The following is a 144179-nucleotide window of genomic DNA, read 5'->3' on the forward strand; positions in this document are numbered from 1 at the left end:
AACTTCATTATTATCATATTGTTATAGTGATCTGTGATCAGTGATCTTTGATGTTACTATTTAAACTGTTTTAGAGCACAATGAACCACACCCCTGTAAGAGAGCAAACATAATTGAAAAATGTTGAGTGTGTTCCACCTGTTCCACTGAGCAGCTATTCCTGTCTCTCCCTCTTCAGGCCTCGCTGCTCCCCAAGACACAACTATAGTGAAATAAGGCCAATTAATAACCCTACCTTGACCTCTAAGTGTTCAAGTGAAAGGAAGAGTTGCACGTCTCTCACTTTAAATCAAAAGCTAGACATGATTAAACGTAACAGGGAAGGCATGTCAAAAGCCAAGAGAGGTTGAAAGCTAGGCCTTTCTCGCCAGTTAGCCAAGCTGTGAGCACAGAGAAGTTCTTGAAGGAAATGAAAAGTGCTACTCCGGTGAACACATGAGTGGTAAGAAAGCAAAACAGTCTTATTGCTCTTGTGGGGGAAGTTTAAGTGGTCTGGGTAGAAGATCAAACCAGCCAAACATTTCCTTAAGCCAAAGCCCAATCCACAGCAAGGCCTTTACTCTCTTCAATTCTATGAAGGCTAAGAGAGGTGCTGCTGCTGCTGTGCTAAGTTGCTTCAGTCGTGTCCAACTCTGTGCAACCCCATAGAAGGCAGCCCACAAGGCTCCCCCGTCCCTGGGATTCTCCAGGCAAGAACACTGGAGTGGCTTGCCATTTCCTTCTCCAATGCATGAAAGTGAAAAGTGAAAGTGAAGTCGCTCAGTCGTGTCTGACTCTTCGCGATCCCATGGACTGCAGCCTACCAGGCTCCTCCATCCATGGGATCTTCCAGGCAAGAGTACTGGAGTGGGGTGTCATTGCCTTCTCCGAAGAGAGGAGAGGAAGCTACGAAAAAAAATTTGAAGCCAGCAGAGGTTGGCTCATGAGGCTTGAGGAAAGAAGTCATCTCTATAACATAAAGGTGAAAGATGAAGCAGCAAGTGCTGAGGTAGGAGCTGGGCAGAAGATCTAGCTCAGATACTTAATGAAGGTGGCTACACTGAACAACAGGTGTTTAATGTCGGCTAAACAGTATTTTGGAAGATGCTAGGACTTTCCTAGTAGAGAGTAGTCAATGCCTGGCTTCAAAGCATCAAAAGGGCAAGCTAACTCTTACTAGGGCCTAATGCAGCTGGTGACTCAGAATGAGACTCATGTTTTCATGCCTGCTAATGCAACATCCACTCTGCAGCCCAGGGATCAAAGAGTAATTTCAGCTTTCAAGGCTTAATACTTAAGAAATCCATTTTGTAAGGCGATAGCTGCCATTGAGAGTGATTCATCTGATGGATCTGGGCAAATAAATTGAAAATTTTCTGGAAAGAATTCAACATTCTAAGAACATTCATGATAAATGGGGAAGGGTCAAAATATCAACATTAAAAGAAATTCAAAAGAAGTTTATCCCAACTCACGGGTGACTTTGAAGGTTCAAGACTTCAGTGGAGAAAGTAACTGCAGATGTGGTGGAAACAGCAAGAGAATTAGAATTAGAAGTGGAGCCTGAATTGCTGCAATCCCAGGATTTAACTTTCACGGGTGAGAAAGTGCCTCTCAGAGATGAGCAAACAAAGTGGTTTCTTGAGACGACGCGACAAAGATTGTTGATGTGACGACAAAGGATTTAGAATATTACATAAACTTGGTTGATAAAGTAGTGACAGGGTTTAAGAGAATTGACTCCAATTTTGAAAGAAGTCCTCCAGTGGGTAAAGTGCTGTTAAACAGTATCCCGTGTTATCAAGAAATCACTTGTGAAAGGAAGAGTCAATTGATGTGGCAAACTCCACTGTTATCTTGTTAAGAAATTGCCACAGCCACCGCAACCTTCAGCCAACCACCACCCTGCTCAGTCTGCCGCCTTCAGCACTGAGGCAAGAAGGCTCAGAGGGTGGTGAGCATTTTTTCAGTAATAAAGTTATTTTTAAATTAAGGTATGCACATGGTTCTTTTAAGACATAAAGCTATTGCACATTTAATAAACTACAATATAGTGTAAACAGAACCTTCTACATGCACTGGGAAAACAAAAAGTTCAAGTGACTCATTTTACTGCAACATTTGCTTTATTTGGGGGTTTGATACCAAGCTTGCAATGTTGCTGAGGCATACTGCATAGCCATACAATGAAGTATGATTCCGCTTCCTCTCCAGAGAAAACGCAGCACCGATACATGCTGCAATGTGGACGAGCCTTGCGAGCATGCTAAAGAGAAAGAAGCTGGACTTCCCCGAGGGCGCAATGGATAAGAATCTGCCTGCCCATGCAGGGGACCCGGGTTCAATCGCTCGTCCAGGAAGATCTCATACACCGTGAGGAGCGACGAAGACCGGGCGCCACAAATGCTGAGCCCACACTCTCGAGCCCTCGAGCCACAGCTACTGAGCCTCTGTGCTACAGCTACTGAAGCCCACGTGCTGTTAGCCTGTGCCTGTGGTCTGCAGGAGAAGCCCCAACACCGCAACAAAGAGTAGGCCCCACTTGCCACAGCTAGAGAAAAGCCTGATTTAAAAAAAAGCAATGAAGACCCAGCACAGCCAAAAAAAAAAAAAAAAAGAAAGCCAGGCACAAAAAGACCACATATTGTAGACTCTATTTATATGAAATGCTCAGAATAGGCAAACCCTATTATCATTTTTGCAACTTTAAAGGTTTCAAATTATTTCGAAATAAAAAGTTAAAAAAAAAATAAAATCAGGGTTCTTGATGAGATCACCAAGAGACAGCAGAGATAGAAAGGATGAGGAAACTCAGGACAGAACCTTGGGGTGTGCTAACACTTTTAAAAGGGTGAACACAGGTTGAACAGCAAGAGACTAAGAAAGCAGTCAGCCAGATAGGAAAATCAGTTATTTGCACCACCTGCCAAGACAATAGGGGTGAGCGACGCATTCCTGGCCCCAATACCCCAGACAACTTAATCAAGACATTTGTCAGATACATGTAGCAAAAAAATCTGGCTGCCACCCAGGCCTCAGCAGCTCACCCAGATGCAAGGGCTCAGCCCTGCTCAAGTGCGGGGGGTGGGGCAGAGGCTTCCCCCAGGTGCTGTCTGCTGTGGGGACAAAGATCTATTTTCCGGGGGAAGGAAGAAGGTGAAATACCACCAGGGACGGAGCTCAGTGAATGTACACAATGACCCTAATCTTCATTTTAGAGAGACAGGAGAGAGAAGCAGAAAAGTCAAGGGATTTACACGCAGAATGAGGCAGAGCTGGCATTCCAACTCTTAGCTCTTCAGTCCATGCTTTTCTATTCCTCTGCCAGCAGCCTAGTGAACTGTCAGTAGCACTAAGAGATTAGTCTCCAGGGCTGCTAGTCAAGTGTATCCACAAGGGCTGCTGTGACTGAGTAAAGCGGTTTCTCAAGAAAAGGTTGAATAAATCAAGAAAATTAAATTAGACACAAGCAGATTGGCATGTATCCCCCTGGGTACTTTAAGGCTAGGCAGGAGCAGTGGTAAAGAATCTGCCTTCCGATACAGGAGGCACAAGAAACGTGGGTTCCATTCCTAGGTTGGGAAGAGCCCCTGGCATAGGAAATGGCAACCCACTCCAGTATTCTAGACTGGGAAATCCCATGGACAGAGAGCCTGGCAGGCTATGGTCCATGGGGTTGCAAAGAGTCAGACACGACTTTGCGACTATAAACACCACCACCACCAGGAAATGAAGACATACACAGTCCCTGATGCTCTTCTAGACGGTATACAGAACAAGTTGGGATAAAAGACACTGGAATTACAGAAATCCCAGAGGCAGACTGGAGAAGCAGAGATAAAAACATTTCATGACAAAACTGTTTTCCCTTCAATTAAAGCCCCTGTTCCAAGGTACTTTTCTGTTAATAAATAAAAAGCAAAACAGTAATTGTTTTCAACATTAACAGTTTTAGAACAATTAAACAAAAACCATAAAGACTGCTTTTAGAAGAGTAGTTACATCCTTACCTTCCCTCAATTATCTACACCTGAAATAAACCTAACCGCCAAGCCTGCACTCCTCTAAATAGACATCATCAATTACCTGGTGACAGCCACCAGAAGGGAAGGCAAAATGCCTCCGAGGAACTGAAAAGCGTCCAGAAAATTTGCTTTGCCAACTTTAACCCTTCTTGGTGATAGAAATGTCAAACTCTTTATTGTTTTTTTTTTTGCTTTCTCTATCTCTTTTTTTTTGTTGTTGGCCTGTCTTTTTAAACTGAACATACATATTTGCTAAACATATAAAGTCAGGGCAAGTGTTAAGGCGGGTTCCTCCAGTGGAAGGAGGGCTGAACTGGGAAGTCAGGACATCTGGGTTCCAGCCCTGCCCAGGCTTACACTAACAGTGTGGCTTTGCGCTTAGTTTATGTAATCCTAGCATAGAGTTGGACAGATGATCTTTGTGCTCTACTTAAGCTCTGAAATTCTGACTTCACAATCTAAAGAAGTAAGAGGCATTATGACACGGTCATGCATAGAAGGGATAGTCGCAGATAACTAGAGGTCAAGCTAAACATTCTTGTGGAACTCTTTCCCCTTTTACATAGGTCATAAGGTAACTGGACAAAGGGAAAGCACACACTGATAAAGTACCAAGAGAACAGCTCCAGGTGTACTCAGAGGAGGTGGACCCTCCCCTTACGAGCAGAATGCTGCCCTCGGAGGCTGGTGCCAGCTCATCCAGGGCACCAGGTCCTAATGACCAGTATCTTCAGTAAGAAGGGAGCCAATCAAACACTTAAAACATGACAGAAGTCATTTTAAGTTCTTCCTAGTACTGCACCTTTCTGAATTCCAAAACAATCAGATAATTTTTTTTAACCTGCTGTGTGTTTACTACTAGTATCTCCATCAATTACACCAAGGAGTTGGTCAAATCTGGCCCACGGCATGTTTTTCTACAGCCTGTGAGCTAAGAACATTTTCTACATTTTTAAGTGGTTACAATAATCAAACTAAGAATACTTTCTGACAAATGAAAATTATGAAAAATTCAAATTTCAGGGCCTATAAATAAAGTTTTATTGGAACACAGTCATGCTTGTTTACACAATTTTCTACGGGTGCTTTTTTGCTATGACATAGTTGAGCAGCCGCAAAAGTCTCAAATATTTATTCTCTGACCTTTTAAAGTTTGTGACCCCTAAGTTACACCACATCCTATATACCAATATCATTCGGATAATAAACACTTCCAAGGGTCATTTGATTATAAAAGACCTATATGTGAAGAATGAGTAGGAAATAATGAATGAAGAAAAGTGTTTTCATGGAACTTGGACTTTTCAACATATGAAGATAATACTAGCAGTGCCTCCTTGTATTCGTGTACCCAAGAGGCAGCTTTCAATCTCTCAGTTTCACTATCTCACTTTCTCAAGCCCTCTATGCTAAAGGAGAAGAGAAAATCTACAGAGCAAACACTATCACTGGAAAATACAGCCGGGAACCAGAATGGCACCATGAACTTAGGAAATGTTTCCAATTGAATCAAAATCTCACTTTCCAATAAGGTGTCCCTACCTTCTGAAACAAAAATAACCAGAACAAAGGGTGTGGCGAGTGTGAGCATGCCACGGGAGGCAAGTGAACACAGTTTTTGAGTGTGGGGTGCACTAGAGAGATCTGAAACACATTAGCTGTGATACTCACAGATCAGAGACTTCCACAGAGCTGACAGCCAAACAGGTTAACAGACATTCACTCTCACTGACGGAGCCTTTTGATAAATAGGGTCTAAAAAACAAGAATTACTTGCAAGATTAGAGGTTTTAACAAATGGGTTATTGGGACTGTGAAACTGGGGATCGAGGTTTTTGGTTCAGACTACCAGCATGGTGCATTCTCATATTATTAATAGAAACATTAAATAAATTTAGAGTCTTGCCATAGGGTGTTTCTTAAAAAGCATGTAGTCCAGAGTCAGCTTCCTAAGAACACATGGACTCAAAAATGTGAGGATGATGCCAAATAGATAAATGTGCTAATGAAAATCAGGTCACGTACCCATTTTTAAGATGTGTGCATATATTTTCAAGACACTTTTCACAGGAAGCTCAGTTTGGTGACCTGGATAGGTGGGATGGGGTAGGGATGGGAGGGAGGTCCAAGAGGGAGGGGGGATATATGTATAGACATAGCTGATTCACTCCATTTTACAGCAGAAACAAAGACAAACTGTAAAGCAATTATACTCCAATAAAACAAAATAAGAGCTTCCCAAGTAGCACTAGTGGTAAAGAGCCCACCCATCTGCCAATGCAGGAGACGAAAGAGACACGGGTTTGATCCTTGGGTCGGGAAGATACCCTGGAGAAGGGCATGGCAACCCACTCTAGGGTTCTTGCCTAGAGAACCCCATGGACAGAAGAGCCTGGTGAGCTACAGTCCACGGGGTCGCAGAGTCGAACATGACAGAAGTGACTTAGCATGCAGGCATGCAAAAGAAAAGAAAAGAAAGACACTTTTACATGGACATTTACTAGTACAGTTCAGACAGAAGAGGCATCAAAGCTAACACCAGTTGCATTCTGAGGGTCTGTTTAGGAAAGGTTTCCACGCTGTATCGTTTCAGCACTTACCTCTGTTTCCCCTCTGCTAGTCACTATCCAGTTGCCTCCTCTGCTCATTCAGGACCGGCTCAGCAGGACGCCTCCTCTGTGTTGCCTTCCCCTACAGGTGATGGGCTGATCTGCACAGATGCCTACAGCATTCCTATCTCTTCTTTCACAGACCACTTCAGAAATGGTGACATGCTCCCCAAACTCCAGACGTCAGGGCCCACTCCCACCAGCACTGGGAGCTCCAGCAGTGTGGGACATGGCCCATTGTTTTGGTCAAATGTGAAAGAGAAGGATCAGATGGATGGCAAGAAGCAACAGCATGGGATGTGCTCATTAAGGCTAAGTGACTACATCACGACAAGGGACTACAAACCTACAAAGTGACGCTCTTTCACAGGACCGCCTCAAAAATTCATTAAAACGCTGTAGCAAACAGTTTCAGTACTGTTCTTTTAAAAGAGAATGCCATTGGCACAAAGTGGAAGGTTTCCTTTCAACCCTCAAATTCCTATAGCGATCATCTGAGTATACTGTAAAAGCCAGAAGAAGCCTTTTGCTGTATTCATTCACACATTTTCCTACATTAACTAGTCCCTAACATGGATATGAAAGAAGGAAAAAGACCTGCATGAGCTTGGAAGTTAAAGAGGTGAAGGCAGTGTTTCCTCTGCAAACCCATTCCCGCCTGGACTGAGAGGAGAGGGAGGCTGCTGTCAAGAGCAGGGAAAGAAACAGGGCAGCTGCCAGTCTGCCTTCTTGACAATCAGACACTTCAAACGAAAAGATTGAGAGAGAAAAATCGCAACATGTAAACACAATGCTTTTCACCTTTTTGGCAAACTACCTTCTCTCCTCTGTTTCTCACAAACACAACAATCTATAAAGCGTATTCACGTAAAATAACATTTTAGTTGGAACAAGGAAGAACTTGGGAGGAAAGAATTAACTGAACTGGAAGCTGTATAACTGAAATTTATTTGGTAAATGAGGAATTCCCAGGAAATAATGAAAATGAGGTGTCACCAGACTTTTCTTCGCTCAATTCTCCTTTTCCTCAGATTCAGAATGAAAATGTGAGGGAGGGAGATGGGGAAGTGTGCAGATGAGCATGGCACACAGTATTTTACAAGCTCATAGCTAGTAAATTATATTGTTACTAGCTGCTCAAGGAATGTGATCTTCGGAGAAAACACTCCTCAGAATGGCAAAGGGGGAAAAAAATCCATGTTAAAGGAGAAAATAAACATGTAAATCATAGTAGTAAAACTATATCAGTTACGTATGTGTAGGGAAAAACAACTGCCCTTTCCTAATAGATTTCCCCACAACTTTAAAATAGATTTCCTCCTAATAAGTCTTCTTTCCTAATAAGTATTATCTTTCTGTATAAAAAATAATTTGTAAGATAAGAGACAGAAACCAGAGGAATTTCATTTCATCTGTACAGAAATAATCACTACCCCCCCACCCCTGTTTTGGCCACACTGTGTAGCTTGCGGGATCTTATTTCCCTGACCAGGAATTGAACCCCGGGCCACAGCAATGAAAGGGCTGAGTCTGAACCACTGGACCACCGGGGAAATTCCCAGAAATACTTACTTTCATGAGACAAAAAACTCAAGAGCACAGTACACAGCAGTTATTTATTTAAATACTTGAAAAGGTCAATGATGGAAAAAATAGGTTTATCATGAGAGTTTATATTCATCAGATTTATTTTACCATTTAAAAAAGTGCTGCTTCTAGGTTATCCTAGCCAGATATAGAACAATTCATGACACATGCAGCTACGGTAATATACTATAATAGACACAGCCATTATAGAACAATTTACACTTTGGGAGGAAATTCAGTAGTAGTAATGGTGACCGTTTATTTAAACTAAAAACATTGATAATATACAAATCTGTTTTCTCTTTTGATTGAAAGGGCTATAAAATTCAACGTACTGACAAAGGAAGCAACATAATCACACGAGTGACACCTCGGCTAAGTGCCTTTAGCTTCCTCCTTCCTTAGAGGAGAGCCTCACGTTCAACCACACAATTTTTAGACTGCACGATGACTTCAAGGCTGGCCTACCATAAAGGACGGGACCGAAAGAAATTCATGTTTTTTAAAAACAGAGAGAAAACGGCAAATTGTGCCTTGTGTACTCAAAGTACCCAAAGATCATTCTGAGTAAATGTGAAATAAATAAGTGATCGATGAGTAAAATACAATCTCAGAGCTGACTTAAATCCAGGAGAGTGAGCCAGCTGAGCACTAACAATACCATGTCGTAACGTCCAGAAACATCGTTTCTGGAACTCAGTCTGGGAGACCGTATCTTGCCTGAATATGTACATTATTTACAAAATATTCCCTTTTGGCCTCTGAAAGTTAGCCGTTTTAGTTTGGCTGTTAAGTGGTTTCTTTCATATGCTAGCCAATACTGCAGTTATAACTAATCATTAAAATACTCTTATGCATGAATTACAAATATTAATAAAGTAACTCTGCAATGTATAAATATCTCAATATTTCTAGCGGAATTTAAAGCATTCAGAATGTACATAAAAGTATTTGTTTTTGGTAGGGCCAGTATTCTTTTTTTTTTTTAATCATCGCTGTTTCAGTAATGCTTTGTACATGGCAAAGCCCAAAACTGCAAAAACAGTAGCACCAAAACTTGCTCGAAGCCAAAACGTGGAGCTCTTGAGGTCAGCTTGTGTCACGTGCCTGTAGTCAAAAAATATAATTAATGTTTAAAACATGATTAGTATGAAAAAAACAGTTATGTGGACAGTCTATTTTTAGGGAAGTATTAGCACACTTGTCAGACTAATTGCATACAGTAATGGTCACCAAAAGCATTTGTCAATAAGGCCGTATGTACACTGCTTAGAATGTCACTGGCTTAAGACATACTGTAGACATCTGGGAGTAAACAACATCTAAAATGTTAAAATTTCCTTCACAAGAGAAATGGAGAACTTGGGCAAATCAACCTGCCACTGTTTAATACCAGCATGGTCCTCCAAAATGAGAGGTTAAGGCTGAAACCACACAATTTTGAGAGTCAATTTCATGGAATCGCCTGTCCCCAGGAACCAAAAGCTATCTTGTAAGCAGTTAAGTGACAAGTGACAATACTTTTCTAACAGCAACGCTTAAAATCAACTTTAGAAACACTGAGTCCCATAAAAATTTACCAAAAAAAAAAAAAAATCCCAAAAAGGAAGGGGGAAGATTTACCAGTTTGCATTAATTTGGTTACTGCTGATTAAAGAAAGAAGAAGAAACAAACAAACCAAACTCTGGTATTAGTCAGACAGGCAGTGACAATGGTACCAACCAAAGGACATGATGTAACATGATGGACTGAAAGGTAAATGACACAAAGGAAGCCATATTATGCATGACAAGAACAAGGACAGCCTGTACCACAAACTGAGTTTGTGAGCATGCTCAGTTAATAACACTGCTAAGCACCCTCAAGGGTCTCAAGTATGACAGCTTACCATAGAGAAGATTAAGCTTCAAAGAAAAAGTTGGAACATTTTATTCAAGTGTCACTGAAGGTTTAGTTAAGTGAACATAATTGAGGTGATATAGAAAACTTACAGGATTAAGAGTTTAGAGAAACTGCCTAGGTTATTTTACAACTGAAGTAATAAACAGATTTGAAGCAAGAGTCAGACATCATTAAAAGGCCAAGACACTGACACAAGCGAAAGAGTTAAGAGCCAAGAATACAAAAACTGTACAAAACTACTTTGCCTCAGTAACAGTCAAAAGTGAACAATCAGATTAGTTATCACACAATGCAATCTGTACGTCCCTAAGAAGCAAGGCTGTCGTACAAGCAGAGTGCTCCATGCCTTACCACCACAGAGAAACAACACACAGCACTCCAACTCCTTATCCTTCCCCAGTTCCTATTTAAAAAAAGTCACTCCTTACATAGTCATCATTTTACAAAGCAAAGTGATAACACAGATTCATGCTACCTTGCAAGTTAGTTCTTCCAACAGGCAATAGTTCATTAAAAAGAAAAAAAAAGAGTTAGGGAAGAAAATACTTAGGTTTTTTAGTTTTTTTTTTCCAGTTTTTCCAATAGGAAAAACTTCAACATAGCCAACCCCACTGGTTGTGGGAAATGTTACCTGGCTTCAAGAAAAAGTGGACCGTGAGATGACTCCATGAAGATGGAATCTTCTACAGAGCTGACGGCGTGCACCTGGTGAGTAATACTGCCTTCGTCGTCTGCTAACAGCATGGCACCCCACTCAGCTACCCGGGCTCTTAACCTTTTATACACATGCATACAGTTTGCAGTTCACAGCACAGCTCACAAAAGAAGGGGACTGAAAGTAATATCTCTTGATTAAACATCCCACACACAAACTGAGTTGCCATCCTATTATATGATGCATCTCATGATTTCTATATTTAAAATGAATGTATCTGCTAGAATATTGCCAAACTTTGGAAAAAAAAAAATCTATCTATATATACTCTTTGAAAACACTCACATACCATGCAGGGAAACCTAAGGCTGTTGTATACCTTCTCTATGTATCCCCCAGAGGCTGGTTCTTGGTATATCTGAAAGACTAAGAGAAGCCCTGGGAACTAATACTACAAACAATACTTGACAATGACTTCGGTGACTAGAAGTACTTACTCAAAATGAGGCTAACAACTATTAGTCATGAAGTTGAGAGATACTTCTAATTTCTGATTACTAAAAACTACAAACATATATCTATAAAAAAAAAAAAAACAAGAGAGTAAAACATCCCAAGCGCTGGCTGCCACGGTCCTATGACGAGTGTTTCCGAGTCTACAACTCCGAGTCAGCAGAGACGTAGAGGACGGAAAGTGAGAACACGGACTCAAAGCGCGCCAGAGTTCTGCTTCCGCTTTGGTCTCTCTCTGATTTTCATGCGTCTTCACGAACAGAAAATATTTTTACACTTTTTTTTTTTTTTACACTTAATTATAAAGTAAGTGTAAACGGGGTTAGGATGTTAGCTATAGTGACATTAAAATCAGCGAAAATAATTTCTTATAAATATTCTTCAAGTATGGAATCTGTTAACACAGCTTAGCTCTCCTTGCTGTTGCTGTAGTTGTGTGGCCTTTTTTTCCTACACTGCATGGCATGTGGGGTCTTAGTTCCCCAACCAGGGATCGAACCCGCAACCCCTGCAGTGGAAGCAAGGGAGCCTTAACCACTGAACCAGCCACGGGGGAAGCCTCTCCTTTTGTTGTATTCTGAGAAGTAGTACCATTCATGAAATAATATATTTTGCCTGACTTTATTGCTTAGCTTTCTTTTGCATTTCCAGATAGTAATTATTACTTCTCCCTAAGCTATAGTATAGTCTTCAATAGGCAAAACAGTGCTTCATATTTATAGATGACAAACAACATAGATACATGTTCAATATACAGCTAGTTTAAATCTCAAGGGAACCATTAACTTATAAAGTACATTTCAATGACTCCACTGATGTTACAGCAGTTGTTTAAGATACTTTTAGACATGGAAAACTACTTTTTAGACAGAAAGCTACTTACGAGAATTATTTTATGCTTTTACCATATGCATTTAAAAGCTACATTAACCAGGCTCTATTTATAAGGAAAACACATTTATAATGGATGGCACATTTGCACTGCCTGCCTAACAACACCTGAACAGACAAGAGTGTGATCTTAATTGTACCCCATAAATGTGAAGAACTGAGCCATGCTTGTCATTTCAGGTCTCAAGCAGAAGCAGAGCAACAGTTTCAAAAAGCTGCTTCCTAATTCATGTCTAAACTCAAGCAAAAAGCAATTCTTCCACAATTCTTTCCAAATGACTCATATAAAATATCTTAGAATAAATTATAACGTCTTACTGTATTTTTTTCTTGAGTTTTTTTGGCTATTAAAAAAGTAATATGAGCACATTATATGAGAAAATGAAAGCAGGAAGGAAAAAGTCACTTAGAGTCCCCTAAGGCAAATAATTAAAAGTTGTGGTATTCTCTTTTAGGCTTTTTTCAAATGTGTTTCTCACATAGCTGCAAACACAATGCATATAATTTATATATTTTATATCCTTTAAACATATTACATAAAGCCTTTTCCATGAATATAGAAACATCCTTTTAAATGGCTGCATTGTATTTTTATTGGTGGCTATTTCCATTTACAGATACCTGTAACTAAAGTGATAAACACTATTTCACATAACATTTTCCACTACATTTAAAACAGTTTCTTTAACATACCTTCCCAAAATGAAAATTACAGGGTCAAAAATATGTGTGTGTGTGTGTGTGTGTGTGTGTGTGTGTGTGTAAAAAGGTTCTTTTTTTTCCCCAATCTATTGATATACCAGAATCACACATTTCCCTATTTTATGTGGAATAAAATAATTTAGGTTCAGCAGTATCTCTTTTTACAACATAAGAAATAATGACTAAATGGTAAAATATAACCTTAATTAATCATATAAAGCTTGCTAGAGCTTTTGAGTTCTTAAGCAGAGAATCCCTGTGTTCTGAATGCTGGCTTTCTGGCTTAAAAGTGCTCTGGGCCCATACGTCAATCAGACAACAAGCGCTCTTTGATCCAAGTGTGGGAGCAAACCAACAAGTTTGGACCTAGACATTATTAAGGCTGCTACTTAATAAGGCAGAAAGAAGGAAATGTTTCCAAAATTCAGGCAATAAAGAGGTATTTTAAAAACTGTGTGAAGGTCACAGAAGGTGCGTAACGATGGACCAAAATTCCTATGCACCTTTACACAGAATGCCTTAAAAAAGGCATACAACATGCTCCAATTAACTCTGCAATTTACAGCAAATATAACAACATGAACTAAAATCTTTATGGGGTTCAGTGTATTTAACCAATAATAAAGGGAATGTTATCAATTGCAATGTTCAGAATCACAGAATAATCAAATCCTTTATAAAGGGCTCAACGGAACTAAACCTATTCCAGCTATTCCCAAGTAGGTATTTTTAATTTTGTTCTCTATAATGTGTTACAAGACTTTACATATGAGGTATAAAAACTATACAGGCATACCTCAGAGGTATTATGAGTTCAGTTCCAGAACACTGTAATAAAGTGAATATTGCAATACAGTGAGTCAGATGAACTGTTTGGATTCCCAGTGCATAGAAAAATTATGTCTATGCTACACTGTGGTCTATTAAGTGTGCAATAGCATTATTAAAAAAAAAAAACCATACACATACTTAATTTAAAAATACTATAAATATCGCTAAAAAAATGCTAAGGATCACCTGAAAATGCAGTTACCACAAACCTTCAATTTGTAAAAACCACAGTATCTTCGAAGCACAATAAAGCAAAGCACAATAAAATAAGGTATGCCTGTACTGCAGAGACCTAAATGTCTGCAAAAATTAGAATTTGAGGCAGGAGGAGAATTCAGAAAGTCCAGCTATCAACTAATCTAGCCTTAGACTGCAGGCTATTATGCAGTGGAAAGAAAAGCTCAATAGTACATACTCAAAAGCAGTGAAGTTAAGAGACTGTGGAAGAGTAGCTTCCACCCAGTCACTTTTATCAGTCCTCCCATACAACTTCTCAGAAATAAATTTGAATTTCATATTTTTTATTCTTCTATCTCACCACTTCACCCTTCCCAAACAAGGTGTGCAAAGGCACTAAAAATGAATAGTCTCTTAGTTTTATAATTCTTTTCATACATATATCTCAGGTATGCATTTTTAAGTTAATACTATGAAACAGTCTATGCAACTGTAATGCATGTAAACCTAAAGTTAACTAGGGTTTACAGATATCATACATAGCTTTTTCCTATTTGTAATTACATATCCCAAATTGAAAATTATACTGAGGTCATCGAAACTATAGTTAAATCTTTTGTTTTTAAACTTGAAAAAAAAAATGTCTCTGGATCTCCCTACTTTTATGTTTCTTCCTGGTGAAGTAGTTTTTTATATTTATCTCTAATAATAATGCCATTACTGTTAATTATAGTTTTAATAATGACAATTTTCCTAATTGAACAATTCATACCTAGTAGGTATGAAATATTTTAATATTTCTCAAAATAGGTTAAGAAATCAAAATATAGTGTTCAAGGAAGATGAACTGCAACACAAATCGTAAGAAAGCTGTTAACTGAGCATGCCTAAACAGTAACAAACTTAGGAAAGGGACACAGGTGTGCAACGTCAAATGCTTCACCAAGCATTAGAGGAATAAAAATTCACAGATGACTATAAATACATGGGAAATAAATAACGTTTATATGTTAACTACTGATAAAGGTTGGAATAAGCAAACTCCATTCTGTCGTGTCCTTTAAAATACTAATCAAATGGCAAAAAATTTTTAAATTATATGCAGCAGCAGCTTACTTGGCAAGAATCTATAACACAACTCTGGTGCAATTTTAAATGCATGATCATGTATATGCATTCAAATTCAAAGAAAAGCCTTGTAAGGACCTTTCATATAAACATAAAAGTCTCATATGAAATTAAAACACAGGATGCACTTCCTTAAAATGCAGTATTTTACTGCAACATGGTATCTTACAGACTCTTATATTCCCAATGGAATCTCTGTAACATTAAGACTTCTAGGAAACCATCCTCTTTATAAGGCAATCCTGTGAAAGGCAGCTCATTTTGGTGTGACAACTGTAAAACATCTCTCTTCAAAAATAGAGTTCCTATATTAAGTAACATGACTTTAAGAGATGTGAAGGCACTTAGGTGATTAGTAAAGTAATAAGGGCAAATGAAGTAAGTCATTAATGAATGGATTAAAATAAATGTCTCATGTATCCAAATTTTAAAAATACATTAAAAAGCAGAGTAAAAAAATACATGGGTATGACCGTCCATCATATTCAGTGTGGAGCTACACACTTTGTTGCTGAAGTAAAATACTATTACCAAACTTAGGAAGTAATAGGAACAAACAATCTGTACAAAGAAATAAGAGAACCAAAATATGTATCAAAGAAAACTACACCAAAATGATAAACTGTAAAATAAACAATATGATTAAACTACAGGTTAGGAAAAATGGGAGGACTAGACACTGAAACGCAGCTGGGAAAAGGATCAAGAGGAGTTAAAAAAATGACTAGGTGGCACAGACAGACAAATCAAAGTGAACATCTAAAGGAAGGGGCAATTAAAGTGCTGGCTAGGGTACACTGCACACTAGAGTACACTGCACACTAGAACACACTGGTGCACTACAGTACCCTGGTACACTAGAGTTCAATGCACACTAGAGTACCCTGGTACACTAGAGTACCCTGCACACTAGAGTACCCTGGTACACTAGAGTAGTGCACTAGAGTACACTGGTGCACTAGAGTACCCTGGTACACTAGAGTACACTGCACACTAGAGTACCCTGGTGCACTACAGTACCCTGGTGCACTACAGTACCCTGGTACACTAGAGTACACTGCACACTAGAGTACACTGCACACTAGAGTACACTGCACACTAGAGTACCCTGGTGCACTAGAGTACCCTGGTACACTAGAGTAGTGCACTAGAATACACTGGTGCACTAGAGTACTCTGCACACTAGAGTACCCTGGTACACTAGAGTACCCTGGTGCACTACAGTACCCTGGTACACTAAAGTACACTGCACACTAGAGTACCCTGGTACACTAGAGTACACTGGTGCACTAGAGTACACTGTACACTAGAACACACTGGTGCACTACAGTACCCTGGTACATTAGAGTTCACTGCACACTAGAGTACACTGGTGCACTAGAGTACCCTGCACACTAGAGTACCCTGGTGCACTAGAGTACCCTGCACACTAGAGTACCCTGGTGCACTGGAGTAGTGCACTACAGTACCCTGGTACACTAGAGTTCACTGCACACTAGAGTACACTGGTGCACTAGAGTACCCTGGTACACTAGAGTAGTACACTAGAATACACTGGTGCACTAGAGTACACTGCACACTAGAGTATACTGCACACTAGAGTACACTGCACACTAGAGTACCCTGGTGCACTACAGTACCCTGGTGCACTAGAGTACACTGCACACTGGAGTAGAGCAACATCCTCATGCAAAGCAAAAGTGTGCTGAAATTAGAACAATAAATGCTTAATAGACTAAAACCCTGGGGAGTTCAAACCAATAAACCAGTCCACTCCTACATAGTTCATTTTAACACCTTTAGATTTAAGAGGTATTTATAACTAAAATATAATCACAAGGTATTTTTCTCCAATGACGTGATTTGCACGGTTTGAAATGAAAGCATTGCTAAAGAATGCAATCATCTGGCCACATACGAATCACCCTCCAAACGTATTTAAATTCAAATAATTCCAGCTATTCATAAATTGTTCTCAAGAAAAACATAAACCTATCCACATCTAAAGGCTGAGACCATAATTACCCAAGAACAAAGTCACACGTCAGGTATGTAGTTAAACCAATATTCATTCAATTAGGGTTGAAAGAAAAAAAATTAGTATTACTACTTTCTACTTGAAATATATCATGATAGTCAATTAGCTAAAAACAAAAACAAAAACAGACAATTTTTTCTGGTCAAAGACAGGGGAAACATGGACAATTTCAGAAATGTTGGAACTGTTGAAACTGCCTAAGCGTAAATTAATTAATTTGACACAGATCTTCTCAGATCAGGTTTAATATTAGCATAAGGCACTAAGGTCACTGAAAATATAATCAAAGTTTAAAAAATTTTAACATAATATTTAGAAACGTATTTAAATACATGCCTAGATCTTCACATTTGTATGATATTTTGCCCCAGATCACAGCAGGATCCTATCTAATGCAGGTACTTAAGTACTTAAATGAATAAATCAAAGCAGTGGGAGAATGACATAAGGGGAGAATATGGGCCCAAACATGTATTATCTGGAAGTAATTTCTATTTTGGTGACCAACATTTTTATTAGCACATTAAAACAATGTACTAACTTGAGAACAGCATGCATATACCAATATTTGTATATTAATTTCTTTGCAGACATTTAACAAAATTTTTGCCTTAAAGGAAAAATTTTTTAATGTTTATTTACACATCTAAATCAAATGCTAGGCACAAAAGATTTCTAAATCCAAAGACCTGAGACTTATTGAGTAAGAAATCCTCCCTATTGAATGAAGAGTAAAAAATTCTTATATGACTTTTACTCAATTACTAAATCTCTTTTTCCATTTATGTAATATTAAGATATACCTGGCTCAGCAAACCAATGGTGAAAAAAGTGGTTCCATAGAAAGCGGTTCCATTCTCACTCTACCAATGAGATTACTTTTTCAAGTTTTTAAAGAGAAAGGAGTAAAACTGTATGTGGGGTGTTTGTAAAAGGCATTTTCATTCCTTGCTGCTGCTAAGTCTGCTAAGTCACTTCAGTCATGTCCGACTCTGTGCGACCCCACAGACGGAAGCCTACTAGGCTCCCCCGTCCCTGGGATTCTCCAGGCAAGAACACTGGAGTGGGTTGCCATTTCCTTCTCCAATGCATGAAAGTGAAAAGTGAAAGGGAAGTCGCTCAGTCGTGTCCGACCTCAGCAACCCCATGGACTGCAGCCTTCCAGGCTCCTCCGTCCATGGGATTTTCCAGGCAAGAGTACTGGAGTGGGGTGCCATTGCCTTCTCCGTTTCATTCCTTAGGTGTACTTATTTATTTATTTATTTTTGGCCTGCATTTTCACAACTCTAGGCTATGTCTTAAGACTGAAGTTACAAACTGGTGGCCTGCAAACATGTCTTCTTTGTTCTGATTAATACTTTAAATTTTTAAAATTTCATTGCTTTCATTTAAACAGCAGGAATTCTCATATAAAAATCCCGACATCTGATGTCAGAGAATCAGAAGTCCTGGCAACATCACACTTGGACAACGACCGATAGCTGGAGCTGAGACACGGCTGCCTCTTTCAGACAGGACCTGTCATTGTCCCCACCTCTCTTACTTCTCCTTGGCCACCTTCTTTCATTAACATTATCCATCCAGGCCCTGTAGGCATTTCCATTTTTGGCTTCCACCCTCGCCTACCTCATCTAACAATCCTTTTGTGAATTCGAAGAAACTTCAATATGAAACTCATAAATTTCCACTGGACTTCTAGAAAATAAATTAGTGAAATACCTACTAGGGAAGAGGCAGGAGTTCTTTGAAAAGTGCAGGGGTTCCCCTCCTCATCTTTTTCAATCTTTCCCTTCTTGATTACCAGATGTAAGTCATGTATGCTGACATTACCATTAAATTATTTCTAGTTTATAAGTAGGCATGACAAAATGTACTGATTCTTCTTCAAGGATCACTATACAGAGCAACTTATGATGAGCAATCTCATCCAATAATGCACACCCAACCTCTTTCACTGGGAAGCTGACTAAACCAACCTAAAACTAAAACTGTCACTGAAGATGCAGACAACAAATCAATCTGCAATTATGTACAATCGAGAGCTTCTAGAAGGAAACAGATGGTTTATGATCAGCAATTATTAGGAGCCAGGGTAAGTTCATCAAGAATAAGACACCAAATAGATGTCACTTTCTATTTCGATAAAATTAACACATTGGTAGATCTGAGGAATGTGGTAGAAATTGTAATGATTTCAAAAGAGCTCTCCATGAAATTTCCTGTAAGATAACAAGGTAAAACATGGGCTGGATAATAAGATATTTTTAATTGGCAGAATAATCTTTCCCCCAAAATTCTGAATCTGTGTCACTGGGAAAAGAGTTCTCTAGTAGAGCACTAAAGGGTTTGCTGGCTTGATCAACTTCACTCTCTAGTCGCTGGGTATTCAACATTACTTTTTATCACTAACTTGAAAGATAAAAAACATAGCTACCAAATTTGCAAATAACACAATGCTGAGAAAGATATATAATGGGACAAATGACAGAAACAATGTCTGAAATGACTGAGCTAGAACAAATGGACTGAAAAGAATATGACATTTAATAGAGAGATATATGTATCTGCAGTTAGATTCAGAGGGCCAACTAAAAATGTCAAAGACACAATTAGGGAGGAGGGGACACTGCTTTCATAGCACTTCACAGGAAAAACAATCTGATTTCAGTTAACCCCAAGATTAATACACATCCACAGTGGGCTGGGGCTTCTACACAGTGAGTTCATGCAGTAGACAGGTGCTGTCCTAACTGTGGAACATGACTGCCCACCGTTATGGAAAGTCAGATTATACTTGAAGCACCATTCTCCATTCTCAGGGGCGCTTGTTAAGAGGTACTCTGAACACCTAAGGGGCTTTCAGATGAGGGAAACGAGAAATGATGAGGTCACTAAACCGACTAAGTTAAGAAACAGCTGAAAGAAATGGGGATGTTCTACCTGGAGAAGAGAAAATTAGGGGAGACATGATGGCCGTCTTCAAATGTCTGAAGGATTGCTATGTTGAAGAGGGAGTAGAATAGTCGTATGTTGTTCTAAAGGGCAGAACTAAAACTAAAGGAGAGAAAGTTAAAGGGCAATCATTTTAGTCAAAAAAAAAAAAGCAAAAACAAAAACCTTCTCCAATGAGGAAAGCCATCAGCAGATAAACAATACTCTCTCAAGAAGGCTCTCAGGAAGTCAGTCTAACGGGAGGTTAGGCCAGATGAATCCTAGAATCTCTTCCAGCTCTACCATTTTTGACTCCACAGCTCCTGAATGTTGTTTAGTTTAAACTAGCCTTGCATTTTCTCAGATAGCCATCATGAGAGAATCTGTGTTACTTTTTACAAGGTGCCATTCAAAAGACAAGAGGCAGAATTTCACCACCAAATGAGAGTGGTGATCCCTTCAAAGCAACCACCTGAGACAGCTGCATTCTTATTCCAGAGCTGACAGTTCTCAAAAACATCACCAAAACTCTTGTAGGATGCCTGCAGAGTCCATTTCTGATTCATATACAATACAGCCTCACTGTTTAGTAGCCATGTCTACACTGCTGGTGAACACAAACCAGCCTACTCATTTGGTACAGTTCTGGCCCGCAGTGGGAGTCCAACAGTAACCCAAATAAGATTCATTTCTAACCAAAATCTACTTAGCTTGATCATCTGTCTTAATTAAGCCCTGCTCCCAATGACATCAGGATGATTTCAAAAACCTAATTCATCCATGGACACATAAAAATTTGACATTAGATACAAATTACTATTACATTAATTAGGCTCTTAAATGCTCACAAAATGTAAAATCAATTTGAACAAAGGCAGCATGACCGGAATAAGAACATAACTTCCAAGTTTATTGCTTTGAGGGACTGTATACAACCTATTTTTTTGTTGTTGTTGCTCTTTTTTAAAAGTGTATTATGTTCTAAGCAAACTTCATGTGTTGGGTTCCGTTATAAAGACCTCAAAAACTAGTACTATAGATCTTTTTCCTTTTCCATATTCCTTTGAATCCTTAAAGTTGGCTATTGTCTTCTTTTCAAATAAATATCCAAGGTACTTAAAAAGTTAAAAAAAAAAACAATAAATAATTTAAACAACAGAAAAGTTTTTCAAACCCAAGACACTGTTCACATTAGTATGGTTTTATAAGTCGCACTGTTTGAATGCAAGCTGAATACATTATAACATTTGGGATCAATGTCTCTTTTCCTCACTAAAGTCCTAATCTATTTCTGCAACTCTCAGCCGTAAGATTTTCAATCTCCCTACACATTTTTATCCTCTAATTTAAAAAATACTTTAACCTTCTGAATTAAAAAGGCAAAAATCTTACTTCAGAGTCCCCTAAATGTATCTATTAATTTTTAAACATTGAGGATGATTCCAGAACTAAACATTATCACCACGGTGAGAATTTTAGTGGAAGTTAGTTGGGCATCAGTTGGCTTGTTGTCTTGGTAGTGAGTATCTATGTAATAAATAGCCATCCACTTTTCTCCTTTTGTATTTTAACAGAATGCCTGGTACCCAGTAAATAAAGTTAAGAACCTGTTAAGAACTGCAGTGAAGATTTTGTTCTTTACAGATTGCAGCAAGTCTGAGTTGAGGAAGCTCTGACAGATGCAAAAGGTGCACCTGTTGCAGGTGCACATACAGCGTAACCGGGCATGGCTGCGAAAACACACAGAAGGACAGGAGTTGAGTTCTTACTTACAAATATGGCACAAGTCAGAGAGTGCCAACTTAAAAAAAAAAAGACTTAGGCATAAGCAACACTAAGGAAAAGGACAGTGCGGGGCATGCTAAAGTTGTGCAGAATTCCACGTTTACAAAAAAATATAATCAACAGCAATAGCTCCCTCCTCCCTCCCTATAGAAAATCTGAGGAAAATCAGCTAATACGTTTGCTTCTTTTTTGGAGGGGGGATAGAATTATTAGTACAAGGGTTTTAGTGGAATAAATATGCACAGCAATAGATGGCACCCTCATCTAAATCAATAAAAGAAAAACTGAGTAAGCCATAGCATCCACTGAAAGGTCAGAGTTGGCTAGCATTGAAACCACCACCCCCTCCTCCCCCCTCAGATTACACATGCCTGAAAACCAGGAAGGAGAATAGTGACAAGTACACGAAAGAGTCAAAAGACGAGTGTGTATATTCAACCTGAGGAGATATGAGCATCGTCTTTAATCCATCAAGCACCGTGGCTCCCCGAGGAAATCAAAGTGCTTCATATATTTCTACTTGAACCCAAAATATGGGGTTAATTTTCATCTGCTACCAGCAGCTAAGTATCTGCTAACATAGCAGCTAAGTATGATAACATGAAACTGTGGGTAAGGGTGTAAAAATCAACAATGGATCCAATTGACCTTAGATACAAAATTTAGGGAGGCTTTCTGACTCCTTTCTGGTTGAGTGAGTTGTACTAGTTGGTACAGGCACGTGGAGCCATTTCACCTCCACTTTAAAGACCAAAGTAGGGGGTCTCCAATGACTGCTCAGTGGTCAGAGCCGCTCAGACAGACAAGGCCATCACACCACCCCTCAAGAGGCACTGGCGCAGAACCCACTCAGAAGAGCGCCACTTGATGAATCGATTATATCCTTTCCTGTAACACCTGAACATTTTTCAGAGGCTTCTCTAAAGGAGAAGTCCTTCTCAAAGCACTGGCCCAAACTGACTTGGCTTAGCTTGTGAAATCTGATGAGACCACAGCACACAGTGGCATGATTGTGGAGATTAGCAGCATCCCAATAATGCCTAATTCTCAACATGAAGAAAAACAAGAATTAATTTTTCAAAAGGCTCTTATAGGCTAGAGATACTCCATTTTAAAATTTGACTTGTGATGATGAACATAGCACTGGTACTAAGTCACTGCCAGCTGTCATACTGGAATCCATCTGTTATTTTATAATTGAATCTGACTCTTCAACATACACAGGCTCCGCCCACCAAAAAGGAGGGATGCAAAGTATGCTTAGCAACAGGGAGATGCTTCATGAGAAGTAGTTTCTGATTAACCATATAAACAAGTGTCCATGTATGTACATTTATCATATACACACGTGCACACACACACACACACACACTCACAAATATTGCAGTAAAATTTTAAAAACACAGTTGCAATTATTTACAAGATTAAGATAGTGCATTTACATAGTGAAAAAAAAAAAGACACCATAGTATACAGTTAGGCAGTAAGACTGACCAAGCAGTGCGTTTCTGGATAATTACTAATTACGGTGAAAGAGATCTGGTCATCTAGAAGAAAATGTCAACAAAATCCCACAGAAGCCATAAGGAAAAAGTAACTTACAAAGGAAGCCATAAAGAAAAAGTAACTTACAAAGCAGTTTTTAGAAAGACCCAGATTTTTCTCAAATTCTCTATTCTATCAGTGCTGCCCATGTCTCGGTAGAGTCTGTCTTTGTAATGATCCTCTCTGTAGATAACATACACGAGAGTTTTAAAGCAAAGGTAAACAGAAATAAGGTTTTGCTTATCTAATAGTAATAGGAATGACTTCTCTTCCAATACAAATAGAACTTCAAGGGTTTGCAGCATTTTTTTTAAGTATTAGTTAATGGAATAGCAATAAAGTTAACTCTGCTTTGAAAAATCTGTACAGATTAACATGCTTTTTGAAAAACCTCAGCTTCTAGCAATTTTTGAGTATAACTCTATTATACTGTAGTTTTCATAAGAAAAAAATAACTTGGAGAATAACATAATAATAAATGAAATAAACTATGAAGTTCTGAGAAACGCACTGCCTGAAAAACTACCTTGTCACAGAACAGAATTTATACGAACACAGTACTTGAGGAGAATGCCATTAAGAGCCATGCAATTTTAAGGCAGTTAGTAAACTACAAAGATGACCACAGTCATGTGCTTGTGCATATGCATGTATAAATATATAATAAATGTACATAAAACTTGTGGCTCATAACACTCAATGTAAAACATTTTTATAGAGGGAATTCCAATTACAACTGCTTTTAACAGCACTAACAAAAGATGTTATATCCTGAATTCAAACATACCCGTAATTTAAACAGAGATTCATAAACAATTTTAGAATCCTTCACATACTCGAAGTCAATTGATCAGCAGAAAAAAACATAAAAATGAAATTTTTGTTCATATGAAAATGCTTTATTAGCATGATGTCAATCCCACTTTATGGCAGTAAGACTAATTTTTTAAATGCGAAGTGAGGGGCTGAGTTTTACTGTACTATCTTATTAAGATAGTTACAGCCTACTCAAAAATATTCAAATATTGTCAGATTATGTATACTTTATATAATTATATTCATACAATTCTATTCTGGTATTCAAACTAAACTTGCATTTACTCAAACTTGTCCCTTCTCATTACAAAGTCTCTGTTGCTGAACAACTTCTCTGACAGAGAGTCCACCCTCACGGCTAACAATGACATGCAGTGCTACCACGAACCATGCAACATGAAAATGACGGCCGAGCAAGTACTTACGGGTACATGGCCATCGTTGTCAATTTAACAAAGATATCTTTGCTGGGTGCATCAGCAGTATTGCAAGTGAAGGCTTGTGGCGGAGGCATTTTGTGTTTCCTGCAGAAATCAGTAGGTGAAATACTATACTCTTGTTTAACTTCATGCAGGTCTGACTTTGCAGCTACGATTAAGCAAGGTATTCTGCTGTCCATAAAGTGTTGCTATAGAATAAAAAGTGAAATCAAAATCTGATGACAAGCTCAAAAATTACTAAATTTCATTCAACGGGCACTGAAATTTTTCTCTAGATAGGCAATCATCAACAGTTTCAGGGAGAAAGTAAATGAAGAGGCAAGGACTGGCAGATGTCTAGGTCACTGACGTAATAAGACCAGGGCCACTTTTCTAATGCAGATAATGATACAAACCTATAACAATTCTTCAAATTCACTGTAATTTAAAAAAAAATTTTTTTAAAGATCTAACACTTTGAAATAGAAAGAAATCCACCTAATTTCTTCTATCCTAAAACACACTATTTTCATTTTTTTATATTACCTCTAGTCCTTAGGGCTTCCCTGGTAGCCCAGGACAGTAAAGAATCTGCCTGCAATGCAGGAAACCTGGGTTCGATTCTTAGACTGGGAAGATTCCCTGGAGAAGGGCATGGCTACCCACTCCAGTATTCTTGCCTGGAGAATTCCATGGATAAAGGAGCCTGGCGGGCTACACTTTCTAGTCCTTAAGCACATGCATACACACACACACACACACACACACACACACACACACACACACAGATATTTACCTAGTGGCAGTCTTGCTGGATATTACTATTGAAAATACTGTATTCAATGCAGGAAACCTGGGTTCGATTCTTAGACTGGGAAGATTCCCTGGAGAAGGGCATGGCTACCCACTCCAGTATTCTTGCCTGGAGAATTCCATGGATAAAGGAGCCTGGCGGGCTACACTTTCTAGTCCTTAAGCACATGCATACACACACACACACACACACACACACACACACACACAGATATTTACCTAGTGGCAGTCTTGCTGGATATTACTATTGAAAATACTGTATTTTCCATGTTTTCAGAATTCAAAACCATTATTTTTAATGACTATATAAATTTCACAGGATTATTTTATCTCAATTTGGTAAACTACCTTCCTACTGTTAGATATGTGGATTATTTCCAGGTTTTTGCTATTAAAAACAATCCTAGAGGAAATTCCTTTGTACATTTAGTTTTTTTACTCTTATTGAATCTTGTTGACAATCTCAAAGTAACTTACAACTTTTGAAGCCTCATGTTTATCTCCTTGCTCCATTAATCTTCTTGGTATAATTGGCAATATGTAAACCATGTGCATTTCTAAGAACTTTCACTAATGCAGAGGTTCTTAACCAGGGACGCACATCAGAATCACTCGTGGAAAAAAGTATTTTTAAAAATACAGATGTCTGGGACTGTACCACCTCAGAATGAAACCAGAACCTTTAGGGATAGGATGTATCTATCTTTAAAAAGCTCCACAGATAATTTTCTTGCATTTCCTTGGTTAGAAAGCACATTACAATTCCATTAAACTCCTTACAAAGTTAAACTCAGTTATAGGCCAAAATTGAAACAAACCTTAAAAATCCTGGCACAGTATTCAAAGGATTTAGGGTTACTGACATCATATACCAGGCACACAACATCACAAAGGATCTCAGCCTCAGTCAAAAATTCCGATTCTGAGATATCATGCAACTTGGAAAAAGAAAAAGACAGTGAGAAACATAAGTATCATAACACTGATGCAAAATTAAAGTCACGAAGTTTTATTACTTGCTTAATTTGACTTAATTTAAAAATACTAGTTAAGCATAATTTTCCAGACTCATTAGAAGTAAGACACAGAGATAAACAAGTAGCTTTCTGATTTTTGTAGATGAAAAATGGTGATTAAGGTCCTATAGAAACTAACATTTACTGAGTGACTAAAGTGTGCTGGGCAGGCCCTTTACATGCATTCTCTACCTAGTAAAGATAACAAACAGGTTACAGAGATTAGGTCAACTGCCAAAGATAACTCAAACCAAAATATGAATTCAGATGATTCCCAATGGGAAGCCCAGGTGGCGCAGTGGTAAATAATCAGCCTGCTAAGCAGGAGACCTGGGTTCACCTGGGGTCGGGAAGATGCCCTGGAGAAGGAAACGATAACCCACACCAGTATTCTTGCCTGGAAATTCCATGGACAGAGAAGCCTGATGGGCTATAGTCCATGGGGTGGCAGAGTTGGACATGACTGGGCACATACACACGACTCCCAGGTGGTTTTTCTTTCTGCCACACCACTCTTCTCCCCACCAATCAAAAACACAAAGCAAAGGATGGTACACTAAGGTTATCACTGACCACAGATAAACTACCACACACCTGCACTAAAGCCTTCAAACTAATTTCTAGTCAATAGGAAAGGACGTAATTTTTTAAAATATAAATGAAAGAAAGACCAAGTGGACTGAATTTTTTTTTTTTACTTTTTTATGGTGGTATTACATACAATTAACTGCACAAATAGATAAATTTTTACCTGTATCTACAACCATGTAATCACCACACAGATTTAAGAGAACTAAAATTAAATCTAATGACTAAGTCAGGTAGAAAAATAAAGTCACACAAAAGCCATTAAATTAAATCCAATTATGTTCTCAAAGAGTCATTTTAAAAATGTACCCAATAATTAATAATCTTTATATGCCAGAAAATTTCTTACCAACAAGTATTTCTCTTGTCCATAGACATAAACAGTGTTAATTGCATAGTACGATTTATGATCATCACGAATTTTCTTCTGCCTCTGAAAACAACCAAAAATCTCAGTATTAACAGTAAGAAATCACAGTAACTAGTTTTCATCAGCACATGTACTTTGTGTATATGTGTGGGTGTGTTACCAAAAAAAGGACATTCTTCCCTATGCTATATATTATTTATCAGTACAAAGAGCATATTGATTTTGTTTCTTAGTTCTTAGGCTCTAAAATAAGAGATGCATTTGTTCTTCAGAAAGGGAAAGCAGTAGCTGAAAAGGAAGTAAACTGTATTCACTGAGCCACCTGCTGGCAGTTCTCATTACACTATGATTTGGCCTGCTATTTCACCTGAAAATATGTCAACCTCTTTACTCAAGGCAGTAGTCACAATCAGCTATCAGCAATGTAGAGTGCTACATTTACTTCATGCCAAGCCCTGTGTCTGATACTTTCATATGTGTATTTATTTAATCTCCATCCAAACGTTAAAAAAAGACACCATCAAATGATGGCTAATACCAATGAAGCAAAGATAAAGCTAGTTCAAAGAGATTACTGTTGTATTTTAGTTGTACTTTACTATTTTACCTATATATCATCTAAAAAGGTTAACGGTTATGAAAAAATTATGTAAACACATGACTATAAGAATCTACTGAGTAAAGTTCTAACTTTCTGAGCTCTCACCATTAAGTTTCTTCCAAGAAGAGCCTGAAGAACTCCACTTTTCCCACAGTTTTTCATCCCAATTACATTACATCGGAATACGTTTCTTTGAGTTTGTTTTTTCTGAAGGTCTATCTTTTTATCTCTTGTTACTAAAAAGGAAAATAAAAAGCTAATTATGTACCACGTACACTCACTGAGCCTTTACTTCACCTTCTGCAAAATATGATACTGCTATTTATTATTTTTATGAAGCATTTGATCAATAAACAAACTGTATGATAGCCAACCTGTATGAAAAATGATACAGAAGATAATACAGAAGGGCCACTCTAGTGAAAAAGGTGCATTTCTGAAAGTCAGTTGTAAATTTCTAGCAATCACATATTTATTTTATCATAAAATAAGTAGTACCTTTACATAAGAAAACAATATTCCCAAAAGGAACGAAAATTACAATGAAGGTAGCACACACTACATCCCATCTTTTTTTCTATCACTGTCGTAACAAATGATAAACTGAAAGATGCCACCTCAAAACATTAGTCTCTTGGGTCTGTAAAGAGAAAGGTGATAGGCACTCTAGATTTCCAAGGTAAATCTGTAAAAGAGGCAATGCTGAAAACAATCCTGTATCAGCAGAGCAACGGGCATCTTTCTTGAGGGAAAGAGACCTCCTTAAGCTGCACCCAAAGATTTGATTACAAGAAAGCTCACCAGAGACACTATTTATAGTAACAAAAAACTGAAAATGATAAAAAACACAAAATTATGGAATAGTTCAGTAAGTTATAGACTACCCATACGATGATACATTATATAATATTAAAGATATATAAAATACACTTATCGATAATAGAAATATGTCCACAATATTTTGTTGAGTGAAAGAACCTCATGCTGGCTAATTCCTTATTCTTTGGTGCTGAAGTAAATACTGTCTAATTGGTTAAGTATTTTTTAAAGGGTACTTGCTCTGTCAATTTCTCACAGGTTGTCTTCTTATAACAAGGCTTCCTATAAGATACGTGCCTATTTTTTCCCACCAATTAGGATATAAAAACTTCTTGAAATGATCAGTTCCCTAGTTTATTATTTCATATTACATCTATATATATTTTTTAAGTGTAGCACATTATTTGGCAAGAATGCCTGTTTAACATTACAAGATCTGTAAAAAATTTATTAATGTGGTAAAAGGTTATAAAACTGAGATGTACAATCAGTTCAATATGAGGATCATGTGTTAATACCCATTGTTTTTATTATTTAAAGAAAATTAAAACACAAGATGGACTATAAATACTTTTAATGTCTATAGCCTTCCCTAATTTTCATCCATGAAGTTACCCTCAGGGGTAGACTAGAAGTAAAACCTTTACTCTTTCTTTCTTGATAAATAAGAAATCAAGCACTTCAGTTCCAAAGAGATTATCAAATTGTGGGCAAACAAGAGTATAAACAGGAAGACTAATGAAGATGCATTTATTTTCACTCTTTTTACATATGAAACTCAAAACTTGAAAAAAATATCTAACTAAAGAGTATTTACTCACTTACCTGTGATGGCTGAAGCCTGAGATTCTTGTTCAGTCAATATTGAATAGCCTAGATAACCCAAATACTCCAGGCACCGCTGTACATCTAAATAGGTTGTGAGCCTAGGAAAAAGTTGAAAACGCGAGAAGTTTCTAAAAGAATATCTATTTTAAAAAATCACAACGGCTCAAATAGCTTTAACACCAGACCCAGATGATTTTTGTCAGACTGCTTTAATTTCCCACATGCCCAACCATGGCTCTTCCTTCCTACAGTGACATCCTTAGGGCAGAGAAGAAAGGGGACCACCACGTAAGGGGTGGAGGAGGCTCCTGTGCCTACTCCATCAGCCTGGAAAGAGCAAAGCCACACAGATGAGCAGTGAGCACCAAGAGCACCCAGTGCTCTAGGTAAGATCTACAGCACAGATATTTTATGTTATCTGCTTCCCGAGTTACACAATGTACTGCAAGTACTGGCTAGTTAAGGATTTAATTCTGAAAGGGCTTGCAAAAGGTGCAAAACTGAAAGGTTGAAAGGCACTTGAAATTAGTTGGCCTGTCTTAGGAGATGAAAAAGAACAGAGCCTGGTGTTGAGAAAGTTATTCTCACCAAGGTTAAAGTATTAAATCATTATGCACAAGCAGAGGATTTTCCTATCGCCCTAGACAATAGGTCAACTTTGCTGTATCTAGACTGTAGACACCCTCACTAAGCCCAAGAGTGCATCCAAAGCAAACAACAATCCCTCAAAGTGTCTTCCACGTCAAGTAAAATATGCTCTCCCCACATTCCAAAAAATATGGGTTTCCCAGGTGGTGCTAATGGTTAAGAACCATCTGCCAATGCAGGAGATATAAGAGACGCGGGTTTGATCCAAGTCAGGAAGATTCCCTACAGAAAGGCATGGCAACCCACTCCAGTATTCTTGCCTGGAGAATCCCATGAACAGAGGAGCCTGGCAGGCTACAGCCCATAGGGTCACAAGGAGTTGGACATGGCTAAAGTGACTTACATATTCCAAAAATAAAATAATTGTGTAATAACAGTGATGATTCCTATTCCCTTAATCAAAAAAGTTTTAAAACACAACACTGCAAATCAACTATACTCCAATAAAATTGTTTTGAAAGTATTAATGTTTAGTTCCATTTTGATATTAATGTTTCCCTGTACATAATCCAAAAGCAAGCACATCCCTTCCTGATAAATTTATAAACATTTATAGTTCATCTTAGAGATAGCAGTGGCAGTATATTAATAAATTCTGCTCACAGGCAGCTAAGATGGAAGCATTTCATAACATCTGACAAATTCACAAAATAACGCATGTAATGTACCACAATTTCAAAGCAGCTGTAACTCTAAAGGAAAGAAGTGAGCTCTATACTCACGTCCACTGGGAAAGGAATCCCTGGTAGGTTATCCAGCCTTTTTCATTTGTACAAACTGTGTTATTCACATCTGGCCCCCAAGGTATGTAAGGGAAAACTTTAAACAAATCCTTAAGCTCATCAGGTGACAGAGCACAGTCTCTATCCTGAAGATACACAAGGAAGTATACATAATGTTTAGATATCTAAGAGGATAATTCCCAAACACGAGAGCCTCCTAATCTTGTAAAGCTATGTTTCCAAAAACTAACCCATGAAAATAAATTTTACATTTTATCAAGAAAACTCCTTGCATGTATGTACGGAAACCTATGCAAGAATCTATCAGAAACTAGACTTTTTCATCTTGAGAAAATAATAAAGTAAATAAGAAAAAGCATTTTTACTAGTTTTAAGAGCTTTTGAATAATTTTTGGCTATGAGACATGAGCGGGGCTAGTGGTAAAGAATACGTCTGCCAATGCAGGAGGCATAAGAGACATGAGTTTGATCCCTGGGTCAGGAAAGTTCCCTGGAGAAGGAAATGACAACCCATTCCAGTATTCTTGCCTAGAGAACCACCTGGATAGAGAAGCCTAGTGGGCTAGAGTCCACAGGGTCGCAAAAAGCCACACATGACTGAAGCGACTTAGCACACATGATATGAGCACCCAATAGCTCAGGGAACAGAGCTACATTACTCACAGAAAAACATTTTATCATACATCACAGAGAGCTGCAGCTGAAAGCTTACCAAATCATGCTTATCAAAAGTACTTTGGAGAAACAAATATGCATGATGATTTAATTCAGTGGTGCAATCAGGAGGTATTTTTAGCCTGTTGATGAAACAAAAAAGTAAATCATTAATCAAATATTAAACTTTAATTTGAGAAATGAATATGAAATGGCAACAAGTTCTTTTTGTGAGATGAAAGCACTTATAGAATAGGTTTGCTGCAGCCATTTAGACTTTCCCAGGGGAAGTCACTGCACTGCTATGGTCATCCTCAGAAGAGCCGTAATAGTGCTCCTTCCAAGGTGACATATACATTTTCTTAACTGTCTGAAGGGCAGGTTGTATTAAAAAATGTACAGAAAATACTGATTAAACTCTAATCAGTTTCTAGCAGTTTCTCCTACACACCAACTGTAAGTCAAAATTATGAGCTTTATACAGTATCAACATTGTAATGAGTTGAAAATGATGCAAAGAGATGTTATTTCTCCCTGATTTGATTTCTGACCCACCCTAAATTTGAATCAATAAACATTTATCAAATGCACTGAGATACTGGGGACATGAAAACACGACCGGCTTTCTGCCTCTAAGGAACCACATTCAAGCTTGAGGCGGACCACAAGCAGATCATCTCACCATCTCAACGGAAAGAGGCAACCACTGCGTGGGCGAACTACCGATGCCAGGGGAGCTCCTGAGAAAGCAGACTCCTTGGTCTGGGGATGGGAAGGTGTCAGCACTGCTGAGAGACACTGTACTTGAACTGAGACTTGAAGGATAACAGACACGAGTGGGGTGGAGGGAGAAGGAGGAAGAGTAGAAATACCATGGGCAGAAGCCCAGGGTGGGAAATACTATCTGACCTGTGGACTACAAGTAGTTTAGTATTTACTTCTAGAGTGAAGGCAGAGAGTGAGTCAGAGCAGAACAGATCAGGAATGACTTTCTATGCCTGGTTAGGAAGCTTGGGCTTTTACCCTGTCTTGAAGGCAAAGTGACATGGCAAAATCTGCGTTATGCATCTATCAGTATTAATTCTTGCCACAACGTGAAGGACGGGAGTAGAGAGTTTAATAAGGAGACTCAAGACGTGGCTCTAAAGGGGCTATTTTACAAGAAATTAAAGGTAGAGTGCACAAAGAAATTAAAAGAGATTTTAGCGTAAGTCACAAAGCCATAAAAGATGGAGTTTCCTTACTGTCATACTTTACAAAGCAATAAACAACTTCTTACGTTCTGTAAAATTTACCTACCCACATAAATGGCAAGGAAAAGAAAGCTTGATAAAAAGGTCTTGGGACAAATGCATTCATTCCATACGTATTTATTGAAAAATCTGGGAAATTACTTGTCAAGTTTGAATAACTTTGACAAGGGAAGTTTCAACTTAGAACTGATTAATGGACCAGGAATCCAACCACAAAGTATTCTGCTTCCTCGGTGACGGGGAAGGAAAAAATGACAGCTTTTCTGAACCCTTACGTGGAGAGCTAGCAGTACCATGCTAAAATTTAAAAAAAGGAGAACATGAAGATAATGTGCTATTGAAAGAATGAAGAAAAAAGGCAAAAGGATCAAAGGCCTGATCCTGGGAAGTCACCTCCCTGAGAAGCCTCCTTCCCTTGGGTACAGGAGAGGCATCCTACAGTAAGGCAGTCTCCTATTTCAGGATGATGCTGGGTTCATTGCTAAACAAACAGAACTTAAACACATTACTATTTAAAGGAAACTAACCACAGAGAGACTGGTTGCTTAGGAAAAGTACTTTATCCTAAACTGAGAACAGGCTATAAAACTCAGGGAGGACAAAGAAAAACGCTAACCAATATATTTTTGACTCCTTTGATTCCAAAAACAAGTTCATCTAGCTTCTCTTATCTCCTTCCTCAATAAAACGAATTTTAAAATATAACTGTATTCTCCATAAGAAGAAGAGCAAGAGGCTGAGCCATGCTATAAATCAGTGGCTCTTAAGTGGGGATCATCTCACTCCCACGGGCACATTTCTGGCTGTCACGACTAGGGGAAGAGGTGTTGTTGGCATCTAAGGATGTGCTAATAAACATCCTGTAAAGCATAGAACAGGCTCTACAATAATGAACTATCTGGTCCAAAATGTCAGCAGTGCCGAGGCTGAGAAACTCTGCTATAAACGGCTCTATAAATCTAAATTATTCCCAACTAGCTCAAAGCCTACTACCTACATGCTAAATAAAACTTTAAAATACTGGCAAGTGAAATCAATTAGAAGCCAAAGGTACATACAAGGGGAATAAATATTCGGGTGTCAAATCCAGATCGTCATCATAACCAAATCGTCGAAGCACAGTCCAAGTAGTTTCATGTCTCCCTCTCTGAATAAAAAGTGTATGTAAAAAAAGAAAACCTGAAATAAAATAAATTAGTAAATATAGCTGATGTGCAAATGGGTACAGGGTCACATGGGAGACAAGCATGTAACACACAATGGCAAGAGCTAGACTCACGACCACATGTGTACTAGCTGTTCATACTGCAGGTCAGACCAAGACCAAGTTCACGAGCGTCTCAAAGAGCTGATTTCAGAATCATTCCACATATACACCCAGATCAACAAAAGGTGGAACTGGATGAAAGGGCCAAAAACACATCCCAAGGTGTATACTGACATCCACAGAGTTATATGATAAAAACAAATAAAATCATTTTTGACATCTGTGTGCTTATTTCTATAACGAGAAAGTTGGTTTCTGATTTCACTGTGGCTCTATAACATATTTTACTTGGTACTTGGAACATTCGGTACTTGGTAAATTTGATTGGGAGATAAAATGTCTTCCTTAAAAATAATTTCTATTTAGAGGATGCTTATGAGTAATAAGAATTTTAAGATAAATTTGTTTCAGAATTCTTTTATCTTCAAAGGGAACTCTGCACTCTTGAAATCCAATAAATTTCCCTACCTCTAATTTATACTGACAGCAGAGGTAATTATCCCCACCGATGGCCTGCCTCTTCCAACTCTGAAACATCCAGGTTAGATTTTGTTACACTAGTAAACACAGACGCTTCCCTAAACATCTAGATAGCACTATAGACAGTTTCCTGCTGCCAAATTTTTTAAAAGTTTGAAAGGGGGGGGAAAAAAGCACCTTTCACCCACCTTTCAGTGTCAATCCACTGTCAGCCACACCATCACTTATATGTTTTCTGACCACATTTTTGACATCTTCCAGAGCTTGAGGGGCTAAGGGAGTGTTGAAACAAATTCTCTGGCAAAAGACATAAAGTTAAAAACAAATCAGCATTAAAGTCACAAATAATACAAATATTAGTCCACAGAGCAACATTAAATCAAAAAGTTGCAACCAAAGGAAACAAATTCTGAATTAGGACAGCCTCTACTTTGTATTAAGAAAAGCATGTCAGACCAAGAAGGGCAAGTTTTTCCTACCTTCCCCATCTGGTTCCCAAAACACAGAGCTCTTTGTGTAACTATGTTATACAACACCGAGAAGAAAAAATAATTCAGAATTCAGACTTCAAGTCATTCTTAATACACCCATTGTACACTGTGAAATGACACTCTCTCAGAGTCCCCTTAACTCCTAAGCAAAAGAGATTTTAGCCCATAGGTAAAGATCAAATAGCCTGATATAAAGAGAGATTTTACATGAAAGAGTATGCATGTTTATCAAAATACCATTCGTCATGCCAATAAATTTTTTATAGCTTCTCTCAGCAAAAAAAAAAAATCAAGATATACAAATATCTAAAATAAAAGAAAGCTACCTGAAAGAAGTTGAGTTCAGCATCATTGAGGGTACCATCATTATCTTGATCGGATATTTTGAATATACGAGTAAGGGCTTTTATACAGGCTGGTTTCATCTATAAATCATTGAGGAAAAATAAATTGTTTTAATGAAAATAGTTGGGATTTTAAAATATGGTTTTCATAAATATATTGAGAATTCTGAATGTTTTCACTTTCAAATACATAACATCAAATATAAACAACATGAAAAATTAACTAAAGCAAAGCCACTTTTATCCTCAAGCCACTTTAAGTAAATGAGACAATATTTACTTGGACCAATATCTGGAATAGTTAAACTCTCCCTTCATGACCACATACCTCTGAAGATGAGCAAAAGAGAAATCCATTTTTAGAAAAAGTCATTCTTCTAGTCATTTAGAAGAGACGCCCTCTCTCATTCCATGAGCTGACTTATAAAACTATAGCAAAGGCTCTTCTCTCTCAACTTCTCTGATTTTTGACCTCCTAGCAGTACTCTTGCCTGGAAAATACCATGGACGGAGGAGCCTGGTGGGCTGCAGTCCATGGGGTCACTAAGAGTCGGACACGACTGAGCGACTTCACTTTCACTTTTCACTTTCATGCATTGGAGGAGGACATGGCAACCCACTCCAGTATCCTTGCCTGGAGAATCCCAGAGATGGGAGAGCCTGGTGGGCTCCCATCTATGGAGTCACACAGAGTCGGACAGGACTGAAGCAACTTAGCAGCAGCAGCAAAATAGGACTAAATGTTTCGATCTGTAACTTGTGTTTATGTGTGTATGTATCGAAGCTGGGATATAAAATGTACTTCTTCCCAAGAAGATGACAAAACAGCATTGGTTGATGTGCAAAAGTTCTTTCTTTTTCACTACTTGCCTATCATAAAAATTATATTTTTCAAAAAAAGAACCTTGCCTTTTGTGACTCTGTAAAACTTTTATAAGAAAAGCTGCTGGAAAAAAAAAAAAAGAAAAGCTGCTGGAAATGTTATTTTGACAATTTTAATTTTAGGATTTATAATGGATAGAACAAATATTTGACTATTTAAAATAAGGCCCACGTGCTTCTAATTTATATAATTGCTATAGGAAAATCATAGTCAACAATTCTGAGAAAATAAAACTTTCAGGGACATTTTTGAACACTGCAAATGTGGAGGGAGATATCTTATGGACATCTGAGTGTGAGAAATGAGATGGTGATGTGAGAAAATGAATACTTGTTAGTTTATTTACTCCCATGATACGGCTATCCAGAGCAAGCAGTAATGAGTTTTGGTCACACTATCATAACAAACCTAAATGCATAAAATAATTTTTTAAAAATAGTAAGGAACAATTATCTTCCAAAATATGCACAATTCCTCCTCCTTTATTTTTTTTTGGTTTAAACAGGGGCTCTAGGAGACCAATTTGATAGAGTAATAAAAAGCTGAAATCTAAGATATAAAGACATTAGAAAGAACTGAGAAAAAGAAGTCAAACATTTAGGGAGCATGGTTAGGGATGTCTTTATTAAAAAGTGCTAAATGGACTATAACCTATCACGTCCATAATCATGAATAACATGATTTTTTTAACATTTTTATTTTGTATTGGGGTATAGCCAATTAACAATTTTGCTAGTAGTTTCAGGAGAACAGCAAAGGGACTCAGCCATACCTATACATGTAATGGATAACTTTTTAAGTAAAAACAAGTTATTGCTTCTGTAAATATGATCCTAATATTAGATATTCAAGATTACTGAAGATCACATTATATTTTATTTTCTCTTCTTTTAAAAATCTGTTGCATAATAATCTAGATATTTCAAAAAGGAACAATAGGTAGAATGATGCAAAAACCAGAATCTAAAAATAACTTTATTTGCAAGTGTTTTTTCCTTGTATCATAAAATGCTATGTTAAAAAAAAGTAATTGAAGAAAAATAAAGTGATGCATTTTTCTTTAAAGCTTGAAATGCATCAGGAGCTAAAGTGCTCTAAAGTATTGGCTCAATATGATATTTAAATATTAACCATCTTAAAATACAACACCAAAAAATGACTACTTCTTAAACGCATTAAAAATTACACTTCAATAAAACTTTAAAATGTGTTGTTTAGTTGCTAAGTCATGTTCAACTCTTTTGTGACCTCATCTTTTGTAGCCCACCAGGTTCCTCTGTCCGTGAGATTTTCCAGGCAAGAATACTGGAATGGGGTGCCATTTCCTTCTCCAGGGTATCTTCCTGACCCAGGGATTGAACCCATGTCTCTCGAATTGGCAGGATTCTTTACCACAGAGCCACAAGGCAAGTCCCACCCCTCTCCAAAGGAGACAAATTTTACAGTAATAAAAATAAACTCACTTTGCATGTAAGTAATCTAATCCTTACACAGATCTGTTTCATTATTAAGGTAAGCAGAGGACTCCATGGGTCATACAGAGTCCATCAACTATTGCAAACATATTTCCAGTTCAGGCTTTAATTATCTTGATTTGACCTACCTACCTCAAATCTACGTTAAAAGCTTATGAATGTTATCTAAATAAAAGACTCTATTGTAAGTTTAGACTCAAGGCTTCTGCTTGTATAAATCAAGGTATATAGTCTCTAAAAGTTACAGATTCTACCTTAGGAAGGTCTGCCTAAAAAATGACTAACAGATGGTAGTAAGTGTTTATTAGGGAAAGGAGGATTAGCAGATTAGCAGAACTAATAATAGGCCTAAGAAAAAAGTAGCAATTAGAGAACTGAGAACAAACAGAGGGGATTCAATGTACTGCCAGGCTAAGCTCAGAGGTAAATCTCTATAGAATGAGATGGCCTATTGGACTGCTAGGAAAGTTCCAGAATCTGTATTTTAAACAAGTATTTTAACCTAGTGACTATTACGAGGTGAATTTCGGAAATATTGAATTAAGGGCAAGTTAGAAAGAAACATTTCAGTTAAGAATATAAACCAGGATTAAGGAAGACTAAATCAGGGTCAGATTAAGGGATAACTCAGATTAATATTTATACCAGAGGTCAGCACTTTTATGGTAAAGCAATTAATAAAGACATAATGTCTAGATAAAGACATAGCAAATACTTTAGGCACTGGTGGCCAATAGGCAAAATCAAGGATATCATGTAGGTACTTACACAGCAAGAAATAACCAAATTTCCACAAAGTTTTTATTAAATTTAAAATATAATAGTAACTGAGTATACCTTTGCTCTATAGGTTTACTAATATTACAGAAGGATAGAATTCTTCTTGGAGGGATAACAACTGGCTTAGTTGGGGTTCAAAGTCAGTGTTCCCTATCTTGTAATAAACTATAATGGAAAATCAGTTCAGTTCAGTTGCTCAGTCATGTCTGACTCTTTGCGACTCTATGGATTATATAATCTGGAGAAGGAAATTATATAATAGAATACAATCTGCAAAAAAATCCTACAAAAACAAAAAAGACCACTGTGATACACACCAAAAACTAACTCAGTATTGTAAATCAACTATACTTTAATTTTTAAAAAAGCTAGCTTTCCCTATCATGAAAATCAATTGCAGATATTCAGCTATTAATGCTGATCTGTAATGAGATTTCATGTATTTCATCTTTGAAAATGTCTTTTTGCACAGACGAACAATCCCAATAGCGACACTGATCCATAAACATATAACTTTCTTTGAGCACATTCATCACTTGGAAGGCATTTATAGAATTCTATTTGATTCTTTTCTTGATATCTGCCTGTTAACATGGCATTACACTGCAGATTAATCAGTTCCAACTGAAGGTTGGGTGGAAGCACCTCAACTGCATGGTCAAATGGATTAGGAAATAAAAAAATTTCCTTTGCATGTGCATCGAGGTCCAAAAAAAACTGATGCTGGAATTATAGCTCAGAAAATATATCTGCTTTGCCATCTGAAGATCCACTTTTTTTCTCCTCTTGTTTTGGCATATGTGTGTACTGGCAATAAGAAAATAAAATGCTACATGTGGCACATGAGAGGCTGCTGCCAAGTCTGAAGTGTGTCGGTGCAGCTCGCAGGGCGACCAGCAGTGGTGTGATGACAGTCGCCACAGACAAGCTCTGCTGCAACCACATGACTGCCCTCACAGCAGGGAAGCGCAGACAGATGCGAGGGGATGAGCATGGCTGTGCTGCGACGAAGCTTACCTATGAGCGGTGAAATCTGAAGGCCTCATAAATTTCCCTCAAAACATTATTCTTTTTGACTTTTCCCCCAATCATTAAAAAATGCAAAATGTATCTTAGCTCACAGGCTATATAAAAGCTGGTGGCGGTCGACAGATGAATGGATAAAGTAGCTGTGGTACATATATATGATGGAATATTACTCAGCCATAAAAATCAATGCTGTGACTGACTCATTAGAGTCAGTTCTGATGAGGTGAATGAACCTAGTCTATTATATAGAGTGAAGGAAGTCAGAAAGAGAAAAACAAGTGTCATATACTAATGCAATATATGTAATCTAGAAAGATGGTACTGATGAAATTATTTGCAGAGCAGCAATGGAGACACAGACATACAGCACAGATTTATGGACAGGGTGGCAGGGAGGAAAGGGTGGGATGGATGGAGAGAATAAGATGGAAATATACATTACCATATGTAAAATAGATAGCCAATGGGAATTTGCTATATGACTCAGGGAACTCAAACCGGGGCTCTGTAACAACCTAGAGAGGCGGGGTGGGGAGGGAGGTTCAAGAGCAAGGGGACATATATATATCTATGGCTGATTCATGCTGATGCTTGGCAGAAACCAACATAATTCTGTAAAGCAATTATACTTCCATTAAAAAATAAATTTTAAAAAAAAGCAGGTAACAGGCCAAATTTGGCCCATGGGTCAGTTCTCCAACCGTTCACCTATAAATTTTTCCTGAAAAAAATCTTTTCAGGAAGCTTTTTTTCCCCAGCAAACTTCTATTCCTTAAAAGTTCAAAATAACAACAAAAGAAACAAATAACTCAATTAAGAGGTGGATAAAATACTTAAATACTTTCTCCAAAGGAGATACACAAATGGCCAATAAACACATGGAATGACGTTCAGTAGCATTAGCCATCATGGAAAAGCAGTTCAAACAATCTAAGATACCATCCCATCTACCAGGATGACTACAAACAAAGGCCAGGGGGAGGATAATAGGTGCTGGCAAAGATGGGGAGAAATTGGGACTTTAATTTTAGTGGTTCCTCAGTATGAGTAAAACACAGAATTACCATGTGACCTAGCAATTCCACTGCTAAACAGACATTCAAAACAGGGGTTCAAACTTGTGTGTGAATGTTCTTAGCACTATTCACAACAGCCAAAACGTGGAAGCAACCCAATTATCTACCAACAGTTGAATGGAAAAACAAAATATGCTATATCCGTACAATGAAGGGTCATTTGACCATAAAAAGGAATGAAGTACTAGTACCGCTACAACATGGATGTACCTTGGAAACATTATGCTCCGTCAAAGAAGCCAGACACAGAAGACCACATACTGCATGATTCCATTCATATGAAGTGCCCAAAATAGGCAAATTCAGAGAGACAGAGAGTAGACTAGTGGTTGCCGAAGACTAGGGGAAGGGGGAGGAGGGAATGGGAGTTACTGCTAATGGGTACAGGGTTTCTCTGGGGGTGATGAAATGCTCTGAAATCACACAACTTTGTGAATACACTAAAAATCACTGAAAAGAACAAAAAAGTGAATTTTATGGTATGTGAGTTATATCTCAATTTAAAATTTAATTTTAAAAGTCTATGGTGGGAGAAGGCAATGGCACCCCACTCCAGTACTCTTGCCTGGAAAATCCCATGGATGGAGGAGCCTGGTAGGCTGCAGTCCATGGGGTCGCTAAGAGTTGGACATGACTGAGCGACTTCACTTTTCACTTTCATGCATTGGAGAAGGAAATGGCAACCCACTCCAGTATTCTTGCTTGGAGAATCCCAGGGACGGGGGAGCCTGGTGGGCTGCTGTCTGTGAGGTCACACAGAGTTGGACACAACTGAAGCGACTTAGCAGCAGCAGCAGCAGGAGGAGCAGCAGCAGCAGCAGCAGCAGCAGCATGCCTTGCTGGGGTGGCTGCTTTAGTGAGTAATCTCTCTCAGTGTCCTGGGGGACTTGCGGTGTAAATTGAGCTTTTTCATGTACAAAACAGCCAGCCCCAGGGATGTTATCTGGGTTTAAGGACTGAAATAGTGTTCACTACTGCTTGTTAAATCAATGGTTTCTTTTATCAACTCCTAAAGGTGCATCTGGAAAGCACAGTGACAACATGATGGCCAGATACAAAATCCTTGACATTCGTGTAACTTTTTTCTAGTACAGACTTTAAATTACTGCCAATTTCAAGTGTTCTTAAAGAACAAAAGAATGGTAATAAATATTTCAAGCATTTGGAAAATCATAATGAAACTTGTATTACCTTTGTATTTTTGATAAAAATTCAAAATAAACTTCTAAATATCTTTTGATAAAAAAAAAAAAAAGTCTATGGTGGTTGGCAGTGGAAAGAACCAGACTGTGTGAAATTCCTTAAGTTTATTGACTTAAATAATTTTGCCTGTTACACATAATTAAAAAAAAAAAAAAACCTTTATACTTTGGCAGAAAAAAAGTCTATGGTAAAATATCGTTAAATTTTAGATATTTCATTAAGGAATTACTATGTTTCTAAGCTATGGAACAAAAGGGAGTATTCCAACTGTATTATATATCATATCCATGTCAAATAATTTTACAACTTTTTCGCTTGTGTGTTACTAAGTTCGTGGATTTTATTGTAGCAAAGCAAATAGACCATTAGTTAAGTCTTTGGACTTTTTGTTGTTACAGTTGCCAATTCTTCTGTTTATTTTAATTATATTTCTTAAAATAGTATTTGACCTGGCATATTATTCTGAGCATTAAATGTGACTGTCTTTGAAGAAAAGTACCTAGGAAATATAACAGTTTAGTAAGCAATAAATTTAAATTTCAGCAGTTTAGATGAACACTTAAGAGTTACTAACAATCAGTATCATAATGGAGTTGCTACCTACACATCCCAGTCCTTACTAACATAGTCTGATGGGATGGAGGGTTTACCTCTTTCTCCTCTGGGCAGTACAGGGGCCCTGTAGGATGAAGAACTGCTTTCTGTGCATAATAGAAGAGCTCTGATATGTTCTTCAGATTTTTTGCTGAACACTGAAAAGAAAATTTTAAGCAATTCAGAGAGAGAGAGAGCTAAAAACATTTAAAAAAAATTTTTTTTAACTATCAAGATTCCTTGAAGAAACTGAAAAAATCCAATTTTTTTTTTAGTGGATATCACCATATGATAGACTACAAAGAGCCCAGAGGCCAATTTCAAGTTCTCTGTTTTACTTGATTTACATGACTTCACAAACAGGAAATTTATTGCACCCCACATCTTCCCCCAGCTCCTATTCTGAACTTCAATTTAGTGAGAATTCACCAACCATAAATTTCAAAATCAAATGAGAAGGCATACCTCCACACAGGTTTCTATTTCTGTGTACTGGTTCATAATAGGAAGGATGGTCTCCATACTACTATATTCCACCAGGTCAGATTTGTTCCCAACCAATATCAAAGGCAGCCTGAAATAAACAGGGCACATGGTAATAATAAGGAAGGCAAAAGACATTAGATTTTATTTTAATGTACATTGTAACCTGGTAAAGTACAAGGATAAAGTAATTGAAGAGGGCGAACTATACAGGGTAATCAGGGAACAATCCCTCTGACAAAGCAGCATTTGAGGCAAGGAGTGAAGGATGAGATGGAACCTGTCAGGTGAAGAGCCTGGAAAGAGCTGGCTGGGACGAGCGACAGCATGTGGGAAAGCCCCAAACTGAAGAAACATCCCCGTGAGTCCGGAGAACAGAAAAATGCCAGAGCGGCTAAGGAGTACTGGTCAAAGGGGAAGACGTATGAAGCAGAGCTGGAGAGAAGAGCAAAGGCCAGATGCAAAAGGACTTTACAGCTACAGTAAAGAGAGTGTGTTTTAAGTGTAAAATGACATGATCTGATAGACATTTTTAAATGCAGTCACTTGTTATCTTTTAGAGATACATAGTGAAATAGTTAGAGTATGATACGATGTCTGATTTGTTCAAAATGATCCCAAAGGAAGGGGTAATAAATGAAACAACACTGGCCATGAGTTGTTAATCACTGAAGCTGGATGATACAGAGGGATTCATTAAATTATTCTCTCTACTTCTGCATATACTTGATTTTTTTTTCAATAATAAAAAAGTTCTTTTAATGTGGTATCCTGGATTAGGGTAGTGAAGACAGGAAATTTTCAGATTTGAGATATATTTTTGAAGGAGACCAGATAGGAGCAATGGTAGATTAGATATGGAGATTGAAGGAAAACATAAATCAAGAAAAGTACATAGATTTCTTTGGCTGGACAAAAGGAATAGATTTTTTTTTTCCATTTTCAAAGTTTTAGTTGAATTTTTTACAATATATTGCTTCTGTTTTATGTTTTGGTCCTTTGGCCCAGAGGCATGTGGGATCCTAGTTCCCCGTACTGGAAGGCAAAGTCCCAACCACTGGACTCCCAGGGAAGTCCCCAAAATGAACAAATCTTTTGAGACAGGAAAGATTGAGAAATCTGGGGGTGGGGGCAGAGGGGAATAGGCAGGAAATAACGAATTTTATTTTCAATAAATTAAATCTGAAAGGACTATCAGAAATCTGAATGGGAATTACCAAGGAGAACTAGCCCAGTGGAGAACAATTATTTGTACAACCCACGAGAGAGCTTAAAGAGAAGGCAAATCATCTAGCTGGTGGTAAAAGAAACACTTTCTTGTAAAAGAAACACTTGCAGGCATTTATTTAACCACCTAGTATGCTTATTACATGTTAAAGGACTGGCCCACCACATAATCCAAACACAGATTGTTAATAGAGCCAGGAGAGTTCCCAAAAATGCACTACTTTACAACCAAAGGTATGCTCAGAATAATTTACGGATCTTAAAAAAAGAAAACACACAAGTCCAAGCCTTACTCCAAACAGACTAATTCTAAAACTCAAACAGTAGAGCAAAGGCATCTATATCGTTGTAAGGTACTTCAGGTGACAGCGATGGGCACACTGTGATAATCATCCACAGAAGTCCTAGATAAGAACATATGTGTAACAAATATAAACTTAAGGTATGAGGCCCAGGAAAGAAGGTACTGGGAAAATGCAAAGTCCATACAGTAATGAAACAGGCCACCTTGGAACAAATCAACCCCAAGAGAAATAAGTATGTTCCTATGATTCAGGGAAGGGTAAAGGTATACCCAGACCTGAGAAAGCTCAATTAGATCTCCCAAACACTGAAGGCCACTTTCAGATAGCACACTAAAGGGGCATGAGACCAGCCAGCCAGTTTCTAGAGAGCAGTTTAGGAAGCTGTCATGGTAGAGTCAATTTAAAAAATTCAGTTGTTCAAGCTAGTGCTTCATAGATCCTGGCAAAACTAACTTCTCAGAAGAGTCCTCGAAACAGTTCAAGAAATGAGCAAGAAAAGCAAGTGTCGGGAGCATAGAGGCATTGTTTTCTCCAAGGCAGTCCGGTCCAATACAACTTCTGTGATAACAGAAATGAACTTTATTTGTACTGTCCGTTACCTTAACCTCTAGCCACAAGTGCCTATGAAGCACTTGAATGTGGCTGCATCCGAGGCACCGAATGTTTAGTTTTATGTAATTTTACTTAAATTGCCACAACTGACTAGAAGCTACTCCACTGGACAGTGTATAGCTCTAGAGAGCTCCTTTCAGCTCAGTCAGTAAGTCATTACAAAGTGACTTTAAAACAGTGATAATGACTGTGCTCTTACATATTTCACATGGTGAACATTCAGTGATTGGGGTAATGCCAGTCCTCAAAAGGGCATCTCAAGAAAGAGGGCACATTACAGTTTCAGAGCTCTGTTTTCTGCTTTGCTGTCAAATATGTATGCTGCTGCTGCTGCTGCTGCTGCTAAGTCGCTCCAGTCGTGTCCAACTCTGTGCAACTTCACAGACGGCAGCCCACCAGGCTCCCCCGTCCCTGGGATTCTCCAGGCAAGAATACTGGAGTGGGTTGCCATTTCCTTCTCCAATGCATGAAAGTGAAAAGTGAAAATGACGTCGCTCAGTCGTGTCCGACTCTTAGCGACCCCATGGACTGCAGCCCACCAGGCTCCTCCGTCCATGGGATTTTCCAGGCAAGAGTACTGGGGTGGGGTGCCATTGCCTTCTCCGAAATATGTATGCAGCCTCAAGTAATTCCTCTCTGATAAAGGTGTGTGTATAAACAGACCTATTAAATAAAGCACATATGGCAAACTGTTAACTAGCAGATCTAAATGAATAGTTGACAGATGTTCATTGCACTATTTCTTGACTTTTCTCTAAGTTTGAAATTTTCCAATGTACAAAGTTTCAGAGAGAAAAAAGTACCTGCTGTCTTTGTCTGTTCTCTCATTTATGAGAGGAATCCATCGACTTGTTACCTAAAACGAAAATTAACAGGAGTTAAGGCCTAATGAGGATCTCCCTTGAAAAATACTCCACCCTAGGACTCCTAAAATTCTAAATTGAGGATCAATTTTAAAAGTGCCCCCACTGAAATTTAACAAAGTATAGTGAAAAGTCACATATGCATACCTTATCAATGGAATGCTTGTTGTTAACAGCATAAACTATGCAGATGACATTAGCCTATAAAAAAATTAACAAATCGATGGTATTTTAAAATAATACAAATGTAGCATCTAATTACCAGCTAGCTAATATATTTCAGTCAAACAAAGAAAAAAATTTGAAATTTAAAAAACTTAGCATGCCTCTTAAGAGCAAAAGGATTTACGGCAAAAATATATACTCAAAGTCAGCAGCGACAATAAAGAACTGAAAAAGCCCTCTCTGTGAGAGAAGGAAATGGCAGACACAGGATCATCATTGTTCTCCCACAAACAAACCTAGAATTCTTTTTTTTAAACTCACCTGTGATATTTCTTGATGAAGCTGTTCATCACTCTGTTCTGCTTCTACAAATGACAAAGTCAATTTTTTTTCATATTTTAAACACTTTCATAAAAATGAATAAACAACCAAGCTAAAATCCATCTGACATCCACCTAACATCCCTCAAAACCTCCCTCACCTCTCATGTCATTTACAAGATGTACTACCAGACAAGTGGCAAAGAAAAGGGAAAGCCTGAGAAAGGAAAGAGCGGAACTGTGATAAGGAAGCTGGCTGGCACGGAGAGACAAGTCTACACGAAGGTAAGTCAGGCAGGGAAGAGCCCAAGGCGTTGAGTGATAAATCTGGGCCAGCATCTGATCCAAAGCTGAGAAGGGACTAGCAAAAGAGATCAGAAACTCAAGCTAGAATCCTGGGTACTAAAGAGTCAGAAGCCCAGACAAAAAGTCAATACACACAGGGTCAAAAAGCCAGGTGAGAGTCTGGGAAATACAAGCTTAAGATCTAGAAAGCTGATAGAAGTAATCTTAACCAGGCCCCAGAGGCAAAACCAGAGCATGACAATGAAAAGTGAAGAATTCCCTCACTCGCCCATCTCTCTGGCTAGAACTGTTCTCATGGAGGGATATGCCTATAATCCCACAGGTGCAGGGGACGGGCTAGGAGAGAGACAGGAAAGAGAAGTAAACAAAGAGCAAAGCAATTATTGATACATCAGATCACTTTACGTTAACTGCTTCCCCTCAAAACGTTATTTCTGACATACAAACTAATGTTACAAATGAGTACAATGGTATCTCAATTAATGCTAAATAACTGGCCATATTTCAAATATCTTCTCTAAGCTGAATAATCAAGCAGTTAAAGCTTCAACTGTAATACTGAAGTCAATCTAAACATGTAGCTACACACACTGAAAAAGAATAATTCTATACATAGAGCTAGTTATGAGACTGACTGTAGCAGGGAGCATCCAACCCCCCTCAGCTTCTAGTACAGTACTGTCCAACAGAAATGTGATATAAACCATACGTGGAATTTTAAATTTTCTAGTAGTCACCTACTAGGAAATAGAAACAGGTAAAATGACTTTTTAAGTTAACCCAAAGTATCAAAAATACTAAAATTTCAACATGTAATCAAGAGAAAAATTATGAGATCCTGTACTTTCTTTATTTCATACTGTCTTCTAAGTCCACTTATATTTCACACTCAGAGCACATTTCAGTTTGGACTAGACACATTTTAAGTGTTCATCAATCACATGTATTAGATTGTACAGTTCTAGTGTTTCATTTTTAGAATGGATAGGATACCAGCTCAGCAAAACAAAGTATTACCAATGTGGTTATACACATTTTAAAAAATAGATTTCATTTTTCAGAGCAGTTTTAGGTTCACAGCAAAACTGAGTAGAAGGCAGAGATTTCCCATATACCTCCTGATTTCATATAATTTCCCCCATTATCAACAGCCCGCATCAGTGATACACATTACAACTGACCCTTCCTTTCCAAAAGAAGTTCCAGAACAAAGCAAAACAACTTAATGATTAAAAAGTAAGTAGCATTGTGCAGAAAAACTTTACATTATTAAAAACAATATAGACATGCTTCCATTATCATTTAATGTAAGCAAACCTGTTTCAACTTTTTTTTTTTTAGGAAAAACTCTGACAAATTAAAAACAAACTTAGAACTCAACAAATTTTCACATGAGAACTCTTTCTACATCACCATGCCTGAATGCCTGGTAACAAAATAACAGAACTCTGCAAATATGCTAATTCAAGGAGGGTTATGATTTATCTGGTCATTTGCCATCCCCCTTTCCCTTTCATTATCATGGAACCCAACTTAGTAAATTAGGGACAGAGAACTGCTCGGTGGAGGCTTTTTGTGGGGTGTGGGTTGAGACAAGAAGAGTAAATAATCACTTACTGCGAGAAAAAGAGACACCCTCCTAAAACATTTTCAACGCTTAGTATCTTTCTAAGGACTTTTAAATTAACTCTACAGCTTCACCTGCAAGAAGACATGTACTACCTGAGTAATCTACAATGTGCGTTGGAACTCTCTCAGGGGTAACATCAGCTGGAATGGTGATTTCTTCTGCCCGAGGAGGAACCTTCATTTGCAAATATAAAAGAAGGAAAAACCTTTGAATATCAGCAATCAAACTTTTTAGTAGATTATGTAAATTCATGTATAATTAGCCCTTTCACCCATGCTTACCTTTACAGGTATTTATTATAATTTTAAATGTTTATTTTTGTGCTTTACCACAGATGCAAATACATACTAATATATGGTAAAACGCTAAAATAATAAAAGCACATTTATACCTGTGTGGGCACAGGACATATTAAGGACACTTCAGCTCCCCAAACAATACTTAAATTAATTTAGTGTTTCAGAATTAGATTTCTAAAATGTAGTTTCATTCTATTTTGTTGAACCCTTAAGATATTCTGCAAGTGAAGACCTATCCTCAAGGGACTGCCCTAGCGGTTCAGTGGTTAAGATTCCATCCTGTCCTTTCCAACTACGATCTAGCAGGACGGCACCCACACAAAGACAGCTAGAAGAAGGGCTGATCCACCATCAGTGAGGTGGTGACCAGGAAAATACACTATCAGCATTCACAAGCGTATCCACGGAGTGGGTTTCAAGAAGTGTGCCCCCTCAGGCACTCAAAGAAACCCAGAAACTGGCCATGAAGGAGATGGGAACCCCAGAGGTTCGCACTGACACGGCTCAACAGAGCTGTCTGGGCCAAAGGAATAAGGAATGTCCCATACTGGTATGCAGCTGTCCAGAAAACAAAATTAAGATGAGACTCACCAAACGAGCTCTATACTTGGGGTACCTACGTGCCTGTCACAACTTTCAAAAATCTAGACACTTAATGCGGATGAGAACTAACTGCTGATTGTCCAATAAAGTTAATGAACCTAAAAAATAAAAAAGATTCTGCACTCCCAATGCAGGAGTTATGGGTTTCATCCCCAGTCAGGGAACTAAGATTCTGCATGGCACTCAGCGCAGCCAAAAAAAAGAAATCTGCAAATAAATTATCAAAATTTATCTCTTCTAGAAGATAACTGTTTGGCTATATAAACTTTAAGCATAATAACTCCATTATTTAAAAAACTCTTTATCCACACCCAAAAGGACTATGATAAAATAACAGTTTTAAACTAAGTTAAAATATCACAAAAATCTTTTATGTATTATACTCTAAGTGATTATAATTAATGTTGCTGATTTCACAAACCACATATGAAAATACACTCCACTTTACAAATTATGGTTTAACTATCTTATTTAAGAGAAAGAAAAAACAAAGAAACAATGGTCACATGACAATTGTAATTACTGAAATAAATACTATATAATACATTAAATTGCTCTCTCAACAATGAAATTGCACAGATATTCCTAATTATACAAGAGTAAATAAATCATAAATGCAAACCATGGCTCCAGTAATACCTATCACATGAAGAAAGAAAATAAAAAGAAATAATCTTTATCTCATTTACGTTGATCCCATTCCTCATAACAATATCTTTACATAATGCTTTAGGCAACTGTTCATCATACCGGATCTTCCAACATGTAAATAAATACATTGCCAGCAATAACAAAACCACCATGCTTTTGCTGGTATTTTAGTAAGTTTATCTCATTTGAGACCCACAACAATTCTAGGTGGGCAAAGGTGGAATGGATTAGATTTTTTATTTGTAAAATGATGTAGGTAGATAATATTTGACATTTTCAAACACGGGTATCAGAATCCTAGTGGCTCTAATGATGTCTCAAAGACTGGGGGGAGTCAGACAGAAGGCAGGTGCGGAGCCAGACATTTCATCCTTACTTCAACTAAAGGAATACTCATCTGTTCTATGTTTGGGGCTTATAAAAACATTTTATTTTTAAGAAAGAATTACATAGCCTAGATGATCCCTAATATCCCTTTCAGCTCCCATTTTACAGATGAGACAGCTAAGGCAGAGAGATGACAAATGTCCCAGCCAAGGTCAAAAGTAAGAAACACAAAGGCCTTACGTGAACCCAGAGCTGGTTTGGCTGTCTCTCCTATATTTCAGAGATGTCTTGTAAAAACTAACATGAGCCTTTCTAAAAGTCATTAACTATCAGAAAGGAAACACACGCCAAAAAAAACCTAAAATGTATTTCATTTAACTCAATTTTGATAAAAATTTTAAATGTAGGAAAGAAATCACAATGCCTACCTCTTCTGGGAATTCTTCACTGACTAGAGACATAATCAGTGACGTCTTCCCAACTCTAGCTGTGAAAAGGAAAAAGGATTACCTTAATAAAGTATTCAGATTCTAGAAAGCTCAAATTTAGCAACCACACAGCGAAGTACTGTTATTTGTTACCTAAAATCAGAGGATCAGAGGCATCTAAATTACCAATTTTCAGTACATCTTTTTTTTTCTGCTTACAAAAGTTATACAGGTTCACCGTTTAAAACAAATAAATTACTAGAATATATACTATAAATGTAAACATCTCCCATAGTATCCCCCATAAACTCTTTAATATGTGTAGTCTCCCAGATCTTCCCACACTCGTATTAACATATTACAATAATTTACCACAGTAGATCAGAGTATTTATACTATTTTATAATTTTTATCACTTAATTATGTATTGGGGCAGTATTCCATGACAATCTTTAGAAATCTCCCGGAAGAGGAAAGAGAAAGTTATCACTTAATAAATACAGAGTTTTTGCTGGTAATGAAGAAGTTGTTTTAAATGTAGAAAGTGGTGATGGTTACACAACATTGCAAACATATTTAACGCCCTTGAACAGAATATTTACTAAAGGTAAAAAATGTTGTTTTTTGTATATTTTATCACAATTTTTAAAAGCAGTAATAATAAATGCATTTTATATTAACATTTAAAAAGCTTCCTACATTATTTTTTGATAAGTATATAAGAATCCAGTGTGTGATGTGTCATAATTTATTAATGTAATCTCCTAATGATGAACAGTGCTGCAATGTTAATCTCTACAGGATAAATTCCTAGAAGTGGAACTCAAGTTAGCACACATGATCTTGTTGTTTTTAATAGACATTGTTATATTATTGCCAAAAAAGAATAATTTACATCCTTAACAATAGAAGATCAGAGTGTCTATTTCTTCATATCTTTACATCCTTTCTTTTTTAAGGTATCATATTTAAAGGGTTAGTAAGAGCAAAGAAACGTCTGTTACATTTTCTAACCTAGCAGTTTTTTTAATGTACAAACTTAAATTCTTAATTTTCTTTCTGAAACTTGACTTTCATTCCCATCATTTTCTGATCATATGATTACTATTATTAGACATTCGAATGCTTATCAACTAAAATCTTTTCGTGATTCTAGAGGAAAACAGTCTACCTGCCTGTTGATCTCTGCTGTGATAGCAAACTATAGTTTTCAAAAGTCTAAATATAAAAGAGCCGGAAAATGTTAAAGTCAAGGAAAGTCACATTCCTTTGCTAAGTAAGTGACTAAAAGAAAGTGTGACTAAAACTACAAGTCAAGTCTGTGGAAAAATAATGAGAGAGTACTGGTCAAAACAACTCAGAGGGCATGCTGCAGACAAGCGGCTGCAGCTGACAGAGGGCAGTCCAGATGCTTAACAGGCATCCTCTGCCTCTGACTCTTCCATCCTTTCAATGTACACGTGTGAGAAGGCTTGGGCCACCTTCTTCAAGGGGCTGACAATAAGGTAACATTTCCCTGAGTCAGAGAATCTGGAGCCCATCATCAGAGAACTGCTAGGAGCCAGGTACTGAAGTCAACTTATCCAGCTCCCCACAAAAATTTCTGATGAAGAGCCTGGGACCCAGCCACAGTGATTTTCTCATGGTCTCACTAGAAGACTAATAACAGACGTAGGAGAATAACCCATTTTAACACGTTAGTAATACAGAAAATGCAAAAGTCAGTGAGCACCGCATACACAAATACTACATAAGATAACTAAAATAATTCACTGATTCACTGGTGACTAATCCAGCAGCTCTGGATCTTTTTATTTTTAGAAAATTCCAGATGTACTGAAAAATTGCAAAAATAATTCAAAGGACTCAAGTCTATCCTTTAACCAAATTCCCCACATGTTAGCATTTAACCATATTTGCATTATTATTCTATATGGGTGTGTGAGTCGCTCAGTCGTGCCCGACTCTGCAACCCCATGGACTGCAATCCACCAGGTTCCTCTGTCCATTAGATTCTCCAGGCAAGGATACTGGAGTGGGTTGCCATTTCCTTCTCCAGGGGATCTTCCCAACCCAGGGATCGAACCCAGGTCTCCTGCACTGCAGGCAAATTACTTTACCAACTGATATATATATAATTTTTAAAAAAACATTTAAGTAAATCACAAACATGATGCCCCTTTACCCTGAAGTATTCTAGTATGTATTTCCTAGAAAGAGTATCATTCTCTTACATAACCACAGTTAAATAAAGTTATGTCAAGATCAGGAAATTAACACCGCAAAGAGTGCTATTATGTAATCTATAAACCTTATTCATGTCTCACTATTATCCGTTATGGAAAAGAAAAATCTCTTCTGTCCAGAATCAAATGTTCCATTTGGCTGTCATACCTCTTTAGCCTCCTTTAATCTGGAAGCTTTCCTCCATCTTTATTGTTCATGACCCTCACATTCCTGAAGACTACAAGTCATGTATTCTGTAATCTCTCTCTCAGCTGGGTCTGTATGGTGTTATCCCACGACTGATTTCAGGCTCTGCTTTTTTGGCAGAATATGAGAGAAGTGTTCTTGTGTCCTCTCAGTGTGCCATAGCAGAAAGGAGGTAATGTCAGTTTACCCCACTACTGTGATGTTCACTGTCATCACTTGGAGGAGGTGGTGTTAGGTTTCTCCAGTAAAGTTATTTTTTTCTAATTAAAAAATATCTTATGAGGAGGTACTTTGAGACTTCGTAAATTTTCTGGTTCGCATCAAACTTTTGGCTATTAGGTTTAGCAGCCATTCAAGCTCCTTGCCTAAAACAACTAAAATCCTTTTGTGAAATATTGCTATCGTGGCTGCTAGATGGTGATTTTTTATTTCTATCTATTCTCCTATATTACTTTGCGTTCTCCTGTAAGAAAAAACTTTCCCTTCTGTTTCTTATGAGTGTGGTCTCATGGATTATTATATTATTCTATGGGTTGTAATCCATTACAGTCATTATCTGGAGGCTCAAATTGTTTCATTTTATTTAAAAAAATGGCAGTTAGGCCAGTATATATCACCATGAACAATATGATTTTTTCTTTCCTTTTATTGTTAAAAAATGGAAACATTTCAGAATTAGTGACAACAGTGTAATCTCGTGTGTGAACCCATCACCCAACCTCATCTCCTCTCCATATTCTCTCTTGTCCTTTCCCATGAATTATTTTGAAGCACGTCTCAAACACGTATCATCTCACCATGTACAATATGATTTTATAAATATGTATAATTTTGGGGACTAGAAAAAGTCAACACTTTTCGGGAGATAATAATACCATCTCTTCAAGGTTCCAGCAAGAATTCAACAACATCATATATGTGAAAGTGCTTAGGCAGAGCACCTGACCTATCACTGTCTCTCAATAAAGGTTTTAACTTTCCTTCTTAAAAAACAAAAGTCACTTTGGAGGTAAAAACTATCACATTCTAAATTTACAGATGGCAACTGAAATTTACTTCAGTTTTAACTTGTTAAATGCATTCCTGCATCCCTTCCATGCATTTCTTGAGCACTTCTACACTCGAGGCACTATTCCAAGTCAGAGGGATACTACTGATCAAGGAATTACATTTTCCCTACTTTTATATTCTTGGAGATTATATTCCAATGGATTTATGACATTTTTCACCAATAAGGAACACTCTTTCTACATATCAGGATAAAAAGCTAAAAAAAAAAAAGCGTAACCATCTTTGCCTAACCCTTTCTACTGATCATTCAAGTTCTGTCAAACTTCCTCTGACATTAATACTCATTCCTTCCTCTCTGTTCCCAGTTTCCCCTAAATATAGCACTTCTACCAAAACACTTCCTAGTTCACAACTTTCCACCCCCTTCCCCAGTCTCTCCTCTCATTAATGCATCAGTAATACAAATGCAGTCCATCTTTCTTGCACATTCTTTACATTTCCTAACTCACCTGATCAAAAGCCATCCCTGACTCTCAATTACCTACCTCAAAGTGTCGCTATTCTACTGGCCTTTGAAAATCATACATAATTTAACCCAGATCATGTCTTTCTTTCTTGCTAGTCCTCATACATGATTTACTCCAATAAGGCCATTCTGTTTGTGTAAGCCCAAACAAGCCATGACAAATCCTGGCCCCACTCACATGGTTTTCTTCATCTAAAAATACCATCCCCCTTCTCTGGTCTACTTTTCCAAACATTCACCATCTCTAAAGGACAGCTCCCTCTCTTCATTCTTTCTGGAGCTGTTTTGCCACTGATCTCCAGTAGCATACTGGGCACCTACCGACCTGGGGAGTTCATCTTTCAGTGTCCTATCTTTTTGCCTTTTCATATTCTTCATGGGGTTCTCAAGGCAAGAATACTGAAGCGGTGTGCCATTCCCTTCTCCAGGGGCAAAGAACTCCAGTGGAGAAGAACGTTTTGTCAGAACTCTCCACCATGACCCATCCATCATGGGTGGCCCTACACGGCATGGCTCATAGTTTTATTGAGTTAGGCAAAGCTGCGGTCCATGTGATTAGATTGGTTAGTTCTCTGTGATTGTGGTTTTCAGTCTGTCTGCCCTCTGATGGAGAAGGGTAAGAGGCTTATGGAAGCTTCCTGATGGGAGAGACCTACTGAGGGGGAAACTGGGTCTTCTGATGGGTGGGGCCATGCTCAGTAAATCTTTAATCCAATTTTCTGTTGATGGGTGGAGCTGTGTTCCCTCCCTGCTATTTACCTGGGGCCAAACTATAGTGGAAAAGGTCAGTTTTCATTCCAATCCCTAAGAAAGGCAATGCCAAAAATGCTCAAACTACTGCACAATTTTATTCATCTCACATGCTAGTAAAGCAATGCTCAAAATTCTCCAAGCCAGGCTTCAACAATGCGTGAACCATGAACTTCTTGATGTTCAAGCTGGTTTTAGAAAAGGCAGAGGAACCAGAGATCAAATTGCCAACATCCGCTGGATCATCGAAAAAGCAAGAGAGTTCCAGAAAAACATCTATTTCTGCTTTATTGACTATGCCAAAGCCTTTGAGTGTGTGGATCACAATAAACTGTGGAAAATTTTGAAAGAGATGGGAATATCAGACCACATGATCTGCCTCTTGAGAAATCTGTATGCAGGTCAGGAAGCAACAGTTAGAACTGGACATGGAACAGATTGGTTCCAAATAGGAAAAGGAGTACATCAAGGCTGTATATTGTCACCCTGCTTATTTAACTTCTATGCAGAGTACATCATGAGAAATGCTGGGCTGGAAGAAACACAAGCTGGAATCAAGATTGCCGGGAGAAATATCAATATCCTCAGATATGCAGATGACACCACCCTTATGGCAGAAAGTGAAGAGGAACTAAAAAGCCTCTTGATGAAAGTGAAAGAGGGGAGTGAAAAAGTTGGCTTAAAGCTCAACACTCAGAAAATGAAGATTATGGCATCCGGTCCCATCACTTCATGGCAAATAGATGGGGAAACAGTGGAAACAGTGTCAGACTTTATTTTGGGGCTCCAAAATCACTGCAGATGGTGACTGCAGCCATGAAATTAAAAGACGCTTACTCTTTGGAAGGAAAGTTATGACCCACCTAGACAGCATATTAAAATGCAGAGACATTACTTTGCCAACAAAGGTCCATCTAGCCAAGACTATGGTTTTTCCAGTGGTCATGTATGGATGTGAGAGTTGGACTGTGAAGAAAGCTGAGTGCCAAAAAAGTGATGCTTTTGAACTGTGGTGTTGGAGAAGACTCTTGAGAGTCCAATGGACTGCAACGACATCCAACCAGTCCATTCTAAAGGAGATCAGTCCTTAGTGTTCACTGGAGGGACTGATGCTGAAGCTGAAATTCCAATACTTTGGCCACATGATACTAAGAGCTCACTCATTTGAAAAGGCCCTGATGCTGGGAAAGGTTGAAGGTGGGAGAAGGGGACGACAGAGGATGAGATGGCTGGATGGCATCACCGACTCGACGGACATGAGTTTGGGTAAACCCTGGGAGTTGGTGATGGACAGGGAGGCCTGGTGTGCTGCAGTCCATGGGGTCGCAGAGTCGGACACGACAGAGCAACTTAACTGAAGGACACCTCAAATTCTACCTCACAATTTGTGGGATCTGACATCCTGGGGCTACTGAAGCCTTCCTCCTCCTCTGAACTACTCCTAAGCCATTTCATACACTGTTATGAATAGAAAGTATTAATACACACTTAACATCTATGAGTCTGAATAACACAACAACCAGATATTTGAAAACACTGAATGCAATTTTCTAGTTTCACACTGCAGAGGAGAGAACTTGTAGCACTTCAACTAGACTGAGGTACGTAGCTTGATCCCACCTTGCCCCGAACACAGTGGTATTGCTGCAGCTTCAGCACTGCTATTCTGGAAATCGGGCCTGCCCTTGGGAGCTCCTGGAACTCTCCCATTCACAGCTTTTCTTAAGAGTAACTGAAGAGCTGTGAATAGCAGGAAACTGCTGACGCATTCAAAAACAATTCTAAAGTTACTCTGCTTTTAGTAAAACAAATAACTAACGTTGAAATTATCGCTAGTTCTAATCCACTTATTTTCGACTGCATTGGGTCTTCTTTCTGCATTGGACTTCTTTGCAGTGGCTTCTCCTGTGGTGGAGGGCAGGCTCTAGGGTTTCAGCAGTTGTGGCTCCCAGGTTCCAGAGCATGGGCTCAGTAATTGTGGTGCACGGGCTTAGCTGCCCCACAACATGTGGAATCTTCCCAGACCAGGGGTTGAACCCATGTCTCTTGCACTGGCAGGCGGTTCTTAACCACTGGCCCACCAGCAAAATCCTCAAATCACAACTAGCAAAGGAGGATGTGTACAACAAAGAATACATCTGGTCTTTACGCCTAGTTCCTGGCACAGCTTCAAAATCCCTTGGAATTTCCTGAGTGAAACCAGTGTCCTTTGTTATAGTCTCTTTCAACCATGCTTCAATTTATCCTAATGAGGTGACTTATTAAAGGGGAAGGGAGGGCCTAGACAGCTTTCAGCATAGGGGTCAGCTGCCAGAAAAAATAACCACGTGATGAGGGGGTCGGAACCTTCAGCCCCACCCCAAAACCCCTGGGGAAGTGGGGCTGGGGTGCTAGAGACTGAGTTCAATGAAGGGGCTACCTAATGAAGCCCTATATGAAAACTCTGGACATATCAAAGCTCTGGGAATCTTCCTGGCTGGTGAACACATGGATGGACCATGAAGGTGGCACACCCTGACTCCACAGGAACAGCAGTTCCTGAGCTCAGGACCCTTCCGGACCTTCCCCCAGGTACCTCTTCATCTGGCTGTTCGTCTGTGTAATCTTAAGCACTGAGCTCTCCTGAGTTCTGTGAGTCATTCTAGTGAATTACTGAACCCAAGGGGTTGTGCAAAGCCCCTAATTGTAGTCAGACAGAAAGAAGTGTGGATAGTCTGGGGACCCCACTGGCAGATAGAAACTAAAAAGTAAAGGTGATCTTGTTGGGGATCTTGCCCCTTAATTTGTAGGATCTGAGGCTAATCCAGGGTAGTTAGTGTCAAAATTGAATTCAACTGAAGGACACCCAGGTAGTTTCAGAAAATTGTCAGACTGTAGACAGCATGATGGTTTTGCATTTCTAAAAAGAAAGGATGGCTCAAAAAACTGAGAAACACTGTTAACAGAATTTCTATCCAAGAGTACAAGTTCCACTCAGACATAGCTGTGCCCTGCCCGAACCAAACTAGGAAAAACACTAGAAGAACACAGAGTATTATGCTTCTAATGACCCATCTTTCTTCTGCAGACTCCTAACCAGTTTATTCGATAAGTATTTACCTAGTTGTCTTCTAAGAAAGTTTAGTCTTAGATACTCTGGGGCATAATATGGGAAATGTATAAAACAACAGATAAAACTGCCATAAAATAAGTATGGATCGAGTGCTATGTTCAATCATTCTGTTTTAAAAAGGGAAGGGGAAATAAGGAAGAGCAGGAAGAAAAATGAATATTTTCTCCTCCCAGAAGTCTCTCTAAATATAGCAGGAAATCAAAAAGCTCATAAAAGCAGCTCCCTAGAAGGAAAAAAAAAAAATCAGTAAAGATATCTAAGCAACCTTCCAGCACATCACCCGTGGTCTCCTGAAGGATCTCCTAGACCTCCTTGGCAAAAACCTGATGTGTCCTACCAGCTAATGAGTATCTCCTGAAAGACTGAGAAACAAGCATTTCACGATCACCCACAGGAAACTCCACAGGGCAGGGAACATGTTTTCCTTGCTCAGTAGTCAATCTGTAGCTCCTAGGAAATGCACTTAGTAAAATGGAGCATAGTGGCTAAGAGCACAACTTTGAATTTCAAGAAAGTGGTTGGTTACCTTTGAGGGAAAGGGAGGGAAATACAATGAGGAGGGAGCTTCAACTGATTGGTAATGTTTTATTTATTAAGCCAGGTGATGGGTATTTGTTAGATGAATCTTTTTACATTTTATACAAACATTTCACCAAAAAAAGAAAAAAAGAATATAGGCTGTGGAATGAGACAGAATTGGACAGCAGTCTCGGTGTCAGCGCTTATAAGCTGTGTTTCCTCAGGCGAGCCACGAAGCCTCACTTCGTTCATCTATAAAATATAATACTGAAGAGCTTTACAGAAATGGTAAAAAGATTAAGATGACAGATACATAACGCTTGGGACAATACCTGGCACACATTAAACACGTAAAACAGTAGTAGTTGTGTTGAGGAGGAGTTTGAATTAAAGGAGTTGAGCAGGCACTGGAGCAGGATTTTGGAACCGGTTTTGCCATTAACAGCATGACCCTGGGTTGTCACTGACTCTCTCTGGGCCACCATTTTCCCATCAGTTAAAAAAAATGGATTAGATGCTATTAATGTTTATATTTTATGATTAATATAAACCAGCATGTAGCACAGCTATAAAACAGGCCTGTAACAGACAAAAGTACACGTTACATTAATGGTAATTTATCCTGCAGTATCCTCAAAATGGCAGACAGATCCCCAAACTGCATGTTATCTGTTCTGTGTATGGGACAGTGATCTGACCAAAACTTTCATCTATCTGTAAGAACACAGAGGGACCCATGGAGCCAATATGGGGTCCAGGAATTTCTAGTACTTGATGGCTTACATTCAGCATTTCATAACTTAAATGACTCCTTCCATCACGACCTTGTTTAGGGTTCCAGCAACTCCAAACCTTCAGCCAGCTCAAGTTAGTGCTCATCTCCACGTTTATAGTCTCCAACCTAATTCCACATGATTATTCACAGTGGAGGTAAAATCAAGCTGACCCTTGGACAACACAGGTATGGACTGTGCGGTCCACCTTGATGGAATTTTTTTCAACAGCAAATGCCACAGTGCTACTCAATCTGCAGATTTGCAATGTGAAATCACAGACTCAGAGGAACCCAGTAAACAGAGGGCTGGTTACAAGCAGATTTTCAACTGCACAGAGGGTCGGTGCCCCTAACCCCTGTATTGTTCAAAGGTCAACTGGACACAACCTAGCAACTAAACAACAACAAAAGGTTATCTTAAAATGAGCCAAGCTACCCTCTTCTTACCCAAGACATTTACCAAACCTTTTAGAAGATCCAATGCCTATACAATACCTGTGACCTTTGAACTTCGGGCCCTCTCTGGCCCCAAGAGAGATGCCTGGTTTTTCCCTGGTCTCCTAAACCCAACAACTACCGCCACCACAGAGGTCCCCAGAAACTCTTCCATTCTGAAGAACTCTCCTGGGTATCACAGACAGCTGACCCTTGAACAACCGAGGGTAAGGGACGCTGGCACAAGCACAGCTGAAAATCCTGGTATAACTTAGAGTCGACCTTCTGTATCAGCAGTTCTTCTGTATCCTCATCCCTGGATTCAACCAGCTGTGGACTGTGGAGTGCTGTAGTATTTACTATTGAAAAAGATCCTCAGATAAGTGGATCTGTGCAGTTCCAACCCGCACTGTTCAAAGGTCAGCTGTACAGGTCTATAATGTTATCCTTGATCTACTATGTTAGGAATGGGGAAAAAAAAATGAATCAGATCCTTAATAACTCAGACACTCCTTGGTCACGAAAACAAGTCCCACTCTTGGGTCTTGAGAAGTCTGCCTACTTTAATGTCTTGATTCTTCTCATAATCCTCTTTTTAGAATTACTGGGTTGGCCAAAAAGTTCGTTTGGATTTTCCCATGAGATTGTACAGAAAAACCCAAATCAACTTTTTTGGCCAACTCATTATCTTTAAAAAATTTTATTTGTATTCTACCATTCTAAGGCCCTCACCAGTTTCAGAAGAAACCTACCCTTGAATCCTCAACTCAAAATGTTAAACAAAGTGTTCAAAATTATGTCGATTAACAATATCAAAATGCCTAGTAGTTTCTAAAACAGCTAAGGGCTTATTTCTCCTTTATGACTGTCACTTGGGTTCCCTTAGCAAAAGCAGGTCTTCAACAGGTGTTCCACGCTACCTTTAAAGCTCCCCTTAACCATAACCTTTACAGTGCATCCATCCTTATCACTCTTCTTAGAACAACCCCTTTTTAGTCTTAGTCCCCTTCTGCTTTCCCCAAGGACCCTTTGTATCTCCAGTGATATTTTCAGAGGAGAAAGATCACTATTTTGAAGAAAATCAGAATTTTTCACAGCTCAGCTCTTCGGGGCAGTTCTGGCTCTCTGCAGCAACTCCTGCAAAAGCACAGACCTGCCACCATGTCTGTTCCAACAGGGCAGGCCTCAGAGGCAGGAAAGGAACAGCTTGGGGGAGAGGAGGTCTTGGAAAGACAGCAGCAATTTTAAAACTTTACTTATGCTTGGTCACACAGACTTAGGAGAGCGGTACCAACGAGTAGGAATAAATTTCCGGGACCAAAAAGTAGGCATAAATTTGTATCGATACTATCTTTCAGACTGTGATATTCTGTTTACTCATTCATATTCTGCCTCATCTGTTGAGGAATCCGAGGCAGTGTAGCACTCACTAGAGTAAAAAAAATCCTATCTAGTTTCTGAAGTAATTGTCTAATAAAAGACCTTTAAAAAAAAAAATCAAAGAACATGAATCTCTTCCACATAAAAATCCAAGAGTGATTTCCTTTTTTAAAACAAGTTCAAAATAATAGCAAGAGAGAGTAAGAGAGACAGTACAGTGAATTGGGAAGGAAATAAGCAGGCATGTTTTCAGTAGTATCATTTTGGGTTTCCATTTGGAGGAGCAGTGAGATGATAGCTGCTGTAACTAATAAAGGGTTACACAGATATGATTTAGTTTCAAAATGCTTTGGAGAATCTAAACTAGGGCTGTTTTGCTTCTCTTAAGGTCTACCCACCTAACCTTGAGTAAGACTATCAAAGAAATAATAAAGCAGCAGGTTTAAAGTTAAAACAGACCACTTTCAAGCTAACTTTAATTGAGAAATAAATGAATGCCTTGAAGATAAGGAATAATGGTATAGATTATTAGAAATGTAAAGCTATTTAACAAGCCTATGATCAAAAAAGTCCCTTATGGGAATTCCCTGGGGGGTCCAGTGGTTAGGACTCCATGCTTTCACTGCTAAGGGTGCCGGTTCAACCCCTGGTCAAGGCCAAAAAAACACAAAGTCCCTATGACAATGTCAGATGAGTATAAGCACTAAACAGTTTTAACTACTCCAAAAAGTAAAAATTATTTCCATAAAGGAACAATATCCCAAGCTCTTCTCTAGTTATTGTATCAATTAAAATTTATACTTAATATAAATACAATATATAAGTATTTTATATAGTACAGTTTTATAACAATAACTAGAATTAAATTTATTATATACGATATAAGTATTGATATGGAGGACAAAAAATTATCCTTTGTTAGCCAGCCATCTGATGGCCTCTACTTCCTCTGTTTTGCCTGACAAATATTAAAGTGATCTACAAAAATTATAAGCATGGCCACAACTATTCCCAAGGACAGAAGGCCTTCTGATTCAGTTCAACACAACATGCTACAGTTCAGTCTGAAACTCCATGCTTCTAAGTAGGTCATCCATGGGAAGCATAATTCATCACTACAGAGTAAATTATTTAGATTTATCCAGGCTAAAAATTTCTTTGTCTTTTCATCAAAGCTTTTGAACACCCAGTTCCAAATGACAGCAAATTCTTAATATTCATGAAGCGGAAATAACATTCTCTGGTTCCAATTACCATCCTACCAGCCATTTTGGGAAATTCTTCTTGATAACAAACACCCCATGCTTCAAGTAGCAAAGGGATCTACTCATTTTTATCTGCTTCTTTATTAAGAAGCCTTGTTTGCTCTTCCTAAGTTATTGTAATTAGAGTACAAAGGGAGGAGGAGAGTGATGATGAAGTTGTATTTTAAACTGCAAAACTTTAAAATTTGGGGAAATAGCTGAGAACTGTTCCAAAAGAAAATTTCATTGACCATACACAGACAATGTCAGCTGCAGAAGGACAAATGATGTGGTCTATCCCTCTCCTTCAAACTCCATCAACACTAGTGCCCAACTGGAGCCGGAAGAGCAGAAGAGACAGCAGAAAACAAGTCTCAGTATGTGTATAAGGAGGATATAGAAGAGACTCTCTATATAAACAAAACAGACTATGTATTAGGTTGGCGCAAAAGTAATTGTGGTTTTGCACTGTAGAATTCTGCCATTTGATACTGGAATATATTCTTAAATGTGGTTATGTTATACACCATTTTAATGCACATTTCTCGCTTTATGAGTTTTTGCTAATGACTAATTACTTGCTACTTATTTTAAACTAGGGAAATAACGTTGGACAAAAAGTGATTTTCTTATTCAAGTTCAAAATGGGTCGTAAAACAGTGGAGACAACTCACAACATCAACACATTTGGCCCAGAAGCTGCTAACGAACATAGAGCGCAGTGGTGGTTCAAGAAGATTTGCAAAGGAAATGAGAGCCTTGAAGATGAGCTCAGCGGCCAGCCATCAGAAGTTGACAACAACCAATTGAGAATATTATCAAAGCTGATCCTTTTATGACCACATGAGAAGCTGCTGAAGAACTCAACATGGACCAATCTATGGTCATTCTGCATTTGAAGCAAATTGGAAAGGCAAAAAAGCTCACTCTGTGTGACCCCAGAGACGGCAGCCCACCAGGCTCCACCGTCCCTGGGATTCTCCAGGCAAGAACACTGGAGTGGGTTGCCATATCCTTCTCCAATGCATGAAAGTGAAAAGTCAAAGTGAAGTCGTTCAGTCATGTCCGACTCCTAGCGACCCCATGGACTGCAGCCCACCAGGCTTCTCTGTCCATGGGATTTTCCAGGCAAGAGTGGGTTGCCATTGCCTTCTCCAGGGTATCCCATGAGCTGACCACAAATCAAAAAAATTGTCGTTTTGAAGTGTTGTCTTCTCTTATTCTACACAACAACAAACCATTTCTTAATCAGATTGTGACATGCAACAAAAAGTGGACTGTATACAACAACCTGCGATGACCAGCTCAGTGGTTGGACCAAGGCAGCAGCTCCAAAGCACTCCACAAAGCCAAAGTTGCACCAAAAAAAGGTCACGGTCACTGTCTGGTGGTCAGCTGCCCATCTGATCCACTATAGCTTTCTGGATCCATGCACAACCATTGCAGTGGAGGAGCAGGCTCAGCAAACCCATGAGACGCACCGAAAACTGGACACCTGCGGCCAGCACTGGTCAACCGACAGGGTCCAGTTCTTCATGACGACACCTGACTGCACGTTGCACACCCAACACTTTAAAAGCTGAACAAACTGGGCTACGACGTTGTGCCTCATCCACCATAGTCACCTGACCTCTCAGCAACCTGCTACCTCTTTTTCAAGCATCTCGCAGGAGGCAGAAAATGTGTTGATTGTAATGGTTCCTACTTTGATTAATAAAGATGTGGTTGAGCCTAGCTATAATCATTTAAAATTCACTGTCCGAAACCCCAATTACATTTGCACCAACCTAGTAGACTGGACTTTCTGTGGCCAATCACCCAGATGATAGTAGGTACCATACTGGGTTGAGTATCTATCACCCAGACACAGTATAATTAAAACTGGAGCACTTTAATCTTTAAATGTCATTCTAACAACGAACAGAATGGAGAGCAACGTGGTTTTCAAAAGGATCGCTGAAAGTCTTTTTCTAAAATAAATACTAGTTTATTCCTGAAGTCTCTTTAACTCTTATACCTAAAGAATCTTTCTCTAACTCCTTCAAACCTCTAAATGGCCTCTGCTGGTTCAAGGAGAAGCTGACCTCTTTTGGCAAGGACTACAATTCCTGGCAGCCAATTCATGAACTAGACATGGCATTGCCAGAACACAGGAATCTCCTCCAACAAAATAAAGCTAACATGGAACTAGAGACTGGATGAATGCGGCCCCTTCAAATCCTAACAATAACCACAGCAGATTTGATTTTAAGAAAGGAGAATGATCACATTTTTATGACTAAGAGGAGTGGTTTAGGAAATGAAGTGTAAATAAACTAGCTTGTTTATTTACTAGTGTAAATAAACTATCATTCTTTCAACAACTATTTGAGTGCCTACTTTGTGCCAGGCCTATTCTAGGCCCCGGGGAAATGGCAATAAACAAGACAAATCCACGGTCTTTATGAAGCCTACCTTCCAGCCCAGGCAACAACAGCAACAACAAACAGTGAACACTTATGCAAGGGAGGAAGGATAACGCCTGGGTCAGAGACTTCCTGTAGAGAAAGCAAACTAAAGGAGAGAGTAGTACAAGAGCAAAGCAAGGGCCGGATTGTGAAAGACTCCGTTAGGCCTGCTTTAAAAAGTGTGATGGCCTTTATTCTAAGTGAAAGTAGAAATCATCAGAGAATTTTTAAGCTGGGTAACAGGATCTGAGATATTTTTTAAAGATGACTCTTGTCTGCTACATGGAGAATGGACGAAATTAGAAGCAGGGACACCAGTTAAGGAGATGTTACAAAAGCCTAGGCCAGAGCCAACCAAAGCTTGAGCTAGTTTGGCAGGGGTTTTGATGATAAACTAAGCAGTTAGACAAAAAAGAGCTACCAGATTTATTTAAAAGGATGACAACAGTTCCACTTTCTTAACTGATTTGACCAGAAGACCAATATATCTCAGTTTAATTTAAAACAAGGCCACTAAAACTAAGGCTATCCTGTGTACTTTTAATGTAGATACATGATTTGGATTAAAGGTTAATAAGGCTCATTCCTCATACTATAACAAGGACATTTGTTAAACATACTAATGCAAATCTAGCTAAATGCAAATTCTGGCCAATGAAATTGATTATGAAAAGTTATAACCTGAAAAAGTAAGCTTTGTGTGGTTGCATTTTTAAAGGTTGTTTAAAGAATGGTATTTGACTTTTAATTTGGCCTGAACAGTATTCAATATGCTCGGTAATTAAGGTAAAGAAGATATTTAAAAATACTTTGGCTTTCTTTGCAAATAAACATTTTAATATTTATAGATAGCCTAGCTTTTGTGATCTAAGCAGTCAATAGGCATTAACCAACTAGTTAGTGTTAAAACCTTGTTGGCTCAGAATCCAAATTCTGGATGGGCCAAGAAAAGATCCATTTCACCTCTAGAGTACAGTACAGGTTAAGCCAACGGACTGCTGAAACCACTCACAAGTATTTGGGAGCCTCAGTGAATGACAAGGCCGCTGCGTGGTGCAGGGACTGACACTGACAGCAATAAAATGTACTCAAGTGATAGAGAAACAGTAACGAGAGAGACAATGTTTTCTTTTCTTCTCCTATTTCCCTTAGTTAACCATCTTAAATACCACCTGATGTGAAGAATTGACTCATTGGAAAAGACCCTGATGCTGGGAAAGATTGAAGGCAGGAGGACAAGGGGACCACAGAGGATGAGACGGCTGGACGGAATCACTGACTCAATGGACGTGAGTTTGAGCAAGCTCTGCGAGTTGGTGATGGACAGGGAGGCCTGGCATGCTGCAGTCCATGGGGTCGCAGAGTCGGACACAACTGAGTGACTGAACTGAACCATCTTAAAAATATAACAGAATTATTATTTCTGATAAATTTGTGTATCGGACCAGTATTAAAACAGTCCTGGGACTTCCCTGATGGTCCAGTGGCTAAGACACCATGCTTCCAATGCAGCGAGCATGGGTTTGATCCCTGATCAGAGAACTAAGATCCCACATGCTGCACAGTGGGGCCAAAAAATAAAACAGTCTTGGTCACACTACTTATCTAGCATTTACAGCTAGGCTAAGCAGCTGCCAAGATACATTAAATCTCAAAAAGTAATGTTTCACTCATTTCCCCCCAGTATACAAGCCTTTAATATAACTAACTGAAATTAAATATTTCAAATAAGTATAACTCTTTCTAGTATTCTTAAATGTGGGAGGAAAAATCATGTATATATGATATCAGGCCTAAAGCTTTTGGTAATATTTTCTTTAAGAAAAATATCTTCCTCAGAAATGAAGGCTTTATTCTTGCCTGGGAAATCCCATGGATAGAGGAGCCTGGTGGGCTATAGTCCATGGGGTTGCCAAAGTCAGACACAACTTAGCAACTAAACCACTGCCATAAGTAACACTGTTAACATCTTAACTTAAATGTCCTAAGGCTGACCACATATCTCACATATGTATAGCGTTTCCATTTAGATACTTTACAGACTAAGGATTACATGTAATTGCTAAATTCAATACTAAAACCAAAAGAGAGAATTTCTGCTTTAAAAAAAAAAATTGTCTTTCAAGCAGCAGTTTTTTCAGCCCATCATCTACTCACTACTTTCCCTATCTTGCTCCAAATGTATCAACATGAATCATCTTCCTGAACTTTGTCAAGGAAGTCCATGCAAAACACAGATTGAGATACATATGTGGTTTAAATTAAAACTAAAATTCACAGCTGCAAACCAAAAAGTAAACTGTGTCTGGCCAAGCTTACTTCTAAATTTTTATTCTAAAGGAAAATTTCTATTGATTCAACAGCAGGTGAACAAGGATTTCAATGAATAGCAAAGAACACTACAGAAGAGAGTAAAAGTATGTTAGTTTTCTTCCTTGGAGAGCATCACAGTGACCTGGAAGAGCTACTCTAGAATGGAACAGTTCAGAAAAGAAAGTTTCAAAGCAAGCAATGGTAGAGCCTTAACTTGTTTTTTCACTGTTGGGTCTGACTCATTGTGACCCCCATGGACCACAGCCTACTAGGCTCCTCAGTCCATGGGATTTCCCAGGCAAGAATACTGGAGTGGGTTGCCATTTCCTTCTCCACGGGATCTTCCTGACCTAGGGATTGAACCCGTGTCTCCACTTGGCAGGTGGATTCGTCACCACTGAGGCACCTGGGAAAACCAGAGCATTACCAAATGTACTTCAAAACAAACAATCCAGTCCTCCCCAGCCCGCTTTCTTATTTTAGTCCTACCAATTGAGTCATGTACCTTGCACAACAGATATCAAGCAGTCCCTGCTGTTCTGTCCCCAAGTCAGTGAACAGACATGCTTCCTTTACCACATCTTCAAAAGTGAAATCTACGAATCTCACGGTTGGGGGGGGAGGGGGTCACGTATGTTGGTCTATTTGGGTCTCACTTGTGCCCGTTATTTTAAAATTAACTACCAAGTTTGAGTCTATTGTATTCTGTTACAATAATGTTTTAAAAGATGAGGGCAACTAGACTTCAGGGTTACAATAATTCTCTCAACAGACGGACCCTCCTCAGATAAGCATTCATTGAACACTTGCATAACTTGAACTTGACAGTACGTTTTTGAGGAAAATACCCAGTGAGTCCAATGCAAAGAGCAAAGATCGTTTTAAAAAATGCTCCGCGTCTTACATGTCTAGAGAGAGGGAGACCGCGAGCGCAGAAAGAGGCAGAGACACCTGACCTTGCCCACAAGTCGCCCAGTCCTGCAGCCCTCCCCCTGGCTTCCCCGGGAGAGACGCTTCACGCCATTCCAACTGGCCGCCGGTCTGCCTGCCTGTTCCAGCACCTGCCTGGCGGGGACAGAGGCATCTCCGCGGAAGACGAGAGGGCTTGAGAGGAAGCGGCCTCGGAAACGGGGAGGCCCGGGAGGAAAGGATTCCAAGTGGGAAAGGAGGCGAGGACCTTCGGCCGAATGAGGCCGGGCGGTCAGGGGTTAATGGAGACGCGGCTTGGGGGGGTGGAACACGACGGTGGGACCGGGGAGGGAGGTCTCAGGAGGGACCCGGGGAGGCGAGAGGTCGAGGGCCGCAGCCGAAAGAGAAGAGCCGAGGAGCTGGGAGGCCCGGGGGCGCGGAGGGGAGGGCAGCGGGGCGGCAGGGGCTGCGGCGGCCGCGGCCAGCCCCCCGGCGCGCGGGGACTCACGTTCTCCCACCAGCAGGATCCGCACGTCTTTCTTCATGTCGGCGGCTCGCAGGGGCCGGCCTCGGCCCGCAGGCATGGAGCGGACTCCTCTAGCCGGGAGCGCCCAGCCCGCCGCGCCGCTCTCCCCGCCCCGCCGGCGCCGCCTGCCAGCCTCCCCGCGCCGCCCCTCCCGAGCCTCGGCCGCCCGGGCCCGCCGCACCGCCTCCTCAGCAGCTTCCCAGCTCGAGAGCCGGGAAGGCGCCGGCTCCGCCTCCTCCGGCTCCGCCGCGGCGGCGGGGAGGACGGGGCGCAGCGAGGGACAAGCGATTTCGCAACGCGAACGCTCTCCGTCCCGCAGCTGCGCCCCAGCTGTGCTGTGGCCGCAGCGCATCTCCCGGGAGTCTCACCCACCCTTCTCGGGGAACACCGGTCAGGATAAGCTTTGGGCCCGGAATCTGAGTGGCAGAGTCGCTAGTCTTGGCCCGATTTCTTTTACAGAACAGGGGCAGGAGAAGTTCCTCGCTCAAGGTCAGATAGCTAGAACTTGGCAGTGTGACTCGGGGCGGGAATATTCTCACCAGAATGACTATAAGCTCCAGGTGAGCAGCGACCTGTCTACCTGGTTTTCAGCAGTATTCCCCCACCTTACTGGCCAAAGCCCTCGGAAAGTGCTTGATTGACTCCCAGAATCGACCCCTTTCCACTACCCAAAGTCCACCATCCTAGCTGCTTTTTACCTGTGCTGTTTATAAAATATGATTCTAAATAATGAGGTTAGTTTCTATGCTTTCAGTGTAAACAGCTTCATTTCTTTGTAACCAAACGAAATGTTTTCCCTCTCTGTGTATGGTTTACTTTAGGCAGGGTCTTCTGATACTTCTCTTTACATAGGTTTGCCCAGCACCGTACTGGGCATATAGGTGGCACTGAATAATAAACTCTTACTGATTTGTCTAACATTGCCTTAATTTCTTCTGACTTTCTCCATCCGGAGGAATTTGTTGCTATATGTGTAATGCTTGAACAGAGCTTGGAATACAGTGGGAGATGATAGCTATAGAGGTATCTAGAATAAATGAAGAAACACTAAGCATAATATTCCTTTTTTTCCTATGTTAAATATTACAAAATGATTTTGGGGGTTTTTTGGCCGTGGTATGCTGGCATGCAGGATTGTAATTCCTGGATCAGCGATCAAATCCACGCCCACTACAGTGGAAGAGTGGAATCTTAACCACTGGATGGCCAGGGAAGTCCCCAAAAATGAATTTTTTAAAGGAAATGACGTGTACGTTATACCAACCCTCTTTTCTCCTAAGAGAAGCCTTGTGGTCTGGTGCAGCAGTTAAGACCATGCTGGCAAACTGCATGTGTTTGTATCCAGAGCCCATCACCTGATAGTTATATGATCTTGAGTAAGTTCTTTTATTTCTCCAAGACTGCCCCTTCTTCTGTAACATGTCAATAACAATAGTACCTACCTCCTTGGATGGTTGTGAAGAATAAAGATAATACATGTCAAGCATTTGCCAGACTCACAGTACTTGCTCTGTAATCTTAAGGTCATTACTGTCATAAACCTCACTGAAAAGTTGAAATCCGTAGGTTTTGAGGCAAATTCATTGTTATGTTTACAAGAGTATTTCACTGTCTTATTTATATGATATCCCTAAGAAGCATAGGGGTGGAGGCCCTTCCAAAAATCACTCTGTGATATAAGGAAGAAGACAGGAAAGACACACTCTCTGCTCACTGGGAGGTAATAAGTCATATTCCAGGATGGAGGCAAATAAGATGAACTCCACAAGGCCTGATGGCCTGCTCTTTCAGAGGAAAGTATTTCTCAGAATTTTTAGTACAGTAAGTCCTCTACATGTGAACCTTCAAGTTGAGAACTTTCAAAGATGGGAACAAGTGTTCACACTGAAAAGAGTCCCAACACAGTAAATGGCAGGGGGATTTTTCTTTATTTAAGGAGGCACTGTTAGTTTTTGAGTCACTAAACCCAAATGTGGAACAGCACACAAATGTTACAACACCCGTTCAAAATGCAATCCAGTGCTACCGTGTGATCTAGGATGAAAAAAAAAGGCCTACTACCCAGACATCACTGGATTGTTTTTTTCAAGAGGGTACATGGAATTGCATCCAGCAAGGAACCAGAACCTGTGCCATCAAGGTCAGACGTGAGTGAAATTGCAGCTTGCCCTCCATCTCCCACCTCCTCTCTTTCCTCCAGTCATTAACTCGTCTTGCCTATTCACTGGCAAGGACTAATGGTTTGTTATAAAAGAATAACAACAGTCCCTAATGAGTGGAAGTAGGGAGCCTGACAAGCCAGAGTGTGTCTCTCAAGCAATGTAAGTTTCCTTTTTACCATCCCTTCCCATCTCCCAATCAGCTATACTTCTGAAGCTTTGGCCTCCTGCCTTGCCTTGAGCTTTATGCCCTTCTCCTGTGTTAACAGACATTCATCAGGGGCCACTCTGAAGTTCTCTTGCAAACAGCATAGCTCAGTGATTAAAATCAGGGACTCTGGAATCTGCCTGCCTAAGTCTGAACCTCAGCTTTACCAATTCCTAGCTGTGCATCGTCAGGCAAATTGCTTAAGCTCCTCTAAGCCTCATCTGCCAAATGGAAATAACACTTCATGAGACGGTTACAAAGATTAAATGAGTGAATATAATAGGAAAATGCTTCAGAGAATGTCTGAAACATGGTCTATAATATACACAAATGCTGAATAAATAAAATAACTCATGAGAGAAGTGACTTCTATACAACTTTCTGAGCCTGAGGACTGAGCCACACAATGACCCGCACTTTGCAGCAAAATAAAAGTCAGAGAATGGAGTTGTTGGCAGTGGATTTACAGTTGGGATATTGTAGATTGATGACTGGATATTAAGTGGATTGGATAAAGCCAAGAGAACAGATTGGTATCTAGAAGGCACTGGTGGAATTTTCCTCTGGAATGCTGGGAAGCAGTTCTGCCTTCACAAGACAAACTTCAGGGCTTCTCAACTGTGAAGGGAACACTGGAAAGTCTGAACAAAGTGCTTTCCCCAAGAGATAAGAGGCTCCATCTTTCATACCTATCAAAGAAGGAACTTGCAACATAGCCTTTCTCTGAGATTCAGGACCGTGGAACGCCCAGGGCTACTGGGCAGGCCTGCTGGGTGGAAGATACAGTGTGTTAAATGACTGATACTGGGTGGAACAAGAGGCTGGTCTGTGATGGGTGAGTTAGACACAGTCCTGGGCAGGAAGCCAAATAAGATGGGTTGGCATTGGTCCCACCTTCAGATCCATCTATCTTTGGTCTCTCAAATTAAACCCAAAGTGGTATCCGTCTTCACTCTTGTCTCCTGTTTCTTCCAGGAAGACTTCCTCTTTTCCTGCCAAGTTGCTCTGGCAGAGCAGAAAAGTCTAATGACTTGATAACAGAGTAAACCTTTTATCTTACCTTTGAATGCACTTGTTCTTGACTCATTGGTATGTCCTCTGCATAGTCACATGGATTGGTCTCCAGAGGACGTGGATTCTATTTGTTTAATTTGGCCGAAAGAGACATCATTCAGCACCTTTACTTTAAAAAGATATTTGATTATAATTAACCATACTAAGGGGACATTTTTCCAGACAAGAGCCTCATCTGGTGATGAGGTTGCATCCAGTTTTCTTTTGAATTTTCTCAAGTTCAAATTCAAATTCTCAAATTATATGAATTGAATTTTTTTTCACATAATACTGTAAAACCACTCTTGATTAAGAGATAATTGACATCGAGAAGACTCTCAGAACTTCTTGCCCCCAGGTGGCCTGAATTCCCTCATGTCAAGGTTAAGAGCATGAGCTCTGGAGTCTACATTTCATCTCCAGTACTTGGCTACCTGTGCAATATTAGACAAGCTACATAACCTCTCTAAAAAACCCCATCAGCAAAATTAGTTCATAGAGCTCTTTGAGAATTAAATAATGCAATAAAACATTTATCACATTACTTAACATATGGAACATGTTCATACATCATCCTTACCAACTGCATTTTTTTAATATTTACTTATTTTTTAGAGTACATAGATTTTTAAAATAATTTCACGTATTTATTTATTTTTGGCTATGCTGGGTGTGTGTTGCTGCTCGGATTTTTCTCTAGTGGCAGCGAGCAGGCTTCTTACTAAAGTGGCTTTTCATTTTGCAGAGCATGGGCTTGAGGGCATGTGAGTATGTAGGCTCAGTGGTTAAGGTTCCTGGGCTCTAGAGCACAAGTCCAACAGTTGTGGTGCTTGGGCTGAGTTGTTCTGCTGCCTGTGGGATCTTCCTGGACCAGGAAGATTGAACCCATGTCTCCTGCATTGGCAGGCGGATTCTTTACCACTAAACCACCAAGGAAGCCCAGCAACTGCATTTTTAAATTTGGGATTCATTTGCTGATTTGCCTTATCTTTCCAAGGGCAGATTGATTAGCCTGCCTGCCCAAATTGTAAGCTCTGAATGACAAAATGCATATAGTATAATTTTTAATTACTGCAGAGACATTAAAATTTGTGCTGACTTGTTATCTATGCCAACCAGTGATTCTCAAAAAAAAAATTTAGGCCACAAGCCATTTCCACAAAACAAAAAATTATGTACAATAGTAAAATTATAATTTGCTGATCTCTGCAAAGAAATTGCCACAAGTAAATATGTTCCAAGCAAATAATCTAAAAGAAGAAATATATATCTACACATTATGCATGCGTGCTAAGTCACTTCAGTCATGTCCGACTCTTTGAGGTCCTCTGTCCGTGGGATGCTCCAGGCAAGAATATTGAACTGGGTTGCCATTTCCTCCTCCAGGTGATTTTTTCCGACCCAGGGATTGAACCCCCGTCTCTTGCATCTCCTGCCTTGGCAGGCAGATTCTTTACCACTGTGCCACCTGGGAAGTCACTGTTTGGTGTGTGTGTGTGTGTGTGTGTTAGTCCCTCAGTCATGTCTGAGTCTTTGCAACCCCATGGACTGTAGCCTTCAGGCTTCTCCATCCATGGGATTCTCCAGGAAAGTATACTGGAGTGGGTTGCCATGCCCTCTTCCGGGGCATCTTCCTGACTCAGGGATGGAAACCGCATCTCATGTCTCCTGCATTGGCAGGTAGGTTCTTTACCACTAGTGCCACCTGGGAAGCCCATTCTATATACCTATTCTATTTATAGCATCATTATACAGTAGTAGAAAGTGGAAAAATAGACAATGTATATTGTATAACAAAGCATAACAAAGAAATAACATGTATTTCTGTAACTTTTACCCTCCACACCTTTGCAATTTTGAACTTTTGCCGGCATGCACAGGTATTAATTGGGTAATTAAAAACTAATGGATGGGACTTCCCTGTGGCACAGTAGATAAGAATCTGCCTGCCAATGCAGGGTACACGGGTTCATTCCATGTTCTGGGAAGATCCCACTTGCTGTAGAGTAATTAGCCCTGTGCTTTTCTGAGCCTGTGCCCTCGAGCCACAACTACTGAGAATTAATAAAGCCTGCATGCTCTGGAGCCGCACCCTGAAACTACTGAGCGCCCATGCTGCAACTGCTGAAGCCAGGGTGCCTAGAGCCCATGTTCTGCAACAAGAGAAGCCACCGCAGTGAGAAGCCCATGCACCACAACAAAGAACAGCCGCTGCTCGCTGCAGCTAGAGAAAGTCCACGTGCAGCAGTGAAGACCTAGTGCAACTAAGAAAAAACAATGATGTACATAAAAGATGAGAGTACAAAGGAGAGAGAAAACGTGCTAAAGATTAGGAATTAGTTTTTAGTACAATCATCTCTTGTAAAATGTCAACATTAATAACATCTCTTATATAAAAGTAATAGAAATATTTGGAAAAATAGCAGTGCTTTAAGTGAGACATTATTGTAGGATATCAGGGCTTCCCAAGTGATGCTAGTGGTATAGACCCTGCCTGCCAATGCAGAAGACATTAAGAGACGCAGGTTGGATCCCTAGGTCAGGAAGATCCCCTGAAGAAGGGAATGATAACCCACTCCAGCATTCTTGCCTGGAGAATCCTATGAACAGAGGAGTCTGGCAGGCTACGGTCCATAGATTCGCAAAAAGTCAGACGCAATTTAGCATGCACAAAATGTATGATATCGTGTTTATAAAATGATTTAGCAAATGTTTATTGCTTCCACCATGTGCATTGCTCTGTACTAGGTTCTAAGGAAGCAGTAATAAGCAACACAGACTTATTGTGGCGGGCAAGTTATGGATAAGGAAGTCTCACCAGAATCCTCCAAATCCTTCTCCCATCAGCCCAAACTGCCTTTTTTGAAAACCTTTCACAAGAGGTAGCATCTCATAATCTAAATCTCTTTCTACCTCCTCTCTCCCCATCCCACCCCTAGCCAAAACCAGCCAGACTTGTGTGACTGTCCCACTTCTAGTAATCCACTCCCCCTGCCTGGCTGTGTTCACAGACAGCCTCCAAGGCAACACAATGCCTTAACCAGAAAAACTGCAAATATCCCCATAAAGCTCCTAGGAAAATGACTATGATTTTAGCCTGAGTGGCCTTCCTGGACCTTCTTCTATAATTAGTGCATCAGCTTTGATCTGAGCTAAACTCGGTACACACGCACACATCACCATGTTAGACACAGTGACAGTGAGAGACTCCAGTCCCCTTGGTAGAAACCAGATCCACTCTGGGTAAACAGTTTTCAACTCTGGCCGAGGGGGTGAGAGAGAGACTCCAGGCCAAGCAAACGGCAATTGCAAAAGTATATGATGTGACATAGAGAAGGAAGCTGGGCAGGACGTTGCATCTGGGGAGATGACAGGAAATGGGGGCTAGAGGTAGGTGAGAGCAGAGACAGGAAGCAGAACTTTCTATTTTAGGAGACTTTAAGGAGCACCCAGGAGTAAGCTGGGGAGTGACATGATCTAACTCCCATTTCAGAAAGTTCACATTAGAATAAGAATAGATGGGGAGAGGGCTCCTCACTAGAGATGGAGGAACTCAAATTAAAATAATCTTGGAGAGAAGGGATGAGAGTCTGAACCAGAGCACAGATACAGAGGGAAGAGTTGGGGGGCAGAGTTGAGATGCCTTGAGAAGGCAGATGCTAGGCTCAGAACTTGGTGACTGATTGTAGGGAAGGTACTACCTGTACCAGAAAAGCTCCCTTGGCAACGCCCAGACATTGAGTCCTGGAGATGTCACTGACCAAAGCCATAAGTTTTCTGCCCCCAGGGTGTATTTACTCTGAAGAATAAAGGTGAAAATTTTCACTGAGCACAGTCTTCCACATTGCACCAGACCAATCTCTTGGAATCACCTGGTAAAATAAGAGGTGTATAAGTGGTGTAGGGACAGCAGAAACTGTAAGCCTTGTGGAACCTTTCTTTTTCTCTATTATCTTTCCATCCTGATTAAGTCAAGATGAAAGCCTCAGTAAATCTGTGATACCTGATAATCTTCTTTTGAGCCAGAGAGAGAGAGAGAACACTTCAGTTCAGAAACTTAAGACAAAGGTTCCAAGCTAGTTATAGTGTTTTGTTTTCCTTGAAACATACATTTACGCTTATCTCCATTTCAAACATATGATTCTGGTTTCCGTTTATATCAACTTTTTAAAGCTTCCTTTTGAAACCCATGTACCTGAAGAGGGAAGAGTGAGTTGGTTTAGGAAAGATATTAAATAAAAAATGGTACAGGAGATTTGAAGATGTAACAAAAATCATGGCACATGAAAGGCTGGAGCTTAAGAAACCTTGTCTTTAAAAAGCCTATGGCTGGTTAGGAAGAAAAAAATCACAAATCTTCAGCATAATCTAAGTATTTATAATTAAGGAAGAAAACTTCAGTCGTCTGGAAGGACCCAGTGTTTAGGGTTTTGAGCAATTATGAATAAGGATGAATTTGGGGCTAACGGCTCAGCAAAGTAGGGGTGATGGAGCCTTTCCGGTCAAAATCCCCAGGTGCCTCCAGAGAAGGGACTTCTCCCTCCAACAGAGCAGAGGAGGCTGAGAGGTCTCCCAGAGAGCAGCATTATTTCATTTTGTGATTTGTCTCTATAATGAGCTAGGAAATAAAGTCTTCACATTGAACTTTTCTGGGGCTTCCACGGTGGTTTAGTGGTAAAGAACCCGCCTGCCAATGCAGGAGACACAGGTTTGACCCCTGATCCCAAAAGATCCCACGTGCCATGGGGAAGCTAAGCTCCTGAGCCACAAATATTGGACCTGTGCTCTGGAGTCCAGGAGCCTCAACTCCTGCGTCAACGTGCTGCAACTACTGAAGGCCTAGAACCCATGCTCTGCAATAAGAGAAGCCACTGCAACTCGAAGCCCACCCACCCCAGCTAGAGAGTGACCCCGACCCCTGCTCGTGGCAGCTAGAGGAAAGCCGTGCAGCAATGAAGACCCAGCACAGCCAGAAATAAATAAAAATTTTTTTAATTAAACTTTTCCAGAAAAAAAGAAAAAGTACCCGAGGGAGGAAAAACAAGAGACAGATAGATATAACTGTATTAGGAGCTGTCGTGAGCCTTAAGAAGGTGGTGCCTTCTTCCTTAGCAGGTGGTTCTTCCAGGAACTGGAAATTCTGCTGTGCTCTGCTTAGTTGCTCAGTCATCAGTCTTGTCTGACTCTTTGTGAACCCCCGGACTGCAGTCCGCCTGGCTTCTCTGTCCATGGGGATTCTCCAGGCAAGAATACTGGAGCGGGTTGCCATGCCCTCCTCCAGGGCATCTTCCCAACCCAGGGATCGAACCCAGATCTTCTGCATTGCAGGCAGATCCTTTACTGTCTGAGCCACCATGTCAACAACCACTTAGATGTTTGAGAGAAACACCTCCAGATGGGGTGAGCGGCTGCCTTCAGAGTCCCCGATGGGAAGTCTTTCCAGCTTGGTCCTGGGATGGATGCTTCCCCCACACAGTGCAGACCCAAGTGAAAGGTCCTTTATCCACTGGCATTTCAACTTCAGTTCTTCTTCTAGGTAGGATTTTCAGTTTTGTTTGAGAAAAGGGTGCGATTGATATTTTTCACATTGCATGGGAAAGGATATGCTGACAGAAAACTCAAGGCAAGGGACTTCCCTGGTGATCCAGTGACTGGGACTTGGAGCTCCCAATGCAGGGGGGCCTGGGTTTGATCCCTGGTCAGGGAACTGGGAGCTTCCCTGGTAGCTCAACAGTAAAGAATCCGCCTGCAATGCAGCAGCCGCAGGAGATGCGGGTTTGATCCCCTGGAGGAGGGCATGACAACTCACTCCAGCATTCTTGCCGGAGAATCCCATGGATAGAAGAGCCTGATGGGCTACAGTCCATGGGGTCGTAAAGAGTCAGACAAGACTGAATCAACTAACTGGATCTCTCATGCTGCAACTAAGAACTCACGCAGCCAAATAATAGAAAGCTTGAAAGAAAAGCAAAGAATCCAAAAATGATAACCTTCATTCCCACCTTTATAATTCTTGCGCTCTGGCTGCAGTTTGGGGAACTCATGTGACCAAAGAATTAAACCCCACTCTGACAAAGGCCCCATTGTCCAAACCACCTGAGAGGATGGTATTTAACCAAATGACTTCAATAGGCCAAAACCCTGGCCTTTACTAAGTCTTAAAAGGCAAACATCAGGGACTTCCCAGTGGCTTGGACTCCGTGCTCCCAACGCAGGGGCCTGGGTTCCATCCCTGGTCAGGGAACTGGATCCCACGCGCTGCAAGTAGCACATCCCACCGACTACAACTAAGACCCAGCACAGCTGAATAAAGATAATACAGTAGAATAAAATACTTTTTTTAAAAAATGAAAGGCAAACATCAAGGTGACTCTGGGTGAGCTGATAAAGGCTCCACAAAACAGGAAGCGAGAACAGAGAGCCTTTTAATGGTCATCTGGCACAAAGAGAGAGGCCCTGGCCCTGCTTAGGAGCTTGAGGCCACTAGACTGAGACCTGACACCAGGGAAGAAAGGGCATCTCGTGGCTTCAGTGCTGTGTCTTATCAGAGTGGACAGCCAGGTCCGGGTCTCAGCCAGGATCTTATCAAAGGATGTTAAGCTTTGAGACTAGCAGAGTGGGAACACTGGGCTGGCTCCCAGATCTGCCATGCTCAGCTGACCGATCCTGCCCAAACCCCTAAGTTGGTCCAGGCCCCCACTCCCCTCTCTTAAGCGTTAACAAAAGGTGATAATACTCATCACACAGGGTAGTTTATGAGGCTCAGAGAGCAAATGAGTAGATCATGGGGGAAGAATTCGGGTGCTCCAGTTTCCAAGAACATGTGTGGAAATTAGGCGTGAATCTAAAGATGCTGGAGACCCAGGTGCTCTGCTGTGCCTAATCGCTCAGTCGTGTCTGACTCTTTGCGACCCCATGGACTGTAGCCTACCAGGCTCCTCTGTCCATAGGGATTCTCCGGGCAAGAATACTGGAGTGGGTTGCCATGCTCTCCTCCAGGGGATCTCCCCAACCCAGGGGTTGAACCCAGGTCTCCCACATTGCAGAATTCTTTACCATCTGAGCCACCAGGAAAGCCCAAGAATACTGGAGTGGGTAGCCTATCCCTTTTCCAGGGGATCTTCCCAACTCAGGAATTGAACTGGAGTCCCCTGCATCAGGTGGATTCTTTTCCAGCTGAGCTACCAGAGAAGCCCCAGAGACCAAGGTAGGTGATGTGAAAGTACAGTTCTGAGGCTTCCTTAGCAGTCCAATGGCTAAGGCTCTGGACTCGCAACACAGGGGGCACAGGTCCAATCCCAGGTCAGGGAACTAAGGTCCTGCATGGCGTGGCCAAAAAAAGAGAAAGAAAATATCGTTCTGTCATTGTTGTCATGCTTATGACCACCCTGGCATTCTTCCAGCATCTTCACCCATAACTTTAACTCTTTTGCAACCCTTTGAGGAACAGAAGGAAGGGCCAATAATAATGAGTGCCATTTTACAGGGGAAAGACAATGAGGTGAAATGCACTGCCAAAGGTCGCCTGGCTGGTTTGTGCGGCAAGACTTTCTGTTCAACCCAGTCCAACAGAGCTGGATTCCACATCTCCAGCAGGTGCTCATGCAACCTGGGGGCCTAGAGATCGATTGTAAGGTGAAGAAAGGGAGAGGAAGGCTGTAGATCAGGTGACTTCAAAGACATAGCAACTGTTCATAGGAGTGATGAAAATGTTCTAAAATTAGATTATGGTGATGGTTTCACAACTCTAAATATACTAAAACACATTGATTTGTACACTTTAAATAGGTGAATTTTATAGTACGTAAATTATATCTCAACAAAGCTGTTAAGATATATCAGGGTTTGTGGGTTTTTTTTTTTTTTTTTTGAGTTTATGCTAAAGATGCATGTTTGGGTGCTAAAACTCTAAAGAAATGCAAGCAAGTGATTACTGTAAAAGTCAAGATGCCTTTCAGGTGGAGAGGATTTTGTAACTGGAATGGGGAAAGAGCCTCTGGGGTTGGTAGCAGGGATTTATTTCTTGACCTGAAGTGTAAAGGGTGCTTAATAATAATAATAATAATTATTATTCCTTATGCTGCACATGTGCTTTGTGGTTTTCTCTATCCATTCTGTTATGGATTCTAAAAAAATGGCGGAAATCACATATGAGATGATCCATGTGATGGCCAGACTATAAGGACCACCACCCCCCACTTCCTGGTATTCATGTTCTTGTGAATCCCCATCCCTAAATGTGGGCAGGGCCCGTGACTTGCTTCTAATCAACAGAATAAGGCAAAGGCGAAGGGATCCGTTGGTTATATGTCCGTGTGTTTACATTCAGTTCAGTTCAGTTCAGTCGCTCAGTCGTGTCCAACTCTTTGCGACCCCATGAATTGCAGCACACCAGGCCTCCCTGTCCATCACCAACTCCCGGAGTTCACTCAGACCCACGTCCATCGAGTCCGTGATGCCATCCAGCCATCTCATCCTGGGTCGTCCCCTTCTCCTCCTGCCCCCAATCTCTCTCAGCATTACATAAGATTTAATGTTGGGACTGATTTGGTGGTCCTGAGGTTAAGAATTCACCTGCTAACTCGGAGGACACTGGTTCGATCCCTTGGTCCAGAAAGATCCCACAATTCATGAGGCAACTCAGCCCATGAACCACAGCTACTAAGCCTGTGCTCGAGAGCCCGTGCTCCGCAGTAAGAGAAGCCGCTGCATGAGAAGCCTGTGCAGCGCAACTAGAGAAGACCACACGCAGCAATGAAGACCCAGCGCAGCCAAAACTAAATAAATTAAAAAACATTTCTACCACACATCAGCATGAATTAGCCACAGGTCCCCTCCCTCTTGAATGTCCCCTCCCTCTTGAATGTATGGCAGAAACCGAACCAGTATTATAAAGCAATTACTCTTCCATTAAAAATTAACAATTTTTTAAAAAATTAAAGTTTTTAAAAGAGTGAATGTCCACCTTTTGGGAGACTTGATCTCCCTCGTTGGCTTTGATGAAGTAAGCAGCTATGTTGCAGAGGCCCACTGGGTAAGGAACTGGGGTCCTCAGTCTGACAACCCACAAGGAACTGAATGCTGCTGACAACCACGTGAGCTTGGAAGCAAGTCCTTCCCCAGGGGAGCCTCCCTGTCAGCGGCCCTAGTTCACACTCTGACTGCAGCTTTCAAGACTCCAGAACAGAAGCCTCAGCTAAGCCTACCCTGACTCTGGCCCATAGAAGCTTTGAGATTATAAATGTGTGTTGTTTGAAGCCACTGAATGTTTGCTTGATAGCATGCCCCTTGTGGGTGGGGAGGAGGTCCCCTAAAATCAATCTCATTGTCAGTGTCTCACTAGAAGGACTCACAGAATTCAGCAAAGCTGCTATACTTGTGATTACAGTTTATTACAATGAAAGGATACAGGTTAAAACCAGGAATAGAAAAAGGCACACAAGGGAGGGGTTGGGAGACCCCACCCTTCTCTCAGTGGCGTTATAGGGCCATAGCTTAGTTCTCCCAGCATGATGTGACAATACACGTGGAATACTGCCAACGAGGGAAGCAGATCCAGGACTCAGTGTCCAAGGCCTTGATTGGCCCACGGTAGGCAGATTCCCCGGCGGCTCAGATGATCAAGAGTCTGCCTGCAATGAGGGAGATCTGGGTTCAATCCCTGGGTCAGGAAGAATCCCTGGAGAAGGAAATGGCAACCCACTCCAGCATTCTTGCCTGGAAAATCCCATGGATGGAGGAGCCTGGCAGGCTACAGTCCATGGGGTCGCAAAGAGTCGGACACGACTGAGCCACTTTATTCTGTAGGCAGAATCACTGCTCATATGGCTGATCTTCGTTTCCAGCTCCTCCAGAGATCAAGCTGATACTGTGTGGCCCAAGGGCCTCCGATAAAGACAATCTTATAAGGCAGGATAGTCCAAGGGCTTAGATGTTATCTCCTACTCAAGAGCCTATCCTTTCTTTGGACCGCGCAGGGTTTGAACAATGCAAGTTAGCCGAATTAAACAGTTTCTTTGCATCCCTCAACTTTAAAAGTTCATTCCTTTACTGTTTGCAATTTCTTTATTTTTAAAAATTATTTTTGGCCGCGCAGGGTCTTGGTTGCTGCGTGCAGGCTTTCTCCAGTTGCGGTGAGCAGGAGTTATTCTTCCTTGGGGTGTGTGGTCTTCTCATTGTGGTGGCTTCTCTTGTGGCCGAGCACGGGCTCCACGGCTCCAGTGCTCAGTAGATGCGGCGCACTGGCTTAGTTGCTCTGTGGCGTGTGGGATCTTTCGGGAATCAGGGATTGAACCCGTTTCCCCTGCTTTGGCAGGTGGATTCCGAACTGTCTGGACCACCAGGGGAGTGCTGGAAGAGGGATTCTTAAGTGGCCACCCTGCTAAAAGTCAGAGAGACCAGGAAATCGATGTGTTTTAACACCCAGGGAATGTTTACACATTCATTTGCCTTATGGTCAGAGAATTTCCAGGGTATAAGCCATACAGCCAGAAGGCAGGGTGTAGAGGAAAAGAGACAGAGACTGGGCACTCAAACAGAGGCTTCACCTGATCTGCCTCGGAATAGAAGGCAAGTTTTCCCTCCTCAAGGTCCAGCCAGATGCCCACCACACTAGGTCTGTCTGAGCCGAGGACAGTTTCCTTGACCATGCACCATGCAGAGAGCTCACTGGTCCCTTTCCACTCTACACACCAGGAGTCCATGGTCCTTCCCAGGATCTGGTCACGCTTCATCCCCCGTGAAGCCACCCCAACTGCCCAGTGGCTACAATGCTGAGTGTCCACTTCCCAGTAATGCTGCCCAGAAGAGAGAGGCTGGGAACATAAAGCCTGGCTGGAGGCAAACCTCTCGGGACTCCAGGCATAGAACATTGGGAAGTCAGACACAGTCACTGTCCGGTGATCCACAGACACCTTTAGATTACAGGAGAGGCTCTCAAGCTCAAAGGTTGGACTGATGGCCCCTGGGGGAAAAAAATAGAACATGACCAGTCAGCTCTGATGGTTCATGCTACGAGGTCCTCAAATAGCGAAAAGCAGCTGTGTATCTTTGAATGCGATCCAGTTTTTCTTATATTAGCATTACAGTCGGAATGTCAACTTACAGTGGAAGCTTGTTATACATACCCCTGATGCTGTTCTAGTAACAATACTCCCCTCTCCCACCTTCATTTCTACTTAGCCTTCTTTCAGGAAGCTGTCTGTGAAGCCCACCCCACGAAAGTCACCTCTTGCTTTTCCCCTAATGCTTTACCTGATCACTAGTGATACTTAACCATTTTCTATCTGTAGTAGAGTGATTGATGATTACGGCTATTTACATCTCTCTGGTTACACTAAGCTTCCTGATTAAGGCTCATGTCTTATTCATTTTGTATATTCCATACTGTTTTCCGCTAAGGGAGTAAATAACTGCTAATACTCGGCATTCCTACTGAAACTCATATTTACACACGTTTGCTCACTTACCCTGATGACAATCCCACAAGGAAGTAAGTACTACTATCTCCATCTTACAGATGAGGGAACTGAGGCTCTGAGAGATTACATGACTTCTCCAAGATCAGACAGCCTAGTGAGTGGAGCAGTTGGCTCCAGGATCTGTGCCCTCAAGGATTATTCCAGACTGGCGCAGTGATAGTAGTTTAGCCAGGTTGGGGCATTGGCAGTTGGCTGTAAGTAGTGCCTCTGGCATGAATGCCCAAAGGTTGCCAGGGCTCTGAGAACTCATTGGTCTGGCTCAACCTGGAATTTGGGAGTCTTCAACCCCTTTTGCCTTTGTCATCAGCTCCCCATGCGGAGGGGCCAGGTGTAGAGGAACTAGCCAAGGGGTCTAACAGCAGAGAGATGGACACAAAGGCAGCTCCTTGCTCCGCCAAGCCAAACCCAAGTTGTAGGCAGATCATATACTTACATCGAGCAAACGAGGAAGCCTTCTTGGGTGCAAAGCGGCTCTGGTCAGGCAGTGGGCATGAGGAAGAAGATGGAACTTCTGGGAGTTCAACTATGGAATCAAAAATATTAGGAGAGGGAGACAGTCCCATCAAAAAAAAATGCACGTAGAAGATATCCAAACATCATGATCAACACACACAGCTTGTCTTTCTCATCATCAGCATTTGATCAGGCAGCACATCCAGCTTAGGTGTATCTAGTCCCATGTTCTTACTGTGGACTTTTTCCCCCCACTAAGTCCTAAGCTCCTTGCTGGCAGAGATTTTATTCATCTCTGTATTCTACATTGCCCATTGCCAGGAACATAGGAAGTATTTTATGCATATCTATCAAATAAATTAACTAATATGGTTCTAGGAGATCACAGCACCCTCACCCCCAGAATCTCCATGACTTCAGGTCAATGTTTTAAATCATTATTAAACTGGGAAACATGAGTTGATATGAGACTCATCACAACTGCTGATACCTATTTCCTCTCAATATACTGAAGTTCTGTTTTCATTTTATTGAAGTATAGTTGCTTTAGTGTTGTGTTAATTTCTGCTGCTGCTGCTGCTAAGTCGCTTCAGTCGTGTCCGACTCTGTGCAACCCCATAGATGGAAGCCCACCAGGCTCCCCCGTCCCTGGGATTCTCCAGGCAAGGACCCTGGAACGGATTGTCGTTTCCTTCTCCAATGCATGAAAGTGAAAAGTGAAAGGGAAGTCGCTCAGTCGTGTCCGACTCTTAGCGACCCCATGGACTACAGCCTACCAGGCTCGTCCGTCCATGGGATTTTCCAAGCAAGAGTACTGGAGTGGGGTGCCATTGCCTTCTCCAGCGTTAATTTCTACTATACAATAAAGTGATTCATGTATGCATATATATATTCTTGTTCATATTCTTTTCCATTATGATTCATCACTGGCTACTGAATATAGCTCCCTGCGCTATACAGTAGGGCCTTGTTGTTTATCCATGCTATATATAATAGTTATACCTGCTAATCCCAAGGCTTGTCAGGTGGCTCAGTGGTAAAGAATCCACCTGCCAATGCAGGAGCCTCAGGAGAAAAGGCTTCAATCCCTGTATTAGGAAGATCCCCTGGAGGAGGAAATGGCAACCCCTTCCAGGACTCTAGCCAGGACAATCCCATGGATAGAGGAACCTAGCAGGGTACAACCCATGGGGTTGCAAAGAGCTGGACATGACTGAGTGACTGAGCACGCGCTAACCCCAAACTGTGCTAAATGTTATTATTACCTTAAAGCTACTGTGTGCTTACAATGACCACAGTAAGTGGCAGAAGGGAAAGTAAGGGAAATGCTAGGACATGGACTATGAAGGTGAAATCTTCCCCATTTGTATCCTGAAGTGACAGCAGCATAAACTGAACCTCAGTCGGATGATGTAAACTTACGGTGTAGACAGATACAGTACAGTGCTGTAACTGTATTTTCTCTTCCTTATGCTTTTCTTAAGAACATTTTCTTTTGTTCTAACCAACTTTACTGTAAGAACATAGTGTATAGTACACAAAACATACGAAGTATGTGTTAATCAACTGTTCATGCTATAGTATGGCTTCCAGTCAACAGCAGGCTACTGGTAGTTAAGTTCTGGGGCAGTGAAAAGTTATAGTCAGATTTTCGGCTTCATGGGCATTTGGTGCCCCTAATCCTCATGGGTTCAAGGGGCAACTGCACTCCTCAATAATTAAATTTGTATTACAAATAATCACGCATACTGGGTAAGCCCAAATGGTCATTAAAACTGTAGTGTGCATTAAAATCTCCTGCAAAGTTGGTACAAATACAAATCCTTGGTACTTAGTCCCAGAGATGCTAGCTCAATAGTCTGGCAACGGGGCCTGGATTCTGAATTTTCATTGTTTAAGGGTGAGAAGATTTTTAATTAATACTATGAAGTGAGCATAATATTGATATCAAAATCAGGAAAAACACATAAGAAAAAAAAAGTAACAACATAGGCTAACAAACTGGAGATTATCTGCATTCTTTCCAGTGTTATACAGAGCCCTGGGCCATGCCTTGAGAAACACTGCTGTTTAGGCTGCGTAATTTCCACAGCAGCTCATGGTCTATCTCAGTTCAGTTCAGTTCGGTTCAGTCACTCAGTCGTGTCCGACTCTTTGTGACCCCATGAATCGCAGCATGCCAGACCTCCCTGTCCATCACCAACTCCCGGAGTTCACTCAGACTTACGTCCATCGAGTTAGTGATGCCATCTAGCCATCTCATCCTCTGTCGTCCCCTTCTCCTCCTGCCCCCAATCCCTCCCAGCATCAGTCTTTTCCAATGAGTCAACTCTTCGCAGGAGGTGGCCAAAGTACCGGAGTTTCAGCTTCAGCATCATTCCTTCCAAAAGAAATCCCAGGGCTGATCTCCTTCAGAATGGACTGGTTGGATCTCCTTGCAGTCCGAGGGACTCTCAAGAGTCTTCTCCAACACCACAGTTCAAAAGCATCAATTCTTCGGCACTCAGCCTTCTTCACAGTCCAACTCTCACATCCATACGTGACCACTGGAAAAACCATAGCCTTGACTAGATGGACCTTAGTCAGCAAAGTAATGTCTCTGCTTTTGAATATACTATCTAGGTTGGTCATAACTTTTCTTCCAAGGAGTAAGTGTCTTTTAATTTCATGGCTGCAATCACCATCTGCAGTGATTTTAGAGCCCAAAAAAATAAAGTCTGACACTGTTTCCACTGTTTCCCCATCTATTTACATAGGGTCAAAGGAAATCATTGTGAGGAGGCCAAATTGCTTAGCAGCTGCTAAAGTGCAGACTTGAAGAACAGCTAATCTATTGTCTTAAAAACAATCTTGTGAGAACTTCAGGGAATGATGTTTCAGGAAATATTCAGATCCTGTGTTTTAAAGCTGCCCTGGACTGGTCCAAACAATCAAAATCAAAACACCCGAAACAGGGGCTTCCCTGGAGGTCCACAACGGCAACCGGCAGTCCCATGGTAAAGTCTCTGAGTTTTCAGTGCAGGGGTTGCAAGTTCTGTCCCAGGTCAGGGAAACTAAGACTCCATGTGCCTTGACACCATCCCCGCCGCCCCCCCCCAAAAGACTCCTTTTTCCCCTACAGCGGAATGAGCTTAAAAAAAAAAAAAAAAAAAAAGCCGAGATAATAAAAATTGTACTCGCTAAGACATACTTGAATTTTCTAAGTTAAATTTTTTTAAAAACTATTTTATTTCTGAAGTTGCAGTGAACGGGGGCTACTCTCTCACTGCAGTCTCAGGCTTCTCACAGTGGTGACTTCTCTTGTTCTAGGGCGTGCGGGCGTCGGTTGTCACGGTTCTCGGGCTCTAGAGCAGAGGCTAAGTAGTTGTATTGCACAGGCTTAGTTGCTTCTCAGCATGTGGGATCTTAGTTCCCTGACCTGGGATTGAACCAGTTTCCCCTGCACTGGCAGGTGGATTCTTACCCACTGGGACACCAGCCAACTTCTGTTATAATCTACCTTGTTACTACTTAACATGTTAACACACCCACCAGAGATTATAGTTGAATAGAACTGTACACAAAGTTGCATTCTTCATTAATAAGACATTTGCTAGTGAAAAATTAAAAAGCCGCCTATTTCTGAATCTCCTCAAGTAGAATAACACAGGTGTGCAGTGAGCTAGCAAAATCAGGTCTAGGTTCTGGATTTATAGGTCTTAGAAAATGAGTTTCTGTCTATTAAGGGCCTGTGTTATATCACACCTCCAGTCAGGTCCAAAAACACATCCAGCCACAAAAATAGCTCAGCCCACTCCTTCGTCATTCATATCCCAGGGAACACGCAGCTGGGCTCAGAGATCCTGTTCCCTCAAAACGAAGCCGTGGGACACTGGCCCGGCTTCCATAATCAAACCTCTACCAAATAACATCAACTCACCCTGTGTTTGTTCTTTAAGGGCCCCTTTCTGCGTGAAGTTTTCTCGTAATTTTTCTTGGATCTCTTCTAGGTCATGGAGAATAGCTTTCATTTTTTGCTCAGGTGGGCTGGAACTCACTTTGGGAGAAGCCAAGGAAAGGTCCACCCCTTCCAACAAAGTCTATTGATGAATAAGAACAGAATGAAAGAGAGGGAGGGGGAAGGGAGAGGGAGGGAAGGAAGAAAGAAAGAAGACCTTCTAAAGAATGCATCAAATACATTCCAGTCCTGCCAACCATCTATAATTTTCTACTTACCTCCCAACAGGTTTTTCAAAATATAATTAGGCCCTCAAAATACATGCCTTGAAAACAATCTGGAATACACTATTATGGCAATAATATTAGAGAGTAGCGATTTCTGGGTGATGGGGTTATGGATGGGTTGTGGGTCTTAAACTGCTATGTATTTTCTAGTATTTTGTACAACAGATACAGAATTCTTAGCTCATACCCCCCCAAAAGTTTTAAAGTTTTAGGCCCATCTTATAGGGGCCTTACAAAATAAATAATACAGATAGTCACTAAGATAAGCCACAGAGGCTGAAATAGTCTTCCCCCGACTGCTATCATCTTATCATAATAACTCTTCCCCTGGGTCAAGGTAATCATGTGGCCTGCATCCAGTCTCTGGGGCCTCCAACACACACACTCTGCTTTTCTTTACCTTCAGGTCCTGTTTTTCCCCAGCACAGCCTCTCATCTGCTCACCACCTTCCTACCTCCAGCACTTGACTTTCCTTCCCAACTTAGGAAAATCCATTTCCCATTCTTTTCATCAGTCATAACAGGAGTAGGTACCACCTCTTGCGTGTTTTCCACTGCTCACCTCTAACTGCCTAACAACCTTCCAAGATAGGTTTGTTACCCCCATTTTGCAAAAGAAGGTTAGGGCTGTGTGTGTGTGTGTGCTCAGTCCTGTCCGACCCCATGGACTGTAACCCATCAGCCTCCTCTATCCATGGAATTTTCTAGGAAAGAATATTGGAATGGGTCGCCATTTCCAGGGTTAGGGTTAGGGTTAGTTAACTAAATTGCCACAGTTAATTTGATTGTCCCACACTTTCACATTGCTTAAGGACATTTTAAAACAAGATATATTTTTTAAAAATCTCCCCATTAAACCAACGAGGAGCAGGCCACAGATCATTTGTGTTGTTGTTTTACAGTTAGAAGCCTGAGACTCAGAAAGATGAAATGACTGGCCCAAGGTCATAACCCTAGTGAGAAACCACATCAGGACTGACAAACTCTCAGACTTTCTGCCCCAACACACTGCATCCCTGAGGACCCATTTATTCACTCATTCAAATACTCTGGGTATTTACTGAGCACTTACTATGTCCCCAGCACTGTGCCAGGCCTGGGAAAACAAAAATGAACAAAAGAACAAAAGTCATCAAGGTCTCTGCCCCCCTAGAGCTTAGAGTCCAGTGCTTAGGAACAGGAATGAAAGACAATAAATTATGGTGTCAATCACTATCAAGTCACAAGTCTGACAACTGCTGCAAAAGAAAGGGACATGGAATCACACACATGAGAGCCTCTAGTAAGGGAACTTGACTTGTTCAAGGAAATCAGTGAAGGCTTCTTCAAGGAAGTGATAATCTAGTCGAGGTCTGAAGGATGAGCAGGCATGACCTACATGACAGGGGAAAAGAAGAACATTTCATGGTATGGGCCCCGTGATGAGAAGCAGTGTGACTCTATAGAGGGAACAGAATGGAGTGATTAGGAGGCTTTGGTAGAAATCCAGATCAGAGATGGTCATAGGATTGGATTAGAGATGTTTTTAAGAAGCTCCAGAATAGTAAATAGGTTCAAGAGATGTTTAGGCAGGTGATGGAGGAGGGCAACATGATCCTCAGCTTTCTGACTTGGGCATTTGGAATGGTTACAGGGTCAGCTGCTCAGACGGGGTACCTAGAGGAGAGACAGCTCAGGATGGATTAAGTGTGATGTGCCTCTGAGATGCCAAGAGGAAAAGACGAGAAGGAAGACACCAGATCAGAGGAGGGTCCAGACTGAAGCTACGTTTGTACCCAGGGTGGGTAATGAAAGCCACAGGTGTGGACAGGGCCATCTGAGGGAAAGAGACAGTGACCTACAACTCAGCCTTGAGGAATCCCAGCATTTCACTGCTTAGCAGAGGAGAGTGAACCTGCCAAACAGACGGAAAAGAGCAGCCAGAGAGACATGGGGGAAAACTGGAAGACTCGCATCTCAGAGCTAAGGGGAAAGAAAGCTTCAAGAATGAAGTTGTGAGAAGCAGCAGACTCACTGATATACAGAAAACAAATCTGTGGTTAGCAATAGCTAGTGGGAGGTTGCTGTATATCACCGGGAGCTCAGCTGGGTGCTCTCTAATGACCTAGAGGGGTGGGATGGGAGGAGGATGGGAGGGAGGCTCAAGAGAGAGGGGGGAGTATATATATTCGCGTAGCTGATTCACTGTGTTGCACAGCAGAAACAAATACAACTCTGTGAAGCAACTGTACTCCAAAAATAAAATTTTTTTTAAAAAGAAAAAAGGGGGAAGAAAAAGATGTTTTATCTCCGGTCATAGCAGAACAGGTTTCAAAAACAGATTTTCTTTTAAATATATTCAGCTATTACACAGTGTTTTGTAAATATATATATTAAATATATATAAATATTAAAAACCAAACAAATCAGTGGGGAGAGAGGGGAAGAGAGGCAACACGGGGGCAGGGGAGTGAGCGGTAAAAACTACTGGGTGTGAGACAGGCTACGAGGATGTGTTGTGCAACACTGGGAACATAGCCGATATTTTGTAACAACTGTAAACGAAGTGTAACTTTTAAAAATCATACAGAATTTTTTAAAAATTAAAAAAAAAAAAAGAATGATGCTGTGGTCAACTATGTCATAGGTGGCTGAAAGGCCAATGAGAATAAAAGCTGGAAGGTCTGGAGGATTTGTATAGAGGTCACTGGTGATCTTCGGGGAGTAAGCTGGTTATGTGGAGTGGTAAGGATGGATGCCTTCACACCTCACCTCAAACATTCCAAACTCCCAATTATCTGTGTTGGGTAGTGAAGAGCAAGGTGAAAGATTGGGATTTAGCGCATCCTTCAAGGGCAAACATATTCATCTTGCTTCCCAGCGGTTCCAGGGAGTTGTCCCTAGCCCCACCCCCTGGCACATCCTTTCTTCTCCCAGATGAGCCTACCATAGCCAGAATGCTCACTTCTTTATCTGGTTCAGATTCTGGGAGGTGTCTCGGACTCTGAAGGTTCCTGACAATATCTATAAGCCGTTCCACCAGCTTTGCCAGCTCCCGGTCAACTTCTGTGACGCTCCTCGGTGCCTCCACCTTTAAAAGAGCAAAGCAGAACACAAAGCTGGACCCGGGAACCAGCTCTAGACAGAGGGAGCCGTAAACACTGGATAAAGGAAGTGGGCAAGGAAGTGACAAAAATGTCTAGAGGAAAAGGAGGTAAAGTCCTCGGACTTTCCGCATTCCCACCTCCCCCTGCTGGTTGTTCACAGGGAAGCAGCGTTCATCCATCAGATGGGGCCAGGGGGGTGGGAGTGAGGCATGAAGGAAAGACTGGGGTTATTTTGAACTGGGGAAGTCAGAGGGGAAGCAGGGTGGGAGCCTGGAGATTTGGTGCAGGTGGCAGCTGGTACGTTGAGTGGAAGGCATTTAGCTCAGGCTTTAGCTCCACTCTCACCTCTGACTCATCCTGCGTCTTCACCACTCCTTTCAAAAATTAAAGCGACCACCCCTAGTTCCTTTTAACAGTGAAAAGCATCTACTATGAAAGGATCGTGGAGATTCTAGATTGCTGTACAGATGCAAGCTCTTTTTGTTTATCGGCGTCCTTCACATTTAAAGAAACATTCAGATGAGAATGCTAAACAACTCCGCTTCCAGAGCTTCATCTGCGCAGCTGCCTGGCTGAGAGTGGGAGGAAGTTTGGCCACCAACATATTCTGGCAACAACCTCAAGACCTGGTGACCATCATCAGAGGCAGGCGGGGCCCAGAAGTCATTGGAGAAATCTGAACTACCTCCCAAAGTGGTCCTACATAGAACCACAGAAATACAAGATTTTCATTATTCTACTCTAAATAAACCACAGTTTTTAATAACTTTGGGGGGACAGCTCTCACTTTTTAAATTATGCTGGAACCTCAAAAACTGGAACTAATTTTTCATCTCTAAGAAGCACTTATGTCCCTCAAAATAGCATGTGTTTCAGAAGCCATATGCAGACTAATTTTCAGAGGAAGGTGGCTGACCACTGGTAACATTGTTTGCTCTTGTATATCCAGGTCTCACTCCTAAACATTCTGGCAGCTGGAATTCTGGAGTGGAGCCCTTATCTAGACACCTGAGCAAATTAAAAACTTTTATAAATAAGTGTTGGTGCTTTTTCTATCCATAAAACTGCACATTTATCATGATGAATGTAGAAAATGCACAGAGTTGAAAGAAGAAACATTTTAAATCATCCAATATCCTACCATCCACAGACAATTGTAATCTGAAAGCCAATGCAAAGTATATTCAGTCACTATACTAACAAATAGTTTTAAGGACCTGAGGGATAATGCTGAATTTATTCATCTGTGGCCACACTGCTCAGCTTGTAGGGTCTCAGTCCCCTGACCAGGGATAAAACCTGGGCCACAGCAGTGAAAGCGCTGAATCCTAACCACTAGACCACCAGGGAACTTCCAATGCTGTGTTTATAACCAAAAAGAAGAAAACAGCTTTAATTATAAGGGGGGGAGGGGAGGAAGCAACCAATATGTCCATTAAAAGGTGAATAGACAAACTGTGGGACATGTATGCAATGGAATATTATTTGGCAATAAAAAGAAATGAGCAGTCAAGCCACAAATCTTAATTATGTTTAGTGAAAGAAACTAGTCTGAGAAAGCTAGACACTGTATGATGCCAATGGTATGACATTCTGGAAAAGCCAAAGAGATAGCAAAAAAAATCAGTCATTGCCAGGGGTTGGCAGGGGGTGAGGGGATACACAAAGGTGGGGCTCAGGGGGTTTTGAAGGCAGTACAACTATAACTGCAGATACCTGACTTCGTGCATTTGTCAAAACGCATAGAATGGTACAACACAGAGCGAACTGCAACTATGGATTTTAGTAAATGACAATGTATCAATATTGGTTCATGGGACTCCCCTGGTGGTCCAGTGGTTAAGAATCCACCTGCCAATGCAGGGGATTGACCCCTGATCCGGGAAGATTCCACACACCACGGGGCAAGTAAGCCTGTGCACCACCACCACTGAGCCCCCGTGCCCTAGAGCCCCTGCTCCACAACGAGAAGCCACCGCAATGAGAAGCGCAAGCACGGAAACTAGAGCGTAGCCCCCACTCAACACAACTAGAGAAAGCCCATGGGCAGCAATGAAGACCCAGTGCAGCCAAAAAAATAAATGAAAATTTTAAATACTGGTTCATAAATTGTAACAGAGGAACCAAACTAATGCAAGAGAGTAGTAATAAGGAAAACTGTGAGGGGAATAAGGGAACTTTCTGCACTATCTGCTCAATTTTCTATAAATCTAGAACTGCTCTAAAAAGTAAAGTCTATTAATTATTTTTGGAAAAAAAAAAAAAAAGAGTAGATAGCTCCAAGCTTTCTGACCCTCCATCAGTCCCTAGCCTGTCCCAACACATCACACACACAAACGTCACAAAACAAGCAAAAACTGTCAGAATCAACTCTTTGAGGCAGAACTCTGGCAATCACTGACTCAAAAAAAACACAACCTGGCAGTAGGAAGCTTGGTGACATTCTGACCTGCACTCACCTCATTCCCTTCCTGGCTCAGTGACAGTACTGAAAATTTCCAGCATGAAACTCTGGTCCTGGTTCCCAAAGACACAGAAGAGATTTTATTCCCAAACCATTGCATATGTCTGTTCTAACCAGGCTCAAGGTTCCCAAACCATTGCATATGCCTGTTCTAACCAGGCTCAAGGTTCCCAAACCATTGCATATGCCTGTTCTAACCAGGCTCGGGGCTGTCTGAAGGAATGACACAGGGTGCTCATTCATCTTTGTTTCACCTAACTTGGAGCTCAGCTCAGAGAGGTGGTGGGCATTGCTCAGAAATGCTGCAAGAGGAGTCAGCCTTGCAGGTGTCCAGGACAAAAGAGCATGGTGTAAACTGACAATACCCTAAGTCACGGTGGCTAACAGACGAGGAGCAAATAGACCTAAGTCCCTGGAGCAAAAGTTGAGAACTGGAACCCTTCTACTTTGTTAATGGGAATGCAAAATATTGTAGCTGTGTGGAATGCAGTTTGGCTGTTCCTTAGTTAGCTAAACACAGACCTGTCACGTGGGCCAACAATTCTGCTCCTACCGGAAAGAACTGAAAATAGGAACTCGGATATCTGTACACCAATGTTCACTGCAATGTTACTTATGATAACCAAAAAGTGGAAACAATCCAAATGTCCATCAATGTTTGAATGGATTAAAAAAAAAAAAAGAGTGGTATAATCAAACAAGGGAATTATCATTCAGCCACAAAAAAGGGAATGAAGTTCGGACCTCCCTGGTGGCCCAGTGGATATGAATCTGCCTGCCAATTTAGGGGACATGGGTTCGATCCCTGGTCTGGGAAGATTCCCCCTACCTCAAAACAACTAAGCTCCTGCCCAACAACTTCTGAGCCTGTGCTCTAGAGCCTGAGAGCCGCAACTAGTGTAGCCTGCATGCCCTAGAGCCAAGGCTCAGCAACAAGAAAAGCCACCGAAATGAGAAGCCTTCACACCGCAACCAGACAGCAGCCCCCGCTCACAACTAGAAAGCTTGAGAATAGCAACGAAGATCCGGTGCAACCGAAAATAAACAAATGAATGAATAGTTTAAAAAAAAAAGGAATGAATTTCAGATATATGCTACAACACAAATGAATCTTGAAAATGGTATAGCAACTGAAAGAAGCCAAGGCTAGAAACGAAGCGGCAAATACTACATGATTCCACTTGTCTGAAATGCATAGAGTAGGCCAAGTCATAGAGACAGAAAGTAGATGAGAAGGTACCACGGGCTGGAGGGAAGGGAGAGGTCATTGCTTCACGGGGACAGAATTACTGTTTGTGGTTTTGGAACTAGATAGCGTTGATCATTGCACAGCAATGTAAATATAATGCCACTGAACTGTACATTTAAAAATGGTTAAATGGCAATTTTATGTTATATAACGTAAACATATTTTAGCACAATTAAAAATCGTCAGAGAGGCTGCAGAAAGACTGGAAATAAGTGGAAATAATCCAGGGTAGATAGCACTTAAGTTGATAGGATTTCAGATTTGGATTTTTTTCTCCTGCTTCTTCATATTTCTCTGAACTTTCCAAAGAACGGGTTCTATGTACAGCCAGAGAAAACTAAAGTGAAAGGAGAAACAAACAGGAAGAGAGGAAGCGCCCTGTAGGTACCGCGGTGCAGGCGGCGCGGATGAGCGGAGGGCAGAGGGCAACCGCTGGTCCCGCCTCCCTACCCGCAGCTGCGCCGTGGGGCGCCCGGGTCGGAGCGCCGGGCGAGGTGCCGGACCCGGCTCCGGGCCGGGGTACGGGCTCAAGCCCTCCAGCTCTCGCGCCGCCAGCCTGTACTTGTCCGCCAGGGCCTCCAGCATTGTGTTCTTCCGCAGCTGCGGCGGCCGGGGGGCGCCCTCGCGGCAGGTGGGGCAGAACCGGCCGCGACTCGCGGCCCACAGGTCCAGCAGGCAGTCGCGGCAGAAAGTGTGGCCGCAGGGCAGCGTGGCGGGCCAGGCCAGCAGATCGTGACAGATGATGCAGCCCAAGTCGTCCTCCGCCAGCCACACGGGGATCGCCGGGCCCGCGCCCAGGCCCGCCATGGTCCCAGGCCGCCCCCGCCCACCGGCGCGGGCGCGCGGAAGTCGGGGCCACGTGGGGACCGCCAGCTCCAGGTTACGCCAGCTCCTCCCTCGCTCTCTGCCTGTCCGCTCCTCCTTCGCTGACGCTCAGGTTTACCGTCGTTTCCTTTTTCCCGTCCCCCTGCGAGCTCACTGGGAAATTAGCTCGCCCCAAGTCGCTAGAAACACGCCGATGCCATAAACAAAAAGGAATTTGAGTCCGGCTGTAGTGACCCAAAGCCTGTTATACAGTGAAGTAAGTCGGAAAGAGAAAAACAAATATTGTATATTAACACACACACCAGCCAATCAACCCTGAACTTGGAAGGACTGAAGCTGAAGCTCCAATACTTTGGCCACCTGATGCGAAGAGCTGACTCATTGGAAAAGACCCTGATGCTGGGAAAGAGTAAAGGCAGGAGGAGAAGGGGACCACAGAGGGTGAGATGGTTGGATGGTATCATGGACTCAATGGGCATGAGTTTGAGCAAACTCCGGGAGATGGTGAAGGACCAGGAAGCCTGGCCCGCTGCAGTCCATGGGGTCGCAAAGAGTTGGACACAGCTGAGCAACTCAACAACAAAAAACAACGGCATACACAAACGCACACACATATGTATAGAATCTAAAAAAAATGGTACCTTTGAACCTATTTTCAGGGCGGGAATAAAGACACAGGCATAAAGAACGGCCTTGTGGGCACAGCGAGGGGAGAAGGCGGGGAAATTGAGAGAGGAGCGTTGACATACATACATTCATGCCAGTGTTCAGTGACTGGAGTAATGTCCGACTGTTTGTAACTCCATGAACTGTAGGCCACCAGGCTCCTCTGTCCATGGGATTTTTTTAGGCGAGGATACTGGAGTGGGTTGCCATGTCCTCCTCCAGGGGATCTTCCCCACCCAGGGATGGAACCTGCTGTCTCCTGCATTGCAGGAGGATTCTTTACCGCTGAACCACCAGGGAAGCCGCATATATACCCTACTATGTGTGAAGTAGACAGCTAGTGGGAAGCTGCTGTATATGAAAGGGAGCTTGGCTCAGTGCTCTGTGATGTGAGGGAGGCCCAAGAGGGAGGGGAATATATGTATACTTTAAAGCTTATTCTTGTACAGCGGAAACCAACACAGTATTGTAAAGCAACTATCCTCCAATTAAAAAAGAGAGAAAAACCAGCTCATTAAAACTATAAAGTTTTTTAAAAAGAAAGAGATGTGCTGATATCCCCAAATTAGCTTTATGTTCCCCCGCTGCTGCTGCTAAGTCGCTTCAGTTGTGTCCGACTCTGTGCGACCCCATAGATGGCAGTCCACCAGGCTCCCCTGTCCCTGGGAGTCTCCAGGCAATAACACTGGAGTGGGCTGCCATTTCCTTCTCCAGTGCATGAAAGTGAAAAGTGAAAGTGAAGTAGCTCAGTCATATCCAACTCTTAGCAATCCCATGGACTGCAGCCTACCAGGTTCCCCCATCCATGGGAGTTTCCAGGCAAGAGTACTGGAGTGGGTCGCCAGTGCCTTCTCCGTTATGTTCCCCAACCCCCAATAAATTGCGACCTGGACAACTCTCTGGAGAAGAAAAAGGAGAGGATCCAAGAAGTGTTTTCTGAGCTGCGCCCACTAGGTGTCATTCAGCTACACCATCAAGCAGTGAGGGATTGAAGAGTGCTGGGTGCAGGTAGCTGGCAAGCGCTTTAAAGGCTGATTTCTTTGTCTAGGGTGGAAACCCGGCATGGGTAGTTTTTAAAGCCTGACCCAGATGATTTTGGGGCTTCTCAGGTGGCTCTAGTGGTAAAGAATCCACCTACCAATGCAAGAGATGCAAGAGACACCGGTTTGATCCTGTATTCTTGCCTGGAAAACTCCATGGGACAGAGGAACCTGGTGGACTACAGGCCGTGGGGCTGCAGAGAGTCGGACACGACTGAGCGCACACACACGCAGATGCCTCTAAGGTGGAGCCAAGGTTAAGTCACCCTTAGATTTTTAAATTGTTATTACGATGCAGAATTGTGCCACTGAACCACTGTTTCCTTACTGCTCCCTGCTGGCTGAAAGCGCATTGCCTGCTAGACTTCAGGATGAAAATAACTAACGTCTGTTTTCTTGAGGGAGCACGCCTGGCCCGGGTGGGGCTTTCTCTCTTCCTCCTCTCTTATTCTAGTCCTATGTGCATGACAAACATAACATATAAGAGCTGGAAAAGCAAAGTCCCCAAGAGGCAAATGAACTTGCAGGCTTACATAGCAATACCTGAATGGCAGAGACCCCGACCCTTATCTGTTATCTGTTGAAATGAACTAAAAGTGTCCTATATTTTATTTCACCCCATATTGCCTGGGATCAAAATACAGGTACGGGATAATATGAATTTGTGGCTATTTCCAATACTGGAAATGACAAGAAATACTCTTTAGTGCTGCTCATCAAAGTCTGCACTATCTATATGTTAAAAAAAGCATAGTGATGCACCACCAGACATTATTTTTAATAACCTCTCAGCTGACAACTTGATTAGATTTTCCTTTTTGTTGTTGAAAGGAAAGAATTTGAAACCACCTGTGTTGCAAAAGTTATTGGAATTAACCACGTTCTCATTTTCTGGGAGGTAGGCTAAAAAGACTTTGAAAAAAGTGTGAAAGTAGCTCAGTTGCATCCAGCAACCCCATGGACTGTAGCCCACCAAGCTCCTCTGTCCATGGAATTCTCCAGGCAAGCCTAGTGGAGTGGGTTGCCATTCCCTTCTCCACGGGATCTTTCTGACCCAGGGATTGAACCCAGATCAGACACTATCAATTATACCAGTTACTCTTTTACTTAGAGGCACATTGTTTAACATGATATACTCAGAAAGGCCTAGGAGAATTAGAATATTGTTCATTTATATAGACCTTTGTTAATCTAATTTTTTGGAAAGATACTTGTATCTTAAATGCTTGAAGGAGGAGAAGGGGATCACAGAGGGTGAGATGGTTGGATGGTATCATGGACTCAATGGACATGAGTTTGAGCAAACTCCGGGAGATGGTGAAGGACCAGGAAGCCTGGCCTGATGCAGTCCATGGGATCGCAAAATATTTCCTTCAAAAGTTTGGAGCTGCAAAATTAGCTCATTCAGTACAGGTAAAATATATGCCACACAATCTAATTGGCTGTGCCAGTTCTCATAGTTAAACCAGTTGGTCAAATCAAACTCCTTTTCTATCAGAGAGTCTGACATCATTGTTAAATTTGAGTGGATATGTTAATATACATCCCTGTGATGCTGAGCTCTAATGCTAAGTCAGATGGGAAAGCACAAGGGTCTTGAGTTTGTATGCAACTGCCATTATTATATTCTGTCAGGGCTCCTTTCTTTGTTTTGTTCTCACTTCAGGGACAAAGCATATTTTGTCAGGGGAAACATCAGTAAACTGCTAACCTAAAATAATAAAACAGCCAGTTATTTTACCAGCAAAAGGGGTAGCAAAAGTAGCAGCAAAGAATTGCAATTCAGGACAGGGAATTATGGTGAACCACATACAACTCCAGTTATGCAAAGGACGGGAAACTTCTATTATAGAGAAGGAGGGGAAGCTGGGCTAGACTTCTAGAAACAAAAGGTCCATTGGAGGAGTTTAAAGTACAGTGGCTTTTTATTGGCTGAGCTGTTGCCAGGCAAGGGGAAAAATCTTTCTGCCCCCTGCTGGCAGAAATAAAGCAGTGTCATTCCCTGCTGGCATGCAAGGTACATCTCTTCCTATAGTGAAGTGAAGTCGCTGGTAGCATCTTAGTTATCTGGACTCTGACTCTGCGTGCGCCTCCATTCCACTGGAGGTTTAAAGTGAAGTCGTTCAGTCATGTCCTACTCTTTTTGACCCCATGGACTGTAGCCTACCAGACTTCTCCGTCCATGGGATTTTCCAGGCAAGAATACTGGAGTGGCTTGTCATTTCCTTCTCCAGGAGATCTACCCCACTCAGGGATTGAACCAGGTCTCCTGCATTGTAGACAGACGTTGTACCGTCTGAGCCACCAGGGAAGTCACATCTCTTCCTATAGGGGTCTGTACTGACGTGGAGTTGTATGTACCTGATAGAGCTTCCTGCTTCTGGCCTCCTGACTCCAGGTTAGTTTTCCCTTAATTAATTTTCAGCAAATATACATCACCCATATTTCCACTCTACATGAATGCAAAACACCCAAATATAAGCCAAACACCCTACTTTTAATGCCAAACTTTGTCACCAACGAATATCTGCATTAAATGAAGGAAATCACAAACCCTGACCTCAATGCCTTGATGTTAAAAAAACTTCACTGACACTGTTAGAAGAATGAAAAGCTATAGACTGGAGGAAAATATTTGCAAATCCTATATCTGTCAAAGGACTTGTATCTAGAACCCAGAAGAAAATTTTCAAAACAGTAAGAAAACGAACCATTTAATATCACATTTGCATTGATAAAACTGTTTCATTTTCTGGGGATAATTGCTTTAACTTTAAAGAAAAGCATATTAGTTTGAAAACTGTGCCTCTCCAAGTTGAATACATCTGCAAACTCTAGTGTAAACTAGTATTATTTTAAAGGGAGACTACATAAATTTAAGAGCAAGTTCAGTATCAATCAAGTGTCCTGCAAATTCCTCTTACAGCTTTTTTGGACAATTTACCTTACTACTGGTTATAATTAAAGTGTTCTGTATATTGATTCATGTTAGAAGAGTGTATAAAATTGTTATTACCAACAAGGACCTACTGAATAGCACATGAAACTCGGCTCGATGTTATGGGGCAGCCTGGATGTGAGGGGAGTTTAAGGGAGAATGGAAACATGTATATGTGTAGCTGAGGCCCTTTGCTGTTCACCGGAAACGATCACAACATTGTTAATTGGCTATAAAAATGTTATTACTGATTTGTATTATTAAATGTTTTCATCTCAACATAAATTCTTGTAACTGCTTAGCTAAGTCACATATTAACCTTTTCTTAGAACTTCAAAATTAGCTCATTCATATGCAGTGTGACATCAGTGAGAAAACATAATCACACTGCCTTAGGCCTTTGATTGTTGACTATTTTGTAAGCACTCCTTTAGTTTCAAGAAAATCTTGAGTTGAAATGAACAGTACATTAAATAATTGTAAAACTTGTTCAAAACTCAAATGAAAAAATGTGAGCTCACTGAATTGTCTTCCATATCTTTCAACAGTTCTATAAATTGGCAGTGCTTCATAGCATTTTCATGTACATGCTGAGCAATTTTAACAACTGTATCCATGACAGTTTTCATAGTCTGTTTCAGGAAACTGAACGTAAATATTTTTACTTTGTGTCACACAATGGAACCCTTATTTTAAAATTTCAGTATTTGAATTTTTGACCTAACACAGCTAAAAGAACCATCTGTCACAATAAAGATTGGGTTTTCCATATCTACCTGAAATTCTTTTCTTACAGATGTAAAAGATTCAAAAATATCTACAGCATGAGTTTGACTTTTTAGGCAGTGGATTGACATTTCCTCATAAATGTAAAAGTCCTTTGAAACAAAACTTATCCATATTATTCATTGTTAGTCTAGTATCACATAACTCAAAACAACAACAAAAAAAAGTCTGCCGTTTTTTCAAATTTTGAATCAGTTGATCTCTGACATTTTTAGGGAAAAAATCTCATATTCTACAGGTAATCATTTGGCAGCTTAATTGAAGATACTTCACTTTTTATAAAATTTAGTTCTTACTTTTTTCCATATCATTAAATTTTTTTCCACAACTAAAATAATAGCTATCTAATGCACTGCAGGGCTTCCCTGGTGGCTCAGAGGATAAAGTGTCTGCCTACAATATAGGAGACCAGGGTTCGATCCCTGGGTTAGGAAGATTCCCCTGGATGGCTAAATTAAAATATGTCTTACCAAAGCTACTAAGATGTGTCTGAAGTAATGATGTTTTACACTGCTCCAGTTTTCTCATTTTAAATTTAAATTACTTAAATTTAGGGACTCTCCTCCTGGTAGTCCAGTGGTTAAGATTCCATGCTTCCACTGCAGGGGGCATGGGCTCGATTCTTGGTTGGGGAACTAAGATCCTTCATACCAGGGGGCATGGCAAAAAATAAATTTTTTCAAATTATAAAATTAGATAAAATGAAGTAAAATTAAAAATTCATTACCTCAGTTACGTTAATCACATTTCAATGCTAAATGAAAACATGTGGCTATTGTCACCATATTGGGTAGTACAGCTGTAGGTCATTGATTCTTTTTTTTCCAATTTCAGTGTAGTTAATTTGCAATACTGTGTTAATTTCTGCTGTACAGCAAAGTGACTCAGTCACATACACATTCTTTTTTATCTTCTTTTCCATTATGGTTTATCTCAGGATATTGAATATAGCTCCCTGTGCCATACAGTAGGATCTGTTGTCTGTGTGTGTGCCCATTCACTCAGTCATTTCTGGCTCTTTGTGACCCCATGGACTGTAGCCTGCCAGGATCCTCTGTCCACGAAATGTTCCAAGCAAGCATACTGGAGTGGGTTGCCGTGCCCTCCCTCTAGGGAATCTTCCTGACCCAGGGACTGAACCTGCATCTCTTTCATCTCCTGCATTGGCAGGCGGATTCTTTACCACTGCACCACCTGGGAAGGCCAAATACGAGCTATCTGTGTAAGTCACTGATTCTTATGCGTTTCCCTTTAATTAATGCTTTAGCTGCATCATTTCAATTTTGAAACTTTTATTATCATTCAGTTATAAATCTTTCTAATTTCCCATCTGGTTTCTTTTTCTGATCCATGATTATATTGATGTGTCTATTTTTCCCTTAAATTTTTCCCATTTTTGCTGCATGTACTTTGGGGCTCTATTTTTAGGCACATGCCACATCTATGATCCATTATGTCTTTTAATGAATTACACCTTTTATAGTTATGAGACATTACTCTTTATTTCTGGTGTTACTCCTTATCTTGAAAAAAGTACTTTATCTGATCTCAGTATAGCCTCTTCAGCCGTTTTATTGTTACTGTCTGCATGGTGTATATTTTTCCATACTTGTTACTTCAACTTATCTATGTCTTAAAATGTCTTTTTATGGGGGAGGAGTCAGACCTTGTGGCATGCAAGATCTTCTCCTGACCAGGGATTGAACCTGTGCCCCTCTGTAGTAGAGGGGCAGAGTCCTAAGCAGTGGGCCACCAAGGATGTCCCCTAAAATGTCTTTTTAACCTCATGCAATTGGATCATGCTTCCTCATCTTCTCTGACAATCGTGTACTTTAATATAAAAGTTTAATCCACTAATATTGAATGCATTAATTATTGATATGACCAGGTCTCCCTTTTGCTCTGTATTTTCAGCTTGTCCCATCTATTCTTTATTCATTTTGTCCTTCCTGTCCTGCCTTCTTCTGGATTAATCAAATGCTTTTAAAAATTCTGTTTTAATTTCCTTGTTAGCTTTCTAGCTATACCTCTTCGCACTACAAGTTAGTGATTCATTAAGAATTACAGCAGACATCCCTGACTTTTCACAATCTACTTAGACTTCCTTTTGCATCGCTTCTTGTAAAATATAAGAAGCTTGAAGTGTGTGGTTCCATTTACTTCCCCGCCAGGCCTCCAGGAAGTAGTTGTCATATATATCACCTCTACAGATGCTATGAACCATAACACATGTAATTCTTGCTTTAAATAGGCAGCCTTTTATTTACTTATATCTTTACCGTTTCTATTACGCTTTATAGATCAGATCAGAGTTTCTGTTTGGTATCATTTCCTTCTACCTCAAAGAACTTTCTTTAGTACTTCTTATACTGTAATTCTGTCAGAAATCTATACTTATCTTTATGGGAAATGTGTTTTGTTTGCCTTTAAAAAATAAAAATCTACCTTTATGCATTTTTTATTGTGATAAAATATAACCAACAGGAAGTTTACCATTTTAATCATTTTTAGGTGTTCACTTCAGTGATATTTTGCCTTCTTTTCTAAAGATTTTTTGGTTTGTTATCTACATAGGCAAGAATACTTGAGTGGGTAGCCATTCCTTTCTCCAGGAAATCTTCTTGACCCAGGGATCAAATCCAGGACTCCTACATTGCAGGCAGATTCTTTGCCATCTGAGCCACTAGGGAAGCCCCAATATCTATCTCAGTTCAGTTCAGTTCAGTTCAGTCGCTCAGTCGTGTCCGACTCTTTGCGACCCCATGAATTGCAGCACGCCAGGCCTCCCTGTTCATCACCATCTCCCGGAGTTCACTCAGACTCATGTCCATCGAGTCCGTGATGCCATTCTTGAAAGATGTTTTTTCTAGTGTTCTAATTTGATTTTTTTCCTGAGAAATTAATTCCTTTTGTAATCTTATTTTTAATTTTTAAAATTTATTTTTAATTGAAGGATAACTGCTTTACAGTAATGTGTTGGGGTTCTGCCAAACATCAACATGGATCACCATAGGTACACATATGTCCCCTCCCTGATTTTTTTCCTTTTAGAGCTTTAAAAATTTATTTTCCCTGTCTCCTGGCCTCCTTTGTTTCTCATTAGAAACAGTATTTCCTTGTATGTAATGTATCATTTTTCACTGGCTGCTTTCAAAATTTTTATCTTTGGTTTTCAGCAGATTGGCAGTAATGTACCTGAGTGTGACTTTCTTTGTATTTATTCTACTTAAAGATTGCCAATCTTCTCTTTAATAAAGTGTTCTTTCTTTTTTTAAAAACAATTAATTAATTTTAATTGGAGGCTAATGACTTTACAATATTGTGGTGGGTTTTGCCATACATCGACATGAATCAGCCATGGGTGTACAAGTGTCCCACCATCTTGAATAAAGTGTTCTTTTTTAAATATTTATTTACTTGGCTGCATCAGGTCTTAGTTGCGACAAGTGGGCTTAGCTGCCCCATGGCAACTGAAATTTCCCAGAGCAGAGATAGAACCATGTCCTCTGCACTGGCAGGCGATTCTTAACCACTGGACCACCAAGGATGTCTCCATCTCATATCTGTTCTCGGCCCCTCTGAGGGGCTCCTAAGAATCCCAAATTGCTCCTCCAAGTAGTTTTGTTATTGCCTGTTTCCTTCTCTTTCTTCTTCTCTGGACCACAAGTTCCTTTATTGAGTCTCTCATTCTCAGAACTTAGCAGAGTACAGCCAACAGAAGGTAACAGTGTGGTTAGAAAAAAAAAAAAAAAAGGCAGGCAAGTAACATGACCCTTAATATACATACAGCCCAGCAGGTGCTGAAACAGACATTTTCAAGGTGCTTTAGGGGACAGAAGAGGAAGCAAGCATGTCTTCATCTGGGCAGTCAGGAAGCCTCAGGAAAGACAGCTCAATGATGTTGCTTGTCCTCTGATCAAAGGAAAATCCCATGAAAAAGCAGAGACTCTCTTAAAGACCCTCCCAACCCTGTGGGTCTCCACTGAAATGAAAACAATGTCTTTCTTCACGTCACTCGAAGGGATAATGAATCATAGAGCCTAGACCTGGGTGATCTATTTCTCTAACACTGCAGCCACCCGCGATTTCTTTCCCTTCCTCTTGCCCATCTGGGAGCCTTTGAACATTTTCCTCCCTTACCCTAGAGTGTTTTCCTGGCCCTCTTCTCTTTGACTAACCTCTGAAGAGTTTAAGGTTTCGACTTAGACGTCACTTTCTGAGAGAAGAAGGAGGCTCCCTCCTCCCGCTCAGGGTGAACCCCGTTGCCACACACCCTGCAGCAGCCCACACGTCCCCTTTCTGGACACTTGCCTCATTGTCTTGCCCTCTGTTAGGGCTGCTGTCTGGCGGGCTGAAATCTGTGACAGCAGGGACTGCATCATCTGGTTCCTGCCCGTGCAGAGCCTGGCACCTGGGAGGTGCTCAGAAATAGCTGTTGCTTCCATTGAATTTCAGCAGTTGCTACAACTTCCTCATTTGAAAGAGAAAAACCAAGGCACAGAGTGGGGAAGTGAGTTTTCCAACAGTCTCATTATTCTTGCCTGGAAAATCCCACGGATGGAGGAGCCTGGTGGGATACAGTCCACCAGGTCGCAAAGAGTCAGACACGACTGGGACACAACCGGGGGACTAACGCACGCACACATGCGTTAGTGCCAGGGCCAGACATGGCATTCAGGCTGGATAGCTCTCTCCCTGGGGTCCAGCTGAGTTGTTGTCTTGTCCTCCTTCTTTCCTTCCAGAGTGTGTAGATGGGAACACTGTGCTTTGAGGGGAGGGGGGTTGTTTGTTCTTTTGTATTAGCTACTAAGATGTGCACAAAGGTAGAACTCTCCCAGGAACATTTTCGATTCATGGGAAAACGCACTACTTTTGAAGAGTGAAAAGTGGATGCTTTTAAAGTAATTTCACCCTAACTTTTAAATTCAAAAACTTTCAAGCCTATAGGAAATTTGCATGAATTGGACAATAAGCATCCAGCTATACTTCACCTAGATGCAGTTGCTAACATTTTGCACAGTGGTCAGCTTTGTCTCTCTCCCCCTGAGTGTGTGTGTACACAGACTTTCTTTGTCATAAATACACACTATATCTATGTATATACTCTCTATGTACAAATACATTTATATTTTGCTGAACCATTTAGGTCAGTTGTAGACATATTATATTTTATCCCTGACCACTTCAGAATCCCTAAGAACAAGAGCATCCTCCTACACAAATACAGCACAATATCACAGTCTTACAATACTTCTAGCTAATATACATCCATATTGGAACTTCCCCAGTTATCTCGATTACATCTCAAAACCTGTTTCTTTTAAAATCCAAGATCTAATCAAGAATCATGAATTGTACTTTGTGGCTATGTCTCTTTAGTCTTGTCTAATCTAGAACAGTTTTCAGACTACTTGACCTTTCATGATACTGGCAGTGTTGAAGTGTCTAGCCAGTCGTTTTGCAGAATTCCTCTAATGTGGACTTGTCCGATTGTTTCCTCATGGTTGGATTCAGATTAAACTTTTTGTTGTTTTCTGTTTTTTCAGCAAGCTTGGCTGATGCCACGGGTGCCTTCCCATTGCAGTGCCTTCATTCCCGGTGTCCTGAGCCCCGAGGACATTTACCAGCTCCCCAGACCCCTAGGGCAGTGGGGAGGCCCAGGGAGCCAGCAGGTAAAGCCCAAAGCTTTGGTCTTGGCAGAGTTCACTGCCCGTGACAGCTGCTGACTTGGGTGGGGGGGGCACTCCTGCGAGGCCCCCAAGACTGAAGTGGCAACTCTCCACCAGGCGCGCTGGGTGGCCGGTGGGTCACCTGTGGCTGCAGTCACTCTCTGTTGACACAGCTACAAAGGGAACAAAAAGAGGGCTGGGGGTATGGCTGTGCCAGCGTAGTCCCACTGGAGGGAAGCGACAGCAAGAGGGGAGGGGAGCAATGACAGAGAGAAACAGAATAAAAAAACAGACCAGAAAGTGGTAGATGAAGGGGACACACACACAGCAGAGAAGGAGAAAAAAGCGGAAACAGACGGCAGCAGAGACTCAGAAGCACAGGCCCCCAGGGGCGGGGGGCGGGGGGGGCGGGGGGTGGGGGAGAGCACCAGCTACTTCCCAGTCCATTTCAGAGGCCCTTCAGCTTTGGGATTTTTGGAGAGTGAAGCAAGTCTGTGTTTATCCTGGTCAGACTCAAAGGGCACCAGGGTTTCTCCCCAGGGGCCGCGTGGGGTCACCTACTCAGGCTCTACTTTTCCAAACACGGAACTTCTCCTTGGTGTCCCAGGAGCCAGAAAGCCCTGGGCCAGAAGTTTCCTGCTCAGAATGTCTCCCCTCCTTCCATGAGGCTGTCTGCAGATGGGGAAGCCTGCTCGAGACACATCTGGGGCAAAGGGGAGGAGCAGGAAAGGAGCAGACAGACCAGGGCCCAGAGAAGAGCAGCACCCTAAAAATAGCCTTCCCTCTGAGTGGGGAGGAACCCAGAATCCCAGGAGCTGCCAGCGGGTGTGACCTTCCTAACAGGCCAAGGATTTCTCACGGGAAAAGGGACTCAGGGGCAGGGAGCGGAGGGGTAGAGAGGCTGCTGGGCTCCAGGGAGGGAGCAGGGTAGAAACCGGGACCTAAGCGACAGTTCGGGCTTCCCTGGGGGCTCAGTGGTAAAGAACCCGCTTGCCAGTGCAGGAGCTGTGGGTTCGATCCCTGAGTTGGGAAGATTCCCTGGAGGAGGAGATGGTAACCCACTCCAGTAATCTTGCCTGGGAAATCCCACGGACAGAGGTGCCTGGCAGGACTACAATTCACGGGATCGCAGAAGAGTCAGGCACAACTTAGAAACTGAACGTGAACGACAATAGCGACAGCTCTACCAAGATGAAGCTCATCCGGATGCCACTAGGGAAGGCCTCCTGGTAGAGGAGCTTAACGTGGACAGAGAGGGTTTTCGGGCAATAATGTGCACTGTCTGAACTTCTCTTGGGCCAGAAGAAAAGAAAAGGGAAAGAGGGCAGTCAGGAGCCATGACCCTGGTTTCAGGACTCACAGCTGAACCCAAGCAAAGAAGCCCCTTTCTGCCCACTTTCCTTGGCCAAAGGAACACACGCAGGGCCCTGTATCTTACCAAGGAGGTTGAGGGGCGTCAAGGGGCTGGAGAGGACCTCTCGAAAACTCTCCAACCATTCACGCTGCTCCTTCTCGCTGGGGCAGGTGAAGACGAACCTCCGGTGGGGGGTCACGATGGTGAGGCCAGCTTTCCAGCGGTTCCCTCGGATACCCTTGGGCAGGTCTTCGAATACCTGGTACCCCTGTTCATTGCTCCCAAGAAACACCTGGCCCAGCTCGAAGGCATCCTGAAAAGAGAGGACAGAGGTCATCAGAGGCCACACCTGGGGCAGAGGGCCACCTGCAGGCCTGAGAGCTCCCAGGTCCATCTTAGTAAGAGGGCTGTGTGTGTGTTGGGTGGGGGGCTCTGTTGGGGATTTCAGCTAGGTGGACCCCTGACTTTAAAAGGCTCAAACTATAAAGGAAATCACACACAGCCTCTGTTTAAATGAGCTTCTCTGGTGGCTCAGTGGCGAAGAACCTGCCTGCAAAGCAGAAGAGGTCGGTTGGATCCCTGGGTCAGGAAGATCCCCTAGAGGAGGGCACCGCAAACCACTCCATATCCTTGCCTGGGGAATCCCATGAACAGAGGATCCTGGCGGCTACAGTCCATGGAGTCACAAAGAGTCAGACACGACTTAGCAACTAAACAACAACATCTGTTTAAATGATACTTAATGTTTGCGTGTGTGCATGCTAAGTGACTTCAGCCACGTTAGACTCTTTGTGACCCCATGGACTGTAGCCCGTCAGATTCCTCTGTTCATGGGATTCTCCAGGCAAGAATACTGGAGTGAGTTGCCATGCCCTTCTCTAGGAAATCTTCCCAACCCAGAGATCGAACCTGCATCTCTTAGGTCCCCTGCATTGGTAGATGGGTTCTTTACCACTAGCACCACGTGGGAAGTCCCATACTCAGTGTTTATGGAGCGCTAACTCTGGGAGTTGGCGATGGACGGGGAGGCCTAGCATGCTGCAGTCCATGGGGTTGCAAAGAGTCAGACATGACTGAGCAACTGAACTGAACTGAACTCTGCTCTAAGAATTCAAGTGCTTTATATATAGTAACTCATAGAATAATCCTCAGGGCAACCTCTGAAGATGGCAGTGTTATTAAGTCACCTCCTGATTGAGGAAACTGAGGCACGGAGAACTGAGTGCTCTGCCAAAATGCCACGGGTGCACCCCCAAAAGTGGCAGGGCTGGTCCCAGAGCCCAGACAGTCAAGTTCTAGAGCTCTTACTCCCAACCGTGACTCTCCACAGCCTCCATGTTGGAAGGCAGCCCTGGAGACTAGAGGATGGGGAGCCCCTCTCTTGGCTACATTGGCAGCTTTTGGATACACGTGAAGGACTTCCAGAAGGTGAGGGAGAGCACAGTTTCATACACAAGGATAACTTAGAGACAACCGATGATGGAGGGGTGTCTCTCGCTGGGTCTCTCCAGCCCTGTCGCATCCCCATGGTCCCCAACCAGCTCTGACCCCACCGCTGCCTGCTGGTGCTCAGCAGAGGGGCCATCAGTGACTCTTACCAGTGGGTTCTTGTAATAAAGCAGCCTGCGCTCTTGGGAATCCAGAGCAAACCACCTTTTCTTGAAAGGTTCTCTCTGCTGCAGAAGAGGGAACTTTGTATCAGGCTTGGCCAGGCGGGGGTGAGGCACAGAGGTCAGAGGGCCAGCCTGGGCCAGGATGAGGGAGCCGGTCAGTTCCTGGCTTGGCAGTCGGACACCCCAGTGCTCGCCCCACCCCCTGGCCTCGGCTACAAACACCCTCCTCCACCCCAGCTTTCCCTTGCAGCCTCCAGCTGCTGCCTATGTGCGTTGGAAGAAGCATTTTCCTCTTTCTCAGGCTGTGGACAAGACATCTCAGAAAAAGGAACCTGGGAAATCAGAAGTGGCTACTGCTCAGCGCTTCTGAAAGCCCTGGCCTTGGCCAAATTCTAACCTAGGTCAGGGGAAGGAAAGTCCCCCTAAGAGCTACAGGGGCGGTGCCACCAGCTGGTGAAGGACAAAAACCTGCAACCCTTTACCCCGCCGTCTGAGGCTTCCTGTACTGTGACTGCCTACCACTTTTCACTGTCATCTTAACAAACATTGCGTCAGCGTATTACACCTTAACAAAAAGCATCGGAAAGCCGTTGCTTTGGGGTTTTTTCTTTTTTTTTAGGGAGTTCCTCTGCTTTTCTCTGGGAGAAGGAAATGACACCCCACTACAGTATTCTTGCCTAGGAAATCCCATGGACAGAGGAGCCTGGCAGGCTACAGTCCACGGTGTCGCAAAGAGTCAGACACAGCTGAGCGCACACACATCTGCTTGCTTCCTTCTTCCTTCTCCTCCTCCCTTCCCCGCTTCCCTGCACCGCCCCCTCTGTGCAACCCCCCACCATCTCCATCTTCTGGCTTGGAGCTTCACCCCACCAGCATGCAGGCTGGGTCGGAGACTTCCTGGGGTGGCAGGGGCCTCACTGGCATCCAAGCACAGGTACCGAGGTGAGTTCTCTCAGACCAGTCACTAGTCCTGCCTCACTTGAACGGTCCTGGTAGGGCCCCAGCTCGGAGCACACAAGTGTTCAAGAGCTGCCCCCCAAAGGAGCTGTGCTTTTCAGCTGTGCTTTCCCTTTTCAGCTGTGCTTTCCCAAGAACAGGGTCAGTTAGATGGTGTAAAGATGAGAGCCACTGATGGTGATGCTGATCAAGAAGGAAGATGCCCAGTTGCAGGGAGAAGCATCTGCAGTGAGGCTGGACCACCCTCCAGCCACCCTGTCTCCACTTGGTCCTTCACCCCTGGAACTCACAAAAGTCCATTTACTTCCACTTCCTCCCTCCTCCCTGCCCCTGGTTCCTCATTTTCCCACCTCCCCACTTTGGCCCCACTGCCCACTGGGACTGAGGCCATGAAAGTCCCCCCCGGGAACATGGGATGTACCTTCGGACCGGTCTTTTCCATGAAGCCTTGTTTGAGATAGTTCCTGGTGATGAGGGGCACAAGCTGGGGGAAGAGAAACACACATTGACCCCCTGCCTCCCACCCAAGAGGCCGAGCTTCCCCAGTGAACTTGGCTCCCCAACCAAGGGGGAAGTTTGCAATGGGGAAGGATGTGTGCACATGGTTATATTTGGTATGGATGCAACGCTAACATTTCGACAGAGCCCGACAACAGCACCCCAGATGTCTGCAGAGCTAATCAACACAGCTGAGTCTTGGTATAAAGACTTAGGTTAAGGGTTCTTTCAGCAATTCCAGGAGGAGGACGCAGGTCAGGCTCTGAGGAGACCCTCCTGGTGTCAGGGGGGGTTGTATTCTGAGTATCTACTGTGTGTCATCGGTTGGATGGCATGACCGACTCGATGGATGTGGGTTTGAGCAAGCTCCGGGAGTAGGTGATGGGCAGGGAAGCCTGGTGTGCTGCAGACCATGGGGTCACAAAGGACTGGACACGACTGAGCAACTGAACTGACTGACTGACTGTGTGTCAGGCTCTGCGTGTAAATCTCAACCACCCTGTGAGGTGGATGTTATCATCTTCATGCTCTGTATGAAGAAACAACACCTCAGAAAAGTCACTGAGGATTTTCCTGAAGACATGTCGCCGGTAGGATGAACTTTCGCCACCGAGAGCCAACAGACACCAGCCAGACCCTAGTAGTAGCTCTAAGATGCTGCTACTCTGTGATGCTCAAGTATAAATATGCCAGAACCTTCTGATCAGGCCCTTGGCCAAGACCTGGGCATTGGCAGGGATTCTGAGCCAGGGCCATAGGAGGCGATGGCAGGATGCATTAAGTAGAGAAAGCTCTGGACTGGGAGTCAGGAGACTTGAGTTCTAGCTCCAGGTCTGACCTCAACCAGCTTTGTTACCTTGGTAAGGCCTTATACCTCTCTGGGCCTGTTTCCTTCTGTGTAATAAGGATACTGCATTATGTGATCTACAAGACTGTCCTACGCTCAGAAAAGCTTCCAGGGATTGACACTGGCCTCCTATGCTCCAGGGTTTCAAACTGGCAAGTCTAGAGCTTCAGATGAGAATGGAGCCTGGGTTGAGAGCAGGGGCAAAGGCGATGTAAGGTTTGGGAGTAGGAATGGGAAGTCTGAAGGGAGAAAGTTGTGAGCAAGAAACCAAAAATATAGAGGACACCACTCCCCTTTCCCTAAAGTGCATTCTGTAGGCTTTAATTCCTTCATTTGGAGCAAAGACAAGAGTCCTAGTCGCTCAGTTATCTGAACTGAAGCCAGAGCAGGGTGAATCTAGGCCTTGAGAAGGAGAAAGAGGCAGGGAATGGGGTACTATGCCCTGCACCTTAGACGCCTTGGCTCACTGGACACACACAGCCCTGGAGGCAGGGACTGTCCCAGTGGTGACAGAGGAGTAAACTGGGGCTTGGAGAGGTGAGGCCACTTGCCTTGCGTGACACATTGGCTTCCCTGCCTTCGGGTCCATGCGTTTCTTTTTACAGGACCACAATCCCACTAGGGTCCCCCAGGTTTCTGGCGTTGGATCCCTGAGCTCGGGCAAGACTTGGGTGGTTGCTCAGAACCCCACACCCTATGTAGACATAGGGGGAGGAAAGACGGGGAGAGAGGCAGGCGGGGAGGAAACTAGAGGAGGAAAAGGGGTAACGATAGTGGAGGCGGGAGGAAGAGGACATTGAGGATGCTGACCAAAGCCCAGTTTCCCCCGCATGGGTCGGGCGAGTTGGAGAGCTGCCCAGACAATGAGGTGGGGCGTCTGCAATTTGTCCTCAGCGTCTCCAGGCAGCAGTCAGCACCCCCATGCCACGCCCATGCAAGTGGGCATTCACCCGCTATGGCAGCTGACTCTGCAGGCCGGGAGGGCCCTGAGCCAGGCCTGGCTGGAGGAACTCGTGGAGACGTGCCGTCTCAGTGCAACCCTAGGTCTGGAGAGGACCCCTGTTCCAGACACTTCGCTCCCTGCAAACTGGGGAATTAAGGAGCACTTAGGCTTTCAAGAAGGGTCTAACATTTGGGAATAAGAAAGTCCCAGGAATGGGACTTCCCTGGTGGTCCAGTGGTTAAGACTCTGCACTTCTACTGCAGGGGGCCCAGGTCCCATCCCTGATCAGGGAAATAATGCTCCACATGCTGGGTGGTATGGCCAAAAGAAAAGTCACACGATTAACATGGTCTTTCCACCCCCTGTCTCTTACAAAATCCTTCCAGAGCAGGCCTAACCCAGGGACTAGAGCACAGCACCTCAGAGTTAGAAGAGGCCCTGCAGATGACCCAGACCAAGCACCGCCTTACACACGTGGGAACAGATGCTCAGAGAGGCAGCTCCACCTGCAGTGGTCACACAGCAAGTCAGCAGCAGAGCATCCACAAGGGCCCAGGCCTCTCAGCTCACACCCTCCGGCCCACTCTATACAGCTTCCCCAGCCAAGCCTGAGGGATGTACATGGATGCCCCAGACCTCTGAAGACAACTGAAATGAACTTCTCAGGCTCACTGTCACCTCGGCCATGAAAGGCAGACTCTTCCTGTTAGAATGATAATGGGGCAACAGAGCATCCACAAGGGCCCGGGCCTCCCAGCTCACACCCTCCGGCCCACGCTATACAGCTTCCCCAGCCAAGCCTGAGGGATGTACATGGATGCCCCAGACCTCTGAAGACAACTGAAATGAACTTCTCAGGCTCACTGTCACCTTGGCCAAGAAAGGCAGACTCTTTCTGTTAGAATGATAATGGGAAAGATCCCACTGCCTTCCTTAAAGCAGACTAGGAAAGGGCAAAGTAGGGGATGTTCAAGTGGGAAGAACACCTTCGGTTACACACTTGACCTTCCTGGGACTCAATTTCTCATCACTGGAATGGGAATAATCACCTCACCTAACTGCTGGCCACAAAGGACGATTAGATAAAAGGGATGACAAGATAAACCAGGTTCAGAAGCACATTGTAAGCAGTATGTGAGGGACCATTTGTGCATTGCAGTGGGAGAAGTCAGGAAGAGATGCCCAAATCCTGAGCCTTTTGACACTGTGAGTGACGGATCCCAAAAGGGAGAGTCTGATCTGCTTTTTGGAGACTGCCTTGCCAACAGTGAGGCCATACCTCCCACCTCCCCAGGAGAAAGCTTTTGGTTTCCTGCCGAGGTCCCCAACCCAAAGGCTCAAGGTCTTTGCTGCAGTCAAACTGAGTCTGGCCTCTGCGTGTCTTTGAGGTCAGCCAACCAGGAGCACAGGAGGTGGCAGACAGGAGCCGTGGAAGTTGGGGTCTGCATTTAGCTCACCTCAGACTCTGGGAGCTCAGGAAAGGCCATTTTTAGGTATTGGAGACGAGCTGCACGGAGGGCGTTGAACCAGTCCACTATCTCCTGCAGAGAGACATGCAAAGGACAGACAGACAGTCAATGAGACTGAGAGCTGGTGGGGGCCGGGGGGGCGCGGGCAGCTGAGGCTGGCAGCAGGCAGCCAGCTGGATCTTCAGGTTTGGGCACATGCACACCCCCCAGTCCTACGCAGGCTGATCCCAGGCACCTGGGAGGATGGTGCCAGAGCCCAGGGCGTCACCTGAGCAAGTGGGAAACAGATCCCCAGAGCCATGGGAAAGGACCAAGGCCAACCGCACAGGAGTTATGCAGCGGCCCAGCACAGTGCTTGGCTCTTGCTACTGTGTGTATGCATCACCCGAGGATCTCGTTAAAATGCAAATTTGAATTCAGTGGGTTTGGGGTGGGGCCTGAGATTCTGCATTCCTAACAAGTTCACAGATGATGAGCTGCTGGTCATTGGGAGACACGTTGAGGAGCAAAGGTCCTCAGATGTCAAAGACCAGCTTTCAGGTGGGGGCCAGTGCTCCTGGGGATGCGCCATCAATACAATGCTCATCACCTGGAGTGCAAGTTAGGCCGAAGCTGGCGTGGACCGCCTGTGTCCCTCTGGGAGAGCGCCTCCCTCAGCAGTGTCCACCCTCGTCTCTCACCTGCTGAACCCGTTATTCCAGCTGGTTCTGCCTCTGCTCTGCTGCTCTTCATTCAGTCCTTACGGCAGCCAGAGTGATTTCCAAATTGCAAATCTAACTGAGTCTAGCTTGGAGTCCTCTCCACTACCCTCAGGGGAAGAGCCTTAAGTTCTTTAGTATGACTTACTTTGCCCTCTGGACTTCTCTGACAGCTCAGACAGTAAAAATTCTGCCTGCGAATCTGCAGGAGACCCAGGTTTGATCCCTAAGTTGGGAAGATCCCTTAGAGAAGAAAATGGCAACCCACTGCAGTATTCTTGCCTGGAGAATGCCATGGACAGAGGAGCCTAGTGGGCTACAGTCCGTGGGGTCACAAAGAGTTGGACAGGACGGAGTGACTAACACTGTCGCTTTCACTTTCCTCTCTGAGCTCTTTCCATACACAATCATTTGCAATTGCTGCCCCCATGTTCTTCCCTTCTCTTGGAACATTCTGCCTCACCCACCTCTCTGCCCTCACCCTTGATACACCTTTTATCTAGAACATTTTATTCATCCTGAGAGTGAGTTTAGACGGAATAGATTTTTGCTCCACCCAAACCCTGATTCTATGAAAAATGCCCCACCCATTCTCAGCCGCGCACCACCCATCCACACTTGCTGCTATGATCCTACCCCTTCTTGGCCACAGAAAATGGATGAGGGCTGGACCAGCACAGGGGCTGAGCAGGGCTTATCGGATTCTGTCTCACAGGAGTATGGAAGAGGAGAGGAAAGACCTGTTCAAATAGCTGCCGTGCTGCACTCGGATGCAATACAATGATTGAGAAATTCATTTGAACTTGGTTTCAAAGGTATGAAACATCAGTACCTTTCCTCCGTTTTAGGCCAAGCTTTGCTGGTTCAATATTCCTAAACTCTCTTGACCAGGGCATGAAGAACCTTATAGGGTTTCAGGCACTAAGGGAAGGGGGTCATCCCCACGGAAGACCCCCCCAGGCCTTCACTTTGGAAAGACTCTTCCAGTCACAAATCCAACCTGCATACAGTTCGGTTTGTCCTTAAGTTTTGCCTGTTTCAGTTCTCTATACACGTGTTCCTGTTTGCCACAGACTTAAGGCTGTCCACTTTACTTTTAATTTGCCCACCTGGCTTCTGCAGGCGTGAGTTTCTGGCCCCCCATTTATGCCCATCTACGGGAGAAGCTGCGGCATCACCAGGGAGAGGAGACTGGCCGGAACCAGGTTGTCAGCTGCTCTACAGCTGGGCCAGTGGGAGGGAGTCAGGTACCATAAGTGTCTGAGATCGTGGGCACCTCAGCAAAAGTCCTTTAGCAGCGATGGGCATGGAGAGGGAGCCACTGGTATCCAGTTAGTCTGGACATGGGGCCACAGCAGTGAGCCCGGCATGGACTGAGAGCCAGGGATCTCCAGCATGTCTCCTGGACTGCACGAGTCCCAAGATTCTGGAAAAGCCAATGGAGGGAGCCGAGAAAAATGAGTGGCACTAGACTTCTTGGCAGTTTGGGGAATGAGATCCTTGCATTTAGAGAAACAAAGAAGCGAGACGTTACTTGCACTCCTGGTTTTATAGAACAACGTGTTCCTGTTAAGAGTGTATTCTCTCTCTCTCCAAACACACACAGAATCACACACATCACAGTTCTTAATTCTAACCTCTCAGGCGGCCCAACCGTGCTTCTGTCCTTTGAAATAAATACCCCTGTTTCTTTTCCACGTATGACCCTTTTAAGCGGGTTTGAGTGTTCTCCTTCTCAGCATACTCACACAGTTCTTAAGTAGAACCTCCCTCTTTGGATAGCCTTTTGGAGTGCCCCTCCCCCAGACTAGGCCACTTACATGTCTCCTGTGTGTCTCTAGCACGGCTGCCACCGGCATCATCACACAGTATCTTCAGTGCCTATTTCCCCATCTGTCTCTTTCCCAAGACTATGAGATCCCAGAAGCCCATTCACTACACACCCCAGTGCTGTGCACGTTGCAGGGAGGGGCGCTGTAAGGATTTACTGAAAGAGTGAAGTCCTGAACACAGAAATGATCAGGAAAGGCTCGCAAGAGCTTGTCTTCCGCTGCTGCCACAATCGTGAACAAATAACAACAGTGACAACTAATGTTTACAATGCACTTCTCAGTAATGAGATGCATTCACATTCATGGTTCAGAGTCTCTCGATCCTCAAGACCCCTCCAGGAAGTGGGTATTATCAACCATACACAGGCAGACTTGGGAGGGGAAGGGACCTGCCCTCGTAACACACCAGGGAGTGGCAGAAGCAGGGTCCCAACTTCTGACTCCAAACCCCAGCTCTTCAGACCACGCCAGGAAGTCAGCCCAGACGCCGGAGAGAGCAGGAAGCCTGCTAGGAGGACGATCCATGGTCAGTATCCCACTGCTGGGGCCTCTTGGGAAGATCCAGGCCCTGTATCTAGTTTCTGACTCCTGCTGGCAAGGGTCTTCCTCCAGCAGAACCACATGGGGTGGTAAGACAGGTGCAGGGTTCAGGAACCATCGGCCACATGACTCTGAGCAAATTACTTAACACACCCATGCCTCAGTGCATGGGTACTAAGTTGCTTCAGTCGTGTGCGACCCTTTGAGATGCTATGGACTGTAACCCGCCAGGTTCCTCTGTCCATGGGATTCTCCAGGCAAGAATACTGGAGTGGGTTGCCATGGCTTCCTCCAGGGGATCTTCCTGACCCAAGGATTGAAACTTCATCTCCTGAAACTCCTGCATTGCAGGTGGATTCTTTACCGCTGAGCCACCAAGGAAGTCGCATGCCTTAGTAACATGGAGATACAACATTTCCAGGGTTGTTTTGAAGATTAAGAACTGATGTACAGGACTTCCCTGGCAGTCCAGTGATTAAGACTCCACGCTTCCAATGGGTCCATCTTTGGTCAGGGAATGAAGATCCCACATGCCGCACGGCGCAGGCAAATTAATTAATTAATTAATTTTTTAAAAAGAAAAGCAATGATGTATAGTGATCACCAAGAAAAGTGCCCAGCACAGAATTAATAGCAAATCACAAAACGTCAGCCCCCACCTTTGCACCTCCTCACCTCCACTTAGCATCTCTGACTCTTGCCCAGTCACATGACCCTGCCATTTAGAGTTGGCTTTTGTCTTAGCAGCTGTACTATTGGCCTGCTCTTCTCTGACGGAGCTGACTTCCTGGACCTTTGATAGTGCTTCTCAAACTTCAGCGTGCCTGAGTATCACCTAGGGATCCTGTGAAAACGCAGTTTTAACTCAGCAGGTCCAGGATGGGCCCAAGACACTAGTTCTAACAAGCTCCCAGGTGATGCTCACGCAGTTGGTGCCGGACCACACACTGTGATGGGAGGCCATGGGATGCACTGCTGTTTGAGCTTCGAGTCATCCCTCCTCTCATGTCTGGAATCCCTGGCTGCACCTGATTTGCCACCTCTGGGCATAGTCCCGTCTGCTAACCGGACGGCCCTTGGTGGCTGTGCACCATCCAGACACACCCCTGGGCCCCGCCTGGTTCCTCTCCCAGATCTCGCTCTGCCTTAACTTCTGCTCTGTCCCGACCAGAAGTGACAGCAGGGACTTCCCTGACGGTTTGGTGGTTAGGACTCGGTGCTGTCATTGCCGTGGGCCCGAGTTTGATCCCTGGTTGGGGAACTAAGATCCCACAAGCCACACAGTGTGGCCAAACACAGAAAGTGACAACAGATGAAAGCGAACAGCAGCGGCACGTCTCAAGAGGCTGCTGTGCCAGGGAGCCAGGGAGCTGCATCTGCAAGGTTCGGGGCTGCTGAGCTGGAGGCTGGAGAGGCAACGCCATCCTCTCACCTTCCCACTCTCGTGGTACACAAAGAGGTTCCGAACGTGGCCATCTCTCCGGTAGGTGATCTGCAGCCCGTGGGGGTTCCCAATCTTTTCTGTCTGGAAGGTGGCATTCAAGTCCTTGATGCTGATGACAGCTTTGGGGTCTTTACCCTGAAAGAGAGGAATCGGATACTCAGGATGCCTACAGTCAGTGGAGTGACTTCTCCTCACCTTCGCCATCAAGCCTTAAGCCAAACATGACCAATTCGGAACTCCACATAGGTTTTGTAATGTTCTTGCTCTAATATCAAGATCCACAGATATTCTACTATTCTCTGTATCCAGCCATTCCACTAATACTACTACTACTAAGTTGTTTCAGATGCGTCCGACTCTATGCAAACCCATAGACGGCAGCCCACCAGGCTCCCCCATTCCTGGGATTCTCCAGGCAAGAACACTGGAGTGGGTTGCCATTGCCTTCTCCAATGCATGAAAGTGAAAAAGTGAAAGTGAAGTCGCTCAGTCGTGTCCGACTCTTAGCGACCCCATGGACTGCAGCCTACCAGGCTCCTCCGCCTATGGGATTTCCCAGGCAAGAGTACTGGAGTGGGGTGCCATTGCCTTCTCCGAGCCATTCCACTAATCCTGCTTAATCAGTTGGCTTCTCTGAGCTGGAAGGGGGCTTGGAAAGACTGTAACTTGGCCTTTTCAAGTTTTTCAGCCATAGAACTTTTTCTAAAATAAATCATTAGGATTTCCCTTAGCGGCCCAGCGGTTAGGACTCCACGCTTCCACTGTACGGGCCATGGGTTCAGTTCCTGGTCAGGGAACTAAGATCCTTCATGCTGTGCAACCAAAAAAAAACCACAGGAATTTATAATGAATATCCATGGAAGCCAATCAAATGAAACAGATAAACCAATAAAAGCAGGGGTGGGCCTCAAAGCGTGCCTTCCCACACTATACTCTGTTCTCTGGGTCTGAAAACATTTTGAGCACTCCCTGATGCTAAGAAGGCAAAGGAAAAACAAATGTTTCCTTTCATAACTGATGAGAGGAAGAAAAATGATACCAACAATCTGGTCCCATAGTAGCTGTAGCTGTAGTCACATGTAGATATTAAAATGAATTAAAATTAGGACTTCAGGGACTTCTCTGGTGGTCCAGTGGCTAAGACTCGGTGCTTCCAATGCAAGGGGCCCAGGTCTGACCCCTGGTCAAGGATCTAGGTCCCATAGCTGCACGAAGTTCCTGCACGCCACAACGAAGACCAAAGATCCTGAGTGCAGCAGCTAAGACCCATCACAGCCAAATAAATAAGCAAAATTTTTTTTAAAAGAGACTTTAGTTCCTTGGCACACGTAGTCCCATTTCAGTACTCAGTGGCCATCTGTGGCTAGTGGTTAGGGTGTTGGACAGATACAGACAGAACATTTCCATCACTGACAAAAGTTCTAATAGACAGTCTTCTCTAGAGGGAAATTTGATCTTATTTATTAAAACATTGACTGTTTCGCTCTAACCCACAATTTCACATCTCAGAATCTATCTGAGAAAGTAACTGCATTACTATGCAAATATATATGTCAAAAGAGGTTTTACTACCATGTTGCTTATATTAGTTTAAAAAAATTATTTCAATGTCCATCAATGATAACGGGTTAAATAAATAAATCATGGCACATCCACACAACGAAATATCACAGAATTGTTTAAGGAAAATTTAAATCAATATTACTAATATGAAAAAATATCCATGATATCCACATGTAAGAAATACCAAGTACTAGGATAGGATATATAGTAGGAACCTATTAATGCAAAAATTGTACACACATATATATCCATATGCTACCTGCATATAGTGTATCTATGATGTACATAAACTATATGTATATATGTTTATTTGCACAAACATAAGAAGTATGGACAGATTCAGGCCAACACTCTTCATAACGGCTTTCTTGAACGATTGCTAGAAGAATATTTCCTTTTAAAATATTTACTATGAAAAATACTAAAAATACAAAAAAGTATATTTTGACAATATTGTTCCTTAAAAGGAAATTTATTTTAAAAATATGACATTACTAATAAAGTCAAAATCCCTTTAATTACTACTTACCCTGTCCCTTCCCCTCCTCCATTTCCCACAGTCAATCACTGTCATGAGTTTGATGTTCATCTTTCTAGCTCACTTCTTATACTTTTATACACACATACACATGCTTATGAACATACATGTGTTATGTGGCTTTAATTTACATAAAGGGTATCATATAATATAACTCATTCTACATCTTACTTTTGTCACACAACCTTGTAGTTTTTGGTTCTATCCATGTTGAAATAAATCCACCTACTCAGCTCTTGTAAATGACTACACCAAAAGTTATCCATTTATTTTCCTGGTGACAAATATTGGGATCGTTTCTAATTTTTTGCTGCAGTCAGCTGGCATCCCTGGTATACATCTGTAAGGGTGTCTCTAGGTCACAGTACATACTCAGGAATGGAATTGCTATCTTATAAGTGTATGCATCTTTGACTTACTGAAAACTGCCAAATTATTTCACTAACTAGCTCTCCACAGTGGTTGCACCAATATTTACTTCCAACAATAACACAATAGTTTTCCTTTCTCCATATCCTCACCAACACTTGATGCTGCCAGTTTTTTAACATTTTGCCAACACGGTGAGTTTGACTGACTCTCAATTTGTTGTTAATTTTCACTTACTCAACTTAACTGAGGTATAATTTATAAGCAATAAATGGAACTCATTTTAAGAGTACAGTTTTTTGACAAGCGTATATACTCACGTAACCACCACCACAATCAAGACACACAACATCAGGAACTTCCCTGGTGGTCCAGTGATTAAGAATCCCCCTTGCAATCCAGGGGACGAAGGCTCAGTCCCTGGTCAGGGAACTAAGATCCTACATGCCGCAGAGCAACCAAGTCCAGGAGCCACAACTACTGAGCTGGTGTGCTCTATAGCCCATGGTCCCCAGCAAGAGAAGCCACCAGAGTGAGGAGCCCGTGTAACACTAGAGAGTAACTCCTAATAAAAAATAAAAAATTTAAAAATTAAAAAAAAAAAAAAGAGTAACTCCTGCTCGCCACAACTAGAGAAAGCTTGAGTGCAGCAGTGAAGACCTGGCACAGCCAAAAACAAGGAATAAATAAGTATTAAAAAAAAAAAAGAGGCACAATCTCTATCCCCTCCCCAAGGACTGATGTTGAAGCTGAAACTCCAATACTTTGGCCAACTGATGGGAAGAACTGACTCATTTGGAAAGGCCCTGATGCTGGGAAAGATCGAAGGCTGGAGGAGAAGGGGACAACAGAGGATGAGATGGTTAGATGGCATCACCGACTCAATGGACATGCGTTTGGGGAAACTGCAGGAGTTGGTGATGGACAGGGAGGCCTGGCGTGCTGCAGTCCATGGGATCGCAAAGAGTCGAACGTGACTGAGCGACTGAACTGACCCGAACTGAATTGGTTTTGGTTGCATGACTTGAATTGACCAATAGCAGGCAGTTCCTGGCCTAAGCTTTGGGGCCTGGCAGCATCCTTGTTTGCTTGGGGGAAGTCGGCCACCATGCTGTAACAAAGCTTGAGCTGGACTCCTGAATGAGGAACATTCACAGAGAGAAAAGCCACAAGGGAGCAAAGCACGAGACACGTGAGTGAAGGCTTTCTGGGTCTCCTAGCCGAGCCCAGGAAAATGAAGCAGAGGGAATGACCCAGCTGAAGTCACAGGGAGTGCCCTGCAGCAGCCACCACCTGCTCAAATTCCTGACCCCAGAGGATTATGAGACACAATCAACTGTTATTTCAAGCCACTAAGTTTCACGGTGGTGTGTCACTCAGTAACAAATACCTAAAATACTCAGTCCTTAGACATCTTTTTTCATCCATCCCCACCACCCCCCACCTCGGTGATTCCAACCAGTCCTGTTGCTTAACCAGTTTGCATGCTGCTGACTCCAGCTCAAAACTTTCCCCAAACCTCTAGACTCAGAACTTCTGAGAACCTCTTCCTCAGTCTCTACGTGGATGACTAATAAGCATCTCAAATGAAAAAGGACTCATGATCACCCCCTTAGGGAGCTAAATCTTTGCCATCTCAGCAAATGACAAACTAACCTCATAGTTGCATAAGGCAAAAAATCTGGGATGCATTCTTATTTTTTGCTGTGCTGGGTCTTCACTGCTGCCCTTGGGCTTTCTCTAACTGAAGCGAGAGGAGGCTACTCTCTCTAGTTGCGTGGGCTTCTCACTGCGGTGTCTTCTCTTGTTGTGGCTCACAGGCTCCGGAGCACTTGGCTCAGTAGTTGTGGCACACAGGCTTAGTTCTTCACAGCACATGGAATCTTCCTGGAGCAGAGATCAAACCTGTGTCTTCGGCACTGGCGGGTGGATTCTTAAGCATTGGACCACCAAGGAAGTCCTGTGGATCATTCTTGATCCCTCTCACTTTCACACCCCGTGTCCAGTCCTTCGGTAGATCTCATTGGCTCTATTTCCAAAATGCAAGCAGACCACTTTTAACCATCTCCAACACCATTGTCCCGATCTTGGATTATTGTAGTAGCTTCCTAACTGGTTTCTCTGCTTCTACTCTTGCCTCCTCCTGCCCCACTCTTGCCCAAGTAGCAGCCAGAGTGTCTCTTTTTAAAAGTTTTAGTCAAAGCTTATCACTTTTCTGCTCAAAACCCTCCTGCGTGCATGCTAAGTCACTTCAGTCGTGTCTGATTCTTTGCGATGCTATGAATCATAGCCCACCAGGCTCCAAAGTCCAGGGGATTCTCTAGTTAAGAACATTGGAGTGGGTTGCCATGCCCTCCTGCAGGGGATCTTCCTGACCCAGGGATAGAACGTGGGTCTCTTACATCTCCTGCATTGGTAGGCAGGTTCTTTACCACTAGTGCCACCTGAGAAGCCCCAAAACCCATGTATGTCTTCCCAATAGCAGAGTAAAATCCAAACACAGACATTTTTTGTAAAAATATTTATAATGAAAAAGAATATTAAGAAATAAGATGTAACTTAAAAAAAATCATATACCCAATAAGGGCCTTGTATATAGACTATATAAATAACTATTACAGCTCAAAAAGAAAAACAAATAACATAATAAAAATATGAGAAAAGGCTGTGAATAGACATTTCTACAAAGAAGATGTGCAACTGGCCAGTAAGTACATGAGAAGACACACAACATCACTAGCCATCGAGGACATGTAAATCGAAATCACAATGAGATATTATTTTGTACCCATTAAGATGGCTATGATCAAAAGGACAGATAATAACAAACATTGGTGAGGATGTGGAGAACCCTCATACATTGTTGGTGGGAATGTAAAATGGTGCAGCTACTTTGGAAAAATTCCTCAAAAAATTAAACAAAGAGTTATTACCATATGAGTCAGCAGTTCCACTCCTAGGGAGAATTACCCAAGAAAATTGGAAACGTAGATTCACATAAAACCTTGTACATGAATGTTCATAGCAGCATTATTCATACTAGCCCAAAAGTGGAAACAACTCAACTGTCTATCAGCTGATGAATAAATAAGTGAAATATGGTATATCCTTACAGTGGAATATTACTTGGCAATAAAAAGAAATGAAGTACTGATACATGCTACCACATGAATGATCCTTAAAAACCTAATGCTAAATGAAGGGAGTCTGCTATAAAAGACCACATATTTGTATGAAATGTCAAGAACAGGCAAATCTGACAGTAGATTAGTGGTTGCCTAGGGCAAGGGGCAGAGAAGGCAATGGCACCCTACTCCAGTACTCTTCCCTGGAAAATCCCATGGACGGAGGAGCCTGGTGGGCTGCAGTCCATGGGGTCACTGAGGGTTGGACACGACTTCACTTTCACTTTTCACTTTCATGCATTGGATAAGGAAATGGCAACCCACTCCAGTGTTCTCGCCTGGAGAATCCCAGGGATGGGGGAGCCTGGTGGGCTGCCATCTATGGGGTCACACAGAGTCGGACATGACCGAAGCGACTTAGCAGCAGCAGCAGCAGCAGCAGCAGGGCAAGGGGAGGGCTTCCCTGGTGATTCAGTGGTAAAGAATCCACCTGCCAAGCAGCAGACCCGGGTTCCACCCATGAGTCGGGAAGACCTCCTGGAGTAGGAAATGGCAATCCCCTGGGAAACCCCATGGACAGAGGAGCCTGGTGGGCTATAGTCCACGGAATTGCAAAGAGTCAAACAGGACTGAGCGACTAAACAACAACAGGGCTGGGGGAGGCTAGTAGAGTGGAGAACTAGAGCTCACACATGTTCTTTTTAGGGTAATGAATGAAAATGTTCTAAAATTGACTGTGGTGAAAGTCGCACAACTCCACGAGTATACTAAAAACTATTCATTACATACTTCAAACAGGTGAACTGCAAAGAGCTGACTCGTTGGAAAAGACCCTGATGCTGGGAAGGATTGAGGGCAGGAGAAGGGGACGACAGAGGATGAGATGGTTGGATGGCATCACCGACTCAATGGACATGGGTTTGGGTGGACTCCGGGAGTTGGTGATGGACAGGGAGGCCTGGCGTGCTGCAGTTCATGGGGTCGGAGTCGGACACGACCAAACGACTGAACTGAACTGACACAGGTGAATCCTGTGGTATGTGAATTTACATTTCAATAAAGCTGTTAAAAAACCCATCTTCCAATGGTCTTCAAAGTCTTCCACTATGTGAGCTCCTCTCTCTATTTTTTTTGCTCACTCTGTACCAGGCACTCTGGCCTCCTTCATGCCCTATAGACTCACCAAATACACTCCCAGCTCAAGCCACGGCTATGGCTCATGGTTGGGCAGTTTGTGCACTGAACAGAAAGCTCCTGGCTGAAGGGATGGGGGAGAAGTGGCATCCAGGCTTCTGCTTGCCTAGACTGGGACCAGGGATGCACCCTCTCGGAGGCATCATCTTTTCTAATCAGCACACGTGACCATGCTCCTGCACATACTGTTCTCTCTGCTTCTTCTACCCCTCCCCCACACATCCACAGAACTCACTCATGTTTATTCAGTTCTGTGCTCAAAGGTCATCAGAGAGGCCTCCTCTGACCACCTCCCCTTGCGCCACTTGTATCATGCTCTAACCCTTCACCCTCTTTTATTTTACTTCATAGAACTTATTGCCACTGGGTAGGTAACATATATTGGTTATTACCTGTCTCTATTCACTAGAATGGAAGCCCCAAGAGATCAGGAACTTTGTTTAGTTCACTGCTGTATCTTCATGCTTGGAATAAGGTCTAGCATAGTAGGTGCTCAATGAATATATATTTTTTGGCTGTGATGAGTTTCTATTGCTGCATGAGGGCTTACTCTAGTTGCAGGGATCGGGGGCTACTCTGCAGTTGCAGGTTTCTTACTGAGGTGGCTTCTCTTGTTCTGGAGCACAGGCTCAAGGGCACACAGGCTTCAGGAGTTGCGGCATACAGGCTTAGCTGCCCTGCGGCGTGTGGGATCTTCCTGGACCAGGGGTCGAACCCATGTCCCCTGCATTGGCAGGTGGATTCTTAACCCCTGGACCACCAAGGAAGCCCAATAAATATTTCTTGAGTGAATGAATCAATGAAGTAAAGTCAAGTGATCATCAAAAGCTTAATCATGGACCAATCTAAGCCCATTCAAGGTGAAGAGAAGGTGAGGTTTTCAGTGGACTGGATGGATTGTATAATGAGGAAACGTAGCAGCATGTGGTACCTAAGTCTCAGTGACTGAGCTCATCTGCAAGACCGGGCACCATTGATCAAAACATAGGCTGGAGAGGGGTGCGTGCCCTTGCTTGGGCAGGAGTAAGAGAAGCTCACCTCTTCCTTAGTGTAGTACTTCAGCAGGCCTTCTCTTGCCAGGAGGACAAACCTCCTTTTCAGGAACTGTGCGTTGTCCCTTCCCCGCTTCCACAGGAACCCTTCTCTGTTACCTGCCACCAAAGACGAGAAAGAGTGAACCACCACAGCTCTAAGACCAACAGGCAACTCTCACCTGCCTATTGGTGACCCCGTGCCGTGCAGTCTCAGGGGTGGAGTGGACCTCCCACCTGCTGCTGGAACGTCTCGGATCTGATTTAGCTCTTACAGCTGCAGGATGTGGGGTCCTTTGCAATGCTGCATGGTTTTAGTTGGGGGTCCCCTCCAACTTTCTTTCTTGGCTGTTTCCTAAGAAGACATAGTAAACCTTTAGGTGGGGACTTCCCTGGTGGTCCAGTGGTTTAGAATCCACCTGCCAATGCAAGGGACATGGGTTCAATCTCCAGTCTGGGAAGATCCTACATGCTGCAGAGCAACTAAGCCCACGTGCCACCACTACTGAGCCACGTGCCACAACTATTGGAGCCTGCCTGCCTAGAGCCTGCGCTCTGCAACAAGAGAAGGCACTGCAACCGGAGAGCAGCCAGTGCAGCAACAAACACCCAGCACAGCCAAAAATAAATAAATAAATTTAAATGTCAAGGAACCCTTAAGTAGGCTAAAAACTGAGAAACTGGACTGATTTTGAAAGAGGCCCAACTTCACGTTGATATCAGCCAAATGAAAGTCTCCCAAGTACGGGAATAATGAGTGACCTCTAGGTCCCTGCTGGTGGATGAACACTCTGTGCTCCTGGCGGCTACGAGCGTTCAGCTCTGGCTGCCTCTGGTCCTCGAGAGGACCAAATGTTTTGTACATTTTGCTCTCTGGGACAGTGTCCATTTGGACTCACAGCAGAGGGGTAGAATGTGCCACAGGTCCAAGGCCACCGATGAGGTCATGCCCTACCCAAAGGCGGGAAGGGAGGCAAAATCCAGCCCATTCTCCTTCTCAAGGCTTGTGCCACACTAGGGTCCGTTAGCCAGAAACAGATTGTCTATTTCTACCTGGTCTCCCCAGGGGGTGAATCTTTTTGCAATTTATACTAAGACTCTGTACACCCTGTGGTCCTTCAGGGACCTGAAACGAATGAGCTTCTCAGCCAAGAAGACCATAAAACCCCACCAGCCGATGTGTTGCTATTTCAGAAGCAGAGGAACCCACACCTTGGTCTCTGGGGCCAGAGTGAGGGCGGCAGGTATCTCTCTGCTGACCTTGTTCCTAATACTCAGGCACTTTGTTTTCTAGAATGCATCAGAATCAGCCCTCAAGAGATGATGAAAATAACTTTACCTGGGGCTGAGATGGTTTTCCCATCGGCCATAAATTCCTGTCTCTCATACTTAGCTCGAATCCACTGTTCTTTTAAGACCCTAAAAAGAGAGAACCTTTAGTCAGCTGTGTGTGGTGCATCCTCTTTTCATGGCAATTTTATGAGACCCTGTAGCTGAGGATGGGAGCTTCACAGCGATGCCTGGCTACCTGCCCAGCCTGGTAAAGTTTTGCCACCTGCATACTATTAACACTTGGGACCAGGTAATGCTTCATGGTGGGGGACTATCTCGTGCTTTGTAGGATGTATAGTAGTATCTCAGACCTCCACCCCCTTGATACCAATAGCAACCCTTCCCAAGTTGTGATACTCCAAAATGTCTGCAGACAAGGCCAGTATCTCACCAGGGAATAATATCTCCCCTCAGGGGCTAAATTCAAACCGCTATGCTATTCCAACCTCAGCCCCAATCCTCTAGGTCAATGAGACAGATGCCAGCTTTCCTGGACCGTCTAGTCGGCCACATTGCACTGTGTGTTCATGAGCTTAAGCCAGGAGAGTCCATGAGCCTCTCCCCAAGGCCCACCCATGAGATCTGGGCATGCTACAATGGACAGAGCAGTGGTCTCAGGGTCTCACCCTCTGGGACCTGGTCCTAGTGAAGTCATTTAGTTCTGTCTGACTCTTTGTGACCCCATGGACTGTAGCCTACCAGGCTCCTCCCTCCATGGGATTCTCCAGGCAAGAATACTGGAGTAGATTGCCATTTCCTTCTCCAGGGGATCTTCCCGACCCAGGGATCGAACCCAGGTCTCCAGCATTCCAGGCAGGTGCTTTAACCTCTGAGCCACCTGGTCCTACTCTACCATTTATCCACTGTGTGACCAAGGGCAAGTTACTTTACTCCTCTGAACTTGGGGAGTATTCCAGTAATATTATATCTACCTATCCCTTAGAGTTGTTGAGAGGTTTAAATGCATACAGAGGGCCTAGTACTATGCTGAGCACATAACAGGCATTTGATGTTAGCCCAACCAGACACTGTCACCCACGACCCCTACAGAAAATCCACACAGCTGAGAGGGACTTCATTCCAATTGTTTGGTTCCCTCTTGCCTTTTCCAGGCAAACGTTCCCAGGTTGATATGACCTCATCCCTTGGCCACAGGGAATGACCTAGAACTGAGTACCTGACCCAAATTGGTCAATCAGAGCTTGGCCCTGGGCTGTGGGGACCAAAAGGAGTAAAACTGAGAGAGGTGGATTGGAAGCCCGCTCTCCAAGGCTGGGAGCTGGAGCTGGGAGCATGGATATGGTGTTGCTCCCAGCTAGAGGAAGAAGTATATTGAAAAGCAGAGATATCACTTTGCCAACAAAGGTCTATATAGCCAGAGCTATGTTTTTCCAGTAGTCATGTATGGATGTGAGAACTGGACCATAAAGAAGGCTGAGCACCGAACAACTGATGCTTTCTATCTGTGGTGCTGGAGGAGACTCTTGAGAGTCCCTGGGACTGCAAGGAGATGAAACCGGTCAATCCTAAAGGAAATCAATCCTAAATATTCATTGGAAGAACTGATGCTGAAGCTTAAGTTCTGATACTTTGGCCACCTGATGTGAAGAGCTGACTCATTGGAAAAGGAGCTGACTCCCTGATGCTGGGAAAGATTGAGGGCAAGAGGAGAAGGGGGCGACAGAGGGTGAGATGGTTGGATGGCATCATCGACTCCATGGACATGAGTTTGAATAAACTCCAGGAGATAGTGAAGAACAGGGAAGCCTGGCATGCTGCAGTCCATGGGCTCACAAAGAATTGGATACAACTGAGCAACTGAACAACAACAGGAAGAAAGCCTGGCTGAGAAAAAGAGGTAAGAATGGGAACCAGAGGGATTTCAGAGACTTGATAGTGCTGGAGCCTCCAGCCTGTCCTTCCGGAGGGTGGCTCCACCTCTGTTCTTTGTGCGGTCTGATCCAAACCCAGAAAATCACCTTGTGCATAAGCTGGTTTAAATTGGGTTTCTGTTGTATGTAGTCAAGGGCCCTGCTGAGTGCACAGCCCTTGGCCCCAGGACACGGAGGAACACTGAATCACAGGATCAGAGCTGGGAGAGAATGGAGACCGACATTCTGGAGGTGGAGAATTCAGGGGACTTTTAGAATTAGAGATGGAGTTTTAGCATTCAACCAGAAGGGATTACAGTTCAGGGCTGTAGTTGGGGTCATGACACATAGCGTCTGTGTAGCACTGGCGGAGAGCCTTGAGCTCAGTAGGTGCTCACCAAGTACCCGGTCCCTTCCCCCTGGAGCAAAGGGTTGGGTGGCAGTGGTGAGGCAAAAGGAGCCCTTTCACATTAAGCCTGGCACATCCCACAGCTGGGCCAGCCACCAGCCAGTATGCCAAGGTGGACATAGAAATAGATTAAAACTGGCATGAAGGGGTTTCCCTGGTGGTCCAGTTGTGAAGAATCTGCCTTGTAAGGCAAGGGACACCAGTAGGATCCCTGGTCTGGGAGGATTCCATATGCTGAGGAGCAACTAAGCCCGCATGCTCTAGGGCCCGCACGCCACTGCTCCTGGGCTCACAGTGCTGCAACTGCTGAAGCCCACGTGCCTAGAGCCTGTGCTCCAAGAGGGGAGAAGCCACCACAGTGAGAAGCCAGCGCATCTCGGCGAAGAGCAGCCCCAGCTTGTTGCAACCAGAGAAAGCCTGCACACAGCAGCGAAGACCCACACAGCCAAACAAATAAAAAGAAGTAAATAAATCCTTTAAAAAGAATGGCATGAGGGGTGTCTTGTGAGATGTTTTACCTAAGTTATCTCCTTTAATCTCTACCATCATGCCTACCAAACGTAGGCATCACTGTCTACATTTCACAGATGAGGCTGCCACGAGTTGCAGAGTTCTGCTCCCTTGTCTACCTTTTCACAGCTGAATAGAGACAGAGAAGCATCCTGGGGTCTCCTGAGTGCAAAGCTGTGCCTGCTCTACCCCACGCAGGTTGTTTAAATACCGGGACATCACAGGACACTAGATACGGTTGCATAGCTTATGCACTGTCCACCAGCATCCTGCCATGGTTAGAGGTCAATGGCGGCGGAAATGCAGCCTGTTTCCAGCAAGCCACGCCTCCTGTCTGCCTGGAGATAACCCTTCTCCCCATTTACACTCCATTCACACTCAGCCAAGATGCTGAGTCCCTGGGAGGGAAGCTCAGGCTCAGACAGTCTGGCCTGCAGAGGTTTGGGGTCACTACAGACCAGTGTCACCCCCACCCCTCACCCCCAGGGGACCTGAACCCTCCTGCTGCTTCACAGCATGCAATCCCAGTACCCTGGACTTTTTTTCCCAGCACCTTGGTACAGTCACGAAGGCCCTGGTGTCAGATGGGCTAGTCCCAGCTCTGCCTCTATCAGCCTCAAGTTTTTCATTTTTATGGTGGGGATAATGCAGTATGATCTCATAGGGTTGCTGAGAGAACGAAAATTAACACACACAAGCATTTAACACAGGGCCTGATACAGAGTAAAGCTCAATAAATATTTGAAAGTGAAGTCACTCAGTCGTGTCTGACTCTTTGCGACCCTGTGGACTGTAGCCCACCAGGCTCCTCAGTTCATGGGATTCTCTCCAGGCAAGAATACTGGAGTGGGTTGCCATTTCCTTCTCCAGGGGATCTTCCCAACCCAGGTATCGAACCCGGGTCTCCCACATTGCAGGCAGACGCTTTAACCTCTGAGCTACCAGGGAAGCCCCAATAAATATTAGTAGCTACAAGTATTTCTATGGTTATTATTTGGGGATCTGGGGCCTAAGCAGCTGCCTTGGAGCTATGCTGAGCTTAGGTGGGACAGCTCTGGGCACAAGATTCCATGCAAAGTAGCTCAAGCACATTGATTCTGCTAGAATACCGGCATTACTCTTGTTAATCAAGTTAGTCATCACCTGTAGGCTATGAGAACATCAAGGCAAAGGGACAGAAACTAAAGCAGATGTCCCGTTTCACAGATGAGTCCAGGAAACTGAGTCCCAAAGAGGGGAGGTGATGACCCAAGCTTCGAAGGTAGAGGGCCTTACACAGGTCTGTGTGTTCTCATATACCAAATGCTCTCCTGGCTCCACCTGCTGGGCAGGTCCACAGAAAAGGCTGTCAGAGACAAAGGCACTGGAGATGGGGTAGCGGTGGGGGTGGGTGGGACCAGGAAATCACCCACTCACATGCAGTCGCTGGCCTGGGGGATATAGTAGAATGCAGGGACTCTGGCTTCGTACTTGGCCTTCACTCGGAGGTTCCCGTTGTGGGTCATAAACTGCAAGACAAGAGCAACTTGGGGTAATGTCAGAACTTAAAAAAATGTGAAATGAAACCGCAGTCTACCCAGAAGGCCACTGTTCTCACTGACTCCTAGGCTGAGTCAGGAGACACTCCTCCTGGAGTCTGACATTTCCCCCAACCCAGCTTGGTCACGCGTGATGCTCACAAGTCCCAGCCTGGAACAATGTAACAACCACGCCTCATACAGGCATAGCACTTTACAGCTCTCTCACATTATTCCATTTGATCCCCTCAATCACTGTAATATTGCTGTCCCTGTTATAAAACAAGGACAGCAAGGCTCAGAGAGGTTAGGCGACTTACCCAAGGTAACACAGCGAGTCAGTGGAGAGCTGGAATTTGAACCCAGACCTGCCTAACTCCAAAGCTCATGTACCTTCTCCACTGCCCTCCACAGATGGCCAGGACCACCAGCAGTAGTCCCTGCAAGTCCATAGGAGATGGATGGAACTGAAGGATGCAGCACTTTAGTGCTCCACCCCATAGTGTATGTGGGTCAGGAAGATTGTACCAGAGAGACCCAGGGGCACGTGTGTGTCAGAAGCGGCCCTGGCCATCAGTCAGCACTCAGTAACATCGGTGGCATATCTGGGCTGGGGACACGTGGGAAAAAAACAGCCCATTTTTAATCCACATCTCTTGGAAACAGTGAACTCTATTCTTCCCTTCCCCACCAGCCACTGGGTTGTCACAGGATTTGCATGGGCTTTGAGTCTCCATAGAGCAGGGTTCCCGTTGGGCTACACTATAACTATAACTGGGGAGTGCTAAGTGTTAAGTTGCTTCAGTCGTGTCCGACTCTTTGTGACCCCCTGGATTGTAGCCCACCAGGCTCCTCTGTCCACAGGATTTCCCAGGCAAGAACACTGGAGTGGGTTGCCATTTCCTTCTCCAGGGGATCTTCCCAACCCAGGGATTGAACCCGTGTCTCCTGCATTGGCAGGCAGGTTCTTTTCCACTGAGCCACCACAAAGCCCATAATGGGGGAGTGATGAGGCACAAAGAAACAACCTTCAGGTTTATATGCCAGTTTCTGGTCTTTCTCCTACACTAGAATGTAAGCTCCACATAAGGAGAGACTTTATCTTCACTGCTCTGTCCTACACCCAGCAAATGCAGGCTTACAGTAATGAATGAATAAAGCATCGAGCCCAGTGGTCTAGCACAGTGCCTGGCACAGACAGGGGTACTCAGTAAACATGGGTCTGCTTCCCCGGTTCCTTGAAATCCTCAGCCAGCCCAGTTTAGGACTGCCTGCTCTCTGAAGGTTTTCTGGCCAGAATGGTGTCATCATCCAGGCTGAAGATGTTCTCCATCTCTGGAGATCAGGAGAACACGGGGGCTCCCTCCCTGGCTAGGGGGACTGGAGAAGGGCTATGGATCATGAATCAGGATACTTCTGTTCTGGTCCAGGACTTCAGCTACTAAGAACAGCAGCTGTTAACTGACTATTTACACTGTACTTGCCTTGAGTCAGCATTTAATCCTCATAGCAACCCTGTGAAGGGATAGTGGTATATTTATAATACACATGTGGAAAGGGCCCACAGCTAGTGTTAAATAGCAGGCTCCGGACCTCACAGCTTGCAAGTAAGCCATGGAGCTAGGATTTGAACTCAGGGCCTCTGTCTAAGGCAACTCTAACTGGCTCCTTACTGCCCCTCTCTCGGCCTCAGTTTCCTTCCCTGGAGAACCGGAGCAGGCTCCTGTTCAAAGGCTCTCCACGTGTGCCCCTTGCTACCTCCACGATACTGTCGTCCCAGAAGTCAAGTCTGACGGATTTCACTTTGCTGATGTCTGGAAAGTTGCGGTGGACTCCGGAGCAGTTCAGACAGATAAAGATGCCCAGCTTGTAAGAGGCCCAGTCGGGATCTGCGGGGTGAGAGGGCAGGGTGGGGAGCTGGGTGAAGAGCTGGCTGAAGAAACCAGGGCTAGGCTAGGGGCGCCAGGAGAGGCAAGGGCTTGGCAGGTACCAACAGCCCATGCCTTCCCTCTCAGCCTCCCCTCCTTGCGCGAACTAAGATACCAGCATGAAACCCTCTGGTCAGCCCACTTGGCCCTGACGCGGCCGCGGCGGCGGCCAGAATGAAGATCTTGGAAGGAGTCCCGGGGATGGAGAGCGAGAGGCTGAGGCGGCGCGAAGTGGAAGTGACAGCACTTCAAGGAACCGAGAGGAGAGCGCGGAAGGACGGACCCGCAGCTCGACGCCGGGAGCTGCCGATGGAGGTGGGTCAGAGTCCCTTGGCGTGCGCCGGGTCTGAGCGCGCAGAACCCCGGGGACGTCCGAGGGGCGGGAGGGGACACTGGACCATCCGGGAAGACCTGGGTCCGGGGTCTGGGAACCGTGGTGTGTGGGATGTTTGGATCCGAGGGTGGGGAAAGAGGCTGGGTCCGAAAAGAAGAGGTCAAGGACCGTGGTCCGAGTGGGCAGGGTGTCTGGCAGAGGGAGGTGAGTAGAATGGGCAGGGCACCCGGGGCTGGGATCTAGTGTCGAGGTCCAGAGGGGGCAGGTCAGGGGTCCCGGCTTCGAGTGGGGGCAGTACTGGCCGAGGAGAGGGCTGTGGGGGGCTCGGGTCCGAAGGTGATATAAGAGTCGTGCGCGGGGGCCTGGGACTCGCCCGGGTCTGGAGGCAGGGGACGGGACCCGCGGGCCGCGGGCCGGCCCAGAGTACCGGGCTACAGGCGCCGCCGCGACCTTACCCGCCGCCCCGCAGTCTGCGCAGTACGCGTTGCCGGTGCCCGCCGCCTGCAGCAGCTCCAGCAGCCGCTTCTTATTGCGCTCGCGGTCGCCCATGGCCGGCCCCGGCGGGCTCAGGGCTCAGCCCGGCAGCCCCTTGGCACGCGGCAGTCCATGGCCAGCTCGCTCGCCCGCAGGTGGAGCGGGAAGCAGCCTCAGCGCCTGCAGCCAAGTCCTCGCCGCCAGCCCCGCCCCCGGGGGTTAAGCCCCGCCTACTCTGGACTTTCCGCCCCGCCCCCGGCTCTTCCAGTTTGCCCCCCTGCTGCGAGGATCCAGGGTGAGGCCCTCTCTAAGGCCGCACCCGTCCCGGAGGGACCCAGCGCTGGGCTTGGAGTCGCTCACTCTGGCCGCTGATCAAATCCTGGCCTATCACCGGCTAGCGTTGTGACTGTCGACAACCTGATCAACCGCTCTGGGCCTCAGTTTTCGCCTCTGTAAAAGGAGAATGAGGACATATGTCCTTGGAAAACTAGAAAGGTTCTAACTTCCGTTAAGGCATTCTCCTGATGTAGGTGCTGTGCAGTGCTTAGTTGCTCAGTCGTGTCCGACTCTGCGACCTCATGGACCGTAGCCCGCCAGGCTCCTCTGTCCATGGGGATTCTCCAGGCAAGAATACTGGAGTGGATTGCCATGTCCTCCTCCAGGGGAAAGCCCAGAGATTGAACCCAGGTCTCCCGCATTGCAGATGGATTCTTTACCGACTGAGCCACCAGGGAAACCCAAGAATGCTGGAGTGGGTAGCCATTCCCTTCTCCAGGGGATCTTCCCTACCCAGGAGTCAAACTGGGCTCTCCTGCATTGCAGGTGGATTCTTTACCAGCTGAGCTAGTAGGAAATATCTATGTAGATCCTACATCTACTTAAAGACATAGAGACGTCAAATGCCACCTCCTCAGGAAGCGCTCCTTGATACTTAGCTAGCTTGGAGTGACCTCTCCAGCTTCTGGTCTTGCTAGAATACTGGCCCTTATAGGATCCATTTCTCCCTTTGGCCCTGAGAGCTTTCAACCAACTTTGCATCACAGTTATTTATATATTTATGTTAATTCCTCCCCAACTTCCAACACACACTAGTTTGATGTCAGAAGTTTTACTTCTGTATCCCACACAGCTCCTAGAAACAGCACCTGCACATTTTTAGAAGTTCAATAAATAGTTGTTTGACTGTGTTCCCCAGGAAGTGAGGCTTTACCTTTATAAAGTGAGGCTTTATTCTCACTGAGAATGGTCATCACTTAAAGTATGGGGAGAGTTTAGGTGGTCTTGAATCTGGGCATTTCATGAATCCCCCCCTCCCTTCCGCATTCCTGTCCTTCCTTGACATCATCCTCAGTGATGCGCAGACTCCCGGGAAGGCACTCCCTGTGCACACCTGCCATTCCCTCTGTATACAAACACCTCTCTGTCATAAGCATAAGGCTTAATGCACATAGATCTTCAGTTTCCATCCTGGTGGGTTGCAGCTGATCTTCTAGCTGACCTGCCAGCATCTCCAATTCATCACACATGCATATATGCATGTGAACATGTAAGGCAGCACGGTATAACGGAATGGATTCAGGAATCCAGACTTTGAATCTTGGCTCTGTCACTTACTAGCTGTGTGGCCTTGGGCAAGTTCCTTCACTTCTCAGAGCCTTGGACTTCTCACCTGTAAAATGAGGGTCGAGAGATCACCGAATAGGGTCATTGAGACGGTCATTGGCACACAAAGCTCTCAAAACTCAGTGGCTCCCTTGCTTCCCCTCTGGGCAGCTCATGGGATCATCTGTTGGAATGCTCTGTGTCATTTCCCATCTTCTCCAGGGTGGAGGAGGTCAGGCCTCCAGGCCCTGGGGGAGGGGAATATGACCAAGAATAACCAGCCAGGATGGTCTTGGCTGTGGGGGTGCTGCCTGGCCTAGGAACATCTCCAGAGGAACCAGTGAGAGAGCCTAGAGAAGGGTCAGAGACTGTTTACCAAACAGGCCGAAAGATGATTCATTTCCGCTGCTTTACATGAAAAAGAGACAAAAATAGATCTCCCAGGAGAAAGATGGGAAAAGCATCCTAAGGTATGAAGGCACGGCAAGGGGGAAGAGGGGAACAAACAGGGGACAGGCCAAGGACATCATTTCTCCACTGAATGCCAGGGCAGAATGGTGATGTTGGGATGGTTCTTGGGTGCTTTTGTCCCACTGAGCTGCCCTCCTTTGCACCTTGAGTCTCAGCATCCCCTCTCTGGAAGTCCCACAAAAAACAACTGAAGGAAAAAAACAGCATCTCTTTCACGGTGAGAAGCCAAATATTGAGAGATTCCTTTAGTTTCCTCTCTTCCTTATTTCTGGAAGTTTCCAGTTAACAGAATTTCAAGGGACTTCCCTGGCAGTCCAGTGGTTTGGACTCTGTGCTTCCCCTGTAGCAGGTATGGGTTCGATCCCTGGTGGGGGAACTAAGATCCCACATGCCACAGGGCTTGGCTAAACTTTTTTTTTAATTAAAATACATTTTTTTAACTAAAAAAACAAACAGAATTTCAAGCCTCAAGATTTGCCAAGAACAAAAAAATTAAAAAAAAAAAAACAGTACTGTTATACTTCTGGTGATGAATTTCTTCCTTTCCTTCTTTTTTTGGGAAGGGGAGATAATTCTAATTTAAAAGTATTGAGTGTTATTTTGGAGAGTTTTACAGTATTTGATCACATTTGCATCCCATGAAAGCCATCTGAGGACAGCTTGCTACCCTCATGGAGGATGAGACATTAAGGTACCCAAGGTCATGATCAGCAAGGGTGGGAACGGGGTTTACACCCAGTTCTCCTATTGTAGTGGCCACCAAACCCCACAGGACAAGCCTCTCTCCCTTTAGTCTTCTTCCCACAACTGGATTTTTTTTCCACTTAAAAAAAATTGTGACAAAAATCTCCGTAAAGTTGGCTATTTGAATCATTTTCAAATGCACAGTTCAGCGGCATTCATTCTATTCACAATGCTGTGCAACCATCACCACTGTCTAGTTCCAAACGTTTTTCAAAGCCATAAGAAGAGACTCTGTAGCCCCCTCATGGGGATTGGACATGATCAAAATCAAGCTCAGCTCTGCATTCGGGAGCCAGAAGCTGCTTCTAAGGGAAGAACTCTGTGCCAAAGGAGGTTGTGACCCAGCGGAACATTGGGATCAGCCAGAGGCAGCCCCCCTTATCGGCTCAGTCCATACAGCAGCTGCTGGGGTGAGGGGGCAGTCGGGCCCTGGGACACAGTGTTCTCTGTAAATAAAGCTCCCAGGGTCCCTCAGAGCACAGACATCAGTGGTGCTCCCAGGATCAAGGTCTCTGTAGAGCTGAGCCCAGCTTCGACAGGGCTGGAAGAAAGCCTTCAACCGCATTCCCAGGCCTGGACTGGGCTTAAGATCCCCACGGGATAGACCACAACTCCCTGGAAATTTTAAATAATTGTGTTTATTAGTTATACAGAATTTGAAAACTATAATTATAGGAAATTTGGAATACATACTAAAGAAAGAAAACACCACCCACACTTGGGCCATTTTTTCAGGGCATTATTCAGGGATTGCTGTATGTTAGGCCCCTTATGGGCATTATTATTCCATTTCCTCTTGAATATAACCCTGAGGTGTAGACTACTTTTATGCCCATTTTGTAGATGAGACAACTGAGGCCCTGAGAGAGAATCTAAATAAATTTGTCCAACCAGTGTTACACAACTGAGACGATGCATACTGGATGATACAAAGGACCAGATCTGGGATTCAAACCCAAGTTTATCTTGAGCTCTTTGCAACAAAATATTATGTTGAAATGTGTAGAGTTGACTTATGAAAATAGTAATGTCATGCAGTTCAACCTAGTGCTCTTTTAACGGACCTATCACCAAGATTTACTATCATGAATATTTAAATGGATTTCCTTCTAGTCTTTTATACGTCTTTTTATCATTGCAGCCATATTTTTCATATAATTGTTTATCCTTTAAAACTTTATCTTATATTACTATGGATGCTTCCTGACATCATTTTAATAGCTTTATAATTGTCCATGGGGTATATGTATTTCCATATTCTTGGACACATAGATCATGACTGATTTTTTGCTGTTACACATAGCACTATAATGAGTAACTTTGTACCCAAAGCCTTTTCCCTCTTTAACACTGAATTTTCAAGCACCCAGCTCTGCTGTACTTGCTCACTGGTCTCCCTCACTCATCCAAGAAAATCTGTGAAGACAGAGTGAGATCAGTGTATCACCATTGTACCCCCAGCACCTGTCTGCCACAAAACAAGGATTCAATAAATACTTGTGAAAAAAATGAAATACGTGGGGGTAAAAAAAATAGCAAGCAATAAAGTGAGAGGACTTGAGGTCACAAAAGTATATTCCTTTCTTTTTTAAAAAATTGAAGTATAGGGGCTTCTCTGGTGGCTCAGTGGTAAAGAATCTGCCTGCAATGCAGAAGACACGGGTTCAATCTCTGGGTTGGGAAGACCCCTGGAGAAGGGCAACGCGCTCCAATATTCTTGCCTGGGAAATCTCAGGGACAGAGGAGCCTGGTGGGCTACAGTCCTTGGGTTGCAAAGAGTCAGACACGACTGAGCAACTAAACACCACCACCATGTGCTTAATTGTTCAATTGTGTCCAACTCTTTGCCACCCCATGGATTGTAGCCCGCCAGGCTCCTCTGTCCATGGGGTTTTACAGACAAGAACACTGGAGTGGGTTGTCATTTCTTCCTCCAGGGGATTTTCTTGACCCAGGGATCAAACTCCTGTGTCTTTTGCTTTGCAAGCAGATTCTTTACTCGCTGAGCCATTGGAGAAGGCCAATAACAACATACAGCACAAGAATTAATTTACTCATATGTATATGTATATATATATTTATATATATTCTTTTCCAGATTCCTTATACATTATTATAAAATATTGAGCATGGTTCCTTGTACTATGCAGTAGATCCCTGTTGGAAGTGTTTTCCTTTCTGAAGGAAAGAAATAATGGGCAGGCATGTGTAACAGCTGAAACTCAAGCAGTCCTACAAAAGAATCTGATGGATTCACCTATTTATTTGTCTGTTCAATATCTGTCTTCACCAGCAGCTAGTACAGAGCTGAGAGGGACTCCCAACTGCCATACTGCCAAGGTGTTTGCTCATTTACTCATGACATATTTCCAGGCTGCATACTGTGTGGCAGGTACTGTCGTGTAGGTACTGAGGACACAGTTATAAAGAAAGCAAACGGCTCTGCCTTCGGGCAACTTACCTTCAAGTGGGGAGACAGAAAATGCTATGAAGGGAAACAACCAGAGTAAGGGGATAGAGGGATATGGAAGATTCTATTTTGATAGAGAGGTCAAGGAGGTCCTCTCTGAGGAGGTGACTTTGTAGCAAAGATCTGAAAAGGAAGAGGTTAAGCCAGCTAGGCGCCCATCTGAAAGAAGAGGGTCCCAGCAAAAGGGGACAGAGAGTGCAAAGGCCCTGGGGTGGGGACATGCTTGGGGTTGCCCTGCTCACACTCTTCCTGTCCCACTCCGGCTCCCTCTTTTCTACTCCATCCTCCTGCCCAGCCCTCACTGGTCTAGCAAACTCCTGCCCCCACCCCCAGATGCAAATCTTACTTCCTGCAGCATCCTTTCTCTCCCTCATCTGTTTTCCCACAATGTTCGTACTTTCATTTCAATAATCATCACATCACCTTGTACATTAATTTTTTAAACTCTTTCATCCCAGTTGGAAGTGATCTCATTTAAGAGCAGCTTGTCATATTCATCTTTGAACCCGTGGTGCCTAGCAGTGCTGAGCCTGAAAAATATTGGTTGATCATTTGTGTGAAATGTGCAAGACAGGCGCATCCACACAGACAGGAAGCAGACTTGTGGTTGCCCGGGGTTTGGGGAAGGGAGGACAAAGAGGGACTGCTAAGTAGTGTCAACAAGGTTTTTTTTAGGGTGTTAGAAATGTTCTGGAACTAGATCGTGGTGATGACTGCACAACATTGTGAATGCCACTAAATTGTAGACTTCAAAATGGTTAAAATGGTGAATTTTATGTGTACCTTTGTACGATAAAAAATATTGGTTGAATGACTTGAATTGAGTAGAGCTGAGAGCCACGTTACAAAGGTAGTTGGCTTATGGGAGTTTGCATTATGAATAAAATACAACCATCCAGGGATCTGGAGAGTTGAAGAATCCAGTTATGAAATCTGAAGAGCCTGAATAAACACAAGATAGTTAAGTGTTGACATTTTACATCATTACCTGGAGCCCTGAGTGAGAAGTTATTGCTACAGTTGAAGGGATTTGGGTGACGTTTTGATTTGAACACTGGGGTACTTCCCTATTGAACTAGAGTTTTTAAATTGAGTTCAAAATCTAAGACTTTCATTTTAGTTTCACCTAAATCAGTTCCATAAATAATTATCTTATAAAGCATCTGGGTGTTTCCCCTTGAGATCATTTCTTAGACAATCACATCTCATCTCAACCTATATAACCAATTGTCCAATTAATAATCTCACTCACTGTATAACATTTTCTAATCTACCAATCACCCATATAATTTCATTTTGACAACTGCCTTGTAGGTAGAGGTATTTTGAGCTTTATTTTGCAGGAGAGAAGACTATTCGTATAGAAATAAACTGATATATACATATATAATACAGTTCAAGTATTGTGATTCTGGGTCTCAAAGTGTGAATGCTGTTTTTCAGTTTGAAAGAATTTAAAATATGTGCTGGATAATGTAACAGATATAATTACAGTTCGAATCCCTCATGCACTCTAGGAGGATCTGAAGAGGCATGGAGAGGTGATGTCACTTGCCCTCGTTCACAATGCTGGTTTGCCCGGTTAAAACCAGGTTAAAACACAGGACTGAATGATCTCAAAGTTTAAGCATAACCACTGAGCTCCTCTGTCTCCAGGAGAGCTATTGAGCCACAGGAATGCCTTTCTGTTTTGTTTTGTTTGGGATCGATATGTACACAGCGCCTTACTTATTTCTGGCTGTGCTGGGTCTTCAGTGCTTTGTGTGGTTTTCTCTAGTTGCGGCCAGTGGGGGTTGCAGGGCACAGGCTTCTCTCGTTGTGAAGCACAGGCTCTAGGCTCACGGGCTTCAGTAGTTGCGGCACATGAGTTTAGTTGCTCCAGGGCACATGGGATTTTTCTGGACCAGAAATCAAGCACGCTCCCTGCATTGGCACCACTGCACCACCAGGAACGTCCCAAGGAATGCCTTTTTGATATATCCTAGTTGGTAGCTTCCAGATCATCTTGGAAAGAGGAGCAAATAAGGAGACATGGGACCTCCCTGGTGGTCCAGTGGTTAAGACTTTGCTTTCCAGTGCAGGGGGTGCAGGTTTGATCCCTGGTCAGGGAGCTAGGATTCCACATGCCTCTGGGGCAAGGAACCAAAACAGAAAACAGAAGCAATATTGTAACAAATTCACTGAAGACTTTAAACAAAAGCAAGCAAGCAAGCAAACAAAAAATGCATGGACTGTCTCCTGAGTGGGAATCTTAATCAGAAAGTGGTCAGTTCCAAGTATCAGAATACTGATGGGAAAGTGCCTTAAACAAGGTCAGTTATTCCCTCACTGAACCAAAAGTAGGCGGTTTCAGGGTTGGTCCTGCAGCTGCACAATGTCCTCAAGGCCTGTTCTAGTCTTTGTCAGTGCTGCCTGTCTATGGAGAGATGGTTGTTTCTCTGCCACCACCCCCTGACATCACAGTCACAAGAAGAAAGAGGAGGTGGCCACTTCCACTCCCATACATCACTCCCACTCTTTATCAGGCTACAAAAATCATTTCCTGTTAGTCCCCCCAACAGAACTACACCCACTCTTATTTATTTATTTATTTTTTAGCAGCACAGGGCCTGTGGAATCTTAGTTCCATGACCAGGGAAGCCCCCTGTAGTGGAAGCACAAAGTCTTAACCACTGGACCACCAGGAAAGTCCACCACACCCACCCTTATCTTAATCCTTGTCATTGTTGTTCATTCCCTCAGTCCTGTCTGACTCTTTGCAACCCCATGGACTGCAACACTCCAGGCTTCCCTGTCCTTCACCATCTCCCTTAGCTTGCTCAAATGCATATCCATTGAGTCGGCGATGCCATCCAACCATCTTGTCCGCTGTAATTCCCTTCTTAAATCCTTAGTAAAGGGAAGTGGGATTCCCATAAGGAGTTCACCTTCTGGAACATTGCCACCTACCCACAACCAGGACTGTATCAAGAATGTGGAGAAGCAGCTCACCTGGAGGTGAGCAGAGAGAAAGACCAGGAAGAGCAGGGTGAGGCCCCTCCATAGGGCAAAAGTTGGAGGTTTGGCCAGCACTGGGGTCAGGACAGGGAGGATGTATGTGAAACACAGTGACAG

The 144179-nt window shown here is 43.0% G+C and overlaps 3 protein-coding genes across 25 annotated transcripts; all 3 read right to left on the reverse strand.

The window, feature by feature from the left end:
* Positions 1 to 8210: 8210 nt before the first annotated feature.
* RHOT1 (ras homolog family member T1) lies at positions 8211 to 69312 on the reverse strand. Of its 12 annotated transcripts, none has more exons than XM_027975275.2 (22): positions 69071 to 69312; positions 50709 to 50767; positions 48493 to 48574; positions 46466 to 46509; positions 46127 to 46180; positions 45920 to 45972; positions 42955 to 43063; positions 42546 to 42647; positions 35432 to 35530; positions 34803 to 34911; positions 33926 to 34046; positions 31673 to 31757; positions 30940 to 31085; positions 29567 to 29667; positions 28028 to 28158; positions 27301 to 27384; positions 26166 to 26285; positions 24541 to 24743; positions 23387 to 23482; positions 21577 to 21699; positions 10735 to 10878; positions 8211 to 9307 (listed from the first exon to the last, which is right to left on the reverse strand). In XM_027975275.2, the coding sequence occupies exons 1-22, from the start codon at positions 69144 to 69146 to the stop codon at positions 9190 to 9192; spliced, it is 2259 nt and encodes a 752-aa protein (XP_027831076.1). In that variant the 5' UTR covers positions 69147 to 69312; the 3' UTR covers positions 8211 to 9189. The 12 variants fall into 12 exon arrangements, with proteins under 12 accessions (XP_027831076.1, XP_027831082.1, XP_060251220.1 ...); XM_027975281.3 differs by having other exon boundaries at positions 50709 to 50763; positions 69071 to 69170; XM_060395237.1 differs by lacking the exon at positions 69071 to 69312 and adding an exon at positions 68610 to 69051.
* Positions 69313 to 81879: 12567 nt separating this feature from the next.
* Positions 81880 to 96315, reverse strand: RNF135 (ring finger protein 135). Of its 2 annotated transcripts, none has more exons than XM_027975274.2 (5): positions 95915 to 96315; positions 91610 to 91735; positions 88361 to 88520; positions 84422 to 84511; positions 81880 to 83471 (listed from the first exon to the last, which is right to left on the reverse strand). In XM_027975274.2, exons 1-5 carry the CDS (start codon positions 96269 to 96271, stop codon positions 82942 to 82944), a joined length of 1263 nt encoding a protein of 420 aa, XP_027831075.1. In that variant the 5' UTR covers positions 96272 to 96315; the 3' UTR covers positions 81880 to 82941. The 2 variants fall into 2 exon arrangements, with proteins under 2 accessions (XP_027831075.1, XP_014954002.2); XM_015098516.3 differs by having other exon boundaries at positions 91592 to 91735.
* A 7639-nt stretch (positions 96316 to 103954) lies between these two features.
* ADAP2 (ArfGAP with dual PH domains 2) lies at positions 103955 to 135947 on the reverse strand. Of its 11 annotated transcripts, none has more exons than XM_042255430.2 (12): positions 135760 to 135947; positions 134801 to 134931; positions 132942 to 133033; positions 132801 to 132845; positions 128743 to 128822; positions 127411 to 127523; positions 119572 to 119718; positions 115058 to 115141; positions 111734 to 111796; positions 110341 to 110418; positions 108827 to 109055; positions 103955 to 107561 (listed from the first exon to the last, which is right to left on the reverse strand). In XM_042255430.2, exons 1-12 carry the CDS (start codon positions 135851 to 135853, stop codon positions 107527 to 107529), a joined length of 1191 nt encoding a protein of 396 aa, XP_042111364.1. In that variant the 5' UTR covers positions 135854 to 135947; the 3' UTR covers positions 103955 to 107526. The 11 variants fall into 11 exon arrangements, with proteins under 11 accessions (XP_042111364.1, XP_042111362.1, XP_042111365.1 ...); XM_042255428.2 differs by having other exon boundaries at positions 110341 to 110487; XM_042255431.2 differs by lacking the exon at positions 110341 to 110418.
* Between the last annotated feature and the right edge of the window lie 8232 nt (positions 135948 to 144179).

Source organism: Ovis aries, chromosome 11 (genome assembly GCF_016772045.2).
Source record: "Ovis aries strain OAR_USU_Benz2616 breed Rambouillet chromosome 11, ARS-UI_Ramb_v3.0, whole genome shotgun sequence".
Taxonomy (NCBI): domain Eukaryota; kingdom Metazoa; phylum Chordata; class Mammalia; order Artiodactyla; family Bovidae; genus Ovis; species Ovis aries.

Excerpts from the sequence above, each read along its gene's own strand:
- ADAP2 (XM_060395239.1), bottom strand. The coding sequence starts at position 135,853 with ATGGGCGACCGCGAGCGCAATAAGAAGCGGCTGCTGGAGCTGCTGCAG. Across the intron at positions 132,846-132,941 it reads CCCCAGGCCAGCGACTGCAT|GTGGAGCCAGGAGAGCATTT; the intron begins GTGAGTGGGTGA and ends CCTGCCCAGCAG. Across the intron at positions 127,524-128,742 it reads GAAAACCATCTCAGCCCCAG|GTAACAGAGAAGGGTTCCTG; the intron begins GTAAAGTTATTT and ends CTTTGGTGGCAG.
- RHOT1 (XM_027975275.2), bottom strand. The coding sequence starts at position 69,146 with ATGCCTGCGGGCCGAGGCCGGCCCCTGCGAGCCGCCGACATGAAGAAA. Across the intron at positions 28,159-29,566 it reads TCAGGCTTCAGCCATCACAG|TAACAAGAGATAAAAAGATA; the intron begins GTAAGTGAGTAA and ends TTTCCTTTTTAG. Across the intron at positions 26,286-27,300 it reads GACAAGAGAAATACTTGTTG|TTGCATGATATCTCAGAATC; the intron begins GTAAGAAATTTT and ends TCTTTTTCCAAG.
- RNF135 (XM_015098516.3), bottom strand. The coding sequence starts at position 96,271 with ATGGCGGGCCTGGGCGCGGGCCCGGCGATCCCCGTGTGGCTGGCGGAG. Across the intron at positions 91,736-95,914 it reads GCCCCACGGCGCAGCTGCGG|GTGGAGGCACCGAGGAGCGT; the intron begins GTAGGGAGGCGG and ends GCTCTTTTAAAG. Across the intron at positions 83,472-84,421 it reads GGCTTCCTCGTTTGCTCGAT|GGGCCATCAGTCCAACCTTT; the intron begins GTAAGTATATGA and ends TTTTTCCCCCAG.